This window comes from Simochromis diagramma, unplaced genomic scaffold (assembly GCF_900408965.1).
Source record: "Simochromis diagramma unplaced genomic scaffold, fSimDia1.1 OVJJ01000564.1, whole genome shotgun sequence".
In the NCBI taxonomy this organism is placed as follows: Eukaryota; Metazoa; Chordata; class Actinopteri; order Cichliformes; family Cichlidae; genus Simochromis; species Simochromis diagramma.
The window spans coordinates 113640-257818 of record NW_024386886.1 but is presented as its reverse complement, the minus strand read 5'-3'; the positions used below and the strand labels follow the sequence as shown (position 1 = coordinate 257818).

General features: G+C 43.7%; 2 protein-coding genes and 2 long non-coding RNA genes across 6 annotated transcripts; all 4 read left to right on the top strand.

The window, feature by feature from the left end:
* Nucleotides 1-9122: 9122 nt before the first annotated feature.
* Nucleotides 9123-10785, top strand: LOC120734732 (vegetative cell wall protein gp1-like). The gene is made up of 3 exons (XM_040033700.1): nt 9123-9839; nt 9882-10407; nt 10565-10785. Exons 1-3 carry the CDS (start codon nt 9123-9125, stop codon nt 10783-10785), a joined length of 1464 nt encoding a protein of 487 aa, XP_039889634.1.
* A 30543-nt stretch (nt 10786-41328) lies between these two features.
* LOC120734735 lies at nt 41329-42779 on the top strand. The gene is made up of 3 exons (XR_005696097.1): nt 41329-41867; nt 41964-42056; nt 42189-42779. It is a non-coding gene; the product is annotated as an uncharacterized LOC120734735 (long non-coding RNA).
* A 5619-nt stretch (nt 42780-48398) lies between these two features.
* Nucleotides 48399-49185, top strand: LOC120734722. The gene is made up of 3 exons (XR_005696085.1): nt 48399-48597; nt 48705-48869; nt 48981-49185. It is a non-coding gene; the product is annotated as an uncharacterized LOC120734722 (long non-coding RNA).
* Nucleotides 49186-59801: 10616 nt separating this feature from the next.
* Nucleotides 59802-109887, top strand: slc7a11 (solute carrier family 7 member 11). Of its 3 annotated transcripts, XM_040033696.1 has the most exons (12): nt 59812-60488; nt 80290-80416; nt 82443-82558; nt 84558-84683; nt 86322-86421; nt 90965-91009; nt 91807-91930; nt 94874-94977; nt 95609-95705; nt 100945-101094; nt 103070-103247; nt 108954-109887. In XM_040033696.1, the coding sequence occupies exons 1-12, from the start codon at nt 60227-60229 to the stop codon at nt 109007-109009; spliced, it is 1485 nt and encodes a 494-aa protein (XP_039889630.1). In that variant the 5' UTR covers nt 59812-60226; the 3' UTR covers nt 109010-109887. The 3 variants fall into 3 exon arrangements, with proteins under 3 accessions (XP_039889633.1, XP_039889632.1, XP_039889630.1); XM_040033698.1 differs by lacking the exon at nt 100945-101094 and having other exon boundaries at nt 59807-60488; XM_040033699.1 differs by lacking the exons at nt 100945-101094; nt 103070-103247 and having other exon boundaries at nt 59802-60488.
* Nucleotides 109888-144179: the final 34292 nt, after the last annotated feature.

The following is a 144179-nucleotide window of genomic DNA, read 5'->3' as shown; positions in this document are numbered from 1 at the left end:
ATGACCTTATCTTCATTTCTTCTTGTTGCATGTTGAAGCTCTACTTGGAACCTTGTTAAGATCCGACCATGCAAAGTAGGGATTTTTTCAAGTGGTCTTTAACTTTTGATGGGGACTGTATTTGTCTACATTGTTAGGCATTTGCTGAAACAATAATAATAGTATGATTAGTAGTGACATGTAAATTCCAAACACTGGCATACGTCCATTAAAGCATAATCTTTAATTTGTCAGATTAGGGCTAGGTGCACGTACACATCTACCTCTTCATATGGATTTTCTATTTAGTCACATTCCTGAATAAAAGTCTTACCACACAGGAACTGTGAGTCCAAAATTCATTTAAGAGACTTGATTTGTAAACTAACATTTCCTAGCTTCAGAAACAATGAAATGATGCTTTTGTAGAATGTGGTTAAAGAGCCATCTGATAATGTGGCTTGATTTTACAAGTGATACACACAACATGAGCAATGGTAAGCTTTCCAGATGTAGTGCACATAAAGTTTAATGATGTCCTTCGGATCCAATATACACATGTCCAAACGGATGCTGTAAAATCAGATTTGTTTATGAAATCCCATTTCAAAAACCTACGATCCTTATTTCTTGGATAAGGAACACTCCTTTAAAGGAAAAAAGCTGAGCAGAGAAAGTCATCTGTTTCCAGGACAGCTTCAAAGAAACTTTCAGGCAATACTTCACAAGGAATCCAGATGTATCTGTGCTCCTATATCTGTACTCCATGGTGAGAATATCCAGTGTTTGATAGTGGACTCAACTACAGCTTTGCTTTACGGACACTGCCAGATGGTAAATATGATTATAGGACACAATGCAGCATGACTATACCTCCAAAATAAAAATATGGATTGCTTCATCCTCATGTCTGCACATACCTTAAAGGTGAACAATGCTGTGTGTTGCAAACTAAAATCTAAGCTGACAAGTTCTTATTGATTTGTGTGTAAAAGGCTGCTGAGGGATAAGAGTTGTGATACTTGTGGCATAAACAAATAAAAAGCCCCTCTCAGCTAGTGGAATGCACCGAGAACTGAGATGCAGAGTAAAGATCAACGCTTTTAACCAGCCAGCAGCTGGACTAAAATCAATACCCTCTCACTGTGATGAGCAAATCCACACGGCAATAACACACATTGCACTCGCACACATTTTTTGTGGGCAGATCAGTTCAGCTCCCCACCTGTCAACAGTAATCCTGAGTGTAAGAGATGCATTTGAGGTGCTAGCAGTGTGCCAGAGTCTCCACAGAGCCCCGAGCTGAGACGTGTGTGTGTGTTTGTATTTTTGTATTCACAAGCACAGAGTGATTCCATGTACTAAGGATCCACTCACAAATTAAACATCACAGAGGATTTCTGGAACCAACTTACATTGAAGGCAGCATCTACAGTATCGGTTACATGCATATTTTCACTATATACAAGCCTCTTGACATCCTCACAGTTTGTAGGGTTTGAACATGGTATAGATTTTTGAGAGTATGATTCGCACAAACTGCTGGCCCATCAGTCCTCAACATGTTTTAGGTGTGATGAGAAAAAGATGGTTATTGCTATAGTCACAAGGGCGAGGCAGTGGTTGGAGACTGCAATTCATTGTGACCATGTGAACTTTGATTTTTGAAGCTCTAGTAAGTTCCAGCACTTTGTATCTTCTCCCACCAAGCCATGTGTTTGCTGTCCCTCTTAAAGATGACACTTTTCATCCGCAAGATGTTTCTTAGTTATTAAAAGCTGTATGGCTTACAATTTTCTCTAACTTAATGAAGAAGAAAAGACATCAGTCCTTGTTTGTGCCCCCAACAGATTTGTGCCTAAGGTAATGGGAACTCTAGGTTCCCCTGCCACATTTGCTCAACCTTTCATGGAGAACCTTCAGAATCAGAATCAGAATCAGAAAGGGCTTTATTGCCAAATGTTGATTATTGGATGTTGAACATTAGGAAATTGCTGCGGTGCTTCAGTGCAAACATACTGTCATAAATTACGCTTAAACAGACATGAAAAATAAATAAATAAAAATAAGAATAAGAATTAAAAGTGCTAAGTAGATAGGTATATACATGAGTGCAGGTGATGATGATCAGTGCCAAACATGGAATGATGCAGTGAACACAGCGTAGGGTCATGTGTTAGTGGTGGGAACAGTCATACGGTTATTGTTCATGTGTCCAACAGCAGAGGGGAAGAAACTGTTCTTATGGCGAGAGGTTCTGGTGCGAATGGACCGGAGCCTCCTGCCTGAGGGGAGCAGGTCAAACAGACTGTGTCCAGGGTGAGAAGGGTCAGCTGAGATCCGAGCTGCACGCCGCAGTGTCCTGGAGGTGTACAGGTCCTGCAGAGATGGGAGTCTGCAGCCAATCACCTTCTCAGCAGAGCGCACAACACGCTGCAGTCTCTGTTTGTCCCTGATAGTGGCTCCAGCGTACCACACGGTGATGGAGGAGGTGAGGATGGACTCAATGATTGCAGTGTAGAATTGCATCATCGTCTGTGTTGGCAGGTTGAATTTCTTCAGCTGCCTCAGGAAGTACATCCTCTGCTGGGCTTTCTTGATGACGGAGGTGATGGTGGGCTCCCACTTCAGGTCCTGGGTGATGGTGGTACCCAGGAAGCGGAATGAGTCCACAGAGGTGATGGGGGTGTCAGTCAGGATGATGGGGGGGAGTGGAGCTGTGTGCTTCCTGAAGTCCACAATAATCTCCACTGTCTTCTGGGCATTCAGCACCAGGTTGTTGTGGCTGCACCAGGACACCAGACGTTCAACCTCCCTCCTGTAGGCAGACTCATCCCCGTCCGAGATGAGTCCAATAATGGTGGTGTCATCTGCAAACTTGATTAGCTTGACAGACTGGTAGGTGGAGGTGCAGCAGTTGGTATACAGGGAGAAGAGCAGAGGAGAAAGAACACAGCCCTGAGGGGAGCCGGTGCTGATGGTCCGGGAGTCCGAGACGTTCTTTCCCAGCCTCACATGCTGCTTCCTGTCCGTCAGGAAGTCAGTGATCCACCGGCAGATGGGATCAGGCACATTCATCTGGGAAAGCTTGCCTCGGAGATGGTCTGGAAGGATGGTGTTGAAGGCAGAGCTGAAGTCCACAAACAGGATCCTGGCGTAGGTTCCTGGGGAGTCCAGATGCTGCAGGATGAAGTGTAGGGCCATGTTGATGGCGTCATCTACAGACCTGTTGGCTCTGTATGCAAACTGCAGGGGGTCCAGGAGGGGGGCCGTGAGGGTCTTGAGATAGGAGAGAACCAGGCGCTCAAATGACTTCATGACCACAGATGTCAGAGCCACAGGTCTGTAGTCATTTAGTCCAGTGATCCTAGGTTTCTTGGGGACAGGGATTATGGTAGAGGACTTGAAGCAGGCAGGCACATGACATGCCTGCAGTGAGGAGTTGAAAATGCCAGAAAACACTGGGGCCAGCTCATTGGCACAGTGTCTGAGGGTGGCAGGAGACACACCGTCTGGGCCAGGAGCTTTCCGAGCATTCAGACTCTTAAACTGCTTCCTCACACCTGCTTCATGAATATGAAGAGTTGTGGTGGGAGGAGGTGGTGTGAAATCCTCTTTTGTGTGGGGTGAGGAGGGGGGTGTTGTAGGTGAAGTGTTTGAAGGTGGTGATGGCTCTATGGAGGGGGGAGAGGTGGGGGAATGAGTGTCCAAAGTGTCTCTATTGTTGGAGGTGTGAAGGCTGCCTGATGGCTCGTCAAAACGGCAGTAAAAGTCGTTAAGGGTGTTGGCCAAGAGCAAGTCATCAGTGGAGTGGGTTTTTTTTTTGCCTACTGGTGGTGGTCAGAGAGCCCGGTGGCGCCAGTGTCCGGCAGCCTCGCCTCTGTCAGTGCGCCCCAGGGCAGCTGTGGCTACAATGTAGCTTGCCATCGCCAGTGTGTGAATGTGTGTGTGAATGGGTGAATGACTGAATGTAGTGTCAAGCGCTTTGGGGTCCTTAGGGACTAGAAAAGCGCTATACAAATGCAGGCCATTTACCATTTTAGGCTTGTAGTTGGTGATATTCCTAAAACCTTTCCACACAGAGGCCGAGTCATTCTCTGAGATCTGCTGCTGCATCTTCTCAGAGTGCTGATGTTTAGCAATATCCACTTCTTTAGTAAACCTGTACTTGGCCTCTCTGTAGCAGTCCCTGTCTCTGCTTCTGAATGCCTTTCTCTTTTCCAGCCACAGCTTTTTGAGTTTAGGAGTAAACCAGGGTTTGTCATTGTTATAACTCAACCTGGTGCGTGATGGCACAATGCTGTCCTCACAGAAGTGGATATAGGAGGTGACAGTGTCCGTAAACTCATCCAAGCTGTTAGAAGCAGCCTTCATTGTGTCCCAGTCTGTAGACTCCAAACACGTGCGAAGCTCATCCACAGCCTTGTTGCTCCACAGTTTTTTTGGTCCTCACGACAGGTTTGGAGAGCTTCAGCCTCTGTCTGTACGCGGGGATTAGGTGGATCATGACGTGGTCAGAAAGTCCGAGTGAAGCGCGGGGCACCGCACGATAGGCCCCGCTGATCGTGCTGTAACAGTGGTCTAATGTCCTCTCCTCTCTGGTCGGGCATTTAATATACTGCTTGTATTTGGGAAGCTCATGGCTCAGATTGGCTTTGTTAAAGTCCCAAGAGCAATGATGAGAGAGTCCGGGAATGTCCGCTCCATGTGCAGTATCTGCTCCGCGAGTGCGCACTGAGCTGCCTGCACATCTGCATCTGGCGGGATGTAAACAGCGGCCAGGATGAATGAAGCAAACTCCCGCGGAGAATAAAACGGTTTGCAGTGAATAAAAAGGTATTCCAGAGAGGAAGAGCAGTGCTGAGCAATCACTGTTACATCTGTGCACCAGCCACTATTAATGTAGAAGCAGACACCTCCACCTTTGGTCTTACCAGAGAGAGAGGCCTGCCGGTCCGCGCGCAGCAGATGAAAGCCCTGCAGCTTGAGCGCGCAGTCCGGGATAGCTTTTGGGGTAGCTTTTGACTCAGCCTTCACTTTGGACATTAAATCTAAGTTCACTCTTGCTTTTTCACTGCAGAAATGTCAAGTTAAGTTCCACCGTGTCATGCTTTGAAATGGACATTTTTATTCATGCCTGGATTACTGTAATTCACTGTTCACATGTCTTAAGAAAACTTCCCTGGGACTCCTGCTGGTTGTTCAGGCCGAAATTACGAGGCTTATGACTCAATCTTTTAAGTACTCATATGTCACATCAGAACTTACTCTGGTGATCTGGAGCTCCATTCACTTAAGTTTACTTTGAGATTATGGTTCTGACTTCAGAGCTCTTCGTCAGTGTACATCACTGAGTGTTTGTTTACCTGCATACATCCCCAGCTAGTCCCTGAGGTCATGTGATCAGGGCTTGCTGGTTGTACATCAGATAAGGCTGAGAACTAAAGGAAACAAAAGTTTAGCCACAGTGGCCCCCACACTGTGGGATTTTCTCCCACTGAGCCTCAGCTCTGTTGATTCAGTGATGTTTTCAAAACAGCTAAAAGCTCTGCTTAACTTGCTTTCAGGTAACCTTTTGTTTTCATGTTCTACTACTTTGTGACACTGAAAGCAAAAAATAATAATAATAATAATAATTTTTGTTTTAACTTTGAAGAGTATCCATAAAGATACCCACTGTGGAGTTGTTACTGGGGAGAATTATGTATTATTTTAAATGGTGCTTGTGCATAAGGGATCTTCTGATTGTTGGGGTTTTCTCTGTATTATTGTAGGGTCTTTGCCTTACAACCTTACACCTGTTGTGTGACAGTTGTGACTTGGTGCTATATAAATAACATTGAATAGAACTGAATGCTCATCACTGATGGGGACGACAAGGAGTACAGAAAACTGACCCATGACTTTGTGGACTGGTGCCAGCAGAACTACCTCCAGATCAACACTAGTAAAACCAAGGAGCTGGTGGCAGACTTCCACAGGCACAAACATCCCCCACTGCAACCACTGAACATCCAATTTACCGACACTGAGGCTGTGGACAGCTACAGGTACCTTACTGTTCATCTGAACAATTAATTGGACTGGACTTCAGACGCCCTCTACAGGAAAGGGCAGAGCAGGCTGTACCTGCTGCGGAGACTCAGGTCTTCAGGAGTGAAGGGTCCACTCCTGAAGACCTTCTATGACTCTGTGGTGGCCTCAGCCATCTTCTACCGTGCGGTCTGCTGCGGCAGCAGCATCTCTGCTGGGGACAGGAAGAGACTGCACAGGCTGATCCGCAGGGCCAGCTGTGTTCAAGGATGCCCTCTGGACCCAGTGGAGGTGGTGAGTGACAGGAGAATGGTGGATAAGCTGTCATCCCTGTTGGACAACATCTTCCACCCCATGCAGGAGACTCTGACAGCACTGCCAGTGAGAAGCTCCTTCAGTGGCTGCAGCACCCGCGATGTGGGATGGAGAGATTTCACAGGTCTTTCCTCCCCACTGCTGTCAGACTCCACAACAAAGACTTCAACTGATCAATCACACACATCCACACATGTGCAATAACACTAAGTGCAATACTCTTTTCTGACATCATTGTATTTTTCTCAGTTGTATATAGCATTTGTATTCTACTTTATTCTATTGTATATAGTATTTTATTTTATTCTATTGTGTACAGTATCTTATTCTTATCATCATTCTATTCCAGTGTGTTTCTAGTTTTTGCTAAGTAACTTTGCACTGTCCACTTTCAGCTGTAACAAAACACATTTCCCATGTATGGAACTAATAAAGGTTATCTTATTGTATCTTCTCTTAAAGTTTGGGATTTTAACATGGGGAGTCTAAAACATTGTCTCACTTGCCTCAAATGGCTATTGGTGAAACAGCAGTTTCTGACACTTGCACTACTTTGTTGATATTTTAAATAACTGCCTTCGTTTTAAACACCTTTGGGTTGCCACCTGCTATCAATAACTGTAATTTTAACATAACCATTTACACAATTCTTTCCTTCAAGAGGCAACTGGAGGCAACTGTTATTGTCACGTCTGTGGTAAGAGCCAGACCCAAATGCAGGACTTTTCCAAAAAGAGACAGTGAATTTATTTACAGTGAACAAAAGTGAATAACTATGTAACAATCCCCACACTGTGGCTCCTGTGGAAATCTATCCAAAATCCCACACATTGCTCGTGTCTGTGGCATGAATCGTCAAACTCCAAATCCCGATCTGTACAGTGGCTCAGTTGCAGCTGAAAAGCAGCAGGTGTGGCTGACTTCAGTGTGGGAACTCTTCCCAGTCTGATGACGCTCAAAACTGTCGAATCTGTAGTCATCACTCTGGTCCAATCATTTTCTTGTTCGCCTTCTGCAAGCCAATCAGCCTCTGTCCCGTATGCGTTAAAGCTCAGTGTCCTTCTGTCAGGCTGCCTTTCAAATCTCATTATGATTCCTATCGAAAATAAACCAGTGTCCAGATTCTTCTCTTGTTTAGGAAGAGAAGGTACTCCTGCATTGCAGTGGATCAGGTCTACAACCAACCCTGGCTCAGTCTCTCTGTTAACCTCTGACACCTGCCTACGAGCACTAGAAAGCACAATCAGCACTCACCCCGGACATCCTGCTGAGTGGTCCAACATCCACAAGAAGCAGCTGTTATCACAACTACAGACTGATGAGTTACAATACATATGCTACAGCAATAGGAACAGCAAAGATGTTATGTCAATGGGGAGGTGTCATCGTCCCCACACTCAAAGATGGGGTACCAAGGCCCAAGAACAACTGCTGCATTGAATGAAAGAGTAGCTGACCTGAAAGAGAAGCTGGAAACCTGGACCCCCCTGTGGCCAATAGCCAAGACTGTGTGAAGTACCCTGTTAAAGTCTACTAGAAGATATGAGTGCAGCATTATGGACAATCCCCACTGTGACCACCACCACTGAGACTAACCAGTGATCTTTTTAAGATACTTGGCTATGAGATGAACAGCCATAAGGAGCAGTACCCTCCTTGGGGAAGGCAACTAGGGGCCTTGTTCAAGGAATCACAGGAGGAGGTTAGCTAGCTACCAGAAATGCAGAAAAATGTGATGCCACAGGTGCCTAAGAAATACAACAAGATGTCCGCACTACCAAGCAAAGTCTCTCAGCCTCAAGAGGTAAACCAGAAAAATAAAAGCTAGAAAGCCAGGAAAAGAAGCCAGCTGTTCTCCACTGATTCATCCAAGGTGTACTCTCAGTGGCAAGGAAACAATAGGGCGGGCCCCTGAGGTATGTCTCGACTAGTCTAACTCCTAGCTGGCCACCTAAACTGTCTCTACTGTGCTTTGCCCTCTGCTAGTCCTCCTGAAGGGCGAGATTTCTTTATCTTTGTCACGGTTCTGGGTCTGTTGGACCCAGTATTTTAAGTTTATTATGTTTTGGTTTAATTTTGCATCATGGATTGTTTTCTTGTTCTCTTGTGGTTGTGATGATGATGATGATGATTATTATTATTAGAGTTTCATGTTTCTATTATTCATGTTTTAGGAATTGTGGTTTCATGTATAGTTCAGTTCCATGTGTCATTTTCTGTCTCTCTGTGTTGAGTCAGTGTCTCTGAGTTGTGATTCATGTTTCCTGTTTTATTGTGAAAGTCTGTCTTATGTTAGTGTGTGCAGCTTTGTTCCCCCTGTCTCGTTAGCCCTGATCTCTCCCAGCTGTGTCTCCCTCCTGTTGCCGATTCCCCCGTTACTACCCTGTGTATATAAGCCCTGTGTTTTCCCATGCTCGGTGTCGCGTCGTACCATCAGATTATGCCTGTGTGTTTTTTGGTCTCAGTGTTCAGTCCTCACTTCATGTTTTGTTTTCTTGCCAGCAATAAAGCTGAGGTTTTTGAGTTGCATTCCGTTTTCCGAGTCCAGCATTTGGATTCTCATCTCTGCCTGCCCGCACACAGAGCCCTGACAGAACGACGCGACCAGTATGGATCCAGCGGACTCACTTTTCACCTCTGAGGGAGAGAATCTCGCGCACCTATGGGATTACTGTTAGAGGATAATCCACGCTGCGAGCCCCTACAAGAGGCAGCTGGAGGTAGTATTTTTTGATAATTTTTTGTCGTCCACTGCCTCCACCGTCAGTTTTCTGCACACAAACGGACTTAAGAAAATGATAACAGCGCTAAGAGCGAGGCTAGCCTTCGAACTGTTTGGCATGGGCGGTCCTGGAATGGACGATTCAGCTACCCTCCTGGAGGCCCTCACCACGTGGTGTTCTCGACGTCATCGGCAGTTTTTACCAAGATTTATCGCCAAATCGTTTGATCCATCCTTGAAGAAGAAATGCAACCCTCACCATCATCATCCTACCACACTTCCATTCTCACCTGTAGTACGGACTGGTGCAGTTTTCATTTCCACACCTTCAGCTCAGTTTTCCGATCAGCAGCCACCTTCAGCTCAGTTAGCTGCTCAGCAGCCACCTTCAGCTAAGTCTCTAGTATTTTCTGCTCAGCAGCCGCCTGTAGCTCAGTGTCCAGTGTTTCCTGCTCATCAGCCACCTGTAACACAGTATCCAGTGTCCCCTGCTAAGCAGCCACCTGTAGCTCAGTCACCAACTCCACCACCATCACTTTCATCTCAAGTTCAGTCACCCATAGCTCAGTCTTCACCCCCGCTACCCATAGCTCAGGCTCTACCACAATCAGACTTTCTCCAAACCTTGTTACAGTCCATAGCCCAGTCAGTAGCGCAGTTAGTGGAGGAATCATTAGCTTTGTCATCTGCTAAGTCAGTCACTCATCTTCACCCTCAGTCAGGGGTCCCTATTGCCTCTGGTCCTGCATCTGTTCCAGCTGGAGGGCCCGAGGAGCCCGTCCAGCCTCAAGTTTCGTCAGCTGGAGGGCCCGAGTTGCCCGTCCAGCCTCAGGTTTCGTCTGCTGGGGGTTCGGGTGAACCCAGCCAGCCTCAAGTTTCGTCTGCTGGAGGGCCCGAGGAGCCCGTCCAGCCTCAGGTTTCGTCTGCTGGGGGTTCGGGTGAACCCAGCCGGCCTCAAGTTTCGTTAGCTGGGGGTTCAGGAGGACCCAGCCAGCGTCCTGCCTCATCAGCTGGAGGGCCCGAGTCGCCCGTCCAGCCTCAAGTGTCGTCAGCTGGAGGGCCCGAGTCGCCCGTCCAGCCTCAAGTGTCGTCAGCTGGAGGGCCCGAGGGGCCCGTCCAGCCTCCTGTCACGTCTGCTGGAGGGCCCGAGCCGCCCGTCCAGCTTCAAGCCAAATTAGCTGGTGGGTCCGAGGAGCCCGCCCAGCACATCCTCACATCTGCTGACGGTCCGGGGAAGTCTGTTCAGCCGTCATCTGCTGAATCATCCCCCGCGACTTCTACATCATCATCATTCGCATCAGGTTCCGCAGCCGTTCCGCTGCCGTCAGGTTCCGCAGCCGTGTCTTCATACACGCCTGGTTCGGCCTCCGTGTCTTCATCCACGCCTGGTCCGGCCTCCGTGTCTTCATCCTCGTCTGGTCCTGCCTCGTCTGGTCCTGCGGTTGCCACGCCGCCGTCAGAGCCAGCTCGACCCGTTCCGCCTCGCCTCTGCCGGCTGTTTTCCGGGCCTCTAAGGTGGCGTCATGGCCTTCGGGGACGGCCTCCGGAAAGAGTTTGTCGCCGCCGCTGGCATCGCGGCCGACCTCCAGACCTGCTCAGTGGCCGCCACTACCTTCCAACTAGTCGGCCTCCTGATTGTTTTTGCCTGCGCCGCCGCCGTTGCTTTCCGCACGGCCGGCCTCCACACCAGCTCTGTCACCTATGCCTCCCACCTGGTCGGCCGCCCGACCGTTTGACTTATGGACTCTTGTGCCAGCAACCTCCGGGTCGCCCCCCCGACGTGTTTCTCTGTTGTTGCCGTCTTCACGGTCGGCCCCCTGAACTTTTTGTGGACTCTTGTTGAGCTCTGGTTTCGTTTTGTTTTTGATGTGCTTTCCTGCGTTTTTGGACTCTGGTGCTCCTTGTTTTTTTGTTTGGTCTCTGTCCCTCCATCCTGGACCCCCTCCGCCCACCCTGGCCTGGTGCTTTGTGCTTTTTTGTTTTGGGCTGTCGGGAGCCAGCCCTTAGAGGGGGGTACTGTCACGGTTCTGGGTCCGTTGGACCCAGTATTTTGAGTTTATTATGTTTTGGTTCAATTTTGCATCATGGATTGTTTTCTTGTTCTCTTGTGGTTGTGATTATTATTATTATTATTATTATTATTATTATTATTAGAGTTTCATGTTTCTATTATCCATGTTTTAGGAATTGTGGTTTCATGTATAGTTCAGTTCCATGTGTCATTTTCTGTCTCTCTGTGTTGAGTCCGTGTCTCTGAGTTGTGATTCATGTTTCCTGTTTTATTGTGAAAGTCTGTCTTATGTTAGTGTGTGCAGCTTTGTTCCCCCTGTCTCGTTAGCCCTGATCTCTCCCAGCTGTGTCTCCCTCCTGTTGCCGATTCCCCCGTTACTACCCTGTGTATATAAGCCCTGTGTTTTCCCATGCTCGGTGTCGCGTCGTACCATCAGATTATGCCTGTGTGTTTTTTGGTCTCAGTGTTCAGTCCTCACTTCATGTTTTGTTTTCTTGCCAGCAATAAAGCTGAGGTTTTTGAGTTGCATTCCGTTTTCCGAGTCCTGCATTTGGATCCTCATCTCTGCCTGCCCGCACACAGAGCCCTGACAATCTTTGTTTTTTTAGCTCTGAATTTGGCTCTTTGTCCTTACCTGTGACAACTGTTCTAAATATTAAACATAAAGATTGCATCCACACATAGTGTTAGAGTTATACAAACCTAACTTTTTATATATATTGTCTTGATATGACCCATCCAATTATTTGGCCAGTAGGGTGTGAAGGAAACAGGTCCAGGTGTACTAGATTGGCCTCAATGAAATAAATCCTGCATCTCTAACCTGCCCCTGTTGAGTGAGAGGCTGGTGGAGGCTTTTCAAACAACAGCAAAGCATTTTCCCTGTTTTAGTTATTTGGAGGACACTGATACTTTTGTTATGTCTCATCAATTAAACATTAAACTGTCTGCATAGTGTGTAACTGTGATTCAAGACCAGTCATTTATCCAAGCACATACCTCTTTACATGTCTGGTGTCCTTAATTAACATACTGTAACATACTGTATTGTGTATTTATGATGATACACTCTGATGTCAGATAAATAGTTTAAGCACTTATTCGTGGAGTTATTCGGTGAGTGTGACAATATTTACATTATTCTATAGAAGGTCATAGTGGGGGCTCCTGGTAGGTATATTTGTTGTGTGTGGGTATGGTTTAGCTCACAGATGGCTTTGGGGCAAAAATAGTTCCTGACCATACCTGTGTTTGATTTTATGGATCTATGGGGCTAGTTCACGGAGAGCAGGGAAAAAAGGTAATTCCTAGGGGGGAGTCAGTATTGTTATTGTTATTGTATCTTTATTTCAGACATATACAGAAAAAAACAATATATACAAGTACACATACTTGCATTTACATGTACAAATACGAATATATATGTAAATACACACACGTATGTGCTCAGACTGGTAACATATTGTATCTGACTTTGTACATCATTTATGCAGTTTCATATTTTACAAGATACATAAACTTCAAAATCTTTAATTTCAAGAACATAATGTTAGTGTGCTCTCCAAATCCTGCTTCAGTAATCATCCTGATTGCTTTTTTCTGAATTTCACACAATGGTTGAAGTGAAGTTTTGTATGTATTTCCCCAAATTTCCACACATCCATCCATCCATCTTCATCCGCTTTATCCGAGGCCGGGTCGCGGGGGCAGCAGCCTAAGCAAAGAGGCCCAGACCTCCCTCTCCCCAGCCACCTCCTCCAGCTTATCTGGGGGAACACCAAGGCGTTCCCAGGCCAGCCAAGAGATATAATCTCTCCAGCGTGTCCTGGGTCTGCCCCGGGGCCTCCTCCCGGTGGGACATGCCTGGAACACCTCACCCAGGAGGCGCCCAGGAGGCATCCTTGTCAGATGCCCGAACCACCTCAGCTGGATCCTTTCGATGCGGAACAGCAGCGGCTCTACTGTGAGCCCCTCCCGGATGGCCGAACCTCTCATCCTATCTCTAAGGCAGAGGCCAGACACCCTTCGGAGGAAGCCCATTTCCGCTGATTGTATCCGCGATCTCGTTCTTTCGGTCACTACCCACAGCTCGTGGCCATAGGTGAGGGTAGGGACGTAGATCGACCGGTAAATTGAGAGCTTCGCTTTTACACTCAGCTCCCTCTTCACCACGACGGACCGGTGCAGCGTCCGCATCACTGCAGCCGCTGCCCCAATCCGTCTGTCGATCTCCAGCTCCCTTCTCCCATCACTCGCGAACAAGACCCCGAGATACTTGAACTCCTCCACTTGAGGCAGGAACTCATCACACATGGCTGCGAACCGTTCCAGTGCGAGCTGGAGGCCCTCACCCGATGAAGCCAACAGAACCACATCATCCGCAAAAATCAGAGATGAGATTCTGAGGCCACCAAAGCGAAAGCCCTCCGCCACTTTGCTGGGCCTAGAAATCCTGTCCATAAAAATTATGAACAGAACCGGAGACAAAGGGCAGCCCTGGCGGAGCCCATCATCCACACTGAAAAAAATGTTTTGTTCAATTTACTAAATTTTTTTATGACAAGTGGTTGCACGAAATAAATTGTTTGAATCCAGAATTTTTTTTTTTTTTTTTTTTTTTTTTTTTTTTTTTTTGTGTCCCGTTTGGATCTATAGCCATCAGAATTGTTGTCTTAAGGCCAAGAAAGATGCCAAGCGGATTTATTTTACCAAGTGGATCGTCATGGCCTTGCCATATTGGTCCATTTGATTGACCTTTATTATAATTATGAATTTATTTTATTTTCAGTTGCTACAAACGGGACAGACATGACTGGAGGATAGGACAGGGAGAAAGAATGAAAGAAAGAGAGGGAGAGAAAGAAAACCAAATGGGAGAAGAGACGGTGAGAAGGGGGGGAAGAAAGAAAAAAAAAAAAAAAAAAAAAAAAAAAGAACAAAACTCCTGGGTCACCTGTATGGAGAAAAAAAACAGAAGAGAAAGCAAACAACAAAGAGCAACATAATAAATAAAAAAAACGGCACCATCACAATAAACTAGCTAGCAGTAGATATCAGTAGATACTAAATAATAAACGATATTGAGCAGCACGCAAGATAGACAGCGCACAATGTGCTTTGAGGCAGCAGCCAAGAAAGCTGTAGTCCGCGTCTGTGAATACCCGTGTGTACACCTGTGTGCATACCTGTGTGGATCAGCATGCTTGCATTCCAAAGGTTTCTCCATGTAACGATCTGCTAGGGAGTGTGGGGAGCCACAGCCCCGTCCTCCAGGGCATGAAGCAGGTATGGAGGAGATCAAAACTCCAGACATCCAGAGGCCCCCAGAACACAAGAGACCAAGGAAGACCAACAGAGGGGCAGCCGCGCCACTGTCCCAGTAAGAGCTGAGGAGAGTCCCAGATGAGGGCTCACTCAGCAGCCGCGGAGCAGAAGCCAGGGGGAGTTGCAGTGACGCGCCCGTGAGCTCCGCCGGCAGCCAGCTGTGCCTGAGTGACCGAGCCCCAGGCCGAGAGGCCGGGGGCACCCCACCTCCGAAGTGGCCCGAGCGAGCCCCAGGCTCCAGGCCCCGATATGCGGCCGCCAAGGAGTGAGCCGGTGTGTACCCGGACGCCCACCCCCAGACACAAAGAACCACCAACGCACCGACACCTGAGGGAGTCCGCCACTGGCAGGGGAAGTGGTGGTGGGTGGAGATAGGCCTCCAAACCTTGGAGGGCCTGAGATGTCCCCAGAGAGGTGGCGTCTGATACCCAACCTGACATATAGACACAGACATACAGGCACACACAGACACAAACATCCATTCCCACCCTCATGCTCTCATATGCACTTACTCCACACTCAACCAACATGGCGACAGACATAAAGAGACGCTGTACACACGGTCACACTCCCCAAGCGTACTCTACGAACCGGGTCTAGGTACCCTTGCCCCTGGAGGGGGGAACTGCACCCAGACCCAGGTGGTGTTACCCTTTTCCCTGCAGTGGGGAGAGGCAGACCGCCCCGACTCCGCAGCAGCAGGGAGGCCCCACACTCCAGACCGCAGTCGGACGGCCAACTCCTCCTCCTAGCCCCCCCGCTCCAGCAGGCCGCAGAGAACGGGGGTGAGAGAAGACTCCAAACCTCCCTCCACCCGCTCATTGTAGTGTTGATGCATGTGTGTTCTAAGGTGCAATTAAAACCCAGGAGGGCATGGAGCTACCTGCCAGAGAGCAGCAGGTAAGCGCATAGTCCCTCCTGCTAGCCCTCAATGTCTATGTGTATTCAAAATTGAGAGGTGGGCAACGACGCCAGGGGTGGGGTGTACACCCTGATGGTAATTCTGACTCCGTGTATCGTGCCCACCCCCAAGATCCTATATGTATGCGTAATGAGAGTGTGAGTAATGTGAATGTCTAAGTTGTGGGATAAAATTGAGGCAGAGGCAGCCAGAAGGGGACAGGGGGGGTAGCCTCCTCTGCACCCTGGTGACATACCCCTACTCCAAGGCCCTACATGTGTGGGTGGTTGTGGTGGAGCGGGAAGAGGGAGGCAGCTGGAGATGGGGAGGGAAGGAAGGGAAATTATCTGAAATATTTTTTAAGTACACAGAATTTAATTTAAGCGAGTAAAGCCAACATATATTTTTAAGCTACTTTAACTTAACTGTTGTGGATACGACTTAGTCAAATAATATTAGTAATTCCAACTAAGGTTGTGTTAAGTGTACCAGAATAATTTGTTTCCTTTAAACTTATGTCCCAAAGTTATATTCAAATCAATAAAATTGTTAATTTCTCTCTATTTCAATTAAGTAAATTTTACTTAAAAAAAAATATTGCTTACCCTGATTTGTAGTTCTTTTTAATAACGCCAATAATGAAAACTACAAAATTCTTTCACATCATTTATTAATGCAAAATTTGTTGCAAACAGAATAAGAATCCACATGTAAGGGAAATTGCTGTAATTTGTATAATACAAATTACAAAACTTTTGCCTATGAACTAATAGCTTTAAAAAGCTCTATTCAAATAAAACAGAAACAACAGACAAGAGAAATGTTAACCAATGTTTCTCTTCCTCTAACAAAGAATAAAACACTGCCAGCGGTATAAAGTATCACAATTACAAACTGATGAATCCACAAACTAACCAAAGTTTCAGACTTGCTGTTCTGCGATCCATATTTAGAAATTGCATTTTAATAAGGTAATTAGACTTAAAACTAAACTTGTGTTTTCCTTACTGCTTTCCATTCTAGTCCTTCCTTGAGGATTCTGAATGTTTTACATGTTTTCTGACCTAACATACTTGCTTCAAAACAATAGTCCTAAAGTGTTACCAGTGTGCTGCAGTGTGGTAATCATGCAATTATTATTATTATTATTTTTTAAATCAGGTGAGTTAACACTGATTATAGGGCAGCAGCTATCAAGGACCGGAATAAAGAAAAATTGCTTCGGTAAACTGAATAATTACAAAGTTGCTCTTCAAGCTACTCAAATGTACCAAACGTGAAACATTCATTATTGAAAGTGAAAATGTTCAATCAAAACATAACACAGAACGTGAGAACGAATGATGGTTATACAAATATTTCACTCCTATTCACAAGAGCACCAGTCATTGGTAATTTACATAACAAAATGTAAATGGATGTGTGGTTTTAGAAATCTTCCTATCCAGTAGCAATTTTGTTCTTCAGCCCAAGGACTTTGGGGGAGAGCTTTTCCCCATCCAATCCCATCAACACTTTCTGAATGAATTCATAATAGTGCCTCAATTCCTTGGGGTAGGCTAGGTTTAGTGCATAGATTACTCCAAGCATCAATGCACAAGCTTGGGCCGGAGATCCAATGTTGTCCATGACTATCTCCCCTTCAACAAATATTCCAATGTCATCATAATGTCCATTTTGTCCATCCTCCTTGTTGATGACATAAATGCCCATGGTGTGCTTCTTTAGGCCTCTCTGGATGTCATCTCCTTCAATGTCCTAAACATTTAATAAAAAGGTAAAAGAAAAACAATTAACTCTACAATTAAATTCCAATCTAGTTGTTTGTGTGTGTGTGTAAATATCTATCTAAGAAGTGTGTGTATAGATGACTTGCTAACAATGACTTACCAAGTACTCCCGAATAAGGCTTCCGTCCTCTTCACCAAGGTAGAGGCAAAGTGCCCTGAGAACGCTTCCCTTTTCACTTTAACATCACTTTCAGCCTGTTTAAAGAGAGTTGCTGATTAAACCAATTTGGAAAAAAGAACAATGTCTGACATTCGCAATAAGTAAATTTTATCATAAGTCAGTTCAAACATAGTAAATAAAATTTATATATGAAAATTTCAAAATTTAGATTGCTTGGCCGGTCACCTAAAATGGCTTATTTGACTCACCAGTGACTTGCCACTTAAGACAAATTAAATCCAAATAGAATTTGCAATATTCAGATTTACCTCTTGCATGATCTGCAAGTGGTGGGCAAGTTTCTACCCAGAAACACCGCCCTTCTTCTGTAAAACTGTCATCAGCTGAGGTGTAATTCTGTGTAACTGTGCCGCGAAGGTCGTCTCCAGTTGAAGTGTTGTAATACGCTGGAATTCAGCATTTACCTGTATCACACACACAGAGAAAAAAAAAGCAGACTGGTGCTTAATCATTGGTATGATTATTTTGTTATTTCTTCATTAAATGCTACAATGTAATTGCCATCACTTCATAAAGCATGATTAGCATATGGGTTAGTATACAGTGCATGAAGGATGTTACTACTGTTAATCAAAGAAGAAATGAATGGCATCAGTCCATTTAGCGGGTTTAAAGGGTTTTAAAAAGCAGATATTGTCACGGCCCAGCGGCACGAGGGAACAAAGATGGACACAGGTGCAGAAACCAACCCGGAAGCGAGACGGTAGGGAACAAATGATTTATTTCCGCCCACAGGCAAACAAAAACAAAAGCAAAGCGGCGCCACCACACTCGTGGCGCGTAGGATAATTTACGATAAAGAGGGCGACCTAGACACCTCTAGGAGACGGCTGAACAGCAGAGGCAGCGGGGAGGTAGAAACAGGACTAGGCAGGGGCCGGGGCACTGGAATAAGAGGAGATCACGGTCAGTGGGATCCAGCAGACAATCAACGATCCTCCACAGTTGAATTGAGTTGCCTTACTTGGTTTCAGGTGGAGGTGACAGGTGGGGCGGAAGCCCGGAAGCGGTCGAAGCGTGGGGAGGCAGGCAAGTGAGTGGTGGGCTGGCAGGCCACGTCGTGTTAGCAGCAGGCGGCCCAGGTCCAGGAAGGCGGGAGTGAGGGAGACAAGATCTCCACTCCAGGTGCTACCTCTGAGGACAAGAAAGACAAGTAAGACATCACACAGCGTCTGACAGAGTTATGATGCTCCACTCGACTGACATGGGGATAGCAGATACTCAGGCGATGAATGGTTGAGAGCGCAGGTCTGATATGCTGCTGGCATGATTGCTCACAGGTGGTCAGCCAGGGAGGAGCAACCGAACTCCGCCCAAAGGAGGAGGGGCCGCTGTCGGAGACCTGCAGGTGCCCACCCAGACCATGACACCACCCCCCCCTCAAGGGTCGCCCCTTGGCGACCGGCCCCTGTAGAAGGCCGAAAGCAAGGCGGGGTCGAGGATCCGGGACCGGGGAACCCAGGACCTCTCCTCCGGCCCGTACCCCTCCCAGTCGACCAGGAAAGGCCTGCCCCTTCCCCGGCGGCGTACGTCCAGGATGCGGCGGACCGTGAAGGCGGGATGCCCGTCGATGAGCCGGGCGGGCGGCGGGCCCTCAGAAGGCGGGCACAACGGACTCACTTTAACCGGCTTGACTTGGGAGACGTGGAAGGTCGGGTGGACCCGCAACGAGGAGGGCAACTTCAGCCTGACAGCGGAGCGGCCAACCACCCGCTCCACCACAAAAGGACCGATGAAGCGCGGGGCCAACTTGCGTGAGTCCGTCCTGAGGGGAATGTCTCTGGCGGATAGCCACACCTTCTGTCCCTGGGCGTAGGCAGCGGCCGCCTGGCGGCGGCGATCCACGTAGCGGCGTTGGCGGGCGACGGACCGGCCCAAGGCCCGGCGGGTGCGCGACCACACCCGTCGGCAGCGTTGCAGATGGTGCTGGACGGAGGGGACCTCAAGGTCAGTCTCCCGCTCCGGAAAAAGGGGTGGCTGGTAGCCGAGAGAGGCCTCAAAGGGCGAGAGACCCGTCGCTGATGAGGTGAGGGAGTTGTGTGCATACTCCGCCCATGACAACAATGACGACCAGGAAGCCGGGTTGGAGGCCGTGACGCAGTGGAGGGTGGCCTCCAGTTCCTGGTTGAGGCGTTCCGTTTGGCCGTTAGTCTGAGGATGGTGTCCAGAGCTCAAACATGGTTTTGCTCCCAGGGATGTGCGTCTATTGGTATACAATGTACTCACAATTCGAAGTTTTTAACTCCGGATCCGAGCTGGCCGAGTGAGATCTTGAGGGAGAACAAAGGGAAGCGGCGGCGGCCTAGAGGGAAGCGAGCCGGCGTCAGGAACAGGCTGAGAGCTCGTGCACACCGCACACCTCTGCCTAGCATCCTGCTCGCCAACGTCCAGTCACTGGAGAACAAGCTTGACGACCTCAGGGCCAGGGTAAAGTTCCAGAGAGACATTCGGGACTGCAATCTCCTCTGCTTCACCGAGACATGGCTGAACCCAGCGGTGCCGGACCACGCCATCCAGCCGGCCGAGTTCTTCTCGGTTCACCGCATGGACAGGACACGGGACTCGGGGAAGTCAAGGGGAGGCGGCGTGTGTTTAATGGTGAACAACAACTGGTGCAACAGTGCGAACGTTGTTCCTCTCACACGCTCCTGCACACCAAATCTGGAACTACTGTCCATCATGTGTCGTCCTTTTTATCTACCTCGGGAATTTACATCGGTCATTGTAAGTGCCGTTTATATTCCACCACAAGCGGACATGGTCACCGCCTTATGCGAGCTGCATGAGGCACTCACACAGCACCAGACACAACACCGGGACGCTGCGCTTATTGTGACGGGGGACTTTAATAGCGCCAACCTCAAACGCGCAGCGCCGAACTTTTATCAACACATCACCTGCCCCACCAGAGGTGAAAGGACACTGGACCACTGCTACACTACGGTCAAGGACGGCTACAACGCACAATCCCGCCCTCCTTTTGGCAAATCTGATCACGCCGCCATCTTCCTCATCCCAAAATACAAACAAAGGCTGAAACAGGAAGTTCCGGTTCAGAGGAAGGTCGCGCGCTGGACGGATCAATCGGTGGCCGCGTTACAGGACGCACTCGATGACGCAGACTGGGGCATGTTCAGAAACAGCTCCGATGATGATGTCAACGTGTTTACGGAAGCGGTTGTGGGATTCATCGGGAAACTAGCGGATGATACCGTGGAGACAAAGACTATCACAACGTTTCCCAACCAGAAGCCGTGGGTGGATAAAACCATCCGCGACGCTCTGAGATCCCGCACCGCTGCCTACAACACGGGACTCATGACGGGGGACATGGACCCGTACAAAGCCGCGTCATATAACGTGCGGAGGGCGGTGAAAGAGGCGAAGCAGCACTACGGGAGGAAACTAGAGTCACAACTCCAACAGAGTGACTCTAGGAGCCTGTGGCGGGGACTAAGGACAATAACGGACTATAAAGCACCAACAACCGGTATGACGAACGCGGCCGTGACTCTGGCAGACGAGCTGAACACTTTCTATGCTCGCTTCGAGGCTGCAGCTAAGGACTCCAACGATGCTAGTGTTAGCGGCGCTAACGGCTGCAGACAGGAAGATACTGCCAGCACCGGAAACGTGCTTGTCATCTCCGAGCATGAAGTAAGGAGAGCCTTCAAGAGAGTGAACACCAGGAAAGCAGCAGGCCCAGACGGCATCCCAGGTCGTATCCTAAGAGACTGCGCATACCAGCTAGCTCCTGTGTTCACTGAGATATTCAACATCTCTTTATCTCAGTCGGTGATCCCCACATGCTTCAAAGAGTCCATCATTGTTCCTGTCCCGAAGAAACCCCACCCTGCTTCTCTCAATGACTATTGCCCTGTAGCCCTCACCTCAGTAGTGATGAAGTGCTTTGAACGCCTGGTCAGAGACTTCATCATTTCTTCACTACCAGACACACTGGACCCACTACAGTTCGCTTACCGTCCAAATCGTTCCACAGACGATGCCATCTCTCATCTCCTCCACACATCACTCACTCACTTGGACACTAGAAGGGGGAATTATGTTAAAATGCTCTTCATAGACTACAGCTCTGCATTTAACACCATAATTCCCTCCACACTCACCACCAAGCTGGAGCATCTGGGACTCAGCTCATCTATGTGTCAGTGGATCTCCAGCTTCCTAACTGGCAGACCACAGGCAGTAAGGATGGGCGGACATGTCTCAGCCTCCACCACTCTCAGCACTGGAGCCCCCCAGGGGTGTGTTCTGAGCCCCCTGCTGTACTCTTTGTACACATATGACTGTGTGGCCACTACCAGCTCCACCACCATCATCAAGTTTGCTGACGACACCGTCGTGGTGGGCCTGATCTCTGATAACAACGAGACGGCCTACCTGAAGGAGATTAGGAATCTGGAGAACTGGTGCCAGAGGAACAACCTCCTTCTAAACGTCAGTAAGACAAAGGAGTTGATAGTGGACTTCAGCACTAAGCAGGAGAGGAACTACCAGACCCCTGTCATCAACGAGTGCCCAGTGGAGAGAGTGGACAGCTTCAAATACCTCGGAGTTCACATCACGCAGGACCTGTCATGGTCCTGTCACATCAACACCGTGGTGAAAAAGGCCCGTCAGCGTCTCTACCACCTCAGACGCTTGAGAGACTTCCAACTGCCCTCCAAGGTGCTCAGGAACTTTTACTCCTGCACCATAGAGAGCATCCTGACGGGAAACATCTTAACCTGGTTCGGGAACAGCACCATGCAGGACAGACGAGCTCTACAGAGGGTTGTGTGATCAGCTGAGCGCACCATCCGCTCCGAGCTCCCTGACCTGCACTCAATCTACAGCAGGCGGTGCTGGACCAAGGCCAGGAAGATCGTGAAGGACCTCAGCCATCCCAACAACAGACTGTTCTCTCTGTTGAGGTCAGGAAAGCGATTCCGCTCCCTGAAGACCAACACAGAGAGACTGAGGAGGAGCTTCTTCCCGCAGACGATACGGTCTCTCAATCACACCACCACACAGTACTGACCCACACATATAGTTCTTACACACACACTGGACATTCTGGACATTGTTTTCACTTCATTACTTAAATCACGCTGCTGTTATTGTGTATATATTTATTTATATTTCTTCATACATTCTTATATAGTTCTATATTGTGTATTTTGTTGTACAGTTATTTTATTTTCAACTTTAATTTATATATTTTATCTTATTCTCCCAGTTAAATTTACCCTTCATTCTAATTTGTGTTGTACAGTTATTTCATTTTTAACCTTAATTTATATTTTATTCCTTCCTAGTTAAATTTACCCTTTTTAATTTTTCATATTTATTTCCTATCTTATTCATAGCCTTTTCCTTTTTTGTTTTCTTTAGGTCACGAGCAGTTGTCCAAGCATTTCACTACATATCGTACTGTGTATGACTGTGTACGTGACAAATAAAATTTGAATTTGAATTTGAATTTGAACGCCCTCCAGACCTGCGACGTGAATTGCGGTCCTCTGTCAGAGACGATCTCCGTGGGTATTCCGTGCAGCCTAAACACATGGTCGACTAGCAGATTGGCGGTTTCAGTGGATGTGGGGAGTTTCTCGAGAGCGACAAAGTGAGCCGCTTTGGAAAACCTGTCGACCACAGTGAGGATTGTGGTCTTGCCAGAAGAAACAGGTAGACCAGTAACGAAATCCAAGGAAACATGCGACCAGGGGCGCCGTGGAATAGAGAGAGGCTGCAGCAACCCAGCAGGGCGTTGCGTGTTAGATTTGCCCCTAGCGCAAACGCCGCAGGCGGCTACATACTCCCTGACATCTCTATCAATAGACCCCCACCAGAAATACCTTTTGATGAGGGCACTCGTCCGTGCGCCCCCTGGATGGCAGGCGAATTTCCCCTTGTGGACCCAGTCGATCACCTTGGAGCGGGATGCCTTTGGGACAAAGCGGCGGTCTGGAGGCCCTGTGCCGGGGTCCGGCTCGGTCTCGAGTGCCCGGCGGATGTCCTCCTCCACCTCCCACGTGAGGGAACCAACCTTGACGCTTGCAGGGAGGATGGTGGGTGTGTCGGGCGACTCCCCCGCGGCGTCGAATTGCCGGGAAAGGGCGTCCGGTTTCACGTTGCGGGACCCTGGGCGGTAAGAGATGGAAAAGTTAAACCTACTGAAAAACATGGACCAGCGAGCCTGACGTGAGTTCAGTCTTTTGGCCGTACGAATGTACGTCAAGTTTTTGTGATCTGTCCACACTATGAATGGGTGCTCCGCCCCCTCGAGGTAGTGCCGCCACTCTTCCAAGGCCAGCTTCACAGCCAACAGTTCCCTGTCCCCCACGTCGTAATTCCGCTCGGCGGGCGACAAACGACGGGAGAAAAAGGCGCACGGATGGAGTTTGGACGCCGCGCCAGAGCGCTGAGACAACACCGCCCCCACCCCAACGTCAGATGCATCCACCTCGAGTACAAACGGCCTGCCGGGGTCGGGGTGAACCAAAACCGGCGCCGAGGTAAACAGTGCCTTTAACTTGGAAAACGCCGCTCCGGCCTCCTGGCTCCAACTGAAAGGGAGCTTCGGTGACGTCAGCCGGGTTAGCGGCGCTGCTACCTGGCTATAGTTCCTGACGAAGCGCCGGTAGAAGTTTGCAAAGCCCAAGAAGCGCTGCAGAAGCCGCCGGGACGTAGGAACGGGCCACTGCACGACTGCCGTTATTTTCGCCGGGTCTGTCTTCACCTGCCCCCCCCGCGAGGACGTAGCCCAGGAAGGAGACGGAAGGTGAGTGGAACACACATTTCTCCGCCTTGACGTACAGTTTGTTCTCCAGCAACCGCTGCAGCACGGCTCTGACGTGCGCCCGATGCTCCTCCAAGTCTTTGGAAAAAATCAGGATGTCGTCGAGATAAACGAAGACAAAGCGGTCTAGGAAATCTCGCAGGACATCATTCACCAGATTTTGAAAAACCGCCGGGGCGTTTGTGAGACCGAAGGGCATCACCAGATATTCAAAGTGCCCCAAGTGAGTGTTAAAAGCGGTTTTCCACTCGTCGCCCTCCCTGATTCTGACGAGATGATATGCGTTCCTGAGGTCTAACTTAGTGAAAATGGTGGCACCGTGAAGCGGCTCAAAGGCGGAACTGATCAACGGCAATGGGTATTTGTTCTTTATTGTTATGTCATTAAGCCTCCGGTAATCAATACAGGGATGGAGCGAGCCGTCCTTCTTACCGACAAAGAAGAATCCGGCCCCGACAGGCGAGGAGGAGGGTCTGATGATGCCGGCCGCCAGGGAATCCTTTATGTACTTCTCCATGGCTGCCTTCTCAGGATGAGTCAGGTTGTAAAGGCGGCTTGTGGGCAGGGTGGAGCCCGGTAACAAAGTAATGGCGCAGTCATATGGTCTGTGCGGGGGCAGCGCTTGAGCTTTGTCTTTGTTAAAAGCCTCCCTTAAGTCGTGGTACACCGACGGTACGACGGAAAGGTCCATGTCGGCGCTTTCATCACGTGCGGGCTCGACAACAGCTGACGGCGGGGCTGAGACGAGACAATTGGCATGGCAAAACGGGCTCCAGCTTATAACCTTCTGCCCTGCCCAGTCCAGATGCGGGTTATGTAGTGTTAGCCAGGTGAAACCAAGGACAATGGGGATGCTGGAGGGGTGAAACGTCAGGAAGGGGAGCCTCTCCCTATGGTTTCCTGAGGCGATTATAGTAACGGGAGCAGTGCGGTGAGTGATGTGAGAGAAAATCTGGTTATCCAGCGCTTTAACTGGGAGGCTGGACTCTAACTCGAACAGGGGTATATTCAGCTGCTTGGCTAATTTCATGTCAATAAGGCTCTGCTCAGCGCCCGAATCGATTAACGCCCGGGACGTGTGGGTCGCGGAGCCGAGCAAGAGCGTAACCGGCAACAAAAAACGGGGCTTAGAATCACCATAGGTACCGCCCACCCGTATCCCCGGACCTACCGGCGGGCGTCCCCTTTTCCCTTCTCTGGACAGGTAGAAATGAAATGCTCCGCGGAACCACAGTAAAAACACGAGCGAGCGCGACGACGCCTCTCCCTCTCTAGCGGAGACAACCGGGATCGCCCGAGCTGCATGGGTTCCGCTTCCGGGTCAGTCCTCTCCCCAGCGACAGGGGCCGACGGCAGAACCGGAAGCGGCGACGGGGGAATGTAAGCCGGCGACGCATGCCGCACTGGCCGACGGGTACTGGAGTTCTTCTCCCGCTCACGCTCCCGCAGTCTGTTGTCAATGCGAAGCGTGAGCGTGGCTAACTCCTCAAAGGTAGCCGGTTTGTCTCGGGCCGCTAGCTGGTCCTTCATGTCCTCGTTTAGCGACTGCGAGTAGACTCCCAGAAGGGCTTTATCGGGCCAGCCGACTGCCGCTGCGGCAGTGCGGAAGTCGATCAGGTAGTCCGCGATGCTACGGCGGCCCTGACGGAGATTAAACAGCCGGCGAACCGCACTGCCCACCGAGACGGGGTGGGCAAAAGTCCTTTTGAACTCGCCAAGAAAAGCATCATAGCTACAGGACGGCAACGGGTGTACGCTCAGGTAAGCCTCGGCCCAATTCAGGGCTCGGTCGCGCAGTTTCCCGATTATATAGGAAACCCGAACCGTGTCTGAAACGAAAGAGCGGGGCGAACGCCCGAACGCCAGCTCGCACTGTAAGAGAAAACCGCTACAGGCCCCCGGGTCACCCGCATACGGCTCCGGCTCCGGGGAAGCCGCGTCGCGAAACAGGTGACCCCGCTGGGGCTCGGGATCCGCCACGGGCTGAGGTAAAGGCGCAGTCGGGGCGGGCTGAGCTGAGCCACCGGCGGCAGGATCTGACTCTGCCGAGGGTTGTAGGGACTGAATGTCAGATTGCATCCTAGCCTGCTCGTCTGTGAGTGTGTGCACTTGGGCCAGTAGGTACTGCAGCGTCTGTTCGTGGCTACCGATAATAGCCCCTTGCTTACTTATCGCTACGCGGGCTGGGTCTGCTGTGTCCATATAACTGGCCTGAGTATACTGTCACGGCCCAGCGGCACGAGGGAACAAAGATGGACACAGGTGCAGAAACCAACCCGGAAGCGAGACGGTAGGGAACAAATGATTTATTTCCGCCCACAGGCAAACAAAAACAAAAGCAAAGCGGCGCCACCACACTCGTGGCGCGTAGGATAATTTACGATAAAGAGGGCGACCTAGACACCTCTAGGAGACGGCTGAACAGCAGAGGCAGCGGGGAGGTAGAAACAGGACTAGGCAGGGGCCGGGGCACTGGAATAAGAGGAGATCACGGTCAGTGGGATCCAGCAGACAATCAACGATCCTCCACAGTTGAATTGAGTTGCCTTACTTGGTTTCAGGTGGAGGTGACAGGTGGGGCGGAAGCCCGGAAGCAGTCGAAGCGTGGGGAGGCAGGCAAGTGAGTGGTGGGCTGGCAGGCCACGTCGTGTTAGCAGCAGGCGGCCCAGGTCCAGGAAGGCGGGAGTGAGGGAGACAAGATCTCCACTCCAGGTGCTACCTCTGAGGACAAGAAAGACAAGTAAGACATCACACAGCGTCTGACAGAGTTATGATGCTCCACTCGACTGACATGGGGATAGCAGATACTCAGGCGATGAATGGTTGAGAGCGCAGGTCTGATATACTGCTGGCATGATTGCTCACAGGTGGTCAGCCAGGGAGGAGCAACCGAACTCCGCCCAAAGGAGGAGGGGCCGCTGTCGGAGACCTGCAGGTGCCCACCCAGACCATGACAGATATTTGTCTGTTTCAGGTGGTTGGCAACACATTTTCCTGTGCTCTTTGTCCGCTGGTGGGAGTGTCTCACCTGTGAGGTCAGCACCTCTTGGTGGTGAGAGGTCTTAGGGGTTTTAACTTGACCCATTTATTTTTTTATCTTATGAGCAACAAAGTTTGTTCATCACATTTTTAATTTACATTTGTTTAGCACATGCTTTTAACAATCTGAGGCTAACTAAAAACGAATAGCTAAATGAAAGGTTTTAGGTTAATTCACAATTGATAATCTGATTTCACTCTATTAATTATTGAGATGATTAATCAATCATTTCAATAATCAAACTCACTATAAAATAGTTTGGGCCCTATATGTAGTGCAAACTTACTTAAACAATCAAATATTTTTTATTTATAAGAAAAATCAAAAATTTATTTTATTCATGTTTCTACACTTTAAGTCACTTATGTTTTTCATACACAACTTGTATTTTAAGTGCTGCTCAAATAAATACTCTGTACGGTACACAGGTCAATCACTATAAATGCCAGCCTCTTTATACCTATATTAGGGATCGTCTTAATCCAAGTGGCCCAGATTAATTAATGTATAACGACCGTGGCTCAGGGGGTTGGGAATCGCATCTGTAACCGGAAGGTCGCCGGTTCGATCCCTGGGCTCTCTGTCCTGGTCGTTGTGTCCTTGGGCAAGACACTTTACCCTACTTGCCTACTGGTGATGGCCAGAGGGGCCGATGGCGCGATATGGCAGCCTCGCTTCTGTCAGTCTGCCCCAGGGCAGCTGTGGCTACAACTGTAGCTTGCCTCCACCAGTGTATGAATGTGAGAGTGAATGAATAGTGGTATTGTAAAGCGCTTTGGGTGCCTTGAAAAGCGCTATATAAATCCAATCCATTATTATTATTATTATTATAAGGAATTACTGAAAAGAACACTCAGCAAAAAAAAAGCATGCCTTTACCTCATTAATCTGGAAAAGTGCAGGCCACCTAGCTTTAAACTCCCCAGCAGTTGGACTTCCCTGCACCACCTCTTGTCTACGGTAGGAAAATGTTCTTGACATCTTCTGTCTTACATCTGAGGCACCGTTTCTTCGTCTGATGTCGGTCAAAAGCTCAACCCTGATGTTTTCTAGACTGTCATTCGTTTCGCCAGCTGGGTGTAATGGACAAAAATTGACCTCAGCCTTTTTAGGTTTCTTAACATTTTTGGCTGGGAGGCAATCATCACTGGATTTGTTTTTCAAAGCATTTATAGTCACTTCAGGACAGCCAATGTTGCGCATCTTTGTCCTGTAATTAGCCATCTTATATTTCAGGCTAATCATCCAGCCATAGTAACCTGTGGCAGATGGCTCTCGCAGACAAGGGAATTTTTTGATCAGTGCCCCTGCAACTTCATCTATTTGGTAATTTTGAGGATAAGCAGTAAACTGAAAAATCGCCTCAGCTAGCGTCTCTAAGATGTCAGATTTAACACCTGGAGTAATCTTGAGCCGAGTTCCAGTTTCTCTGAAGGTCTCATTTCCATGCTGAAGTTGCACCTCTACATTGAATGAAAATCGAGGAATAGTAAGCTCGCGAGGCCATGCACATGATCTCAGCTCACTGTCTGACTGTGGTAGAATTATGGTGCTGTCTGAGTTGGATGAAGACGATGAGAGACTGGAGTTTATTTGAATACTTTCTGGACTTGCAGAGGAGTCAAGACTGCATGTGGGATACTGTTTTGACAAAGATGCACTTGTATCCAGATTTGCCATGTACACAAGTTTGATTGTACTTCGGTCTTGAATGTCTTGCATTGATGTTATGTTCATAAACTCATTATTGAAGTCAGGATCCATGAATTGAATACGAAAGTCTCTTTCAATTCCAAATGCTTGGCAAATTGTGCTCTGAAGATCAGTCAAAGTTCTTGGCATCCCAGATGGAACATCAAGTCTCCTAAAATCATCATCTGCCACGATGACTCTCAGCTTCAGCTGCTCTGCCATTTTTCAATCTGATTTTTAAAGACATTAGGAGAAAAAAAAAGTTAAAATACTTTGCATTGAATAATTTTATTAGGGAGCACAAGAGTGCAGAACTGCAACACAGGTTTTACGGGTAAAAAGCAGTTTATTTAATTTTATTCTATAGCTTCATACTGGGTTTTTTTGCATATGTCAGCCAGAATCCTCAAAAAGTGTCACTTTGCTTTTAGTGGTATGTGTTGCAATTCATCCTTTATCAAAATGTTTTGAGCATCATCAATGATGTTTTTTTAAGACACATGACAACATGAGGCATGTTTGGCCAAAAGAACTGAAATGTAATGGAAAAAAAAATATTACCCTTGTGGGAAGTATCCAATCTTTATTAAAAAATAAGCTAAACATTTGTGGTACCCCTCCTGTTGCCATGAAGATAACTGCAACTGAACACATGCAACTGAACACATGCAATTGAAGACAACATTTACTACCTTCTATATGAATGAATCTTTTAAGTATGACCATTCGCCGGCCTCCAATCCTGTAATCTGCCAAGGGGTACTGGTCTACCAAGGCACCAAGATCAACGAGGGAGATGTGTGATGTGGGAAAAAGTTCAAAACCTCTAAAATGCTCCCTATACCAGGCACCCATCTCTTTGACAATGAAGCTCAGGTTTTCCTCCACAACAACCATTTGGACAACTTCTGCAAATTCAGGCAATCCAGCAGAGGAGCCATAAACTACAATCATGCCAGGCCTGTAGTTTGTTCCATTCACAGAAGCATTCTTTGTGAGCTGAATATGGGTAATATCAGGGAATTTAATCTTCAAGTCTCGCTGTACATCATGATGCAGAATGTCAACAGAGACAGTAGAAACAGCTGAGACAGTTAGGCTCGGCCTTACAGTTGTGACAGACTCCAAGTGGTATGCCATCATGAACTGATGTTTCACTGCCAGTGACAGTAGCACATTTTTAAAGCACCGTGTGTGACGAACAACCTGTTTGAAAAAACTGTGCTTTGCCTCGAACCTCATGGTCCACATGCCAACAAGTGGCCCAAAGAATTTAATCATCTGTGGATAATGCTCCACAAAATGATGTTTTGGTAACAGCTTCAGTCCTGGAAACAGCTCTTTCAACCTACATCTGTGGTCAGAGACTCTAGACTCAAGGAAAGCAATTGATTTTTCTGTGTGTACTGGTGCAACAACTAGTTCAACAATGTCCTTTAGGTCCAAAATTACCTGCCAAGCTGTTTCATCTGGAGGTACCAAGTGTCCTACCAACAATGGAAGGAATCGTAAGAGACTCCAATTTTCATGAGCATTTCCTCCAATGCTTTTGTTCTGCATGAAAGTCCTGGGAATAGCATGAGGGCGATTACTCTTGTCTGCCCATTTGTAGGGAAATGTCAGAATGGACTCATTGAGGCTGTCAAGTGTAAAATATTTTTTCAAAATTAAGATATTCAGGCAGTATGCCAACTCAACTGGTAATATGCCCTCAAATATGTCATGTGCAATATCTGGAGGATATCCACTGCAAACACTGAAATGGGAGAGATGTGCAGAGAAAACACACCGTCTTTTAACACCGTGACATGGTTTTGCATTACTCTGTGCAGAACTTACATGCATTTCATGTGTCTCTTTGCTTCTCAGAGTAAACACACCTGAACTAACCTCTGTTTCTTGAATATCAGATCTTTTGGCCTCACAAAATCTGCAAAAGTATTCACCTGAAAAACTCTCAATAAATCCAGAAATACTGTGTGCTCCTAAATTATCTGCTATGACACACTGTATTGTGCCCCTGACAAATTCTCCAAGATGTGCAATAAAAATCCCTTGACTTTCCAAAGTAACAAGATCACTCAACAAGGGCTCTAGAATCTTTTCATATCCATATGTCTTTACATCTTCAGACTTGCAGAGTAAAGCCAGATAAATGGAAGTCAGTGATGAATGGCAAGCAGGTGGTAAATTGCTAAGAGTCCAATATATGGCACAGATTTTGTGCTTTTTACGGGAAGTGCCAAGTGGATTGCAAATCTCAAAATCGTCAATATACAAATTCAGTAAAACTCGCAATTCACCTGCTGATAAAAAACTGTTTTCTTTGAAAAACAACCCCTCCCTAAAAGACCTGTAAATCACTTCTTCCCCACTTTGTTCTGTTATGCGACTACCATCCAAAACCTTAGCAAGAAGGTGGCAATCACTGAAAAGCTGCTGTAAAACCTTTAAAACTGGAACATACTGAAATGTTCTTTTATTTTTTTTCATCCAACACATACTCTACAGGCTCTACAACTTTAAAATTTTCCTTGTAGAAATTTTTGCGCTTAAAGGATGTTGCTAGGGGACAACCTTTACCTACCGATTTATACACAGGATTAGATGTACACAGTGCAGATGCAAGTTCTTCAATGACTGACTGGTCTATTTGCAAGCTGTGACTGTTCAATGTGTCTTGGATAACTTTTGCTGCCGTACACAAAGATGCTGTGCCCAACAAATACTGAAGTTCCTCCAAAAGTTCATCAACTGCAGCACTTGGAACGTGAAAAATATTTTCTAGTTTTAATAACACTGCCGCAAGCTTTAGCTGAACTACGTCTTCATGATCATTTGATGTCTCTAAATCAACAGGCTGTTCGTCACCCCACAATTCCTCAGCATTTGAAGCATCATGCTCTGCAGTTTCAGTTGCAAAAGATCCTCTGACAATATCCTCTTTGAAGTCTACCAGCGAGTGTAAACTGTGCTTGCGACTTTTGTGTGACTTAAAGGTACTGTAAATATTTGATTTGTAGTCACAACCTTTAAACATACATGTTACTGTCTCATTGTTTTTTAAATGACGGCTAATGTGCACAAAATATTCACGCTCTGTTCCTAATTCACTACAACAACATAACTGACAGGAAAAAGTTGTAAATTTGTCAGAGTGCTCTGGGGTATTGCTATGATTCCTTGACAAGTGTGTCAGAAGTGAATTCCAAGTCTTTAAAAGACATGGACACTCAGGATATAGGCACTTAATGTGATGGCCACGCCCAAAATGACTATGTTTCAGTCTATAGTGCTTAAGAAGTTCTGATCGTCTAGAAACTTCTGCACTGCAGTCTTTACACTTCCACATAAACTGGACATACAACAAAGAGAGAAAATTTGAAACAAAAACAAAAAACACACTTAGTACTTTACACAAAGAAAACTTTAGCCGTGGTTAACCTACAAGAATGGATGCATCTTAGAAGTATGCTTGTAGGCTGTATTATCTAGAGCATTCTTTTCCCAACTCTGTTCCTTGAGGATGCCCATCCTGCATATTTTTGATGTTTCTCTGCTTCAGTGCACCCTGACATATTAACTGTGTCAGTGACAGACTTGTGCACAACTTGAAGAAATTAGGCTAAACATTAGTTCAAATCAGTGTGGCGATGCAAGGAGGCATCTAAAAAAAAATGCAGAACAGAGGTCTTTGAGGAACAGGGTTGGGAAACACTGATCTAGAGTGCACCTAAAATCTGATCAGGTTAGAAAGCAATACCATAACAGTGCCAATTGAACAATCAAATAAAAGGAAAAAATAAAAACTAATATGTTACAGCCAGCAACTTTCATGTTCAACTTTAAATAATTTTCTCTAAAGGATGGGAACTGTTGGCAACACATGGAATCAGTGTTCTACGCCCTAGTCTTTATAAAAAAAAAAAAAACTGTACAAAATATAGAGGCATCTTTTCTTAAACTATATTAATCATATGTAATAATTGATATTAATTAATATCAATATTAATAATCACAAGAACCCTTAAGATGAGATAGACAAACTTGTCAATGCAATACTGTCGTGATAAATATGTAAAGAATTTGCATGTACTTACCAAAATAACACAGTTTCCTTGAATAAACAATAACACATAAGGGGAAGAAAATCTGCCAGAAAAGGAACACAAATACAAAAAATTAAAATGAGGACTTTAGAAAGACAAACAATTACCATTTCCAAGCTACTTCATGATACTCCCTTGTAAAAAAACAAATCTTATTTGTGCCTCTGTAAAAACTACAGATGGCACGATACCACTTTTTTTATGTCCGATACCGATATCATAACTTTGATTATCTGCCGATGCCGATGTGAATCCGATATAGTGTATTTTATAATAAATAAAACTGGGTTTTTTAAATAAATATTTTGCTGCATTTTGTATAAGTTCATACTCAGTTTAAAAAAAAAACATTAAAACTATTCTGTTATACCTGTATGCAAAAAATACACTGCACCCAAAATATTTTATACTTCAGCAATACTGATCAACCTAAAAAACTTACACCATCCTCCTTATTCAGGTATTCTAAACAGTACATAGAAATATTAAACAACCTAACTAATAGGGCTGCCAACTCCCAGCAAAAATATTAGGAAACCACCCCCCACCCTCTGCCTCATAATGCTTAATTGACGTAATCTACTTTAATGCACAGAAACAATTATTTTCCTACAATAATTAGATTCAACATTTTTCTTCAATGCAGTTGCAGACAGCACAGATGGTACCTTCCCAAAGGAAAAAGTGCTATATGAACTACTATTACTAGGGTATATATTAGACTTAATATTTACTACATACAATAATGGATTTCTATACATTTAACCAGATCACCACTTTGCTTGTAAGATTTAGATAATTATTTATTAAAAGCTAGACATTTTAAATGAGAATAAGAAAGAAAATTATTTATGCCCCCCTTTCCTTGTTAATGCCCTACCTGGCCCCCTGACAACACTTTGCTAGACCCGCCCCTGCACAGTTACCAGCTGTCAGCTACTTAGAAAAAGATCCTGGTGTTATTTGTCTCTCAGAAACAGTTCATAACTTCCTTTCAACTCATTCATGTCACCTAAAAGGTAAACCTGTTTCTTCATTACCTGTTCAGCTCTAATGATTCAGTAAAAACATCTCCTGGTTTCACCTTCATGTTTCCTTCTCACCACATATACAAACTGATATCATGACCAGCAGCTATTACAGCTGTGGCTCCAGAAAACACAAGCGGATACTAGAAAGTAATATTAAAAAAATTCTAGCAACAGCTTATCAAGCTTAAACGTGCTGCTGTTGTTTATCTGCCGTTTTCCACTTTCTAGCGCAAACTGGGCGATTAACAAACAAGGGAGGCAGGACTAGCGACAGAAAAGCCGATCAGCTGATAATCGATCAGTTTCATGATTGAAGTAGCAACAGGAGAGGGAGGGGGGAGAATGAGGGAAGAAGTTTTAGCTGTTCAGCATGAAGACACCGAATAACTCCAGCTTTGTGTCTTTTTTCATTCTAGCTGAAGTACGAAACAAATCGCTTCCTTTCCCCCTTAATACAAAACTCTGACAGCCAGTCCAGCTGTGGCTCCATACATCGGTTGTTAAGCTCAGCATGGAAATACTATGCAAACATACAGAGATGAACTTACACACTTGCTTTACTTCTCTGTGTTAGTTTTCTCTGAGATTAAATGCAGCGGTTTGGAAGCACGTAGCGATGTTTCAAATGCTAAACCAGACCGCTGACAGGTCTCGCACTCAACAGCTCTATCAAGTGAAGCAACTTCTTTTCTGAGTTAATTTCAGTCCTGACAAACATCACTCTCAGTGCCTTTTGAGCTCACATTATTGGCAACCACTGAGTTATTCTCCTCCACAGTTTTCAACCATTATTTGTTTCTGCACAAAAGACGTTGTGCAACGCCAATCCTACTTATTTCCTACTGCACCCCTGACTGTGCAGGTGCGTTCAGAAGCCCCCTCCCCCGCCCGACTATTCCTTAATGCCAATGTTGTGGCGGGAGGGACGATTTCTCAATTTAAAACTGCAGGCTGTCTGTACAGTGAACTTTACAGCTAACTACAACAGAGAAATTGCCTCGTTACATAATTTGTTAGTACAAAGTGTGCCACCAGAACTAAGCTAAAAACATGACAATTTAACGTAGCAGTTTTAAATTACTCTTTTAATAGAGCAGTAGCTAATAGAGCACATAGCTAGCTTAAGTCAAATCACGACAAAGTTCAGAGGTGTACAACTACTTAGACTTCTTTCTCCATGTGCACACGTCTTAAAGAGTCAACATGCTTTGACTGAGGTAAAAAAATAAAACAAAAACGACCGGAAAAGGTTTACTTACCAAAGCTAGTCCACCTTTACACGAAGTTGTGTGATTAACTTGAGCCCGCTTGCAGCACACAAAACGTCCGCTTTCAGTCCGCGCGCAAAATGGTGGCCTGTCCTAACGCATGGGCAAAATAGCCCAGCAGGAGGCTATGAAAAACATACTTAAGCATTTTGAGCTACATTTAATTAACTAAAATTAATTGGATTAAAACGCAGGGAATGTATTCTGGAGTTACTCGAATTATATATGTAGACAGGAATTACTCATTTGAATTAAAAAGATATACCAAAATAAAATATGCTATATCTAAAAGGAGCCAATATCACTTTTTTCAGTGCACTGGGAATGAGTCCGACTTTTTGCCGGCAATGCGAACCAAGTTCTTGCAACGGTTGTATAGGGATCGAATGGCCCGTAGCAATGGGCCAGACACCCCATACTCCCGTAGCACCTCCCACAGGACACCCCGAGGGACACGGTCGAATGCCTTCTCCAAGTCCACAAAACACATGTAGACTGGTTGGGCAAACTCCCATGCACCCTCAAGTATCCTTGAGAGGATAAAGAGCTGGTCCAGTGTTCCGCGACCAGGACGAAAACCGCATTGTTCCTCCTGTATCCGAGGTTCGACTAGCGGACGAACTCTCCTTTCCAGCACCCTGGCATAGACTTTCCCAGGGAGGCTGAGGAGTGTGATCCCCCTGTAGTTGGAACACACCCTCCGGTCCCCTTTCTTAAAGATGGGGACCACCACTCCGGTCTGCCAGTCCAGGGGTACTGCCCCTGATCTCCACGCAACATTGTAGAGGCGTGTCAACCAGGACAGCCCTACAACGTCCAGAGCCTTCAGGAACTCGGGGCGGACCTCATCAACACCAGGGGCTCTGCCACCAAGGAGTTGTTTAACTGCCTCAGTGACCTCGCCCCCGGAAATTGGCGGGTCATTCCCCTCATCCCCAGACTCTGCTTCCTCCTCGGAAGACGTGTCAGTGGGATTCAGGAGGTCCTCGAAGTATTCCTTCCACCGCCTGACAATTTTCTCAGTCGACGTCAGCAGCGCTCCGCCATCACTATACACAGTGCAGGTAGAGCACCGCTGTCCCCTCCTGAGACGCCTGACGGTTTGCCAGAATCTCTTTGAGGCAGTCCGAAAGTCTTTTTCCATGGTCTCTCCGAACTCCTCCCACACCCGAGTTTTTGCTTCAGCCACTGCCCGAGCTGCATTCCGCTTGGCCTCTCGATACCTGTCGGCTGCCTCCGGAGTCCCACAGGCTAACCAATCCACACAGTATTCCAAATATGGCAGTGTAAGTGTACAGTAAACTACCCGGGGTGATTTTAGCTTTACTCAGAACAGAGATGCTTCTGGACAGTTAAGCTTGTATATGCTTTATGTGAGGTTTCCAGCAGATTTTGTTATCTATTATCACACCCAGAAATTTTATATGAGAAACTTACTTCAACATTATTTATCAACAATTTTGCTCCAGCATCTTTTTTACAATTTCAAATAACATAAATGTAGCTTTATTCAAATTTAGTGAAAACTTGTTTCTGTCAAACCTTGTTTTCAGTTTAATCATTTCTTGTGTGACAATTTCCAAAAACTGCTGTGAATTCTCTCCAGCACAAAAAATATATTTGTATCTTACTTACTTAGACTTAGTTCCTCCTACGCCGGGTGGCGCATCGGGCAGCTAGTGATCTCCATCGATGTCGGTCAGCAGCGACTGCTTCAGCTTCGTCCCAGGCAATGTCGACAGTTCTCAGATCGTCCATGAATGTTCGACGCCATGTGGTCTTTGGTCGGCCTTGCTTTCGCTTGCTAGTGCTTGGACACCATGTCATGGCAATCTTAGCTGGGCGATGAGGGGGTAGGCGTAAAATATGGCCCGCAAAGCGGAAGCGCCTTTCTGCAACAACATCGGCTAATGGGCGGGTGCCTGCTCTTCGTAGGACCTCCTCATTTGTTATTCGGTCCCGAATAACAAATTGCAAAAAATCTGCAAAAAAATAAACTGTAATATATCAGATGTTTTACATATATCATTGATGTAGAGGATAAACAGCTTTGGTCCCACACTGAAAAAAAGGGATTGGCCAACTCTTGGATTTACGTAAGCATCTTGCGTGTATTTAACATAAGTGCCTCACGCTTTAAAGTTAAGTGTAACTATATAGTGTAGAAACTACATGATATGCAGAGAGGCTAGATTAAATTGTTCATATCATGTTTGAGTGAAGTAAGTCAATAACTTTCAGTCTCGTATGCTTTGGATCGTGGTTTCAGGAAGGCATCCATCTCAGTCAAATCGAGTAGCCTCCACTACTTTTTTTGGTATACTGAAAAAAGTAAATTGGGTGTTTGTTACATTAAAAAAGTCTAACTTGTAATTTAAAGACAATAATTTCATGTTTCTATGAACGTAATTAAATCATGAAGGATCTGTACGAAATTCAACAATTTAATTTGTCCTTGTTGAGATGACATGATACAATCAAGCCTTCAAATCATAGCTTTCCTACTTTTGTTAAGTCTGGATTGGTGGCATGGTGGTTAGTGCTGTTGCTTCACAGTAAGAAGATCCTGGGTTCAAATCCACAATCTGGCTAGTTTGCACTGGTTTCTCTCTGGGTATTCTGGTTTCTTCCCACGGTTAAAAGTCATGCAGTTGTTAGAGTTAGGTTAATTGATTATTCTAAATTACCTGTCAATGTAAGTGCAAATGGTTGTTTGTGACAGACTTGTGAGTTGTCTAGGGTGTACCCTACCTAATAATTCAGGGTTATTTCCCTGCAACCAGGATAAAGATAGGATGTTAGTTGTTGTAGATCCATTAAATTTTTATTTTAACCAGACTCTAGACTTTGTTGAACATTATGTAATATGAAGACAACATGCAGTATTTAAATGAACAAGTAGTATTGGGGTAAATGTTATTTAATAGTGTTGAAATACAATGACAAAATTGTGAAGGATTAAAATATTCCAAGATCTCAATTTACTTCATCTGAACATGTTTCAATCGCGTTTTATGAACACAAAATGCACATGTTCATTGAATATGAAAAAGTTGTGTTGATTGAACACAATTGTTTAAGTTTCTGCCAAAGCAAAACATTTGTGTGCAACCAATGTCCACTATTGAATCAAGTAAATCAAACATGGCCTTTTTTTCAGTGCAATACTGACCCCTGTGGAACTCCACAAACAATGTCCAGGCACTCTGATTGATATTCACCAAGCTTCACAAATTGTTTCCTGTCTCTCAAATAACTCGTGACTCACTCTAGCACCACTCCTCTAATGCCATAGTGCTCCAGTTTATCAAGTAATATTTCATGACTAATTGTGTCAAAAACTTTTTTTAGGTCAATGAAAACACCAACTGTGCGTTGTCTTTGATCTATATTACTGGTGATATTTTCAATTAGCATGGGGTGTCTGGCCCATTGCTACGGGCCATTCGATCCCTATACAACCGTTGCAAGAACTCGGTTCGCATTGCCGGCAATAAGTCGGACTCGTTCCCGGTGGGTGATGGGCTCCGCCAGGGCTGCCCTTTGTCTCCGGTTCTGTTCATAATTTTTATGGACAGGATTTCTAGGCCCAGCAAAGTGGCGGAGGGCTTTCGCTTTGGTGGCCTCAGAATCTCATCTCTGATTTTTGCGGATGATGTGGTTCTGTTGGCTTCATCGGGTGAGGGCCTCCAGCTCGCACTGGAACGGTTCGCAGCCGTGTGTGAAGCAGCGGGAATGAGGAACAGCACCTCCAAATCTGAGGCCATGGTTCTCAGCTGGAAAAGGGTGGAGTGTCCACTCCGGGTCGGGGATGAGTTCCTGCCCCAAGTGGAGGAGTGCAAGTATCTCGGGGTCTTGTTCGCGAGTGATGGGAGAAGGGAGCCGGAGATCGACAGACGGATTGGAGCTGCAGCTGCAGTAATGCAGACGCTGCACCGGTCCGTCGTGGTGAAGAGGGAGCTGAGTGTAAAAGCAAAGCTCTCAATTTACCGGTCGATCTACGTCCCTACCCTCACCTATGGCCACGAGCTGTGGGTAGTGACCGAAAGAACGAGATCGCGGATACAAGCGGCAGAAATGAGCTTCCTCCGAAGGGTGTCTGGCCTCTCCCTTAGAGATAGGGTGAGAAGTTCGGCCATCCGGGAGGGACTCACAGTAGAGCCGCTACTGCTCCACATCGAAAGGAGCCAGCTGAGGTGGTTCGGGCATCTGACAAGGATGCCCCCTGGGCGCCTCCTGGGTGAGGTGTTCCAGGCATGTCCCACTGGGAGGAGGCCCCGGGGCAGACCCAGGACACGCTGGAGAGATTATATCTCTCGGCTGGCCTGGGAACGCCTTGGTGTTCCCCCGGATAAGCTGGAGGAGGTGGCTGGGGAGAGGGAGGTCTGGGCCTCTTTGCTTAGGCTGCTGCCCCCGCGACCCGGCCTCGGATAAAGCGGATGAAGATGGATGGATGGATTTTCAATTAGACAAGGCAGAAGCGCAGTGACAAAACTAAACTATAACTAAACTGGGAAAGTGATACCAGGATAAACTATGAAGACACAGGATACCATAACTATGAATACAAAAGACTGGCTGTGACAACATGGAGGGTGGGAACACAGACGACGCGACACAGACTGTATGAAACACAGAGACTAAATACACATGAGGGATGATCACGGGAAGTGGCCACACATGGGAGCACAGCTGACACACATGAACCTAACGACAGGACAGGAGAAGTGAAACTGAATACACTGACAATGAATATAGACTTTCAAAGTAAAACAGGAAACATGGAGACATGACATGACATGAACTAAACATAACCACGCAGACATGACGCATGAACCAGGGAGACTTAGTACAGGGGGAGATGACATAAACAACTAAGGAACAAAACTAAACTGCAATCTAGAAATTAACTAGGTGAACTAAGCTAGGCACAAATGAATACAAAAGATACATAAAACTCAAACACTGGGTCGCTCGACCCAGGACCATGACACCATGTTGCCTGAGTGAAGGTTGACTTTTGTCTTGGCGGCTCTCTCCCCCCCAACTTCCTTTATGTAGGTACTGGAAAGGAGGCATGGCTTGTTTCCAGTCAGCAGCACTGGCAACACTGGGGTATAGTCCCTAGAGCTCAGTTGTGTATGTGCGTCTCCTTTCACAGGGTGAATGTGTCAGGTTAGGTTTATGACAGTGTGTTTACAAGAAACATGTGTCTACACTCTAAAAAGTAATTCATCAGGCCTTTTACCACCACTTCATTAAATCCATGGCTGCAACATAAAAATTTTAATTTATTGATTAAGATAGACCTTCTAAGTTGCAAACTTTATTTTTTTGGGTTGTGTTGAAATAATAATGTTGGTAATTACATTAAATTAATTTTATATGTAATTTGAAATTAAATCCCAATGTTAGTGGGTTCAAAATAAAATTCAAGTTGTAATTACTTAAAGAAATTGAATAGATAACTTATTTTTTTTCCACTGTAACTTCTGATTTCAAATTCCCTCCCCTACCGACTTAACTAGCCCGGGCAAATTCACACATGTTGGGTTGCATGGTGCAAGTTTTTGTAAAAGACATTTCAAGGTAAGTAACATTTCATTAACAAATAACAGTTCTACCAAAGCAAAGCATTTGTGCTAGTCACCTGTAGTGGATTTGTGTATGATGTGATGCTCATACAGATAAGGAAATACTTTGCACTACCACATGTAGCTAATGCTAGCCATTCTAAACTTTAGCACAGCAGAGGATAAGACTTATAAAGTTTCATTTGACAAGTCTTCAGCTAGAGAGTGCAACTGTGGCTAGGAAAAGCTTGGTTAAAGTTTTGCTACACAGTGCAATCTAATTTCGATCTTAGGCTGATTTTGTTTTTCTTTTTACCAAAATTAGAAGCCTTAAACTGTGAATAGTTTTGTCAGAGGGATAACCTAGAGGCTTCTTTTTTCCATCTGGCTCACCTATTTTATGTCTTTATAAAACTTGCATGACCTATACATAATATTACATTGTAAATGATTTTGGTTAGTATTGTGATACAGCTTAAAGTAAGTATTGTTCTTGATCTTAAGAGCTGTAGCTATCTTTGTTTTGTTTTTTTAAAAAAAATCAGATTGTGTGAAATATTGTTAATGTCATTCCAATAGCATTATTCTGGCATAGGCTATGTGAATCTACTTAATATTAAGACTTTATGTAAGCAGTTAGTATAGTGTGATAATCTAGGGTCATTAGTGCTTTGTTAAGTTGGGACACATTTTTTACAAAATGGGCTGGGAGTGAACAATGTGTAAATTCGAAACCTCTGCAAAAACAGGGTTGCTAAAACATTAGAGATTACACCACGGTTATGGTGGGGAAGTCTCCCTTGTCTTCACCAAGATTGTTTTTGTTCCCTCAAAACTTGGGGTAGCCTTAGATCACTTCTATCCTCTTTAAATAATGTATTACAGCATTCATTAATGCAGTATAGCTAATAGTCTGCAAGGTTTAATTCTTCTGTTTGTGTGGTCTACAGATAAAGGAGGAGTTCAAGAGAATAACTACTGTAAGCCTTGAATGGCTACACTTGACCATTGCACCCCAAAACTGATGGATGTCATTTTATCAAGGGGAGGAGCTAAGGGAGTGAGAATCAGGCAGATCAAGGACATGCTTCTTGAGGTAGGACAACTATTTAGACTTTGGGTAGCTTTGAAATGCACTTTGTTGTCAGTCACCCATGTATTTTATACTCATACTTTATTTTTTCTTAAATAGCACAATACAATTGAAACACGCAGAGAAGTAGCCATCTGCTGCCTTATCACTTTCCTTGGAGAGAAGGACGAGGACCTTTTCATGGAGTTTGGTGTAAGTAATTCAGCATTGTGTGTGTGTGTGTGTGTGTGTGTTCCATTGATCATCTGAATTCATTAAGATTCAGTAAGTATAAAAGTCTAATCTATAATTCACTAACCTATTTTTTAAAATTTGCTTTACAAGGACACCGAAGAACTTAAGGCAGGTGATGAAAACTGCCATCATCAGTGACCGGTACACCCCTGGATCTAACCAAAAGACTGCAACCATTGTGGTGGAGGAAACAAAAATCATGGAGGGCCAGAATTTCCCAAGGTGCTGTGTTTTGCTCATGGGCATAATATATGCTCTCAATCTGAGCTAATGCAAGGATCTGAAATATACTTTTGAAGTTGTTCAGAAGCTGTTCCTTGACCTTGATGGAACCATCATTATGTTAAAGATGTTGACTCTGTTTCAAAAATTGTTAACTGTTTTGAATCCTGTATGTGTAAAATTGATCTTAAAGGTGTTTGCTGCATTGTGTAATAGAAGGATGCAAGATCTTGTAAAGTTTGGTAGGCATTGAAAGTTAACATTTACTGAACACTTGCATGGAAGTATTACTGCAACAAAATGTTTTCTAAGTAGATTTTTTACCAATTGAACACATTTGTTTCTGTGGTGTTAAATACATAAAGGCATATTCTATAACTTGGCTGTGATGGTATAAATCTAAATTTCTGGTTTATTTTCACTTTTTAAATACAAAGTGTTGAAATGCCTACTGTTAAATAAAAAAGTTATTTGATAAAAAAAATGTTGAATGACTTCCTTTCTTAAAAGCTATTACAATAAAAAAAATAAGAGAAAGCTAAAATGATGATAATAATGATGAAAATCAGCAACTTAATATTTTAAATAATGAACTTTAAAAAATTGTTTTTGTAATTGCTGTAATTAATTACATAACACTTAAAAATCATTTCAAATAATGTGGAAAAAGTAATTGGAGGAACATAATTTTTATGAGTAAACAACTTAAAAATATGTTTTTAAGCTACCAAATATTACGTAAATGGTAATTAAAATCACCTTTGATTATGGAGGATAATTTAATTCCCGTAACTCAATATAGTTTGTTGGTTCAATCTAATTTCAACGCAAGTTATCATAACTCAAAAAGAGTAATGGAAACTGTTGCGTTAATTTTTTTTGTTGAGCTTAAACAATAGTTTTTAGAGTGTACCGTCAAATTCAGTCTAAGCATATATTTATAATTTAAAAAAAGATATTAAAGCAAAATATTGACATTAATTGCAGTTTTTTCATGATTGTACATTTTAAAATTCTGCTTTTGTGTACATTTTATACATCTTTTTCCACTTTTTGTAATGCAGGGTTATAATCCACTGTCAACTGAAAGACATTTCCTCTCAGCATTTGACAGTTGATGCCACACACTGTGGAACCAACCTTTCACCTACTCCACGGCGTACAAAGATCCTCCGTGATGAACCAAAGATTTCAAATGTTGACCCATCATCCATAAAACCTTCTTCCAGTCTTCAGTAGTCCAGTGGTGGTGTTTCAATGTCCAGACAAGCCTCATTGTCTTATTCTGACGTCTGGCTTTCTTGCTGCATCCTCTCAAACCTGCAGCTCGAAGTTTCTCTTCACAGCTGAAACTGAGACTTGCTCATTACGACCACTATGAAGCTGCTTGAAGCTGTTGTCCTGTGAGCCACCTGTTAACTCTCAGAAACTCCAGTTCAGTCGTGTCTTTGGGTCTGCAGACCTCTTCCTGTCAGTTTGTTTCTGAGCCTTTGAAGGAAACTGTCCTCACTGACACCTTAACTTTCTTTGCAGTCTCTCTGTAGCACAGACCTACATTTATACGTCTTATGATGGTCTGTCTCTCTTCCATTGTCAATTGCCCTTTTTCTTGCCATTTTTATAGCAACACTCTACTTTCTGCAGTACAATACTGTTCAACTGATGCTCACGAGGGTATGGTACCACAGTGTGTTCCAACACTGCTTTTATGCAGACAGAGGGGGAAGAAATCCGGAACAGCTGTAGGAATTAGTAGCACCAGCTTTCAAGTCTTGATCATCCTCCACTGCTGGGTTGTTAACCCATTCTGTGTTCTCTGAAAAAAGCCTTTTTGTATAATTCTTACTGTATAATTCTTTTCTGAAAAGGGACCTGAAGCTAGTGAACTTAAAACACCTTTTTACAAAGAAAAAAAACTCTTCTGCGACATGAATATTACACCTCATTAGCTAGAACAAATGAGCTGTTGACTTATAAAGTTTTAGACAATAACACGTGTACCTGTACCTCTCCGAAACAGTTGCGGGAGGAGGAAGCAAAATTATTGAAGAAAGGGAAAGTTAACACTGTAGATTTGCGTAGGGTAAGTGATGAGAAGGAATGTTTGAAAATGTGGATGATGGAAGCAGAAAGGAGGGAAAAGAAAGCAGCCCTGAAAGAGTTGCCTAGAGAAGTGCATGGAAGGGAGGCTGATGCAGAATCTGCCTCAGCGCCTCTTCCGCCTCTGTATAACATGGAGAACAAAACATCATTTCCCTGTTCACGCACTGTTTGTGCTTCTCCTTGTGCCCTAGTACAGGCTGTTTTGCAGGGCCTGAAAGCCGATGCCGACCTGGACTCCTTTCCCTCCCGATCCTGCTCTGCACCACACAACACACCGCCAATAGACGGCAGCGCCAGTTCAGCGGCTGGAGAGTGGCAGCTCCGCCAAGAGGAAGCGTTAGAAGTGACACTCAAACCGGGCAGACGGCCGAGAGGGGCCCTCCAAGCACTTAGCCACACATGGAGCGCGCCGCGGGCTAATGGATATTATGTCCTGCCCTTTGCCACGGATCAGCCTGGGTATTGTCCCACGGGTCAAGAAATTGGACGCGCAGCAGCAGGCAAGCTGGAACCATGTAACGTGAGGAAAATATCACCACATTTGCCTGACCCTACGCTGGGGGTAAGACACCTGACCTACGAGCATGAAGAAAACTATGGATATTGTCAGACTTACAAGCAAACCCAGGACGAATCTGTGGATTATTTCATACATCGTATGATAAATGTATTTGAAGCTAATGGTGGAATACCGAAGGACGACATGACAGGCGTCACCGCCTCCACATGTGAGCACCATCTCTGCGGCCATATTTTACGGGGACTAAGATCAGATGTGGCAGCCAAAGTAAGGTGTTTGCAAGTGGGGAGGGAAAATGAACCTCGGCTAACGGAACTACGACGCCATGCCCGCCATGCTCAGAACCACCTTGACGAAAGGAAAAGCAAGAAAGAGGAAAAACAGAGCGCCGACCTCCACAATGCAGCCTTAACGCTGTACAAGGCTGCAGTGAACCCGTGGGGTGGCTTCCACTGTAAAGGCAGCTGGCGCTACCGAGGCCGGGGAGGAAGACGTGATCGAGGACATGATCAACAACGACAGCAGCAGGGAGGAGACCCAGATGCCTGCTTTTCCTGTGGTAAGCATGGACACTGGAAGCGGAATTGCCCTAACCGAGGCTATCCGAGACGTGAACATCATCAACACTAAAACGACCAAGTGACCAGGGCCAGGGGTGGGTGCAGGCGGACTGAGACCGGAGTACGGTGTACATTTTAGGACATCGTCAGGTCTCAGGAAAAAAGTTGTCAGGTCTCAGTCTCAGAAGAAAAAATATCAGGTCTCAGTCTCAGACGAAAAAATGTCAGGCCTCAGACTCAACAACAACCACAACAACGGGTCCAAACACATACAGAATGGATTTCACTGAGATGATCATTGTTTTAAACCCTAAAGCTTTCACAATGTGTGTTTAAAAATGAAGGTGCTATGTGCTATACGTCCACAATACAACTGCACAGGACTATACTGTGTTACTGGGTGTGTGTGTGTATCATGCTTAATGATAGATGCCAACCCAAAAAAATGTTTTTTAAGCAAAGATGTTGCTTATTTCAGAAACACAATGGCCACCCACACTGATCATTCTGAAAACCATAGCATACATTGCCTTTTGGTTTTGATGAAAATCGCTACATTGGCAGGTTTTAATTACAGTAAATCGGTAGTTATTTTTTAAACATTTCATTCACATATAATAAACAGCATGTGCAAGTTGGATACTTGGATATATACATGACTAGAGGGCTGACTGGATTATTTGTATAAGACTACAACTGCATGAAAAAGCTCAACAGCTTCTGGTGTCCTAATTAACTCCCCGCCAATGACCATTGCAACTAGTAAAAACAAAGCAGAGAAGAATGAAAAACAGAGCAGACAGCACATAAGAGAATGATAAGTGAGTGTGGTTGATCCGCCACTTATGAGAACCACAGAAAATGAGATTTGCTGTTTCCCTCTGAATGCAGCTGAGGAGTGGGGCTGGATAAATGACCTTGGTGTTAATGGAAATGTGATTCTCTTCTGCACCCTCACATTCTTACAGTCTTCTCTCTTATTTAAATTTCTCATTATCTTGATATTTTCTGAGAGCCTCATCTTGGCTTATTGAAATTCTTTGCTTCAGTGACTCATTGAGTTACTTTTCAATGTGAGAAAAATTCTTCCACATGGAGGTAAAAATGCTCTAAAACACACAGTAATTATTGCATTTCCCCAAAAAGTATTCAGTCTTTCTATGGCAAACACAGAGGTGTCCTCAGTCAGGACTGAACTGGACAGGTATATTCAAAGTGCTGTTCTGCTCGACCTGAGCACCCAAAGAGTTTCGTACTACAAGCATCGTTCATACAGACATACAGTGGGGCAAAAAAGTATTTAGTCAGCCACCGATTGTGCAAGTTCCCCCACCTAAAATGATGACAGAGGTCAGTAATTTGCACCAGAGGTACACTTCAACTGTGAGAGACAGAATGTGAAAAAAAAAATCTATGAATCCACATGGTAGGATTTGTAAAGAATTTATTCGTAAATCAGGGTGGAAAATAAGTATTTGGTCAATAACAAAAATACAACTCAATACTTTGTAACATAACCTTTGTTGGCAATAACAGAGGTCAAACGTTTACTATAGGTCTTTACCAGGTTTGCACACACAGTAGCTGGTATTTTGGCCCATTCCTCCATGCAGATCTTCTCGAGAGCAGTGATGTTTTGGGGCTGTCGCCGAGCAACACGGACTTTCAACTCCCGCCACAGATTTTCTATGGGGTTGAGGTCTGGAGACTGGCTAGGCCACTCCAGGACTTTCAAATGCTTCTTACGGAGCCACTCCTTTGTTGCCCGGGCGGTGTGTTTTGGATCATTGTCATGTTGGAAGACCCAGCCTCGTTTCATCTTCAAAGTTCTCACTGATGGAAGGAGGTTTTGGCTCAAAATCTCACGATACATGGCCCCATTCATTCTGTCCTTAACACGGATCAGTCGTCCTGTCCCCTTGGCAGAAAAACAGCCCCATAGCATGATGTTTCCACCCCCATGCTTCACAGTAGGTATGGTGTTCTTGGGATGCAACTCAGTATTCTTCTTCCTCCAAACACGACGAGTTGAGTTTATACCAAAAAGTTCTACTTTGGTTTCATCTGCCCACATGACATTCTCCCAATCCTCTGCTGTATCATCCATGTGCTCTCTGGCAAACTTCAGACGGGCCTGGACATGCACTGGCTTCAGCAGCGGAACACGTCTGGCACTGCGGGATTTGATTCCCTGCCGTTGTAGTGTGTTACTGATGGTGACCTTTGTTACTTTGGTCCCAGCTCTCTGCAGGTCATTCACCAGGTCCCCCCATGTGGTTCTGGGATCTTTGCTCACCGTTCTCATGATCATTTTGACCCCACGGGATGAGATCTTGCGTGGAGCCCTAGATCGAGGGAGATTATCAGTGGTCTTGTATGTCTTCCATTTTCTGATGATTGCTCCCACAGTTGATTTTTTCACACCAAGCTGCTTGCCTATTGTAGATTCACTCTTCCCAGTCTGGTGCAGGTCTACAATACTTTTCCTGCTGTCCTTCGAAAGCTCTTTGGTCTTGGCCATGGCGGAGTTTGGAGTCTGACTGTTTGAGGCTGTGGACAGGTGTCTTTTATACAGATGATGAGTTCAAACAGGTGCCATTCATACAGGTAACGAGTGGGGGACAGAAAAGCTTCTTACAGAAGACGTTACAGGTCTGTGAGAGCCAGAGATTTTCCTTGTTTGAGGTGACCAAATACTTATTTTCCACCCTAATTTACGAATAAATTCTTTACAAATCCTACCATGTGAATTCATGGATTTTTTTTTCACATTCTGTCTCTCACAGTTGAAGTGTACCTCTGGTGCAAATTACTGACCTCTGTCATCATTTTAGGTGGGGGAACTTGCACAATCGGTGGCTGACTAAATACTTTTTTGCCCCACTGTACCTTCTTGCACGTCTCTGTTTCCTGTGTTGTTAGAAATCCAACTGTAATTTTAGGAAAAATTATGCCAAAAGCACATTTACAATTACTTAAGACCGTTTTTAATTTCATTTCTTTAGACCAAATCCCCTGTACACATATATGGACTCCGAGGATGAGCAACCTACAAAATAACGGTTTCCCCAGGCCCCTCGAGTGAAAATACCAGGTAATAAAATAATTTCTAGTGTCTGTGTACATATCTGTGTCTGATACAAGGAAACTTTTTTGACAAGTTGTCTGTATTCTTTCAATAAATTATCTTTTTCTAAACAGCCCTCACCACTCCGCAGTCTGCCCCCCAGCCCACTGATAGCAACCATCATAATGCCCCACCCAGCTTCCAGCACCTTTCGCCACTCCGGCACAACCCACAAACCGACACAGCTTTGCGATCTCCCCAGCATGCAGAGTCTGATGTCGATGTCTTCCCTATAGATGGTATGCTTTTAAAATACTTTTAAAGCTGAATCACAATGTCATTGTATTCTTATCTTCAAAACACCAGTTTATACTCCTGAATGTCATCTTGTTGTGATTTCTTTTCTGTAGATTCCAGAGACTCTGTGAGACCACTATTACAAGGCAAGTTTGAAAATCTTGGAATTTCACATGGTATAACAAATATACGTGACAGGCAAAAACTAGTAAACACTTTTAGCAGTTACAAGAACTAACAAATGAATATCCAACAAAAGGGAATAGAAATACATTGTACTGCAAATACTTTGGTTTATTCTTTGTATGACTTGAAAATCAGGCTTTAGGGAAAACTAAATGACATGTTTCTATCATCAATTGCATGAAGTAAACACACAAGCACTTGCATACACATTTAAGACACCTCCTGGGTGAGGTGCTCCGGGCATGTCCCACCGGGAGGAGACACGCTGAAGAGATTATGTCTTGGCTGGCCTGGGAACGCCTTGGTGTTCCCCTGGACAAGCTAGAGGAGGTGACCAGGGAGAGGGAGGTCTGAGCTTCTCTGCTTGGGCTGCTGCTGCCGCGACCCGGCACCGGGTAAGTGGAAGAAGATGGATGAATGGAAGTGAATATAACTAAACTGACTGCTTACTTGCAGGTGGAGAGAGATGAGCTCTGAGAAGAGGTGATGTGAATCCGGGTTAGCAGAATGGTACAATAGGGCTGACCTGAGTTCCAAAGGTTCGAGGAGTGGTGGTGGCAGGAGGGCAGGCAGATGAAGCACTGAGAGATTTCCAAACGAGACAGTGAATTATCCAGGAGTCTGGAAGGTGGGCTAGAGCCAGAGTGATGAGCCGAGGGGATTTCCAGGTAAGTCTTAAGTCTTCCACGCCTGATTGCCTCCAAACCAGCTCCAGGTGTGGAAAGCTGGTGAGGGGAATCTAAACCGAATTACAGTTGACAAAAAAGCTGCCATAATATCTTATAAATGTGTTCACTCACTACCTGTAAAAAGTACAGCGATGTTCTGGCAAAAACAGCTACCAGTACTTTACAGTTTTATTTATTTTACAATATTTTAGTATTTTATAATTCAACAAATTTTTACAGTGTGTTGAGATGGATGACTGACAGACTATGATTATAAGAATTATAAATATACCTAAATATAAGTGCTTTCAAAGTGCTTTTTGAAATGTGTGTACAGTGGGGCAAAAAAGTATTTAGTCAGCCACCGATTGTGCAAGTTCCCCCACCTAAAATGATGACAGAGGTCAGTAATTTGCACCAGAGGTACACTTCAACTGTGAGAGACAGAATGTGAAAAAAAAATCCATGAATTCACATGGTAGGATTTGTAAAGAATTTATTCGTAAATTAGGGTGGAAAATAAGTATTTGGTCACCTCAAACAAGGAAAATCTCTGGCTCTCACAGACCTGTAACGTCTTCTGTAAGAAGCTTTTCTGTCCCCCACTCGTTACCTGTATGAATGGCACCTGTTTGAACTCATCATCTGTATAAAAGACACCTGTCCACAGCCTCAAACAGTCAGACTCCAAACTCCGCCATGGCCAAGACCAAAGAGCTTTCGAAGGACAGCAGGAAAAGTATTGTAGACCTGCACCAGACTGGGAAGAGTGAATCTACAATAGGCAAGCAGCTTGGTGTGAAAAAATCAACTGTGGGAGCAATCATCAGAAAATGGAAGACATACAAGACCACTGATAATCTCCCTCGATCTAGGGCTCCACGCAAGATCTCATCCCGTGGGGTCAAAATGATCATGAGAACGGTGAGCAAAGATCCCAGAACCACATGGGGGGACCTGGTGAATGACCTGCAGAGAGCTGGGACCAAAGTAACAAAGGTCACCATCAGTAACACACTACAACGGCAGGGAATCAAATCCCGCAGTGCCAGACGTGTTCCGCTGCTGAAGCCAGTGCATGTCCAGGCCCGTCTGAAGTTTGCCAGAGAGCACATGGATGATACAGCAGAGGATTGGGAGAATGTCATGTGGGCAGATGAAACCAAAGTAGAACTTTTTGGTATAAACTCAACTCGTCGTGTTTGGAGGAAGAAGAATACTGAGTTGCATCCCAAGAACACCATACCTACTGTGAAGCATGGGGGTGGAAACATCATGCTATGGGGCTGTTTTTCTGCCAAGGGGACAGGACGACTGATCCGTGTTAAGGACAGAATGAATGGGGCCATGTATCGTGAGATTTTGAGCCAAAACCTCCTTCCATCAGTGAGAACTTTGAAGATGAAACGAGGCTGGGTCTTCCAACATGACAATGATCCAAAACACACCGCCCGGGCAACAAAGGAGTGGCTCCGTAAGAAGCATTTGAAAGTCCTGGAGTGGCCTAGCCAGTCTCCAGACCTCAACCCCATAGAAAATCTGTGGCGGGAGTTGAAAGTCCGTGTTGCTCGGCGACAGCCCCAAAACATCACTGCTCTCGAGAAGATCTGCATGGAGGAATGGGCCAAAATACCAGCTACTGTGTGTGCAAACCTGGTAAAGACCTATAGTAAACGTTTGACCTCTGTTATTGCCAACAAAGGTTATGTTACAAAGTATTGAGTTGTATTTTTGTTATTGACCAAATACTTATTTTCCACCCTGATTTACGAATAAATTCTTTACAAATCCTACCATGTGGATTCATAGATTTTTTTTTTCACATTCTGTCTCTCACAGTTGAAGTGTACCTCTGGTGCAAATTACTGACCTCTGTCATCATTTTAGGTGGGGGAACTTGCACAATCGGTGGCTGACTAAATACTTTTTTGCCCCACTGTATAGTATACAAGGAATTTTTGAAGTGCACAAGTGTACACGGCTTTGCATTTTTTAAAAAGTTTACAAACTTCCACCTTTTGGACTATATTATGTGGTGATATTGCAGTATGCAAGCACCACCAAGATCATAAATTCTTAACAATCAAAGATATGTTTGTGAGTAAAAAAAGTTTTACTTGTGCTTTCATTTAAGACTGGTTTGGGTTTCTGCTTCGGACTGAAGGTCAGATGTATCACAGTGTTCACATAGAGATCGCTGAAGACTGCGTTCTGTAGTGATGTGCAGATCGATCCTGAAATATCGATTCCTCCGATACCAGTCATTTATGTTCTAGAATCGATTCTCACATTAAAATATCGATATTTTAGTAATTTAGGGTAAATTTGTAGTTTATCATTAACAGGAACACAGTGGAAAGAAACTATAACATTCGGACTGTCTACATTCGAAGGAACTACTTCCTCTTCCGCCTTTCATAGCCATGTGCAAAATACGGCTGCATAAATGTCTCACAGCCCCTTGGCGTGCGCACTCACAACAATGGCTGAGCGTGATTGTGCGGACGTATTTTACCTCCACAAACAGCTGAGACGTGGTTTGCGATACATGTGGCAAAAAAGTGAGGTGTTGCTGCAACATCACTAACCTTGTCAAACACCTCAGAGTAAATCATTATCACAGAATATGACAAGGGTATGTTGAGGTGAACTGAAGACGAGGAGAGGGACAGGTGCTGCTAGGGCGAGACAGACGTCTCTCACGGGTCCTTTAGTGCTGCAGGCAGGCAAGGTGTTCAAATAGCGCAACTTCAGATTTTTTATTTCTGTATGATGAGCTCTGCATTATTAAGTGATAAGAACAAGTAATCTGATGTCCTGTAATCATTATGATGCTATAATTTGAGATACAACAAATAAAATAAGTTTTTGTACAAAGTATCGGATCAGTATCGTTGATACCACCCTGGATATTACTTGGTATCGGATCGGAAAGGAAATCAGTGGTATCGCACATCATTAGCGTTCTGCTTCGTGAAATGTGCCTGGAAATTCTTATTATTCTTATTATTATTCAAGAAGAGCTGAAAGCAATAAAAGCCCCTCTAGCTAGATATGTAATCACCATGTTGTCTTTTGCCATTTTGTTAAGGTAATTTATGATAAAAGGCACTTGGTGGGAGTCTAGATCAGGGGTCCTCGATCCCAGTCCACAAGGGCCGGTGTCCCTGCAGGTTTTAGATCTCACCCTGGGTCAACACACCTGAATCACACGATTAGTTCATTCCCAGGCCTCTGGAGAACTTCAAGACATGTTGAGGAGGTAATTTATCCATTTAAATCAGCTGTGATGGATCAAGGACACATCTAAAACCTGCAGGGACACCGGCCCTCGTGGACTGGGATTGGGGACCCCTGGTCTAGATGAACTATTGTGAAATCGAATAGGTGCATGGAGCCATTGTAGTTTGGCTCCAAGAACACAGTTTAAAGATTTATTGTATCATAACCCTTCAAATCTTGGGAAACTCATCAGATTTTCGGCTGCAGTGTTGGTTTGACTGCGTTTCTTGGTTCCCTGAACTACAAAGAAGTTTATTTTCTTGTAGAACTGTGATTCTAAAAGATGTTGATGATTCCTTTCAGTTCATTGAGGAGATTTTTAAAAAAGTCTCTTGTTAGATCATATGTATTAATCCGGTGTCTGCAGAGACAGCTGTCAGGAGCATGGTTGTTGTTTCTTTAATATTCCAGGGATGCACAGCATGTATTTGTGTCACACAGTACTTACTTATTTTGTACCTGCTTGTGCAGAATACTTAGAGAAAACATTCTGTACAAACAACTTGAACAGCATCATCATCATATTTCCTACACCACGGACAATGTGTTTTCTTGTCTTTCTGAACTCAAAGTGAGAAATCCTTCTGCTGCTCTGCCATGCAAAAAATTGTGAGTGGTCAATGTGAAAGCATGCAAAGAACACAACCTTCAACCGACCTTTCTGTGTGTCCATAGCATGTGTCCATTTGTTTTGGCAGCTGGTATTTGTGTGGAATGCAGCATATAGCAATGAAAACAATGTCATTACTAGTTAATAAGATCTACCATACACCGACTCCACACACACACGTTTCCCCTCTCTTAGTCTGTAAAGACATGTTTATGTGAAACATTATATAAAGTTAGCCAGTAGCTGTACACATGAGTCAATCTCTACATTCAGACAGCACAGAATTCTTTCACATTTGAAATGTACACTTATATATATATATGTTACAAGTATTCAGATCTTCTTTAATTGGCTTGTTTCTCCCATGCACATAGAAGGCATCAATATCCCTCTCAACATTTCTGTGCTTTATCTTTTTGATTTTTTTGGGAGAGTGGAATGCCAAGTTATTTGGTAGGGCTAGCAGGCTTGGTTAGCAAACTGCATTCATATACTGTATGGATCCTTCGTAACAGACTAATAAATTACTGAAAAAACCAAGTACACACTTCTTAAATTGGGTGTACAACACAGCAGACCATATTGCTTGTCATGGATTTCCTTTAAAATGTTTCTAAAAGGCAGCAACACACAGTCAGAGTTAAGAGTTTCTACTCATCATGGGTGAATGTCATTGGGCTTTTTATGATTTCTTTGAACTGTTCTGTTTACATGATGGAATGATCGTACAACACACATTTTTATTTTAATTAGCTGCAGACGTTTGATATCATTTTATGCCACTGGAAAGTGTCTCTCTCACTGGCAGAGCAATTCTTGTTATCATAGGATTCATTAAGATGAGATTCTGCAACCAGTGGCAATCCCATATCTCCACAATCTGCAACCGAACTCTGTCCTCCAAGATGACAATGCTAGCCCCCGTAGAGCTGGCATAATGAAAAACTACCTCCAGCATTTGGGAGTAGAAAGGATGGAATGACCTGCCTACAGTGCTGACCTCAATCCCATTCACCTCCTGTGAGATCGGCTTGGGCGTTACCAACACAACCACAATGGCAGACTTGTGACAAATGCTGGTTGAAGGGATGCCCTCCAACAGCCATGTGTGACCAATCTAGTGACCACTACAAGGACCCCCATGGGTGGCTGTAGCTTAGGAGGTAGAGCAGGTCATCTGCTAAATATATATATGTATATTTTTGCTAATAAATATACATATATTTATATATATGATATATTTCACCTGCTAATTGGAAAGTATGAAGGTACGAAGGTGTCTATGTTAGAAATCACTTACAAATCTTTACATTGATTGCCAAGAAGCACTGTAAGAACAAAGAAATAGTTAAACAAACAAAAATGTCCTTAATTTCTGTGCGAAGTACAAAGTACAAAGCCCACAAATCATCTTGACCATCATAAGTTGGTGGAAATTTCCACCATACTGTTCATCCATTCATGAATTAATCCATCTATCCATTCAGTGTGTGGTCTGTGAAAGCTCACAGCCTTCATGGAGTCAGTGTCTTCAGCAGCATCTGAAACTGGTTAAAGTTTTGTCAGACAGCGACAGAGAGCATGATTCTGTGATTTTTGTCCCAAGCCTCATAAATCATGTCTGTAAAAATGTCTAAATGCTTTGTCCCCTCCAACTTCTGGGAAATCGATCTCACCATTTTCACTGATGGTTTAAAAATTTGCAAATACTCCCGCTTGCCTCCGCCCCAGAGAGAAGAGTAACATCTCCTGGGTCTAGGTGCGGCTTGCCCCTCTGGGGGCGGGGGTACCTGGACCTGGGATATAGAGTATGTTTGGGGAGTGTGACTGCCTGTGCAGTGTCTATTTGTGTCTGTCTACACGTTGGGTGAGTGCCGAGTATTTGGTTGTGCATATGGGGTGGGAATGCACGTCTGTGTCTGCGTGCGCCTGTTCGTCTGTGTCTATATGTCAGGTTGGGTCTTAGACTCAACCTCTCTGGGTGCATCTCAGGCCCTCCAAAGTACGGAGGCCCATCTCCCCTCACCACACTCCCTGCCAGTGGCTGATGCCCTCAGACGTTGGTGGTTCTTGTCGACTGGGGCTGGGTGCTCATGTATGTACCGGCTCACTCCTGGTGGCCGATTGGCGGGGCCTGCCGCCTGTGGCCCGGCTGGGCCCCTTCCGGGGGGTGGGATGCCCTCTGGCCTCTGGGCCTGAAGCTCGGTTCTCTCTGGCACAGCTGGCTGCCGGCAGAGCCCGCGGGCACGCCACTGCAACCCCCTCTGGCCTCTGCTCCGTAGCTGCTGGGTGACCTCTCATTTGGGGCTCTACTCAGCTCTTCCCAGGAGGGTGGCACGGTTCCCCCCCTTTGGTGGTCCTCCTCGGGTCCTCGTACTCTGGGGCCTCTGGATGTCTGGGGCCTGGATCTCCTCCATACCTGCTTCATGCCCTGGTGGACGGGGCTATGGCTCCCCACACTCCCTAGCAGATCGTTACATGGAGAAACCTTTTGAATACAAGCATGCTGATCCACACAGGTGTGCACACAGGTGTACACACGGGTGTTCACAGACGCGGACTACACCTTTCTTGGCTGCTGCCTCAAAGCACATTGTGCGCTGTCTATCTTGCATGCTGCACAATAGCGTTTAATATTTAGTATCTACTGTTATCTACTGCTAGCTAGTTTATTGTGATGGTGCTCTTTTTTGTTTGTTTTCTCTTCTGTTTTTTTTTCTCCATACAGGTGATCCAGGTGTTTTGTTTGTTTTTCTTTCTTTCTTCCAGCGTTCATTTGCAATGGTTTGTATTACACCAGTTTATCTGATCCACAATATGGGCCTGTACATTTTTTATATTGTTTACAGTACAATGCATTATATTATCTTTGTCAGTGAGAAATAAATCTGCTGTGCCACAGTGTGCCCACATCCAGCCTTTTTGCATGGAGACACACTCATGAATGAAGCTTAGTCATGGTGACAAGTATGTTCAAAAGTTATATGATTGCCAACTCACTGATCCTGAGGGATGACTTACAGTGTTAGAGCTGTTTCATTTGGCTATTTTGTACATATGTTGCTACAGAGAGGTGACAAATGAAAGAAAAATAGGATTAGATATGTTCTATGTGCTGCTAGAACAGTGAGAGTAAAACATGATTTTTCCTCAGTTAATGTTTTGATGAAGTTGCTTTTTGCTGGCTTGAAATCTCTGCTCTGAGAACAGAAATGTTTGATAAGAGGATAAAGAGCATTTTTGTGCTTTTGTACAGCAGACCCAAACCGTGCCAGCACAAGAGGCCCACTAGGTTGTCGCCTCATTTTCTTAACTTTGTGTACTTCTGTGAATTCATCAGTAATATCTGGTCTCAGAATGTTTGTTTGGTTTTTTTGCCAAAATGTGTCAGAGAAAAACAACCCCAAAACACCCGAGTATAATCATTTGAAAAAGGCTTCTCTTGGTGCTTTGCGACATACTGCTGACAAAGGATTTCAGGCAAAACCACAGGAGAGACACCCATGCCCCAAAAAACAAAATCCTACATTGTGTCATCTAATGATGAAACTTCCTCAAATGACAGCCAGTAAATAGCTAAACGTGGACAATGTATGGTTGACAGGCGCTGCTATTAACCATACAGACGACTCGAAATAAAGGCTGTGACAATATAATGAATGACAATAAGTGAAGGACGTTGTTCCATCTTTTTCTTGAGGTTCTCTGGTGACTTAGTGGCAGATTAAATTTTGGTAGACTGTGATGTTTGGACTTGTCCACAGCTGACTGAACCTTTTCTTTCTGGCATCAGTTTGAGAACCACTGAACTAACACAACAAATCCTCTGCACTGTAAAAAATATCCCCAACAAAAGCTTTGTTTCTTTCTGTTTACATGAAAGCTAAAGCTGGGAAAGTGGCACTGGCAGTAGTGCAGAAGTAGATGTTATGTTTTACATCATTTAAATCTCACTTGACTACAGGTCAATGTACTGATGCTAAAATAATTTTAAAAAAGTACAAAGTATGCTTAGCGTATTAGTTAACGTTGTGTTCATGAATAATGCATTTCAAACCGCAGACATTCAGTTGAAAAGGATGGAGATGCAGCTGTGTTATGTGTTAAATTAGATCTCTCATTAATGACTAATAATATGTTTTGGAATGTTCAATCAATAAATTGTTCATTATAATTACAGTTACAGTTATAGTTGGAATTATAATTAGATTACAACTTGGTTTATGACAATAAATCAGTGAAATGACAGATTTAAGGAGCAGCCAGTGTGTCCATCTGCATCCCCGACTCCTTTATGGGAAGTGTGGATTCGGCTCTCTGATAAGAACTTCCTAACCTCTGATCCTATGAGTCTTACCCAGGAGGCAATGAAGGGCTGGGTGAGGAGACTCTCCCACTACTCGTCCAGGTGTCTCCCCTGCTCACTCTGATCAGATAAGCAAACACCTGAGTCGCCTTGCAGGTCAAATCCTATTAGTCCCACGTGTTAACGGTAGCTCCTCCAATGATTGTGACACTTCTAATGCCTGGGCTTAACTCTAGTGGCCTGGAAAATAGGCCCCAAGGGAAGGTCATAATTACAGCGCTAGAGTAACCTGTAAGAGCTTTTTGCACTCACAGGTTAGAGAAAGGATGAGCACAACCAGACCTGAGGATGCATTTATGCTGCGTTCCAAGTTGATGATAATCACCCAGTGGAAGTATGATGTATCCTGAATTAACCATCTAACACAGCTAAACTGGAAAGTCAAAAATATACAACCAGTTTGCAGGTTCACAGGTTCTGGTGTCACTTTCAGCTGTCTTAGATCCTTATCTTGCAGAAGAACCCTTTCTGTCCCCTCTCTTACTGGACGTCACTTTATTAATGTCTACTCACCTAATGTCCATCCAGTCTCTGTCTATCGGACTGACATGATTTAACACAAAGTTTAAACTTTAAAATCACTTTATTTTCTTTGTCAATCTTAACACAGAAAATCTGTCACATTCAAACATTGGGTCATACTTATATAGAATTCACTTCATGTTTCATTCAGTTTATTTAACTGTACTTTGACACATTCATTGTAACATAATCCCTTTTTTTAACAGATGAATTCTTTCTTTTCCTTTTTAAAACTGTGTTTTTGTCAATCACAGTTTATTTAATGCAATTTCTTTTTATTAAATTACATGCTTTGCAAGTCAGACATTTAGAGACTGGTGTGTGTCTTGCAGCCCCATCCTGCACCGCAGACACACACCAATGTCAGACTCTGTACAGGCTCTCAGTGACTCCTCCTATCAGAATCCCTTCAAAATTTTTATTATCTTATTTATTGGATGTGGTAAAATTCCCATTCATGAAACACTGTGTTATTTTCTGATCAACGTTAAGCATAATTTAGTAAAATTCACATATGAATTTCTTTCATGTAAAATCATGTATGATGGTCGTCTGGTGACAGAGTTCTTATCTTCTCACATTCCTACTGTCACCACTAATCTACCAAGGCTGAAGCCCGATCATGTACGCACACAAAATTCAGACATGCAAGCAGTCATTGTTACTACTTGAACACATTTCTCTTTTATGTATTGATCAAACTTATAATAATAATAATAATGGATTGGATTTATATAGCGCTTTTCAAGGCACCCAAAGCACTTTACAATGCCACTATTCATTCACTCTTCATAACTTTATGAAACCAGATATCAGAAAGAAGAATCATGCAGCCAATACAATTTTCAAGCTTGGCAGAGAAAACAACATTTTGGTTTTGACCATTTTCTTGGAAACAGAGAAGCAGGATTGTTTCACAAGGCAGCAGAAGGGGAAGAGAAAGACACAGAAAGCCTTTTTATTCCTGTGCCTTTGTTTTCTTACATGATAATTTGATTAGCAGTGAAAACAATGATAGGCATGTTCAGTAGCTAACTTTGATTTTACAAAAAACAGAGCAGTGTTTCACCAGCCCTTACAGGGTTTCTAATACTTCCTTATTTTCTGTTCCCTTGAGTACCATGGTCACCTCGAAGTAAAGCAGTTTGTATAGCTCTTTGAAGTTGCTGCTGTCCCAGGAAAGCTGGTTTTACCTGCTCGCCTCGATTGAAATCATCCCAGGGCAGGTTACAGACCTGTGTCATCATGTTAATAAAAAGAGGAGGAAGTTGAATTACAAGAGGAAATTAGACAAAAGAGAAATTGGATAAGGGGTGGAGATGAGGAAACGGGTGAGTCTGTGTTGAAAAACAGGTTGCTGTGTCATGATTACCCAACAGAGCAACACCTCACTGACGTGAGCCAGGATTTACACAAGAGGGGCTGCAGGAAGGCAAACTCAGGGTGAGACAGCAGTGCAGAGAAGAAAGAAAGGAGAGAAAAGTTTGGTGATGTCAAAGGGTAGACAGCCGGGCAGGAAAGTGAGACGTAAGTGAGAGAGATAAGAGAGAGGGAGGGCAGAGTGAAGGTTGGTGGGTGGGAGGAGAGAGAGATAGAGAGCGTGGCCTGCCTGGCCTTTAGTCTTAACTCAGAGTTTTGTAACTTTCAGTCACAAAGACGGGGTGTCTGCAGTCACAGACAGAGCATTCATAAAGAGAAGAAGCGTGGTAGGCACTTTGTACAGAGATGACTGGAAGCTCTGCATCTGCTCACAGAGAAACTGCAGCAAATGGACACAAAGCTTCCTCAAACGGGACAGAACTCAAGCGTGAGGACGGAAAGGTAGAACTGGGGAAGAAGGTGACCCTGTTCCGAGGCATCTCCATCATCATTGGGACCATCATCGGAGCCGGGATCTTCATCTCACCAAAGGGAATCCTGAAGCACTCCGGAAGTGTGGGAGTGTCCCTGCTGGTGTGGATTGCCTGTGGCGTGCTGTCCCTCTTTGGTGAGTTGGAATATGAGCAGAGGAGTTCTGCTCTTGTAATATACTGGTGGAGCTTCAGAAAACTGTTTGTGGCTGTAGAAATTTAACAAAAGACATAAAAAGAAGTCAGAAAAGTAACAAACAGAAGTCATTTGTTTTCTGTATAAAGTAAGATTTAAAAAGAAGAGATGTAACCATCACTGCCAAAAACACTGTCAGTATTGAAACCGTTGAGTAAGCTTCTTCTGTGCTAAAGCTGCTATTTTACAGTTCACTAATGCAAATATCAGAAGTGTAGTGATGATTTTAATATAAAGGCTCATCTCACAGCCACAGAAATCTGCTTCAAACCATGAGCTGAATGTTTCAGAGTAAAGTTTTATGGCAGCCATCAGGGCTGAACTCACTAACTTGGGTCTGATCTTCAAGTCTCAGTCAAACTTCAGTCTGCTTCACACCATCGCTGTAAACATGGCTACACATACACAGTGACCTGATAACTCACTGTTGGAGACTGTAAAAGTCACACAGCATCAACACTTATAAAACTTTTTCCTGCATGATTGCTGTGATGCTGCGACTCATTCTGAATATTCTCACACTTTGTGTCTCGCTCCAACAAATATGGACCTAACTATGCGTATTTGTAGCTTTGTGTTCAGCACCACAGTAGATTTCAAATCAAACAGTCAGGATGTGATTGAAATACAGAGTTTCAGTTTAATTGAAGGGTTTAACAAAAACATTGTTGTTTAGAAGTTACAGACATATTTATGCAGTTTCTAGAAATGTAAATGGACAAACTCATTTTACACATGAACATAACTCATTTGCTGTCAATGATGATCTCAAGTATTGAAACCCAAGGACCTTTACAGCAGCACTTCCGCCTGTTATCTGCATGTCCATGCCAAAATGTGGCCTCTGTCATGTTACACAGAGGATGTGCTATGCCTACAGGCTGTTTAGTCAGGTCAGAATCTGCAGTCTAATCCTGAATTCAGTTCTGACTGGTCAGAGTCTTATTGGGAACAAAAAGACTAAAAAAACACTGGAGAAGAGCAGAATCTGTTGTTGAATACCCACAGCAGTGCAAGTCCAACAAAGGAGAGCTGAAGCTCCACTGCGGTCTTTGCCTAAAGCACATGCAGGCCAGAGGTCAGCAGAGATGGACATGGGCGAACACAGACAAAACCTCTGCCCGGGGGCTCTCCTGGCTCCACCTTCAACAGTTGGGCAATCCTTCACTTCCGGGTTTTAATTGTGTTCAGCTTTAATTCTGTGCACTAATGATTTCTCAATTCATTTTCAAATCTTTGAAAAAAAATGACAGATGTGCTCATGGGTTTGTTACCTTGTGCAATATGTGAATATACATAATTGCTTGGTTTCTTTGAGAAAGATAACACTTGAATTATGTAATTTTTCAGACTCTCAGTGAACTTAAAAACCACCAGAACTTACGAGATGTATCAATTCTGATTTGATCATTAACCACAGGACATATTAGCCAATCATCCTGACATGTAATAATGAACACCACAACTATTGCATGACCTCCTTTGAGCGAGCAGGAAGTAAAAACGTCTTTTTAACATGAAGAAAGCTCCAGCAGAACTGGAGGGGGCGGGGGGTTGGGGGGGTACGTCTGGTTGGGGTTGAGGGGAGGAACACAGGACAAATACATGCTGTGGGAGAGAGTCAGAGATTAATCCAGTCCCAATAAAGTTTAAGACCACCTGAGAACTGGCTAACAAAGTTCCAAGTAGAGCTTCAACATGCTACAGGAAGAAATGGGAGTGAAACAAAACCTTTTTTTTAACATCACTGATTCTTGAGATAAGGGACAAAACATGTCCGGCAGATAAAACCCAATTTTGTGGTTAAAAATATGCATACAAGTGTTACCCAACTGCTTAAAAGACAAACCAAGGCAATGTTTATACAACAAAACTACGATTTTGCATTTTTTATAAATATATATTTATTTTAAATGGTACAATACATTACCAGTACCTTAAAAATCCATTGTCCAGAAGCAGGTGTGATAATATTAAAATACAGAAAAAAATTAAAAGTAATGTAAAATTAAACATCATGGCTCTCATCACTAAGTATTTAAGTCAATACCTTATATAATATCAAAATATGCAATTGAAAATGTATTTTTAAATATTTTTTAAGTGATTAAAATCGTGTCCAGAGTTTTTGTCAACACCGTCAGATTTTTTTAAAAGTACAAAAAAATCAGGAATTATTGTGGGCAGCTTACACTCTGAGGACCCCTTTACCACTTCCTGTTTGATGCACATGCCATGAGGTCACTGCTGTGATAATTTGTTTGTTTTTATTTCATTTATTGCACACCTTTCTGATAAAACTCTGTGTCACAACCATAGTGCGTCAACACCAAAGTCGATGAAATGCAAGATTTAATTTTTTTTCTTGTAAAAAGAGCCTCATTTAGGTAGATTGTAGAGGCCATAAGCAGCTGATGAAAAACAAGATGGCTTCTGTCAGATAAACATGTGTTATAAGAGAAAGTCGGTGATGTCAACACCATCAGGATTTTGGTCTGACGGTGTTTTCTAATGGTGTTGACAAATGCCACAAAAGTGTGCTATTCATCAATTATATTATCAATTATAAGTTATTTTTTACTAATATTTCAGATATATTACCTCCTGTGTATTTTACTGATATTTCTGCTTCACAGATGTGTCAAATATTATCAAATTTGTCTTATCTTGAATCTCATTGTTTATGTATACATTATTAATCCTGTAGGAAAATGCTTAGTCCTCTGCATTTAACCCATTCACTCAGTGATGCAGTGGGCAGCTACCAATCCAGGATAGCCGCTGTTCGTTGTATTTGAACGCCCAACCTTTCAATCATGTGGCATCTACTGAGCTAGCTGTGCCCGAGAGCTGTTCTTTAAGTGATGATGTATGAATCCTGCTTCCGGGCCCAAACTACTGTGTTTATTAAGCCTGTTGTGCTGTTAAAATGTTTTAATGCTTTTTAACTTGTTCTATTACATCTGAACAAGCCCCTAAAAGCAGCCAGTGATCACTGTCAGCCTAGCCATCGCGAACCCTCACGTTAACTTTTATCAAGTGGAAAAAAGTTAGCTTTCATCCTCCAGCTTCAATGTGTTTATGTTATGCTAACATAGCTGTGTCACTAGCAATCACGTAGCACATCATTATATACCAGCTACAGTGGGGCAAAAAAGTATTTAGTCAGCCACCGATTGTGCAAGTTCCCCCACCTAAAATGATGACAGAGGTCAGTAATTTGCACCAGAGGTACACTTCAACTGTGAGAGACAGAATGTGAAAAAAAAAATCCATGAATCCACATGGTAGGATTTGTAAAGAATTTATTCATAAATCAGGGTGGAAAATAAGTATTTGGTCAATAACAAAAATACAACTCAATACTTTGTAACATAACCTTTGTTGGCAATAATAGAGGTCAAACGTTTACTATAGGTCTTTACCAGGTTTGCACACACAGTAGCTGGTATTTTGGCCCATTCCTCCATGCAGATCTTCTCGAGAGCAGTGATGTTTTGGGGCTGTCGCCGAGCAACACGGACTTTCAACTCCCGCCACAGATTTTCTATGGGGTTGAGGTCTGGAGACTGGCTAGGCCACTCCAGGACTTTCAAATGCTTCTTACGGAGCCACTCCTTTGTTGCCCGGGCGGTGTGTTTTGGATCATTGTCATGTTGGAAGACCCAGCCTCGTTTCATCTTCAAAGTTCTCACTGATGGAAGGAGGTTTTGGCTCAAAATCTCACGATACATGGCCCCATTCATTCTGTCCTTAACACGGATCAGTCGTCCTGTCCCCTTGGCAGAAAAACAGCCCCATAGCATGATGTTTCCACCCCCATGCTTCACAGTAGGTATGGTGTTCTTGGGATGCAACTCAGTATTCTTCTTCCTCCAAACACGACGAGTTGAGTTTATACCAAAAAGTTCTACTTTGGTTTCATCTGCCCACATGACATTCTCCCAATCCTCTGCTGTATCATCCATGTGCTCTCTGGCAAACTTCAGACGGGCCTGGACATGCACTGGCTTCAGCAGCGGAACACGTCTGGCACTGCGGGATTTGATTCCCTGCCGTTGTAGTGTGTTACTGATGGTGACCTTTGTTACTTTGGTCCCAGCTCTCTGCAGGTCATTCACCAGGTCCCCCCATGTGGTTCTGGGATCTTTGCTCACAGTTCTCATGATCATTTTGACCCCACGGGATGAGATCTTGCGTGGAGCCCTAGATCGAGGGAGATTATCAGTGGTCTTGTATGTCTTCCATTTTCTGATGATTGCTCCCACAGTTGATTTTTTCACACCAAGCTGCTTGCCTATTGTAGATTCACTCTTCCCAGTCTGGTGCAGGTCTACAATACTTTTCCTGCTGTCCTTCGAAAGCTCTTTGGTCTTGGCCATGGCGGAGTTTGGAGTCTGACTGTTTGAGGCTGTGGACAGGTGTCTTTTATACAGATGATGAGTTCAAACAGGTGCCATTCATACAGGTAACGAGTGGGGGACAGAAAAGCTTCTTACAGAAGACGTTACAGGTCTGTGAGAGCCAGAGATTTTCCTTGTTTGAGGTGACCAAATACTTATTTTCCACCCTAATTTACGAATAAATTCTTTACAAATCCTACCATGTGAATTCATGGATTTTTTTTTCACATTCTGTCTCTCACAGTTGAAGTGTACCTCTGGTGCAAATTACTGACCTCTGTCATCATTTTAGGTAGGGGAACTTGCACAATCGGTGGCTGACTAAATACTTTTTTGCCCCACTTTAGCCCAACTTCAGTAACCTGACAATAGTCACTGCAGTTTAGTTTTCTGTCTCCATTTATGTTGGAAGTGATAGCAGAGCTTTTCTAACACTGGAATATTTCTAACATTTTGAGTTATTTTCCAGTGTTAGAAAATCAGCACTGCTCAGTGTTAGCCATTGTTAATCTTCAAAACTGACTAGGTTACTGTTAAACATATAACACTGTCAAAAGTGTTAATTTAACACTCAACAGTGTTGTATTTAACACTCAGAGGTGTGGACCCATATAGACACTCTCCAGTGTTAATTTAACACTGGAGATTTTGCTGTGTACTCCAACAGAGGTCGATCATCTTGTTAATAATTTTACCTCCTCACTACGTACGACTCTGGATACTGTAGCTCCTGTGAAAACTAAGGTCTCTAATCAGAAGTACCTGACTCCGTGGTATATTTCTCAAACACGTACCCTAAAGCAGATGAGTCGTAATCTGGAGAGGAAATGACGTGTCACAAATTTAGAGGATCATCATTTAGCCTGGAGAAATAGTTTGCTGCTTTATAAGAAAGCCCTCCGCAAAGCCAGAACATCTTACTATTCATCACTGATTGAAGAAAATAAGAACAACCCCAGGTTTCTCTTCAGCACTGTAGCCAGGCTGACAAACAGTCAGAGCTCTTTTGAGCCAACCATCGCTTTAACGTAATGACTTCATGAACTTCTTCATAAATAAAATTTTAATCACTAGAGGAAAAAATTACCAATAATCATCCCACAGATGTAATATTATCTACAGCTACTCCTAGTACCATTGATGTTAAGTTAGACTCTTTTTCTCCAATTGATCTTTCTGAGTTAACTTCAATAATTACTTCCTCAGAACCATCAACGTGTCTTTTAGACCCCATTCCTACAAAACTGCCATTAATTAATTCTTCGATCTTAAATATGATCAACCTATCTCTAATAATCAGCTATGTACCGCAGGCCTTCAAGCTGGCTGTAGTTAAACCTTTACTCAAAAAGCATATCTAGACCCAGCAGTCTTAGCTAATTATAGGCCAATCTCCAACCTTCCTTTCATATCAAACATCCTTGAAAGAGTAGTTGTCAAACAGCTAACAGATCATCTGCAGAGGAATGGCTTATTTGAAGAGTTTCAGTCAGGTTTCAGAGCTCGTCACAGCACAGAAACCGCTTTAGTGAAGGTTACAAATGATCTTCTTATGGCTTCTGACAGTGGACTCATCTCTGTGCTTGTCCTGCTAGACCTCAGTGCAGCGTTCGATACTGTTGACCATAGTATCCTATTAGAGCGATTAGAACATGCTGTAGGTATTACAGGTACTGTGCTGCAGTGGTTTGTATCATATCTATCTAATAGACTCCAGTTTGTTCATGTAAATGTAGAGTCCTCTTCACACACTGAGGTCAATTATGGAGTTCCACAGGGTTCAGTGCTAGGACCAATTCTGTTTACATTATACATGCTTCCCTTAGGCAGTATCATTAGAAGACATAGCATACATTTTCACTGCTATGCAGATGACACCCAGCTCTATCTGCCCATGAAGCCAGATAACACACACCAATGAGTTAAACTGCAGGAATGTCTTAAAGACATAAAGACCTGGATGGCTGCTAACTTTCTGCTTCTTAATTCAGATCAAACTGAGGTTATGGTACTCGGCCCTGAAAATCTTAGAAATATGGTATCTAACCAGACTCTTCCTCTGGATGGCATTACCTTGGCCTCCAGTAACACTGTGAGGAACCGTGGAGTCATTTTTGACCAGGACATGTCCTTTAACGCACATATTAAACAAATATGTAAGACTGCTTTCTTCCATTTGCGCAACATCTCTAAAGTTAGAAATATCCTGTCTCAGAGTGATGCTGAATAGTGATGGGATTTCCGGCTCTTTTTAGAGAACTGGCTCTCACATATGCTTTCAATTGTGTAATTTAAGTGATCTTGGTAGCTCTGTTTTGGAAGTTCAGTTAACGCTAGAAATGTGCTTTGGAGTTCGTACGTGTTTTGTCTCTAGGGGCCACCGCATATATTTATATATAAACATATATAAATAAAACCACTTTTTTTTTACATTAGTAATTCCTTTTGTGCATAATTTTATATTGTTGTTAATAATAAATTAATTAAAGCAACAAAACAACCTAAAGAGCCGGCTCGGAGCCGAAAGAGCCGGCTCTTTTTAGTGAGGCGAGCAGAAAGAGCCGGTTCTCTAAAAAGAGCCGGAAATCCCATCACTAGTAGTGATGGTAAATTTGATTCCTTTTAGTGAATCGAGTTTGAATGAGTCACTCACCAAAATGAATCGGGTGTTTTGAGTCATTTGAGTCACTGAGTCAAATCAAATCAAATCAAATCAAATCACTTTTATTGTCACATCACATGTGCAGGTACATTGGTACAGCACATGTGAGTGAAATTCTTGTGTGCGAGCTTCACAAGCAACAGAGTTGTGCAAAATACAATAATGTAAACAAGCAAAATACAAGAATGGCTACATCTGAAACTAATAAATATATGTACAATATATAATAGTATATGCATTTCTGGATGTGTATACTAAATATTTTTCTACGTGTGTGTGTGTGTGTGTGTGTGTACACATATTTTACAAATTAAATAGAGTAAACAATAAATAAAATATATAAAATAAATAAAATAAAATATACAGAGTTGAGACATGTGCAAAACAGTGGCATTACTGTACAGTACGGAGTGCATAATGTTAAAGTTCCAGTAGTGAAGCTGAGGTGTCTATGACGTGTTCAGCAGTCTGATGGCCTGATGGAAAAAGCTGTCTCTCAGTCTGCTGGTACGGGACCGGATGCTGCAGAACCTCCTTCCTGATGGAAGTAGTCTGAACAGTTTATGGCTGGGGTGACTGGAGTCCTTGATGATCCTCCCCGCTTTCCTCAGGCACCGCTTCCTGTAGATGTCTTGGAGGGAGGGAAGCTCACCTCCAATTATCCGTTCAGAGCACCGCACTACTCGCTGGAGAGCTTTGCAGTTGTAGGCGGTGCTGTTGCCATACCAGGTGGTGATGCATCCAGTGAGGATGCTCTCAATGGCACAGTGATAGAAGGTCCTGAGGATGCGGGGGCTCATGCCGAATCTTTTCAGTCTCCTGAGAAAGAAGAGGTGCTGCTGCGCCTTCTTCACTGTTTTGTTTGTGTGTACTGACCACGTAAGATCCTCAGCCAGGTGTACGCCAAGGAACCGGAAGCTGCTCACTCTCAACACAGCAGCGCCGCTGATGGGGATGGGGGTGTGTACTTCTCTGCACCTCCGGAAGTCCACTATCAACTCCTTTGTCTTTGCGACGTTGAGGGTGAGATGGTTGTCTTGACACCAGTGGGTCAGGGCGCTGACCTCCTCCCTGTAAGCCGTCTCATCACCATTGGTGATAAGACCCACCACTGTAGTGTCGTCCGCAAACTTCACAATGATGTTGGAGTTGTTAGTGGCTGTGCAGTCGTAGGTGTAGAGTGAGTATAGGAGAGGGCTCAGTACACACCCCTGTGGAGCACCAGTGTTCAGTGTGACGGGGGATGAGGTGATGCTGCCCAGTCTGACCACTTGGCGTCTGTCAGACAGGAAGCTAAGGATCCAGCTGCAGAGGGAGCTGCTCAGTCCTAGATCCTGCAGTTTCCTGTCCAGCTTCGAGGGAACGATGGTATTGAATGCTGAGCTGTAATCTACAAACAGCATTCTCACATACGTGTCTCTCTTCTCCAGGTGTGACAGGGCAGTATGTAGTGTCAGGGCTATGGCATCATCAGTGGACCTGTTGTGGCGGTATGCGAACTGTAGAGGGTCCAGTGAGTCGGGTAGTGCAGAGCAGATGAAGTCCCTGACCAGCTTCTCGAAGCATTTGCTTACGATGGGGGTCAGGGCTACAGGTCGCCAGTCGTTCAGTGAGGAGATGGTGGAGGATTTGGGTACAGGGACGATGGTGGCCATTTTGAAGCAGGCTGGGACTACAGACAGAGAGAGGGAAAGGTTGAAGATGTGCGTGAACACTCCAGCCAGCTGAGCCGCGCATGACTTGATGACACGGCCGGGAATCCCGTCCGGACCAGTAGCTTTGCGTGCGTTCACCTTCCTGAAGCACCTCCGCACATCCTCCTCAGACACAGTGTGCGCACTGACGTCATCCGCGGTGCGCACACTGTCCCGTCTCGTGGTGTTCGCTGTGTCGAATCTAGCGTAGAATACGTTTAGATCCTCACACAGAGAGGCCGTGGTCTGCGGTGTGCTGGTTTTCCCTCTAAAGTCTGTGATCGTGTTTAGTCCCTGCCACATACTCCGAGGGTTGTCAAACTGTTGCTCCACCCTGTCCCTGTACTCACGTTTGGCTGCTTTGATCGTCTTCCAGAGTTGGTAATGTGCGTGTTTGTAGTCCGATGTGTTCGCGGAGGCAAAGGCGGTGCTCCGTGCCGCCAGTGCCGCGCGAACATCTCCGTTAATCCAGGTTTTTGATTTGGGAAGGATTTAACTGTTCTGGATGGGACGACATCTTCCACGCATTTCCTGATAAATCCGCAGACTGAGTCTGTGTATTCATCAATGTCCCTAGCAGCCACGTGAAACATTTCCCAGTCCGCATGATCAAAACAGTCCCGCAGCGCAGACTCCGATTGGTCCGTCCAACAGTGCACCGCCCTCCGGGTTGGAGCTTCCTGTTTCAGCTTCTGCCTGTAGGCGGGCAGGAGCAGGATGGAGCGGTGATCTGATTGGCCGAATGGGGCGCGGGGGAGGGCTTTGTACGCATCCCGGAAAGAGGTGTAGCAGTGGTCGAGTAGCCGATCTCCACGCGTGTTAAAATGGATGTGTTGGTGGAGTTTGGGTGAGACTTTCTTCAGGTTTCCCTTATTAAAGTCTCCGGTTGTGATAAACGCTGCCTCTGGGTGTGCGGTTTCCTCGCTGCTGATCGCGCTGTACAGTTCCCTGAGTGCTCGGTCAGTGTCAGCTTGTGGGGGAATGTAAACAGCCGTAATAATCACTGCTGTAAATTCCCTCGGTAGCCAGAATGGCCGGCACTTAATCATCAGGTACTCCAGGTCCGGTGAGCAGAAGGATTTGACCGGGTGCACGTTCGCATAATCACACCAGCTGTTGTTGATCATGAAACACACACCACCGCCTCTGCTTTTCCCAGTAAGATCCTGTGACCTGTCCGCGCGATGCACGGAGAACCCCAGTAGTTGTATTGCGGAGTCCGGTACCTTGTCCGATAGCCAGGTTTCTGTGAGGCAGATCACACAGCAGTCCCGCATCTCTCGCTGGAATGAGATCCGTGCCCGAAGCTCGCACAGCTTGTTCTCCAGAGACTGCACATTAGCCAGTAATAAACTGGGTAATGGTGGTCTGTTAGTGCGCCGTCTCAGTCGAACCAGAACGCCAGATCTTCTCCCTCTGCGTCGGCGTTTGCGGCCTCCAGGGCCAGAGAACAAAGGCGTCTCAGGTGAGATGAATGGGGGGTCTGCAAACGGAGCGTCCGTGTTGCAAAACTTGAACTCCGGAAAGTTATAAGAAAGACCGTCTTTTATGTCCAGTAAGGTTTGTCGGTCGTACACAAGGAGACATGTGCTACTCGCGAAAAAATGAAGGAAAAGTAAAATTAAACACAGAAAAAAGCTGTTGCTTGGGGGAGCTCGCGACAAGGCTGCCATGCTCGGCGCCATCTTGAATCCAGTCAGTTGCTAGAAGAGTGCAAAAAATGTACATTTTCATGCAAACTTAATTTGTTTGTCTTTTCATGTAAACTCTATTGCTAAGATGAGTGATTGAAAAAGAAAAACAACTCTTTTATAGAGCAAAAAAGAGCAAAAAATAAAGATTTGTAAAGGGAACATTTATTTTTATTTCAATAGAATATCAATGAAATTTCTGACAGATAGAAAATGAAATGTGAATCAACAAAATCAAAATCAAAAATATAAATAAAAATAAATAAAATTCACAGATTATTGTGTTCAAAAGTACTAGTCCACTTCAAAAGTAATTGTCCCTTACAGATTGGCATTGAGGAAAATAAGCTCCCGAACTTTTCCAGGGCTGAGACGGTTCCTCCTGTCTGTAATTATTTGTCCTGCCTTTGAAAAGATCCGCTCTGATGGAACGTAAGTTGCCACTATGCAGAGTCTCGTCTTCATAATATCGCAGGTTTTTTTTGAAGACAGTGGCACGGGACTTCCACCACTCCAGGGGGTCAGATTTTCGGGGTAGGAGTGGCTCTGACAGGAATCCTTTAATCTCCAGCATTGCCTCTGTGAAGAGGTTTTGGACTCCTGGCCTCAGTGATGCAACCCGCTCCTCAAAATCGGCCCAAATCACAGGCACTGTCTCAGTGGAAGTACTGGCCTGTGGGACACCCTCTCTGTTATATTTCCACTGTAGTGTCAATACACTATTAGAGCTTATGCCGAGTCAGACTGCACACACAATAGTTTGTTTTCAAGTTGACTTCTTCTTTTATTGGGATGACACAGAAGTAACACACACACATAACTGGGCGTGGTGCCCCCTACTGGCGATGGCTTGCATAGCACACAATAATTCTTGGTTCATACATAACATCTCCTCCCCACTAAGCTATGCGACCATGGCACCACCCGCAGAAACATTTCCCATAACCAAAGTAGTACCCTTTTTTTTTTTTTATTACAACATTCATGAAAACTGGAACTAATGTTGCTTTCTGTATGAATTTCTTTTTAGTTGAGAATAATGTCTCTGAACGCCAACATTCTCACTGAACTACTTAATACGCTCACCCATCACAATAACGAGCGGGTGGCTGGGTGACTCTCACTGGGTAACGTCTTACAGGCTCTGTAACCTGTGTACAGTCAGTCGGTGATGATTTAAGAGACTGGGGTGTTTCTGGAGGTACGGTGGTCCCCATAACTTGTTCAACAGTCTCTTCCTGCAGAGCTGTACAAGGGTGAAGCATGGTGTCACTACCACTCTGGGCTGGTGACATCTGAGAGCTTGTCGGAGGATCCACTGTGACCTGCTGAGATACTGACTCAGGTCGTGTCAGCATCTGATCCACATGACGTTTCCACACTCCTTGGGCTCCCACATTCACCTTGTATGACACTGGCCCAGTCTTCTCCAGTACGACACCGTGCGTCCACTTGTCCTCTCCCTTCCTATAATCGCGCACCAGGACAGGCTCGCCAACAGTGAACCGTCTGTCCCTGGAGTGTTGCTGTCGGCATTGTTGTTGCGCATCTTGTGACCGACGCACTGCTCCGGCCACACTGGGCTTCAAAAAAATCCAGTCGAGAGCGCAGCTTGCGTCCAATGAACAACATAGCTGGTGTTTCTCTAGTTGTTGCATGGGGAGTGTTGCGATATGTCAAGAGGAACGTGTCAAGGCGTTGTTGCACAGGTGCTGTACCCCTGGAAGCTTTCAGTGCATGCTTGAATGTCTGCACAAAACGCTCAGCCAAACCATTAGTGGCAGGATGGTACGGCGCGGAGCGGATGTGTTTGACTCCATTAGCTTTCAGGAATACCCTGAATTCCTCAGAACAGAACTGCGGTCCGTTATCACTCACCAGGACGTGGGGAATGAATGCCATGGCGACTAAAGAGACCCCGTAGCACTTGTATGGTTTTACCAGCTGTGGTGCTATCCATAATATGCACTTCAGGCCACTTGGAATGTGCATCTACCACCACCAGGTACATGTGACTTTCAAATGGACCCGCAAAATCCACATGGATCCGTTCCCACGGACAGGAAGGCCACAGCCAAGGGTGTAAAGGTGCTAACCCAGGCTCTTTTTGCACACACTGACAAGAGTGGCAGGCTTTAGCTTGAAGCTCAATTTGAGAATCAATGCCAGGCCACCAAACATAGCTGCGAGCTAAGCTCTTCATCCTCACCATCCCTGGATGTGCAGTGTGGAGCTCTTTCAGGACATGAGAGCGCAGCTTAGGTGGCACAACCACCCTCAAGCCCCACATAAGGCATCCCTGCTGTATTGTGAGGTCATGTCTGCGCATCAGATAGGGTGACACCTCTTGATCTGTGTCCTTTGTTGCTGGAAATCGTCCAGTTGTTACCATTTCCAGCACACGAGACAAAGTGACATCAGACAAAGTGTCACGTCTGATCTCGGTGACACTGACTGGTAATGTGTCCAGCTGAGATGCGTAGAATACCTCAACTGCTCCCTGTTTCTCTTTCTGTGCAAGGGGCAGAGGTAAACGTGACAGACTGTCAGCATTGGCGTGATGTGCCCCCTTCCGATACTGTAAGGTGTAATTATGTGCTGACAGAAGGAGCGCCCAACGCTGCATTCGCGCAGCTGCCATTGATGGTGTACCTTTTACTGGACTCAGAATTGAGGTCAGTGGGCGATGATCAGTGAGCAAGGTGAACTTGTTACCATGGAGATACTGGTGAAACTTGCGCACTCCAAAAACAATTGCCAACGCCTCCCTCTCGATCTGAGCATAGTTTCGTTCTGTTTTGCTGAGGGTTCGTGAAGCATAAGCAATTGGCCGTTCTTGGCCATCAGGCATGACATGTGAGAGCACGGCTCCAACGCCATATGGCGAAGCATCACATGCCAAACGGAGAGGCAGTTCAGGATTGTAGTGGGTGAGTATTTTTGGTGAGGCCAGACGTTCTTTAGCTTTCTGGAAAGCTGACTCGCAGGCTGATGTCCACTGCCATTTCATCTCTTTACTGAGTAGCTCAATTCAGCGGCTTCAGGACTGTAGCTAAATCAGGTATGAAACGTCCATAATAGTTGAGCATTCCCAGAAAAGAACGTAACTGGCTGACATCAGCTGGTGCTGGAGCTTCCATAACGGCACGCACCTTTTCTGGTGATTTGTGTAACCCTGCCGCATCAATTATGTGGCCCAGGTATTCCACCAATTCTTGGAAAAACAGGCACTTCTCCTGTTTGAGACGCAGGCCATAGTCCTCCAGCCTGCCCAAAACTGTCTTAAGGGTTCTCAGGTGTGTCTGTTTATCTGGACCACTGACGAGGATGTCATCCAGATAACAATGGGTGTATGGTAGGCCGAGAAGCACTTGATCCATAGCCTTCTGAAACAATGCAGGTGAAGACGCCACTCCAAAAGGCAAGCGATTGAAACGGAACAGCCCTTTTTGTGTCGAAATAGTCAGCAGCTTCTTAGTCTCCTCTTCTACCTCCATCTGTAGGTAGGCATTTGCTAAGTCTAGCTTACTGAAAAGCTGACCTCCTGCTAGAGAAGCAAACAGGTCCTCAATGCGTGGAAGTGGGTACTTATCCACACAGAGCTGCGAATTAAGAGTGACCTTGAAATCACCACAGAGTCTCACTGAGCCATCCTTCTTGTTGACAGGGACCACGGGCATAGCCCAATCACTATGCTCCACTGGTGTGATCACCCCAAGCTCAGTCAGGCGTTTCAGTTCTGCCTCCACCCGAGGGCGGAGAGCATAAGGCACGTTACGTGGTGGACAGAATTTGGGGACACTATCAGGCCTAAGAGTCAATCTGGCTTTAATTCCTTTCATTGTGCCCAGCTCCTTAGAGAAAACGGCTGAGTGTTTATTTAGCACAGCCTCCAGATTGTCATTTCCGCTTTGTTCTCTGGCATGGACCATCTTTAAGTCTTTCCAGTTCAGCTTAATCACTCTCAGCCATTCCCTACCAAACAGTGGTGGAGCATCCACCTTTACCACGTACAAGGGTAGAGTTGCACGCTGCTTATTCAGTTCAACTTGCACCTTGATGACCCCTTCTGGTGCCAGCGGCTCCCCAGTGTACGTTTTCAGCATGATGTCAGTGGGTTGCAGCGGCAACTGACTCAGCATACTTTTATATTGTTCCCATGGAATCAAAGACACAGCAGCCCCTGTATCCAGCTCCATCTCCATTTTCTTCCCGTTAACTACAGGCATTAGGGAGATACGTGAATATTTCTCTTTTCGTGACAAAGAATACAGCTCCAACTAATTATCAGTGTCGGGTCTGGTTCCTTCACTTTCACTCTCCTCTGCAGCAACATGATGAACTCTCCTCTTTTTGTCCTTTGCTCTGTTTTTAACTGCATTGCCTTTCAGCTCAGGTTTCCCCTCTTTCTCTTTCCTGTTCCAATCTTGGCTGCTTCTGGCTCTACCTTTACACATGCGTTTCGTGTGGCCCTTCCTTCCACACTGGTGACAGTCACGGTCTTTGTACCAGCAGTCATCATCAGTATGATTAATTTTCCCGCAGCGGCGGCATTTATCGCCTTTTTGTGACAGCACCGCATTCACTTTAAGGGAACCACTCAACTGCTGCACTTCACATGTTGCTGTCTCTGCCGACACAGCATAATCAACTGCTTTGCGAAACGTGAGATCCTTTTCAGTCAAAAGACGCTTCTGCATAGTTTCACACTTTAATCCACACACAAATCTGTCTCGTAGAGCATCTTCCAGATACACACCAAACTCGCAATGTTCTGACAGTCTTTTCAGCACCGCCACATACTGTGCGACCGTTTCTTCTTCCCCCTGATTCCTCTTGTGGAACCGGAACCTTTCAGCTATTACCAGCGGTTTGGGAGCAAAATGAGCTTGCAAAACACCCACAATATTGTCATACTGCATTGTCCCAGGCTTGCTTGGCGCCACTAAATTACGCAGCAGACCGTACGTCTTGGGACCCATCACACTCAGCAGCACCGGGACCCGTTTCTCAGGCTGAATGTCATTAGCAAGGATGTAATGCTCAAAACGTTCAATATACGTCGCCCATTGCTCACCAGCATCATCAAAGGCGTCCATCTGCCCAATCATTCCAGCCATGATGTATCCGCTGTCCACAGCCAACACTGTCGTTTCTGACTCGTCGGCGAAAAAGCAGCTAGCAGCTAGCTCCGATGCTAATTCACCACGCGATCGTCCATTTTCCGTCCAAACTCGGCCACGCAGTCAGTTCATGCTCAGTAGACAGCCAAGTCTTCCAGACGTCACAACTCGTCGCCAATTTATGTTATATTTCCACTGTAGTGTCAATACACTATTAGAGCTTATGCCGAGTCAGATTGCACACACAATAGTTTGTTTTCAAGTTGACTTCTTCTTTTATTGGGATGACACAGAAGTAACACACACAAATAACTGGGCGTGGTGCCCCCTACTGGCGATGGCTTGCATAGCACACAATAATTCTTGGTTCATACATAACACTCTCCTTCCTCTGTGCTGGGTGTTGCCAGTGGCAGTGGTCTTAAGGACCTTGATGCAGCTCCCACAACTCTTGTTACAGCATCTTCTGCATGTCTATCATGTAAAAATGCATGCTTCTTGAACCTGGGATCCAAAAGTGTAGCATCTGCAAGCAGGCTCACTTGTTCGATCCCCCCCAGCCGTTTGACAATTTCTGCCATGAGGATGTCTACCATGTTGCGGATTGGCTGATAGATGGAAGGACTTCTCTGTCTGTGTGCAGTAATCCTCTGCAGCCTCTGCATTAAAATGGCTTTTGATCCAGTAACAAACCTGTTGAGGAGAAATAAAGGAAAGACTATAGTTCCATGCGTTTTAATGCAGTTACAGCCCCTGCAGTGCAGTGCATTAAGCATACATTGTCATATAAAACCATTTTACAGTTTACATTTAATTATAAGCTGTTGTAAGAAACATCTTAAATGCTATTATCTGGGAAAGAATTGAAAAATGTGTTTAGGCAAATGTAATGACACAACATGAAATATATACATGTATTATGACACTATTTTAACATACCTTTCGGCACTCAGTTCCACAGTCACTTCCTCAAAAGGCTGCAGGACCTCACAGGTTTCCTTGACCATCTCCCACTCTTCAAGTGACAGGGTTTGCAGCTGTGGATTTACCAAGGCCAGGGTGGAAATGAGGGGATCCTTCACTTCTGCAATCCGCTTCAGCATGTAATAAGTGGAATTCCACCCGGTTGGCACATCTTGCTTCAGTCATAGTTGGGGCTGTCCCATCTGCTGCTGTGTCTCTCTCAGTTTAGCAGAAGCCACTGTGCTGCGGCGTGTATATTCAGTTATTGCTTTTACCTTTCTAATAATTTCTTGAATTTGAGACTGCTGGATTCCCTTTCTGACAATTAAATTCAAAATGTGTGCAAAACAATTTAGATGGTTCCAGTGCAAAATGTCACCCACAGCCTTCTTGACATTGGCTGCACTATCACTTACACATGCAACTATCTTTTCCATAATGGCCCATTCAGTTGCAATCCTTTCCAGCTCTCTAGCCAGGTTTTCAGATGTATGGTTGTCTTTTAATTCAAAACAGTCCACAAGTTTGACTGCAGCTTAAACTCGGTCACATAGTGGCATGTAACAGACATGTAACTTGTTGATGTGCTGGAGGTCCAGCAGTCAGTTGTTAAGCACACAGCAGGTGCTGTCTTGATTTTTTCCTGAACATCAGATCTTATCTTCTGAAACAAATCGGGCACCAGCTGTCTGGATACTGTACTTCTACTGGGAAGAACATATGAAGGATCAAGTGCCTTGGTGAATTCCCTAAATCCTCTGTCATCAACGATTGAAAAGGGCTGAAAATCTTGGGCAATCATTTTAACCAGAGCCTGGTCAACCTTGCTCTGCTGAAGTGGCATCATGGGCCTTGACACAAATGCTCCCATGTAAGACTGCCTCTGTCTTCTTTTTGCTGATTGTTGTCCTTGCCCTGCTGTGTGTGTGCTTGTGTTTTCTTGCTGAGTACTTATTGATGTGCTGCTGGAATAAACAGGTGATGTGACCACTGTTGATAATGCTGCTGTTGAAGATTGTTGCTCCTGCTGCTGGCCGCTAGGTTGTCCAATGGTAGTAGCTGGGTTTTGACTGTGCTGTTGTTGTAGCATAACTGTGGGGTGCTTGCTGCTGAGATGTCTTCTCATATTTGATGTACTTCCCCCTCGAAAAGACAAAACTGTCTTGCAAATGTTGCATTGTGCGTGTGTTGCACTTTTCATTTCAAAATGCATCCAAATATCGCTTCTTCGATGACTATCCATTTTTCCTCGTATCATTAACTCGTACTGCCGGCAAACAACACCGTAGTACCGCCCCCTTGCCCCATACACGTGGAAAAAAACACAAACACCTTTAGAATTTTCTGTTTTTTTTATTATTAGTATTTTCCTCAAATGTGTCACATATATATTTTCTTATCTAAATAATTTAGTGAAATAGCGAATTTCTAATTATTTAACTTACATTATTGCAGCAGCAGAATGCGAGTCTGAGCATTTTTATTTTTTTAATAGTGGTGGAACTGAGTTCATATATTTTTTCCTTAAGACTGCTTATGATCTTTTCAAAGAAACAAAGTGTAGACTGAATGTTATACTGCGTCAGTCAGACTATCGGACTTCGTCTTCGGTGAAGGAGCGACTCTTCCAAGGTAACACGCTCTGAGTTTCAACAGCTGATAACCGAGAGGGAGGGGTGAGTGTGTCTTATGAAGCACGAGGGTCCACTGAGCTGTGTACCAGGGGGCGCTAATGTACCTTAACGTTGGTTGCTAACCAAGAAGAAGAAGAAGCTGCGAATCGGGAGGGATGGGGTGAGTGAGTCAGTGATTCCTTCAACTCGTTCGAGCTATGAGCCAGGAGGGAGGGGGTGAGTCCTGAGTGATTCGCTTACTCTACGATTCAGCACAGCAAGGGAGGGGGTTAGTGAGTCCTGAGTGATTCGCTTATGCTACGATTCAGCACAGCAAGGGAGGGGGTTAGTGAGTCCTGAGTGATTGGCTTATGCTATGATTCAGCACAGGAATGGAGGGGGTGAGTAACTCAAATGTGCTGTTAGCATGTTAGCTGAGCGATGCTACAGTGAACCAAGGAGCTATTTTCTTGATGTGAGGTTTCTACTCAAGGTTTTTTCTTCCAGTTCAGAGCAGAAATGCTTTTGTTAAGAAACTGGCTGTTGTTTTTCCCCCCACAATTTTAATTATAAGCTAGATATATTTCTACTAATGGAATTAGCTTGCTAACAGCAACAGGAATGAGTCAGTGAGTCAGTTGGGCTTGTGAATCATGATTCACGAGTCAGTAAAGTGATTCTCGAGTATTGAACGATTCGTTCACGAATCGAACATCACTAATCACTAGTGCTCAGTCGCCTAGTGCCTCAGCTCGGATCATACCAAAATTAGGGGGAATTTACAACAGTACGCTCTGTGCTTCGTGTGTTGTTTTTGTTTTATACAGTTGTCAGGCAGGCATCTAACTAACAAATTACACTCTGAAAAAATGACCCGGGCTTAAGCCCTGTAAGCCACCACCCCCGCTCCGCTGATGGTTGACTCCAAATCTCCTGAACACTATGTCGATTTGAGAACGCAAGACCGAAACAGCGAGACCAAGACCGAGACCAAAGTCAGTCGAGACCAAGACAAGACCCAGACAAAAGTCCACGTAAAAGTGGTCTCGAGACCAAGACCGGTCTCGAGACATCCAACTCTACAAAAGAATGCCACATCACTCGATGGAAATGAGAATTATCAGCCTACACCAGGCTGAAGTCAAAGACAGCCCGAAAGGATCTGAGGTCTGAGTTGCAGTCTGAGGTGCAACCCGATGGTGTCAGATGGACCGAAACATAACTTTCCAGAGGTGTTCTATGGATTTTTATTTCAGGCAAGCATGGGTCAGTCACGTCAGTGGTATCAATTCCCTTATTCTCCAGGAATTGCCTGCATGAGGCTAGGTACTGTCATGCACCAGAAGGAACCCAGGACCCACTGCACCTAATGGCTGTTGCCAAGCCTGTACTGAAATGGATAAATGTGATGCTTTTTTCCACTCAAAAATGTTGCTACAGAACTGAGGCAGCTTGCGCAATAATACATTGCTCTAATCATGGACACAAAGGGGAGAGAGTACACCTCTGAGACAGTTTAACAGTCCTGAGACTGGTATGTACCTAGCCTCTTGTTTCTGAGCTAGGATTAATATGTCACCTCTGTCACTGCAGGAGCCCTGTCCTATGCTGAGCTGGGAACATGCATTAAGAAGTCTGGCGGGCATTACACATACATAATGGAAGCGTTTGGACCTCAGATGGCTTTTATAAGATTATGGGCTGATCTCATTGCTATAAGGTAATGCTTTTTGCCTCAAATTAAGTCTGAATCTTTAGCTCTACAAATCATTGTTTTTTGTCACAAAGTATAATATAAAGGATGTTGCTTGTGGTGGCAAGAGTCACTGGTTCCAGCAGTAAGCAGCTATTTTCTGTAACAGTGTAAAGCCTTAATACAATGCTAACTCGGTAGCAAACAGAGAGACAGATGCAGTCAGTGACAGGTCAGTAGTTGGTGGAGACCAAAAACAAAGCTAAACAAGAGCAAATGTTGGACTTAAGTGAGTATTAACATGATTCAAAAAGGAAGCTGATGTTACTCATCAAACCTGATGGGACCTTTGCCATAACATCTTTATAAGTGTTATCTTTCAGTTTGATTTACAGATCTGTTGCTCATTAGTGACCACATAGTATAAATAAAACTGAATTGAATTGAAAGTTTAGACTCGGGGTGTCACATGTAACCACGGGTTGACGATAAATCTGATTATATAAATTGTCTAATTGTATGTGTTTGTACAGTTACTGGGACTTATTCAACACAAAATACAACAAGTTGTATGGAGGTGATGAAAAAGTTTAAGAAGAAAAGACAAGAAGCTATAGATGAATTTAAATGACAGTATTATTTCTATTATTATATTATATATATTATTGCATTTGGGTGCTCTAGTTTAGATTATACCACATCAGCACAAAAATAATTTCTCTCAATCTCAGGCTTTTACATCATCACCATCACACAAGTCAACGCTGCTGTAATTGGTGGAGGAGCAGAAAACAACTCGTACGCCTCTAGTCACCTAATGTGTTGCAAATATTGTGTAGTCTCTATTTTACAAAAAAATGGTGTATACATAATCTCTTAGACTGTGTTTGGTGGGGAGCAAAGGCTGAATGGCTGCATGTGACACTAAGTTTACTTTGTACCACAGAGTTGAAAAAATGCTCTATGGAAGTAGATGTGTACACAGACAAGGTGAAACAGTACAAACCAGTCTACTGGCTATTTGGAGCTGCACAATCTTATGCTACCCTCAGGCTACAAGGACTGAATGGAAACCATGGGAAATGAACAGAGAGGGAGGCAGAGAATGAAAACAAGAATGAGGGGGACAAAGAGCGATTTCCCCGGCTGCAGTGACTGCTGTGGGAAATGAAGAGGGAAATGCAGATGAGCCAGAAGCTGAGCCTTTGGGACTAGCCAGTATTGTTTCATTCATATTGAAACTAAGCCCACTACTGTGCACACATGAGGATGTGATTATGGAAATGTTATGTCTAGGAAGTTGCCCATCTGATATTACAAACAAACTCCCATCGTTATACCTGCTACAGCGGGACTTACAGCGGGATGTGAAAGCCGGCTTGGAAAGCACCACGATCGTATTTATTTGAGAAAGCTTTTAAATAGACCAGAGTCTGTGAAATGTGCTGTATAAGTAAACATTGTTTTTTTTAACTTATTTATGATCTAACACATGTACCATCACCAAGTAATTTTTTTCTAAGAAGTCTTGTCACATATTTCATAACTTTCTATGAGGTCATGTAGGATCTTTCAGCATCAGCTGTATTATGCTGGGTTAAAAACACATCAAACTGAGATCCTTTGATTTCATTTTTGTGACTTTTGTGTTTCACTTGCTTTTAAAAATGTATATCACAAAAACAAATATAACAATATAACAAATATGCTGCTATCTAACAGATGCTTGTTTTCCCATATCCACTACTGCATTTCTTTGTTTCATGTCCAGCTGCAATGAATCGAAGTCATGTATTTGCTTTGTATTAGCTTTGACTTTGGTCACCACCTTCAGTGCTAGCTCTAGAACCATGTCTTTTTTGCTGTACTGACTTGATGAGACTGCCAAAGGTGAAGATGCAGAAAATGAAACAAAGCTGTAGTTGAAGGTGAATAAAAAACTCTACAAGGCTGGAAACCTAAGTGATAATCTTTTATGGACGTATGAATGTTACCTAAGGTTATATAAATTAATGTTAATATAAAAACTGACATATTTGGTTGCATCTTGCAGGCCTGCAGGCATGGCGGTCATTTCTCTGGCCTTTGGTCAGTACATCCTGGAACCTCTGTTCATGCCATGTGGTATCCCCCCCCTGGCTGTCAAACTGGCCACAGCCATTGGCCTAAGTATATACCTTTGCTACTGTAATAAGGAGTGTTATAATATGCCCAGATGTTATCTTAGTGAATTGTTGTGAAGGGTGTTGTAAATAGCTCGGGTAAATAGCAGAAGACAGAAGTGCGCATTAGAAGGAAGCGGGGTTTGACAAAAAGACCCAGGACTATCCTCAGCTTATCAACCTTCTAAACACAAACATAGGGCACATCATACTAATACAATCTCCAGTATAGCAAATTCACATGAATGAGCATTTCAGAGCATTTTAAACTGGGCCACTGATTATACACACTGATAGTTGCTCAGTTTCTCATATTCAGTCAAACTTTCCTACGTTCAGCACTGTAAATAACTGAGTTTGAATTCTGTCAAAAGTAGGACATTTTGTTTATATCATAAATGTTTGAACATAAAGTATAATTTGTTTTGTCAACACAACAAATTATTGATGGAATAAATAATCGCATCATGGTTTCCCAACTAAAGGATAAGCTGAGTGAATTAGTTGATCCTTCTCATTTATCTAAGGGAACATCAGGGCTTTGTCAGTCTAGTCGAGAGATGTAATGTCTCTAGCATGTCCTGGGTCTATCTTGAGGCCAGTCAGGAAGGGTGCTAGGCAGATGGTCGAGCCACCTCAACTGGTTCCTGTCATTGCGGAGGGGTATTGGCTCTATTTCTGATGAAGCCAGCAGAACTACTTTACCCACTAAAAGCAGAGATGAGGCCACCAAAGTTGAAGCCTTCCATAATTTGGCTCCAACTAGAATTTCTGTCCATAGAAATTCTGAACATAATCGGTGACACAGAAATGCCTTAGTGCCGTCCAGCACCCAGTGCAAATTAGTCCCACTTATTTCCAACAAAGCGACCTTCCGACGTTCCGAGCTCTCGCTGTAGTTGTACAATGGCTTGGAACAGTGGGTCAGGTCCCCCATACTCCTGTAGCACCTGCCACAGGATACCTTGACGGATGCAGTCAGATACCTTCTCCAAACGTACAAAACATTTGTAGAATGGTTAGAAAAAAATACTGACGCACATTAAATATCCTCGAAAGGGGATATTTCTTAAAGATGGTAATTGTAACCACAGTTTGCCAATAAAGAGACTCCACCTCAGTTCTCCACTCAACGCAAGAGAGTCCAAAAACATAGAGGAACTCAGTGTGAATCTCATCCAATCCAGAGTTTCTGCCACCCAGTAGTAATTTAACTACCTCAGGGACCCTGGTCCTCCAACTCTGCTTTCTCTTCTGAAGGCCTGTCAGTGGGATACAAGGCTGAGGGGCCCAAGTAACCCAGTACAGGGTGAGCTGGAGTGAAGTGGAAGACTGAAAAGACACCACTTGATATATTCGTATATTATATAATTATCATAATATAATATAATATAAACATGTTTTGACAAAAACAAATGCCCCCCACGCCCAAATGTAGCTAAAGGCATCTGGTTATCAAAAAGCTTACAAAATGTTTCCTTCAATTCTTAACTGGTTTCTTGTAAGGCAGCGGTCCTCAACCCCTGGACCGGTACCGGTCCGTGAGTCATTTGGTACCGGGCCACGAGAGTTGAGGCTCAGGTGTGAAATGTATAGTTTTCAGGGTTTTTATCGGTTTTCAGCGTTATTTTGTTATCGTTTTTATCGTTCTTTTCACGTGTGTTATGAATAAATTTTCTTTTTTTTCGGTACCGGTACTAGTTTTAGTTTGTTGTATTTATCCGCGACACCTTAAAGGCCGGTCCATGAAAATATTGTCGGGCATAAACCGGTCCGTGGTGCAAAAAAGGTTGGGGACCGCTGTTGTAAGGCACAGGTTGTGACTGACGTTAGCACAGAAAACAACATTCAGGGACATCTGATCTTTAGTCACTACATAGAAAGTAATCCCACATACTAAATGTAATAATGTGATATGACTAGCTTAGACTTTTCTGTTGATGGTGAGCCTTCAATATGGTCACAAACACTGTATGACTGCTTGACATGGTTCCCTCTCTCTGCAGCGTCTGTTATGTACCTGAACAGTATGAGCGTAACGTGGACAGCCAGGATTCAGATCTTCCTCACTGTCAGCAAGCTGCTGGCCATTGCCATCATAATAGTGCCAGGCATGTACCAGCTCTTTAAAGGTATCATCAGTGACACCTCTCTAGCACTGCATACGTACCACCACCAAAATTCTGAGTGTTCTGGGTTGCACACAGTGTTCAGCTGCACGTGGTTCAACATGAATCCTGCGTGTCATACACACCTGCTCACAGCATGCTACAGGTCGAGCATTTATTGGTGTCCGCACAGCAGGATTTTAGAGGTGGAGTTTCTGTCTTCCTCTCAACTGCAGACTTTGCTGTACTTTAAAATGTTATTAATCTAAAATGTTTTTCTGAAGCAATACTGTATGTGTCAGTGAGCGCGCTTTGCATTCATTCCTTAAAACAGTAAAGTTAGTACATATTATGTATATAATGTTCTCCCAAGCCCCGGACTGCACACGATCTGTTGTATTTATTCAGTTTATCTCATTTTTATTGATATGTCTCCAAATGATAACATGAGTCACCTTAAATATAAAAAAGATAACAAGTGAATATATTATGAAGAGAAATCCAAAACTGTCCCTTGAGCAAGCACACAAGCACAACAAGTGTTGCACACAAAGATGTTAGCAGCAGAGGATCTGTGCTGCCTCCATCCATCTTTTTCACTCTGTCCACATTTCTGTAACGTAAGCCCAGATTGCAACTCATATATGCATATTTAATAAATTAAATAAATCTTCTTCATGAATTTGACCTTTAAATTAATTATACTTTTAATAACTTGATTATACTTTTGGGCTGTTTAACTCAGCATTTTCCTAATGTGAACAAATTATTAATTCAAAGAAATTTCTTAATTAACTTCAGAAAACGAATTACTCATTGACACGCAAATGTAATTACTGATTTTTCTTTGTGTGCCCGGCTGAGTCATTTGTGCACAGAGATAATGAAGCGCCGTACTCCTGAAGCCTCTGCAGAAGACAACCTCCAGCTTTAACGTTGTAAAAAATAAATCTACATTTGCACAGCTGATGGTGAATTATTGCAATTAATGTAATAACTCAACCATGGAGTTCATGTAGAGAGGCCAGTGTCTCCAGTAGCCCTCAGGTATACAGAGAGCTTTGTGATCATTTCTGTGATTGCAATTGTTAAAGATATTAAAATGATTTAAGAATTCAACATAGAATTTAAAGAAATAACCCATCAGTGCACCTAAATGTACAGTATTGGGTTTTGAGCAAGCCCTCATTTCTTAATATTTTGCCAGGAAATTTTGAAATAGTGCTTTGTAATGGTGTTTTTATGCTTGAAGGACTCATAGGTCAGTGTTAAACAAAATATAAGGAAATGAGGGGTGGTTCAAGGATCTTGCACAATATTTTTTTTTTCCCAAAAGTTGATTCTGGTCATCTGGACGTAGCGTTTTGTGGGAGAAACGTTTCGTCACTCATCCGGGTGACTTCTTCAGTCTCAGCTGACTGCAGGTTTCCAATCTTATAAACATTATGCAAATGCGCTGTTTATAAGATTGGGGAAACCTGCAGTCAGCTGAGACTGAAGAAGTCACCCGGATGAGTGACGAAACGTTTCTCCCACAAAACGCTACGTCCAGATGACCAGAATCAACTTTTGGAAATTTACTTTCCTGGATGATTGAGAATGCATCAAGACATCTTGCACAATACGGCAAATGTGGCAGTTGATGTGTGTGCATGCTTGCAGGAGAGACCAGACACTTTGAGAATGCCTTTGACCTGAGTAATGTGCAGCTCTCTGGTATGCCACTGGCTTTCTACTCTGGGATGTACGCGTATGCTGGATGGTAAGTGTGCGCACGGTACACACATATACATACACGTCTGGTTTGCTATCCTCCTGGTGACATCCCATTGACATAATGCTTTCCTGAGCCCTTTACTCTAACTCTAACATTCAAAAATGAATGCCTAATCCTAACCCTAATCATAACTACTTTAAAGAAGATTATTTTTTCAGGGAGCCCCTCATCCTTCCCTCGGTCTGGGAACCTGAGTGGTATACATTGTATGATACCATCCAGGACTTGATGCGCTATCAGAGAATTACAAAATAACAGACAGATAGTAATCAAGCCGGCGGACAAAGGGTCCAAAATAGTTCTAATGGACAAGCAGCAGTATAGGCTGGAAGCAAATAGACAATTGGAAGATGAAAAATACTATAAAAATATTCCTAGCTCTATCCAAACTGTGGTACAGCTTCAAATAAGACAAATTGTCAGACAGCTTTTCCATAAAAAGTATATCTCAGCTAAACAGCGGGACTATTTATTAGGATCAGACGATCCAAGGTCAAGACAATTCTATCTGTTGCCTAAGATACACAAGTGACCTGATACATGGACGAGACCAATAGTTTCGGATTGCAATAATCACAATACATTGATCTCTCTACCACAGGCATCCAAGTTATTTAAAAGATACATACCACTTCTTGCAGGTAATCCATCCCATGGTTGTGCCTAACCAAGCGTTTTTATTTACAATTGACATACACAGTCTTTAAACAAGCATCAACACACAGATGGGACTGATGGGGTGGAAAACTTCTTCCTGCGTTATCCGGTCACCAAGCGCCCGGATAACGCAGAAATTCTCCTTCTGTTGGAACTCTACCTTACCGACAATGACTTTGAATCTCAGGCTCTCCAAGGTATGGGGGCCTAGCTCCCCTCACCACACTCCCTGCCAGTGGCTGATGCCCTCAGACGTTGGTGTGTTGGTGGTTCTTGGTGTCTGGGACTGGGCGCTCATGTATGTACTGGCTCACTCCTGGTGGCCGATTGGCGGGGCCTGGCGCCTGTGGCCCGGCTGGGCCCCTTTCAGGGGGTGGGGTGCCCTCAGGCCTCTGGCCTCTGGGCCTGAAGCTCGGTTCTCTCTGGCACAGCTGGCTGCCGGCAGAGCCCGTGGGCACGTCACTGCAACCCCCTCTGGCCTCTGCTCCGTAGCTGCTGGGTGACCTCTCGTTTGGGGCTCTACTCAGCTCTTCCCAGGAGGGTGGCATGGTTCCCCCCCTTTGGTGGTCCTCCTCGGGTCCTTGTACTCTGGGGCCGTACTCTGGGGCCTCTGGATGTCTGGGGCCTGGATCTCCTCCATACCTGCTTCATGCCCTGGTGGACGGGGCTATGGCTCCCCACACTCCCTAGCAGATCGTTACATGGAGAAACCTTTGGAATACAAGCGTGCTGATCCACACAGGTGTACACATGGGTGTTCACAGACACAAACTACACCTTTCTTGGCTGCTGCCTCAAAGCACATTGTGCGCTGTCGATCTTGCGTGCTGCACAATATCGTTTAATATTTAGTATCTATTGTTATCTACTGTTAGCTAGTTTATTGTGATGGTGTTGTGTTTATTATGTTGCTCTTTTTTGTTTGTTTTCTCTTCTGTTTTTTCTTATCTCCATACAGGTGATCCAGGTGTTTTGTTTGTTTTTCTTTTTTTTTATTCCCCCCTTTCTCACCGTCTCTTCTCTCCTCTATTTTTCTTTCTCTCCCTCTCTTTCTTTCATTCTTTCTCCCTGTCCTATCCCCCAGTCATGTCTATCCCGTCTGTAACAACCGAAAATAAAATAAAATAAATACATAATTATAATAAAGGTCAATCAAATGGACCAATATGGCAAGGCCATGATGATCCACTTGGTAAAGTAAATCCACTTGGCATCTTTCTTGGCCTTCAGACAACAATTCTGATGGCTAAAGATCCAAACGGGACAGGCAGAAAAAAACAAAACAAAAAAACAATGACTTTGAATTTGACAATAAATGCTACTTACAGCTGGACGGCACGACCATGGGACAGAGATACGCACCATCGTAGGGAAATATTTACATGAGCGAGTGGGAAAGGGGGGCGTTGGCCAAGTGTGCACTACAACCCATGTTTTATCTCCACTTCTTAGAAGATATTATAGGCGCGTGGGCACGTGGAGAAGAGAGTTTTAAACAGTTCGTGCAGATTTTAAATACACATCACCAGTCGAATAAACTGAAATATGAGACCAGCGACTCTGAAGATGGTATCTAAAAAATTAATTTCAAAGTAGTAGAAGTTCAGAAAAAGATGTGGACCAAGGTGTATTTTAAATCTATGGACATGCATGCGCTTATCATCTGCCCCACACGTTTCACGCCATAGTTACAGATTTTACGTTTCCATCGTATATGCTGCAGGGAAATACAGTGGGGCAAAAAAGTATTTAGTCAGCCACCGATTGTGCAAGTTCCTTCACTTAAAATGATGACAGAGGTCAGTAATTTGCACCAGAGGTACACTTCAACTGTGAGAGACAGAATGTGAAAAAAAAATCCATGAATTCACATGGTAGGATTTGTAAAGAATTTATTCGTAAATTAGGGTGGAAAATAAGTATTTGGTCACCTCAAACAAGGAAAATCTCTGGCTCTCACAGACCTGTAACGTCTTCTGTAAGAAGCTTTTCTGTCCCCCACTCGTTACCTGTATGAATGGCACCTGTTTGAACTCATCATCTGTATAAAAGACACCTGTCCACAGCCTCAAACAGTCAGACTCCAAACTCCGCCATGGCCAAGACCAAAGAGCTTTCGAAGGACAGCAGGAAAAGTATTGTAGACCTGCACCAGACTGGGAAGAGTGAATCTACAATAGGCAAGCAGCTTGGTGTGAAAAAATCAACTGTGGGAGCAATCATCAGAAAATGGAAGACATACAAGACCACTGATAATCTCCCTCGATCTAGGGCTCCACGCAAGATCTCATCCCGTGGGGTCAAAATGATCATGAGAACTGTGAGCAAAGATCCCAGAACCACATGGGGGGACCTGGTGAATGACCTGCAGAGAGCTGGGACCAAAGTAACAAAGGTCACCATCAGTAACACACTACAACGGCAGGGAATCAAATCCCGCAGTGCCAGACGTGTTCCGCTGCTGAAGCCAGTGCATGTCCAGGCCCGTCTGAAGTTTGCCAGAGAGCACATGGATGATACAGCAGAGGATTGGGAGAATGTCATGTGGGCAGATGAAACCAAAGTAGAACTTTTTGGTATAAACTCAACTCGTCGTGTTTGGAGGAAGAAGAATACTGAGTTGCATCCCAAGAACACCATACCTACTGTGAAGCATGGGGGTGGAAACATCATGCTATGGGGCTGTTTTCCTGCCAAGGGGACAGGACGACTGATCCGTGTTAAGGACAGAATGAATGGGGCCATGTATCGTGAGATTTTGAGCCAAAACCTCCTTCCATCAGTGAGAACTTTGAAGATGAAACGAGGCTGGGTCTTCCAACATGACAATGATCCAAAACACACCGCCCGGGCAACAAAGGAGTGGCTCCGTAAGAAGCATTTGAAAGTCCTGGAGTGGCCTAGCCAGTCTCCAGACCTCAACCCCATAGAAAATCTGTGGCGGGAGTTGAAAGTCCGTGTTGCTCGGCGACAGCCCCAAAACATCACTGCTCTCGAGAAGATCTGCATGGAGGAATGGGCCAAAATACCAGCTACTGTGTGTGCAAACCTGGTAAAGACCTATAGTAAACGTTTGACCTCTGTTATTGCCAACAAAGGTTATGTTACAAAGTATTGAGTTGTATTTTTGTTATTGACCAAATACTTATTTTCCACCCTGATTTACGAATAAATTCTTTACAAATCCTACCATGTGGATTCATGGATTTTTTTTTCACATTCTGTCTCTCACAGTTGAAGTGTACCTCTGGTGCAAATTACTGACCTCTGTCATCATTTTAGGTGGGGGAACTTGCACAATCGGTGGCTGACTAAATACTTTTTTGCCCCACTGTAGACAGGGGTATGTATACCTGTTGGTATATAATATATTTTGAATAGTTTGTTCTTTTTGGACCACTCTCCTCTGGTTGCTCTAATGAGTAAGGGCCTCACAGCCCACTAGTATTTGGACACGTTAGTCATGTCTGCAGTGAAATTCCAGGATGACCTACGGGGCGACGGAGAAGAGGAGCAGGACAGCTAAGCAGGAGAATCAAGGGAAGCCGAGGATGTTCCAGGACCGTGCACTAAAGTTTCAGTGGAAAGCAAACTGAGTTAAACTGTCTCCATACCTAACCATAGCCCAATTGTAACCCTGACACTAAAACCACATTTTGAGTGTGAAAAATGCCTTCAACCCTGTGCGGACTGGGATTTCGGTCCCCATTAGGATCTGTTGGTCCCCACCAGTGTAGCAAGTTTCAGATTTTTGTCCCCACCAAGATAGGTCGATCTTGGTGGGGACAAAGATCGTGTGCCCCCCCACACACACACACTGTTGCTGGTCATTAATAAGTGGAGGTAATAAACTAACTCTTTCCTTACTCAGGTTCTATCTGAACTTTGTGACAGAGGAGGTGGACAACCCTGCAAGGTAAGTTTAATCCATGTGCTTACTCTTCTGGTCATGTAAAGTTATTTATAAATAATAGAATTTGAAATCTAAGGAATCATATTTCTTCATCTGTTAGACAAAAGTGGCTAATTTCACTGTGATTAGTGTTTCTAATAAACAGCATTGGATCACGTGACTACTTTGAAGTGAAATGACTGCGTCTACTGTACCTGAGCCTTACACAGCATCTTGGTGTGTTACCAGTTACTATGGTTACTCATGTTAGAACAGGAAGGGTCCATCAACAAACTGCTGACTGACTGACCCCACTATGTGACGTTACATGCTCTACCACTTCATGGCTGAGTTACTGTTGTTCCATTTTGTCACTCTGTATTATTGTAGACTCTTTACAACATAAGTACTTTGAGGCAACCTTTGTTGTGATTTCATTCCTACAATATTCAGTATATACTGAACTGAATTGAGCTGATTTGAATTGAATTGAAGTGAATTTATCCTGTTGGCATATCTGGCACATGTGAACATTATTAGATACTGTTTCATCTGCGTTCACTGTTTTTAACAAAAAAATGCAGAGTACTCTGATTGTTTTGTGCTGCCTAACAAAGAATGAGCACAAAAAGCAAAACTTTGGAGCTGTTGTAGCTAGCAGAATTGATCAGCCCGATAGTAGGTGGTACATTCTGTTTACGTCTCTTAGAAAGCTGTACAGATGGAGCATGTATGGAAGTAAAACAGACATAGATATACAAGGGAAAGAAGGATGAGTAAGTCTTGCAAGTGCCTAACAGTGTGCTTCCTCCGGCCGTCAGGACTGTTCCACTCGCCATCTGTATCTCCATGGCAATTGTGACTTCTTGCTATGTGCTCACCAATGTGGCATACTACACTGTAATGTCAGCTGAGGAGCTCCTGGCCTCATCAGCTGTTGCTGTGGTAAGTACTTAGAAAAACAGTGCAAGTACTGAACCTTTAAAAGTAACTGTCACTTATCCGTCTGCCTTAAATATTGTATTAGGAATAAAATAAAAAAGCAAAAACCAACAACAGTAAAACAGCAACACAACTTTATAAATGTACGTTTCCCCCCATGAGTCCTCAATCCAGGCCATACACACTCAAAGTGGGACCCCTCACCCATGTCTCTTATTCACAAAATATCTGTATCAGCTTAGTGTATAATTATAGTGTAACTAAATACATCTGTAGTGAAAATGATTCTACCTTAAAGCACTAGTTAGATTTTTTTAATGATATGTGTTTGGGAAAGAATCAATAGATTGTGTGACAGTGCATTTATTATAGCACAGTCATTCATTTAGAGACCCATATTATTGTTTCTGTCCTGAGCTCTGCATGTACCGCAACATGCCTGTAAACAGATAGGGATGTTATGGGTAAGAATGATTGACATAGAGCAGACAATGCAAACATCCCCTCATCTAAAAAAATATATTCTGTAGAGCTTTGTAAGGCATCCCAATTGGCTAATAATCTGACTGGCTAATCAGTAATAAATAAGCAATGCTATTAACTTTGTTGACAATTTGGTCACAAAGCAAAATATTCAGCAGAAAAAAATAACTTAGAGAAATATGTAAACGAGAGACAAGAGACATCTATGCCTGAACAAAATGTAACAATTCACACATAAAAACGTAGATCAAAAGCTCACGATTCACTAGAATCATCAAAGAACTACATTTTGGGGCATTACTTTGGGTAAACACAAATAACTAACAGTCACAAAAATTCAGAGCAGCTTAAACAAGTGTTGTAAAACGCCAATCAGCATCAAGGTGGTAGAAATAGGGTGTGTTCCCAAGTCAGAATTTCCAAGTTCCCAGTTGAAATGTGAATCTGGAATAACTCAACTTCCCACTCGTAAAGTCAGAGTAGCCACAATCCACGGTGGCAGAACTGAACGTAAACAGCGGCAAAACTGTAACATTTCCACTGGTGGATATTTGTGACTCATTAAATAAGCCATTTCCAGACTGCAAGGTATCTGCAAAGCAGGAAGACGCCATCAGGGTAATTCCCTGCTGGGCAACTATTGTATGAACTAGAAACTTTTGGGGGCTATTTTGTGTCTGAATCCTCACCACTATTGGGAACGCTATGTAGCTCTATTTCTGAGCATTCAGTTGGCCACACAGTGGAAGATCCCATGTCTGCAGCTTTGTGTTTGTTGTCATAAGGACAGTGGATTTGGAAACTAAGTTGTTCTAATAAATTAATCTGTTATGGTAACCCTATCTCTCTAAAAATCAGAAAAACTACTTTGAAGGCTTTTTGCAGTTACTGTTAAACTAATCAGGAAATGTGAAGCCAACCTATATGGGCTATAACAAAAACTTGTCACAGACAGGCAGTGTGCAGGAACAGGGAAAGTTCAATAAAGCAACGAGAAAAGCAAAACTTTGTTATGTTATATGTGATATCAGTAGCTTATATTAAGCTGAAATTATGGCAGTGGCTCCTTATTTGATAGTGAAATATATCTCACAGTGTTTTTCACTGTAAGGGCTGACCTTGGCTCTCTGCAGTAAAACGTTGTGCATGCTACTTGAAAGCATTTAGTTGAGGCCTCACCTCCGTGGTGTTTACTTCTGGCTTGAGCAGTGCGGTTGCCTTCCTGCACTTAGCATGTCATTATCAGCAAAGTGTCTCTGACAGCTTGGCTTCCCAGCAGCTGTTAATGTGATTGTTCCATCCCAGCCCTGTTAATGTTAATCACATCACAGACATTCCCCAATAATAACCACTGTTGCTTATTAGACTGAGGATAGCGATCAGAGATCGCTGGTCTTTTGTAATGCAGTTAGTTTTATTGCCCTGTGCACAGAGAGTGATAAAAGCACCTTAAGACAGGTGTTAAGAGCATTTATGTGTTCTTAGAAGGCTGTGATAGGATAAAAGCATTAAACTATGTTCTTCCTCTCTCATAGACAGCGGGCAGAAGTTTACATCTCAAACTTGATTACAGAGTTTAACTGGTGTCTAGAACTTATCTCGAAGAAGCTTGGCTCGAGGCACGATTAGTCATTTTAGGCTTTTTGAATTAGAGGTGTGTTCACATAATGGAAGAGTGATGAATGGAATAGGCTGAAGTCATATATAAAGATCATTTTTATTTAGCATTTACCTCAATACACTACCACAAAACTTGGACATTTTCAAACGTACACCCAGGGCTCCTAAAACTTTGGACAAAGGTATAAGTGCAGCAAATGTTTAGAAATGAAACTGTACTAATGTGGACCTCGTGTCCTTCAAAAACGTGTACTACATGTATTTAAACAGAACCTTTAAAAATAAATGTTCCTCTTTCATTTAGTTCTTCTGACTAAAGATAATCCCTCTGCTTTTTAAACAAAGCTCTTGCACACCAAACAACTAATAGTGTCTGTTAGTTCTTCAAAGCTCTGGTCATGCTACTGTATGAATCCTGTATGCAGGGTGCAGCTTATCTCTGAAGGGTGGAGTGCTGCTCCTGCTTGGTCAGTGTTTAGTTGATTGGCTGCAAGTGTAACCTTACATCCAATGGTGTTTTCAGTTACAGTCTGCCTGACTATGCTTCGGATGCAACTGACCCATCTTCCATGAAGTGTTTTAAAGAAAGGCCGTCGTTCAGCTCTGATGTTTTCACATCGTTTCGTTGGCCTGTTTCCTTCTACCACAGTGCTGCTTCGTCACCAACATTGTACTGAAAATATTAGAAAACTTTAGTCAACACTTCCTGCAAGTTGATTTATTCGAGCCAGTCTCAAATACACCTGTCACCTGAACACTGCTTTCTATCTGACATTCAATACAAACAAATGACCAACAAACGCTCATCTGTCTCCCTTTATGTCCTCTTTGTGAAATCCACAGACATTTGCAGACAGGCTTCTGGGGAACTTCTCTATCGCCGTCCCAGTATTTGTAGCCTTGTCCTGCTACGGCACCATGAACGGCTGCGTCTTTGCCCTGTCAAGGTAAGGTTCCTGTCACTGCTAAAACACCTAGAGTATGTATGCCTATGTGCTCACGACAGAATCCTGTAGCAGTTAAACAAAAGTTCTAACTTTGCAATAATTTGTGGTATTAAGTATACTTAAGTATACTTATACTGTGTGTGTGTGTGTGTGTGTGTGTGTCATGTGTAGGGTGTCAAATACATCAGTTTTGTCAAAGTTGCTGGTGGTGCACACAAGGTGTCCTTAAGCATCTGTGCTACGGTGCAACAAAAGTGACAATGATTTAATGAATTTAAACTTTTCCTAAACCTAATCAAGGAATTTTCAGAGTGTCACATTAACCAGCAAGTAAAATCTGAACTACTCAGAGAGGGAAAAAAAGGACACCTCTATCTTTTTCTCTCTTTTTTTGTAAACTAGCATTTATTGTAAAATATGCAGGCACAGTTAGTCAAGCAGGTTGTTTTTTCAAATCTTTGAACCTACACACTTGAGGCATTTTTAATGGGAATGAGAAAACTGCCCATGGGAATATGTTTCATGTTGAAAAAGAGCTGGTTTTAATCATACAATGTGACTGTGTTGATTATCAAGTGAATGTCATGGTGTCTCTCCTCATTTTGTCTGTCATAATGTATGTGTTCACCAGAATGTTCTACGTAGCTTCACGTGAAGGCCAGCTCCCTGAGGTTTTGTCTATGATCCATGTCCGCAGACACACTCCACTTGCAGCTGTTCTCATAATGGTCAGTTTACTAACATAAGCATTTCATTTCAGACAATATACTAAAGGTCACAAAAACTAATCTTTGAAACGGACGACAACATGAGCTGATAGATGTCATGAGTCCTGAAAACAATTCTGTCTGAGCTTTCTGCACTTTTTTGGACAAAAATTGTAGGAAGGTTAGAGATTCAATTCAATTCAGTTTCACTGATATAGAACAACATCCTAACAACAGTTGCCTCAAGGTGTTTTATATTATAAGGTAAGACCCTACACAAATACAGAGAAAATCCTGATACTCAAACAACCCCTTATGAACAACAGTGGGAAGGGAAAACTCCCTTTTACCAGGAAGAAACCTCCAACAGAATCATGGTCACGGAGGGGTGGGGCCATCTGCAACAACTGGTTGGGGTGAGAGAAGGAAGACAGGATAAAGACATGCTGTGGAAGAGAGGCAGAGATTAATAACAGGTATGATTCAGTGCAGAGAGGTCTGTTAACACATAGTGAGTGAGAAAGGTGACTGGAAACGAAAATCTCAATGCATCATGGGAATCCCCGGCAGCCTACGTCTATTGCAGCATAACTAGGGGAGGATTCATGGTCACCTGGTCCAGCCCTAACTATATGCTTTAGCAAAAAGGAAAGTTTTAAGCCTAATCTTAAAAGTAGAGACAGTGTCTGTCTCCTGAATCCAAACTGGAAGCTGGTTCCACAGAAGAGGGGCCTGAAAACTGAAGGCTCTGCCTCCCATTCTACTTTTAAATACTCTAGGAACAACAAGTAGGCCTGCAGAGCGAGAGCGAAGTGCTCTAATAGGGTGATATGGTACTACAAGGTCATTAAGATAAGATGGGGCCTGATTATTTAAGACCTTGTATGTGAGGAGCAGGATTTTGAATTCTGGATTTAACAGGGAGCCAATGAAGGGAAGCCAAAACAGGAGAAATCTGCTCTCTTTTTCTAGTCCCTGTCAGGACTCTTGCTGCAGCATTTTGGATTAGCTGAAGGCTTTTCAGCGAGTTTTTAGGACGTTCTGATAATAATGAATTACAGTCGTCCAGCCTGGAAGTAATAAATGCATGAACTAGTTTTTCAGTGTCACTTTGAGACAGGATATTTCTAATTTTAGAGATGTTGTGGAAATGGAAGAAAGCAGTTCTGCTTATTTGTTACCCACCACAAGTAAATTAGCAACCAGCAGTGTCTTTAAGATAAGGATAAAATGATAAGATGGGGCCTGATTTATTTTCTAGAATTTGATTCTCATGTTAAAATATCAATAGTAGTAATTTGGGGTAAATTTGTAGTTTATCATGGAGCAGGAACATAGTGGAAAGTAACTAAACTACCGGTCAAAAGTTTTAGAACACCCCAATTTTTCCAGTTTTTGTCAAGTCTGACTGAACGGATTCAGGGAAAAAGTTTAAGGGATAATACACTAACTAAGAATAGCACAATATATACAGGCATATACAGTGGGGCAAAAAAGTATTTAGTCAGCCACCGATTGTGCAAGTTCCCCCACCTAAAATGATGACAGAGGTCAGTAATTTGCACCAGAGGTACACTTCAACTGTGAGAGACAGAATGTGAAAAAAAAATCCTGAATCCACATGGGTAGGATTTGTAAAGAATTTATTCGTAAATCCGGGTGGAAAAAAGTATTTGGTCAATAACAAAAATACAACTCATACTTTGTAACATAACCTTTGTTGGCAATAACAGAGGTCAAACGTTTACTATAGGTCTTTACCAGGTTTGCACACACAGTAGCTGGTATTTTGGCCCATTCCTCCATGCAGATCTTCTCGAGAGCAGTGATGTTTTGGGGCTGTCGCCGAGCAACACGGACTTTCAACTCCCGCCACAGATTTTCTATGGGGTTGAGGTCTGGAGACTGGCTAGGCCACTCCAGGACTTTCAAATGCTTCTTACGGAGCCACTCCTTTGTTGCCCGGGCGGTGTGTTTTGGATCATTGTCATGTTGGAAGACCCAGCCTCGTTTCATCTTCAAAGTTCTCACTGATGGAAGGAGGTTTTGGCTCAAAATCTCACGATACATGGCCCCATTCATTCTGTCCTTAACACGGATCAGTCGTCCTGTCCCCTTGGCAGGAAAACAGCCCCATAGCATGATGTTTCCACCCCCATGCTTCACAGTAGGTATGGTGTTCTTGGGATGCAACTCAGTATTCTTCTTCCTCCAAACACGACGAGTTGAGTTTATACCAAAAAGTTCTACTTTGGTTTCATCTGCCCACATGACATTCTCCCAATCCTCTGCTGTATCATCCATGTGCTCTCTGGCAAACTTCAGACGGGCCTGGACATGCACTGGCTTCAGCAGCGGAACACGTCTGGCACTGCGGGATTTGATTCCCTGCCGTTGTAGTGTGTTACTGATGGTGACCTTTGTTACTTTGGTCCCAGCTCTCTGCAGGTCATTCACCAGGTCCCCCCATGTGGTTCTGGGATCTTTGCTCACAGTTCTCATGATCATTTTGACCCCACGGGATGAGATCTTGCGTGGAGCCCTAGATCGAGGGAGATTATCAGTGGTCTTGTATGTCTTCCATTTTCTGATGATTGCTCCCACAGTTGATTTTTTCACACCAAGCTGCTTGCCTATTGTAGATTCACTCTTCCCAGTCTGGTGCAGGTCTACAATACTTTTCCTGCTGTCCTTCGAAAGCTCTTTGGTCTTGGCCATGGCGGAGTTTGGAGTCTGACTGTTTGAGGCTGTGGACAGGTGTCTTTTATACAGATGATGAGTTCAAACAGGTGCCATTCATACAGGTAACGAGTGGGGGACAGAAAAGCTTCTTACAGAAGACGTTACAGGTCTGTGAGAGCCAGAGATTTTCCTTGTTTGAGGTGACAACATCTTATTTTCACCTAATTTACGATAAATTCTTTACAATCCTACCAGTGAATTCATGATTTTTTTCACATTCTGTCTCTCACATTGGTGCACCTCTGAAAAGACCTCTTCATCATTTAAGTGAGGAAACAATCGGGTGTAAATACTTGTTTTGCCTCACGTGTTAGCACTAAAGTCACTAAAAATGGCTGAAAAAGACATGTGCAAAAAGGGTGTAGCTGTTGCATAAACAGTGTGTTAAGTGGAGGGGGGGTGTACAGGGGAGCCACAGGCAGGAAAGATTTCCTGTGTCGTTCAGTGGTGCTTTTCGGTGATCTGAGTCTCTCACTGAACGAGCTCCTGTGACTAACAAGCATGTCATGGAGTGGGTGGGAGGTGTTATCCAACATTGTCTTTATCTTGGAAAACATCCGCCTCTCTGACACCACCTTGAGGGAGTCCAGCTCCATCCCCACAACATCACTGGCCTTACAGATCAGTTTAACGAGTCTATTGGCATCTGCGACCCTCAACCTGCTCCCCCAGCATGCAACAGCATAGAGGATCGCACTGGCCACAACAGACTCGTAGAAAATCCTGAGCATTTTCTGGCAGATGTTGAAGGACCTCAGTCGCCTCAAAAAATAGAGACGACTCTGGCCCTTCCTGTAAAGTGCTGTGGTGTTTTTAGCCCAGTCCAGTTTATTGTCGATGTGTACTCCAAGGTATTTATAGTCCTCCACAATGTCAACACTGACCCCCTGGATTGAAACAGGAGTCAAGTGTTTCCTGGTCTTCCTGAAGTCCATGATCAATTCCTTGGTCTTTGCCATGTTGAGCTGCAGATGGTTCTGCTCACACCACGTGACAAAGGAGTCGCCCACAGCCCGGTACTCTGTCTCATCATCCCTGCTGATGTATCCAACCACCGCAGAGTCATCAGGAAACCTCTGAAGCTGGCAGGTCTCTGTGCAGTGGCTGAAGTCTGTGGTGTAGAGGGTGAAGAGGAAGGGGGAGAGGACAGTCCCCTGTGGTGCCCCTGTGTTGCCCCTGTGTTGCTGATTACCTTGTCAGACACACACTGTGGGAGACGTACATATTGTGGTCTTCCTGTCAGGTAATCAACAATCCAGGACACGTGGCATCTTTGGAATAGGGACGAGGCATGATGTCTTCCACATCACTGGTACCCTGTGCAGACTCAGACTCAGCATAAACAGTTTATGAAAGACTCCACACAGCTGGGGGGCACAGGTCTTGAGGACGAGGGGACTCACTCCGTCTGGTCCAGCAGACTTGCCTGAGTGAAGTCTCCTCATTTGCATCTCAACCTGGTATTGAGTGAAGGTGATGGGTGGGGGAGGGGTGTCAGGAATCTCACAGGAGGCAACAGCGCCATGTGAAGAGAGAGGCTGGCACAGTGGTGTGGCTCTGGGTTCCAGGCAGACTACAGGTGAGGTTGTGGGGGTGGGAGCAGACACTGTGGTGTCGAATCTATTGAAAAACAGATTCAACTCGTTATCTCTGTTCTCAACTCCCTCAGCTCCCCTACTGTTGGTTGGCCTGAATCCAGTGATGGTCTTCATGCCCCTCCACACCTCTCTCATGCTGTTCTGCTGGAGTTTCCACTCCAGCTTCCTCCTGTAATTGTCCTTAACCTCTCTGATCTTGTCCTTTAGTAACACCTGGACCTTCCTCACCTCCTCTTTATTGCCCCCTCTGAAAGCCATCTTCTTGTTTTTGAGGAGGGCTTTGATGTCCTTAGTCACCCACGGCTTGTTATTTGGGTAACAATGAACAGTCTGAGCTGGAACAATGGAGTCGGTGCAGAAAGTTATGTAGTCTGTGATACACTCAGTAAGCCCATTGATGTCCTCGGCGTGAGGCTCACAGAGTGTTTCCCAGTCGGTCACCTCGAAACAGCCCTGTAGTTCCGCTAAGGCCGCCGACAGGTCTCGCACGCCACAGCTGCTCTATCACGTGACGCATACTGCTTCGACGTGCTAAGGTTATGAGCTGGGTTACACTATGTCGCAAGTTTTGTGAGGTGCTTTTGTAATATTTAATGGATCGGATTACATTTTTTATTTCTCTACGATATCCGATCCAGTAATTTAGGTCAGTATCAGACCGATACTGATACGTAATATCAGATCGGTCCATCTCTAGTCCATACCAGAATGCTGCGATAGCCATTTTGTTTCAAGGCTCCTATCACTGACCCTGGATCCAGTAAAACAGCCTGTGAAGAAGGAACCAAAGATTTCAAGTTTTGATTCATCAGTCCATAAAACCTACTGTAAATCCACACTGTAAATACACAGTCTTGACTGATGGAAATACAACCGTCTTGTATGTGTGTGTGTATTTGGATGTGTATGTGAATGTACAGTACCCTATGACCATGCTCCAGCTGTTAGTTGGAGACATCTACAGTCTGTTGAACTTCATGAGCTTCCTGCGATGGCTGTTCATCGGTGTGGTGGTGCTGGGTTTGATTTACCTCCGATACACAAAGCCGGACCTCCCCCGCCCTTTTAAAGTCAGTATTTCCACACCACTATGCAGCTATATCTGAACTTTGCAGTATTAACAGTTATATATGCAATTAACCTTTTATGCATCCAGATACAGTGCCGTGTAAAAGTATTTGCCCCGTTTCTGATTTCTTAGTGTTTTCTACATTTGTCACACTTATGTTTCAGATCATCAAACAAATTGCATTTTATATTTTAAAAGTAATTGTCCCCTAAACCTAATCACTGGTTGTGACACCCTTCACAGCAAGAACTACCACCAAGTGTTTGTGGTAGTCATGCTAAAGCTTCGCAGTTTTCTCAGTCCTGACTTTGACAAGGCTGCTCCAAAGCCTTCATTTATTAATTTATTTTTGAGCCATTCGGGGGTGGACTTGCTGGTGTGTTTTGGATCATTGACCCACTGCATCATTCAAGTGTGACTGCTGAACATTCTCCTTCAGGATTTTCTGGTAGACAGCAGAATTCACCGTTTGATCAATCATGGCAAGTTGTTCAGCTCTTAAAGCTGCCCCAGACCACCCCACTACCACTATCATGTTTGACTGTTAGTATGATGCTCTTTGTATGCAATGGTGTTACACCAGATGTAACCAGGACTCAAACCTTCCAAAAAGGTTCAGCTTTCGTCTTGTCAGGCAACAGAATCTTTTCCCCAAAATCTTGGGAAAAGACTCTCGTCAAGTTTGAGATGAGCTTTTGTGTTTTGTTTGGTCAGCAGCTTGGAACTCTCCCATGGATAGCATTTTGCTTGGTCTCTTTCTTATTTTTGATTCATGAATTGAGGCGTACAGTCCTTTAGATGTTGGGGTGATGCTGGATGAGTCTTCAATGCACTCTTGAAAATTTTGGTAGACCAGCTACTCCTGGAAGGTTCACCACTGATCCAGGTTTTCTTCATTTGTCCATAATGGCTCTCTCTGGGGTTCACTGTTTTCTCAAAGCCTAAGAAATAACTTTAGCCTCTTTTCCACTAGTACCTACTTAACTTGACTCTACTGCGTTTCATTCATTTTCCATCACAACTGAGTACCACCTAATGTGCATGGATTCACTATAGCAACTGTGTTTTCATTTGTATGAAACATAAACCACCACAACAATAGAGGATGTCAAGGCGATTGCATATCTGCTGCTCGATCTGTGGCTTTTTGTCAGACTCGGGGACCACTTCCTAGTTTCAAAAGTTTTTGTGAAGGAGTTGCTCTCATGACTCATTGAGTGATGCCATAGATTGGCCAACAGCTGTCATGAAGTCTGCTGAAGTCACAGTTTCGGATTGACTCAGCTTTCTTGGAACAAGCAGGTACTAAGAAAGTACCCAATGGAAACCCCTGAATGTTGAATCAAGCTGAGCCGAGCTGAGTTGGTACTAGTGGAAAACCATTTCCCAGACTGATAAGTGTCACTGAGTTTGTTCCTTAGCTCTGATGTGTTGGCCTTCACATCTAGTACTGAATTTCCCGGAGGAACCCACCCGAGGGATTAATAAAGTTTCATCTAATCTAATCTAATCTATTAGCCTACTTTACTTTGTCAGACAGGTTCTAATTACGTGATTTCTTGATTCAGCGGGTGTGACAATAATCAGGACTGGGTCTAGCAATGAAAATTCACTCAAATTTAATTGTGGTTAATTACAGTTAATTCATGATTTACCAAAGAGTGCAATGACTTTTTCACAAAGGGTCAAATAGGTTTTGCCCTGAATAAATAAAATCATTGTTTAAGAGCTGCATTTTGTATTTACTCAGAATATCTTAGTCTAATAACAAAGTTTGTGTCATGATTTAAAACATGAAATTGTGACATAAATATTAAGGAACCGTGAAGGGGACAAATACTTTTTTCACAGCACTGTAGCTCTTACATTTTCCTCTGAAATTTTAAACACAAAACATTCAATCAGTTCTGCAAAATCCTGACTTTTCACCATCTTTGTGTGTACAGTATATAATTTCACTGTTGATTTGTCCGCAGGTTCCACTGTTTTTTCCAGTGGTGTTCTGCATCACATGTTTCTTCATGGTCTTCCTGTCTCTGTACTCGGACCCTGTTAACACAGGAATTGGATTTGCCATTTCCCTCACTGGCATCCCTGCATACTACATCTTTATTTACTTCAACCACAGACCGAAGTGGCTTCAGAGGACTTTAGGTAACACATCATTAAGTTACTGATGGGTCACTTGATTAAGCTGCAAACATGAAATTAATAAAACACTATTTGTCAATTATTTATTTAATAATGGAAGTGATCTGTAGTGTAGTAGTTAATTCACCTGAGATGGAAAAGATCCCCAGTTTGGTGGGGAGGAAGCACAAATTCCTAGGAGTGTTATCATCCACTGTAAGAATCTGTCAGATAAAACATGTGCATTCATCCACAGTGCCACCCCCCTGTAAAAAATATCGACCACCCAAAAGAAGTTTTTCTTTTTCCTCATTTAATTCTGAAGTAATTCATCAAGGTCTCAAATACATATTTCATGGTTCAGATTGAAGTGAATGTAATTTTTGCATTTCATTTTTAAAATCAAGGTTCTTGAGTCTGGCGAGATACTGGAGAGGCACAAAATCAAACTCGAGTGTGAAAGTTTGGACAGTCTTTCATTACTTTTTGGGGTGCCGTGTCATCTAGTGATGGGATTTCCGGCTCTTTTTAGAGAACCGGCTCTTTTTAGAGAACCGGCCCTTTCGGTTCGGCTCACTAAAAAGAGCCGGCTCTTTCGGCTCCGAACCGGCTCTTCAGGTTGTTTTGTGCTTTAATTAATTTATTATTAACAACAATATAAAATTATGCACAAAAGGAATTACTAATGTAAAAAAAAAAGTGGATTTATTTACATATTTTTATATATAAATATATATGGTGGCCCCTAGAGACAAAACACGTACAAACATCAAAAAACATTTCTAGCGTTAACTGAACTTCAAAACAGAGCTACCAAGATCACTTAAATGACACAATTGAAAGCATGTGTGTATTGTTTGTGTATTTATACACAAGCACTCACATATATTCAAATAATTAAAAAAAAAAAGTTCACTTACCTGCTACTACCACACACCAAATCCGGTCGTTTGTGCTTCCTGGCTTGTGTAGCCACGAGGTAACAAAAGCTCAACACTGCACCCGAGCATCCTGGAGCACTTCTGTTGTGTTTTGTGCGTGCTTCTGAGTTTTTACGTGTTTGTACGTGCTTTGGAGTTTTCACGTGTTTTGGACTTTTTACGTGTTTTGAATTTTGTATGTGCTTTGTCTCTAGGGGCCACCGTAAATATACTTTTATTTATTCACTCCACATAAAATGTAATAAATAAATCATATAATACAAAAACCAACTATTCACATTTCAACTTTTAACTATTTAAATTTTCAGCTTTTTCCTTTTAGACAAATTTAAAGTGAAACAACACAAAACACTACAAACCACAACACAATTAAATATAAATTAAAATATGAAAACAAAAAGAAGATGCACATTCTCTGTCATATGGGCCTGCATGAATAAACTTTCTGAATCCTTTATCATCTGCAACTGAAAATAGTTGTGGATGCTCTGTTCCTGTGCTACTGACTAATTACCGCCCCTCCCCCCTCTGCCCAGCGTAAAGCACAAGGCTCGCGTGCGGAGTGAAGCAAAAAAAGTGCGAGAGAGAGGGTGAGAGAAAGAAAAAAAAACCCCCACTGCTCGCGATAAGGAGCCGGCTCGCGTCGTTCACGTCAAAGATCCGGCTCTAAGAGCCATTTCGTTCGCGACCGACACATCACTAATGTCCTCTGCTGGGGTTGGTCTTTGTTGGTTGGTTGAGTTTTATCAAGTCCATTGATCTACTGAAAAAGTTGGTTATTGAAAAGGACGACCGGTTATTTACAAGAAGTGTTATTGAACTGGATCCAGTGTTACTCTCCTGGTGTGATGCTTCTGTCTTGAGCTGAAACTTTTTCTTCAACGGGAAGAGACCTCCAGCACTACAGACTCAGGAAATAAAAACTGTAAGGAAGCGCAAAACTCAAGGTCAAGAAAGACACAGTAAAGGATAGAGTACAAATAAATATGCACAATGTGTGTTAACAAGTTCCTTATCTGTAAGAAAGACAAACATACATATCAGAATCAGAATACTTTATTAATCCCTAAGGAAATGATGTGGGTTACAGTGTCTCCAGTACAGTAACAGAAAGAGACTAGACTATTTAACAATACAATATGTTACAGATTTAAGAAAAAGCACAATATATACAAATCACTCAATAATTATATAATAATAAATATCAAGGATTGACAGAGGCGATTATAAATAAATATCAATAATATTGACAGCAACATTACTGAGTTGAAAAGAGCATGTGAAAAAGGATGTTACTATTGCAGTGTTTACAAGTGTGTTAGATGGAGGAGTTGTACAGGGGGATGGCTACAGGCAGGAATGATTTGTGTCATTCAGCTGTGCTTTTTGGTAATCTCAGTCTCTCACTGAGCGTGCTCCTGTGGCTAGCCAGCACATCCTGGAGTGGGTGGGAGGTATTGTCCAACATTGTCTTTAACTTGGACAACATCTGCCTCTCAGACACCACCTTAACAGAGTCCAGCTCCATCCCCACAAAATTACTGGCCTTGCAGATCAGTTTATTGAGTCTGTTGGCATCTGTGACCCTCAACCTGCTGCCCCAGCATGCAACAGCATAGAGGACAGCACTGGTAACAGCAGACTCATAAAAAATCATGATCATTGACAGATGTTGAAGGACCTCATCCGCCTCAGAAAATAGAGATGACTCTGGCCTTTCCTGTAGAGTGCAGTGTTGTTTTTAATCCAGTCCAGTTTATTGTCTTTGCCTGCTCCAAGGTATTTATAGTCCTCCACAATGTCCATGTTGACCCCCTGGTTGAAACAGGGGTCAAGGTTTTCCTGGTCCCCATAAAATCCACAATCAATTCCTTGGTCTTTGCCACGTTGAGCTGCAGATGATTCTGCTTAAACAACGTGACAAAGGAGTCGCCCACAGCCCGGTACTCTGTCTCATCACCCCTGCTGCAAAGTCATCAGAAAACGTCTGAAGATGGAGGTCTCTGTGCAGTGGCTGAAGTCTGTGGTGTAGAGGGTGAAGAGAAAGGGGGAGAGGACAGTCCCTTGTGGTGCCCCTGTGTTGCTGATTACCTTGTCAGACACACAATGTGGAAGATGCACATATTGTGGTCTTACTGTTTGATAATAAACAATCCAGGACAACAGAGAAGCACCTGCATCACTGTTTGCTTATCACCCAGGAGGCTCAGTCTGATGGTGTTGAAAGCACTGGAAAAGTCAACAAACAAGACCCTCACAGTGCTCGCTGGTCCAGATGGGTGTAGACACGATCGAGCAGGCAGATGATGGCATCCTCAGTTCCGAGGCGGGGCTGGTAAGCAAACTGAAGGGGATCCAGATGTGGTCTGACTATGGGTTGAAGCTAGTCCAGGATGAGTCATTCTAGGGTCTTCATGACCATACAAAACATATAAAACCTAGAACACTATAATTGGAAAGTGCACAGGTACATTAATCAACAAGCTTCTTGTGGTGTGTGTGTGTGAGTGTGAGACAGAAAAAGAGAAAGAGTGTCAAGTGTGAGTATGTACGTGTGTGTCTTTGTCATGAAATGTAGTTAAAAATGGGGGGGGAAGCCACAATAACACCCCCCAGGAACCAGAGGCGAGATGGATCTGGGAGAACCTTCCCATCCACAGCCCCCAGGATTATTAAAGACCCAAGACTATGCCTGTGCACCCATCCCAGCAAGAGCAGGAAGGCCCTAAATGTGGTGCCCATGGCCAAGGGGTGAGAGTCGAGGAGAGAACCAGAGGAGACAGGTAGCTGACCCCTCTAGAGACAGGCTACCCCGGTGCAAGCCAAGATCAGGGTTCTACGGCTCCAGGTGCCCAAGAACTGACTGGGGAGTGGGTCAACAACCACACGAGAACCAACAAGTACTACATCCCAGTAGGGGGGTAGCTGTCCCAGGTGGGGAGTGGTGGGGAGGGTGAACCCTCCATCATTTATCTGGACTCTCATACCATGAGAAGCAAAGTTCTCTAGAAGAAAGTTGGAATACTTGGCCTGAATGCCAAGCATCATGTCTGAAGGAAACCAGGAACTGTTCATGACCTGGGCAGTACTATCCCTGAAGTTAAACATGGTGGTGGCAGCATCATGTTGTGGGAAAGTTTTTCAGCAACAGGAACTGGGAGACTTGTAAGGGTTGAGGGAAAGATTAATACAATGTGCAAACACATCCTTGATGATAACCTGCTAAAGAAAGCTCTTGCCAATGAACTGGCAGCCCAGCCAATTCCAGTTTCCAACAATGGCAGCAGCTACTTAGTTTTAGTATTACTCTTATTACTCTTTCTGGGTCACAAAATAAAGTTTTAACATATTTTTAGGCGAGAATGTGGGTGTGTAAACTTCAAATATCTGCTCGGTCTATCAAGATATCGCATATTTGCAAAAGTGCTCCGATGTTTTCGGAGACGTCTGTTACCCACCAGCTTGATAGCTAGCCGGGGCGATAACAGCGTAGTCCCTGCACACCGTTTTCAAACCACCCGCGGTCTTTCACAACTCAGGTTAAACATTATATATAAGTCACTTAGATAACTTAAAAATGTTATTGTTTGGCTTTTTTCAGTGTTTTAATTTTTCGTGAGAAAATTGGTTTGGCTGAGATTAAAGATTTCGTTTTCACACAGCTGAAGAAACGTCAAACAGAAAACTGATTAAACAGAAGTGTGAGATGATCGAGAATTTACTCCAGTGTCCTGTTATATTTTAGATAGAAAGGAGCAGACGGCCGAGTTTATTAAACTCCACCGAGACAGCTGGTGACGCAAAACTGAAGGCTAGACCGTCCAATTTCACAGCCTCGCAATTCCGGCCTACCCGGCCTTCGGAGGACTCGGCCCACGTAGACCGCAAAGGCCAGGTCCTCAGGAGTATGCAGCCTACGAATTTGGAAACCCTGACGCGTCTGTTAAGCTAATCCCGTCAGACAGACCGCTCGTCAGATGCTGCAAAGCGGTTCAGAGACAGGAGTTCTCTCTGCTCTTCAGGACTCTTTTGAGTACAAAAATTCACCTTCCAACAGGACAATGACCCTAAGAACACGCCTAAGAAAACAAAGCAGTGGCTTTGGGACCACCCTGTGAGTGTCTTTGAGTGGCCCGGCCAGACCTGAACTGAACATCTCAGGAGAGATCTGTCAATGGATGAAGCTAAACATCTAAACTCTGTAATAGGAGGACTTTTTGACATTTTTCTGTCTTTTTTCTTATGTTGCAAATCATATTTAACATCATTAATCAAGTTTTGGCCTACTGCAGCATATTTTCAAATGGGTTATATACTAGACATAAAAAAATAGCCTACGAAAAAATTCTTTCATATTTTTCTGTGTTCCATCCTCAGTTTTTGGACATAGTGGTATCTGCTGTGATACTTACACCTCACAAGTCTCACAAGTGTTAGCTTTATCTTGGGTGGTGGTGGTTTACAGAAGCCCCTGGGAGTTAAAAGGTATTTCAAGGGGCTGAACCCAACTCCTGAAAAAACAACTCAACTTCAGCTCACCCCCCCCCCCCCCCCAAACAGCTCTCCATCCAGTTGCCAGATGGAGAACTGTAATTTATCACTCCAGAGAACACATCTTCATTGCTTTAGAGAGCTAATTGTATCTGCTTTGTATAATGTGCTGATTTCCAATTGTTGCACTGTTATCAATGATTTTTGTGAAACAATCACCTTTCATTTGTGTTTTAACTGCAATCTTGTTAGGCTGTTATCTTGATGGAGCTTTACACGATTTTGTTTGTGTCATCAGATTCCTTCAACCGAACCTTGCAGATCATCCTGGAGGTTGTCCCAGCTGACCAATGACAGCACACAAGCATTACAGCACCAGCACAATCGGATAAATGCAGATGTTTTTAAACTGAAATTCAAAGTTATTTTATTTTTACTTATTTGTCACTGATCTTTGGGAACATTGTGATTATTTATGTAAAAGGAGAAGAAATGTTGCCTTTTGCTTTGTACAACCTATACATTATACATAAATGATACTATTGTGTGTTTAATATGTTTCAAAGCATTTAACGATTTGCCTTGAATGCTCATATTATCAACATTTCAGTAAATAGGAACATTTGCAGACATAGAACACATTGAACATGTAAGGCCCACCCACCTGCCCAACCAGACGTGTTGTTTACAAGGACAGCCAATCAGAAGGTGAAGAAAGAGAGTAAGGAGATGTCTTGTTTCAGCAAAGAATAATGCATTGTGGCCCAATTTATAATAAATAAGAATTGTTTTAAACTGGGAATCATGCATAGCTACTTTAGTCTGAGAGTAACATATTTGCTTCTGTGGCTGCTTAGAGTTTAAAGGGGATTTACAGTATTATGCTTATTTCTTGCTCTCTAAGCTTATTTAGGTACCATGGGACAATAGTCTGTAATGAGTGATTTTATTATCGATGTGTTATAGTTATTTAAGATAAGAGTTTTTGATCAGTAGGTTTTTTTCATTGTTTGACCTTTTACATATAACGCAGTTGTTTGGTCATCAGTATTGTTACCTCTAAGAAAAATATTAATGTAACACAGCAGACTGAATGATTTTTTTTTAAATATATGCTTTCAGCTCATGAAGCAGAAAAATCATCCCCCCAACTTTTTGCTGTGGATACTGACAGCATGTCCACTGCTAATAACTCTGACCCTGTTGCACCATAATAAAATGAATGCACAGTTCTCATTCTTCTCACCACCTGACATGGACCCCTCAGCTTGTTACACCAATGGCAGACTCTCAACTCCAGCTGAAGCTCAGAAACGAACTTATTACAGCTGAATTTAAATCATTCAGCTACAAATTCAAACCACGGACTAATGGGGAGGATAAAATTGATTATCTCCCTACAGTGCAGGGCTTTGTAGGAAACCTGGGGTCTCTGCATTTATTGGCTGTTTTTGACACAAACCACCAAACCAAAATGTTATTGGGAACCTTGCAGGCCATTCATGGAATTATGGATGGACCATTTGATCCATCCATAACAAACACAACTAGAGGATCGTGGATGTCCAGTGACAAAATAAAGTTCTGGGCATATTCAATATTAGGTGGGTTTTAACGTTGTAGCTGATTGGGTTCAGCCTTAACATCTGGACCTTTGCCATTTGACTCCATCATTTCATTACTTCTCTGACTTTATGTATATCTCTGCTCCCCCGGCACTCCATTCACATTTCACATTTCCCATTCAGACTGCATCAGCACCGAGCACTTCCCTCTGCCTGCATCAGGAATGAAGGGGCTTGGCTCTGTGTGTCCTGGTGTTATAATCTTATTTCAAGAGGTGACTGTGTGTGTGCATGTGTGTGTGTGTGTGTGTGTGTGCATGTGTGTGTGTGCGTGCGTGTGTGTGTGTGCGTGTGTGTGTGTAGACTGCAGATGTGGCTGCTCTGAGTCCCCTGGGTGGGATTTGCAGGTAATCTGTCTGTGTAACTGCTACCCTGTGGCACCCTGCATCCCCTTTCAGCTCTGTGTCCTGTAAATGGAGGGCTTTTACTACTGATGAGAGGAGGGCAGCATAGAGACAAAATGCCCGGGAGCTTTAACTTTAGCTGTGAAACATTAAAAAAATCTGGCTTAAACTAAGCTAACACCAGCCTTTGTGTTGGCTAGGAGCAGCTAGATGTGGATACAGTGCAGGCATTTGGACAATCACAGAAGTGCTAATGCTCCAGGAGCTACCTGTGCTCCAGCTGGAGTGTTAGTTTAACAATTAAATGGGTTTAAGATTCAGATGTAATGAACACCATGAACTCCCAGTCTCATAATACCTGTGACATATTATGAGAGAGGGTTGCCTCTGCACCACCACATGCTGCTGTTATACAGAGACACAAAAAAGGAAAATATGATTTTACGCTCATGAGAACAAATGTTATGGTAATGAATTTTTCTTACAGTATTATAGTGTGCTCAATATTATACATGCTACATATTGGGTGATAGTGTTTTGCTAAATCCTTCCAGGACTTAAATAGATTTTAAGTTACCTAATAAATAAAGTTCTTTTCAACACAGTATGGCTTTGCTCAGATGTACTTACATCTGTGTATTGTATTTGATTACTGTGGTTTCAATGGAAGCCTAACTTTGGCCTTCAGTTTTTTGCAGGGCGTGATCCAGTCAAACATAAGTAAAGATAGTTCCCCAGCATAGTTCTCTGTGAAGAACTATGCTGGTTTTACATGTCATGGTGTGTTTAGCATTAAAACCCTACTCCCTGGTAGGGTCAGCCATGGCAAACTGGTCCTGGGTGAGGGACCAGACAAAGAGTGATTCAAAATTTAGCGGGCCTTAGTCCATGGGGCCCAGCCAGGCACAGCTCGAAAAAGTGACATGGACCCAACCTCCTGAAGGTCCACCGCCTGCTGGAGGTGGCCGTAGGGATTGGGTGCAATGTTGTCAGGCGGCGGACAGGAGGGGAGGCCCTGGTCGACCGATCCCCGACTACCAAACCTAGTGATTTGGACATGGAACGTCACCTTCCTGGTAGGGAAGGAGCCTGAGTTAGCGCGTGAGGTTGAGAGAGACTAGATATAGTTGGACTCACCTCATCTCACGGCTTGGGCTCTACTGGATAGGGGCTGGACTATCCAGCTGTTTAAAAAATTGTAGAATTTACGGTGAGTTACTGGCAGCTGTGGTAGCCAGAATTTCACCGTGAAAAATAAATTGTAAATGTAGAACACAAAATGGTATCCTATTTTGGTAACCATAAATTTCACAGTAAATAATAATTATTTTTACAGTAAATGACTATGAATTTAAACCTAAATTGTAAAATTGTTTATGGGTAATTCATGTGAAAACCACAGACATTAGATTAACCGGATTACCGTCTTACTTCGTTAAATATATAAGAACGTAAGTGAAACTATATAAAATAATACGGTATCATACTAAAAAGTTGAATATTACGGTAAATTACTGGCAGCTGTGATTGCCAGAATTATACAGTGGAAAATATAGTGAGAATGCAGAATACATAACGGTATACTTTGTTGAGAAATGTAAAATTCACAGTGAACTTTGGTTTTTGCACAATAATTACATTGAAATAAAAAAAAAAAACTAATATAATGTAAACCTGTTAAAATACATTTTAATAAGCTTGATTACCGTCTCCTATTGACAAAGCACAGAAGAGCTGTATAATACAAAACATGTCTTTTTATTCAAAAGTTCATATTTACAGTAAATTATTGGCAGCTGTTGCAGCCAGAATGTCGTCTAAAAAAAATAAGCTCCAACAAATGAGGTAATAAACATAATAGGGCTAATTGGCATAAAACTTACATTATGACTTTTTGTTATAATTTGCTAGAAACATTAATGAAAAACCAGTAGAGAAATGATTAAATTAAACAGTTAATATTAAATAATCAAATTAATGATTAAAAAGGCACTGATCTAATTAATATAGAATAGAATAGAATTAGAATAGAATTCAACTTTATTGTCATTGCACATGCACAGGTACAGGGCAACGAAATGCAGTTTGCATCCATCCAGAAGTGCTTTAGTGATATAGATATATTACAATATATATTAACAATAATATATATATGTAAGTATATTACAGAAATGGGTCTATTATGGTATGTTATAATGTACACGGTATGAAGTATGTTGTGAATATTCTATAACTATAGGTATGTACAGGCTGTAGTGAGTACAAGCTATGTACAGGATATGAACGGGATATAAATATGAAAAACTATACAGAATATGAAATAAATAACTTTACAGAAATCTGAGATATACAGCTATACAGAAATGGGAACTATGCAAGTTGTAAACAGTTGTAGGGTTAAAAATTATCGAATGTACAGAATGATTATTTACAGAACTATACAGTAGTGCAGTTAAGATAAGTGAGATATGTGGATAATTTCTACAGAGGCTATATAAAGTGCTAGTGGTTGTGAGTGGTGGTTAGGTCCATGTTATTATTGTGTGTTTGAGGGTACAGTTGTCCATTGTGGGTGTGTGTGTATGTTCAGTCCATGTGTTAACGTGGGTCAGATGTCAGGAGGCAGAGTTCAGGAGTCTGACAGCTGTGGGGAAGAAGCTGTTCCGGTACCTGGTGGTCTTAGTCCGGAGGCTCCTGTAGCGCCTCCCAGAGGGCAGGAGGGTGAAGAGTCCATGTGATGGGTGACTGGGGTCTCTGATGATTTTCCCAGCCCTTTTCAGACACCGCTTCCTGTAGATGTCTTTTATGGCAGGAAGTGGTGCTCCGGCGATGCGCTGGGCAGTTTTCACGACCCTCTGCAACGCCTTCTGGTCCGAGGCAGAGCAGTTCCCGTACCAGACTGTTATACAGTTGGTCAGGATGCTCTCTATGGTGCAATGATAGAAGTTCACCAGGATGTCTGAGGACAGGTGGTTCTTCCTCAGAGTCCTCAAGAAGAAGAGGCGCTGGTGAGCCTTCTTGACCAGCTTGGAGCAGTTGGTCGTCCAGGTGAGATCCTCAGAGACGTGGACTCCCAGGAACTTGAAGCTGCTCACACGCTCCACAGCCGTCCCCTTAATGTGGATGGGTGGATGTGGGTCAGCATTCCTCCTGTAGTCCACGATGAGCTCCTTGGTCTTCTCGGTGTTAAGCAGCAGGTTGTTTGTGTCGCACCACTCAGCCAGACGATCCACCTCCTCCCTGTAGGCGGCCTCATTGTTGTCACTAATGAGGCCAATCACCGTGGTGTCATCTGCAAACTTAATGATGGTGTTGGAACTATCAGCAGGTCTGCAGTCGTGGGTGAAGAGGGAGTAGAGGAAAGGGCTCATCACACAGCCTTGTGGTACACCGGTGTTCATTGTGATGGTAGATGAGCAGTGGTTATCCAGCTGAACATGTTGGGGGCGGTTGGTCAGGAAGTCCAGTAACCATTTGCAGATGAGGGAATTGATGCCCAGGTCTGTCAGTTTCCTGATGAGTTGTGAGGGGTGGATTGTATTGAACGCTGAACTGAAGTCTATAAACACCATTCTGGCGTAGGTGTTGTTGTTGTCCAGGTGTGAGAGGACAGAGTGCAGTGCGATGGAGACTGCATCCTCTGTGCTCCTGTTCTGGCGGTATGCGAATTGGTGGGGGTCCAGGGTGGGGGGGAGACAGGATTTGAAGTGTGCTAGGACCAGCTGCTCTAAGCACTTAGTGATGATGGGGGTGAGTGCTACTGGGCGGTAATCATTGAGGCAAGATGGGTTGGAGTTTTTGGGTATCGGGACGATGGAGGTGGATTTGAAGCAGGCCGGTACCACAGTGTGGGCCAAGGACAGATTGAATATGTCTGTGAGCACTCCTGCAAGCTCCCCAGAACACGCTCTGAGAACACGCCCGGGGATGCCATCAGGACCTGCAGCCTTGTGGACATTGATCCTGCTCAGCACCGCTCCTACATTGGTGGGGGAGAGAGTCAGAGGTTGGTGGTCTGGCGTCACGTCTGCTTTGGTTGTGGTTGTGGGGTTCCCTCGCTCAAAACGAGCATAAAAGTTGTTGAGCTCGTTGAGGAAGGAGACATCAGAGGATGCGGGGGAGGGTTTGGTGGTCCTGTAGTCTGTGATGGTCTGGAGTCCTTGCCACATGCGTTGGGGGTTGGAGTTGGAGAAGTGTTCTTCTACCTTCTTTTTGTAATGGTGTTTGGCTTTTTTGATGCCCTTCTTTAGATTATCCCTGGCTGTACTATAGGCGTGTGCATCTCCTGACCTAAAGGCGGTGTTGTGGGCCTTCAGGAGGAGACGAACATCCCGATTCATCCAAGGCTTCTGGTTGGGGTACATGGTGATCCGTTTCTGGGTGGTGACACTGTCTGTGGTTTTGGAGATGTAATCCAGTACAGATGTAGCGTACTGGTCCAGGTCTGTGTGGGTGAACATATTCCAGTCTGTGTTTTTAAATCTGTCCTGGAGCACTGCGTCTGTCCCCTCTGGCCACACTTTAATTGTCCTCACAGCAGGTTTCACACTTTGGATGAGTGGTGAATACCTAGGTGTGAGGAACAGGGAGAGATGGTCCGATTGTCCAATGTGGGGGAGGGGTGTGGCTTTGTAGGCTCCAGCCAGGTTGGAATACACATGGTCTAAAGTCTTGTCTCCTCTGGTGTGGCAGGAGACATGTTGGTGGAATCTGGGGAGAACTGTCTTTAAGTTGGTGTGGTTGAAGTCGCCAGCAACAATAAAAGCAGCCTCGGGGTGTTTATTCTGGTGTTTGTTAATGGCTGCAGAAAGTTCTTTCATGGCCAACCTAGCATTAGCGTCGGGGGGTATATACACGGCAGTGAGTATGATAGAGGTGAGTTCTCTGGGGAGATAATAAGGTCTGCATTTGACCATTAATATCAAACTTAATACAACCAAAAACAAATAAGAACATAATAAACAGTCAAACAAAATGTAAAACACTTGATACTGCAGTGATTGATAAAGTTTCCTTTTATCCAGATTGATAGTAGAGGGCTTTCAAAACAGTCTCTGATGGTGTCTGAGGAACTGGAACAGGTTTTGGATCCGATGTGTTTGAAGACTTGCATGTTGTTCTTCTGATGCTCGGTGTAGATTAGCATTCTTTCCTAATCTAGCAAATACAAAGCACATAAAGCAAACTGCCCATTTAAAAACAAATAGACATGTATCAAGCAAATAAACAATCTTACATCTAATAGAGCTGACACAATTAATCGTATAATGATTTACAATTGTGATGTGTTGCAATGTGGACATAAAGCATTTTTAATCCATTCAGAATAAACGAATCGATTATTAAATACAGTCCTGATCAAAAGTTTAAGACCACTTGAAAAATGGCAAAAAATCATATTTTGCATGGTTGGATTTTAACAAGGTTCCAACAACATGCAACAAGCAGAAATGGGAGGTACACACAACATTTAACTTACATTTAACAAACTTAAACAGGGACAGGCTGTGTTACAGCTGATCAAGAGTTTAGGACCACATGCCTTTAAAAGGCCAAATTTGTGCAAATATGTGTGTATTCATTGTCATTTTCTGTCAGGTAGTCACACTGTCATGACATTCTGATGGCAAAAGCAAAAAAACGTTCCTTTTTAAACGTGGTCGAACTGCATAAGCACGGTCTCTCACAAGCGTGCCATCACTGCCGAGGTGGGACGCAGTAAAACAGGCATTTGGAATTTCTTAAATGATCCTGGGGGTTATGGAACAAAAAAGTCAAGTGGAAGACCCAAAAAAATCCTCAACCCAAATTAAGGCCATTAGTGGAGCCGACTGCAGCAAACAGCATCTGAGACTGAAGGGCTTCAAAAACAAATTCTCTGATGAGAAAAAAATGCAACCTGCTCCTGATGGTTTCCAAAGTTACTGGCATGACAAGCAGATCCCACCTGAGATGTTGTCTACGCGCCCCAGTGGAGGGGGCGCCATAATGGTCTGGGGTGCTTTTTCCTTCAGTGGAACAATGGAGCTTCAGGGGGTGCAGGGCGTCAAACGGCTGCTGGTGATGTCCAGATGTTGCAGAGAGCATCCCTCATGAATGAGGGCCCTCGTCTGTGTGGTAATGACTGGGTTTTTCAACAGGACAACGCTACAGTACACAATGCCCGTAGGACAGGGACTTCTTCCAGGAGAATAACATCACTCTTTTGGACCATCCTGCATCGTCCCCTGATCTAAATACAGCTGAGAATGGACAACAGTTCCAGACAGTAGACAGCCTTCGTGTGGCCGTCTTCACCACTTGGAGAAATGTTCCCACTCACCTCATGGAAATGCTTGCATGAAGTGATCAACAATAACAGCAAACCTATTCATTACTGACTTCAAGTTTGTAACTTTGATTTCTGTTTTTTGGAAGTGTGGCCCTAAACTTTTGATCAGCTGTAAAACAGCCTGTTTCAGTTTAAGCACTGTTTTTAATAAATTACTCAAAAAGTGTTTTGCCTCACTCCTATTTCTTCTTGCTGCATGTTGAAGCTCTACTTGGAACCTTGTTAAGATCCAACCATGCAAAATATGAGGGTTTTTTTTTTGTTGCCATTTTTCAAATGGTCTTAAACTTTTGATCAGGACTGTACAACCTAAAAATAACAGCAATTTGTTTTCTTCAGCCACCTCCTCCAGCAACCTCCTTTATTTGTTGATGAAAACAAACAAACTGAAATGAAGTTATTGTGATGCATTGGGATATTGAATTGTATCACTGACATGAAAATTGCATTTGAACTGAAATGCAAGTAGGGCTGGGTAACAACACACGATGCCTTTTTAGTACTGCCTAAAAACATTCAGTAGGTATCGATACAGAAAAAAATACGATTTTTTGACGCAAAATTTCTGTTCTTTTCTAATTAAATCTCTGTTATTGAGCCTCACAGGTCTTTTTTTTCTGCTGCTGTGCATCACATGCCAGCAGTGGCTTCGCACATGCGCGATTCATTTGCAGTCTGGATGCGATGTTGTAAAAATCATCTGTTCCATCTTCCACTCTGTCACCAATTATGAGAGGCAACAGCCTTAAAAAGTTCCAGTTTTGTATTAACTGTCCTGAGAGTTTGTTTGAGGACTGATCTCACACAGCTTTGAAGAGGTATCAGAGTCAGAGTATTTAAACTCTTTAATGCTCCGATTCAGAATGGAGTGGGTGAACCATTCTTTTTTCTTCATAAAAAATGTAAGAAACAGCACAACATCATATGACAAAATGCCCTAAAAATGCTGTGTCCTACACAAAATGGCAAACCTGGCTGACAGATGCGAAAATATTTTAAACAGTTGAAAACGGACTCAAACTTTACTCCTCCTATATCTGGTGTATCTTCAGTCTTGAGGAGAGTTGTACATCTCTATGTGCATTCTGCTCCACACTGATTTGGATCACCACCCTGAAAAACAGATTGTGTCATTAAACAGTATCTACAGAAATGTTGTGTACGACTGGAACCAGTCTCCTGGAGAGGGGCTGGACTCTGTCTCAGTCTGGAGTTTCCCCTGGTGAGAGGCGGTGGGCTGGGGTGGGTATTCTAATATCCCCTCGGCTTGCTGCTGGTACGTTGGGGTTTTTCCCGGTGAATGAGAGGGTTTGTTCCCTGCGTCTTAGGGTCGGGGAACGGGTCCTGACTGTCATCTGCGCTTATGCGCCGAGTGGCAGTTCGGAGTACCCAGCCTTCTTAGAGTCCCGGGGGGGGTGCTGGAAGGTGCTCCACCTGGAGACTCTGTTGTCCTGCTGGGAGACTTCAATGCTCACGTGGGTAACGACAGCGAGACCTGGAGGGGCGTGATTGGGAGGAACAGCCTCCCTGATCTGAACCCGAGCGGTGCTTTGTTATTGGACTTCTGTGCTAATCACAGTTTGGCCATAACGAACACCCTGTTCAAACATAAGAGTGTCCATAAGTGCACGTGGCACCAGGACGCTCTAGGCCGTAGGTCGATGACCAATTTTGTAATCGTATCACCAGACCTGCGACCATATGTTCTGGACACTTGGGTAAAGAGAGGGGCTGAGCTGTCAACTGATCACCACCTGGTGGTGAGTTGGATCAGGTGGCGGGGGAGTACGCTGGACAGACCTGGTGCACCTAAACGCGTAGTGAGGGTGTGCTGGGAACGTCTAGCAGAGGCCCCAGTCCGCGAGATCTTCAACGCACACCTCTGGCAGAGCTTCAACAGCATTCCGAGGGAGACTGGGGACATTGAGTCCGAATGGACCATGTTCAGCGTCTCCATTGCCGAAGCTGCTGCATTGAGCTGCGGCCGCAAGGTGGTTGGTGCCTGCCGTGGTGGTAATCCCCGAACCAAATGGTGGACACCAGAGGTGAAGGGAGCCACCAGGTTGAAGAAGGAGTCCTATCGGGCTCGGTTAGCCTGTGGGACTCCGGAGGCAGCCGACAGGTATCGACAGGCCAAGCGGAATGCGGCTCGGGCAGTGGCTGAAGCAAAAACTCGGGTGTGGGAGGAGTTTGGAGAGGCCATGGAAAAAGACTTTCGGACTGCCTCGAAGAGATTCTGGCAAACCGTCAGGCGTCTCAGGAGGGGACAGCGGTGCTCTACCTGCACTGTGTATAGTGATGGCGGAGCGCTGCTGACGTCGACTGAGAAAATTGTCAGGCAGTGGAAGGAATACTTCGAGGACCTCCTGAATCCCACTGACACGTCTTCCGAGGAGGAAGCAGAGTCTGGGGATGAGGGGAATGACCCGCCAATTTCCGGGGGCGAGGTCACTGAGGCAGTTAAACAACTCCTTGGTGGCAGAGCCCCTGGTGTTGATGAGGTCCGCCCCGAGTTCCTGAAGGCTCTGGACATTGTAGGGCTGTCCTGGTTGACATGCCTCTACAATGTTGCGTGGAGATCAGGGGCAGTACCCCTGGACTGGCAGACCAGAGTGGTGGTCCCCATCTTTAAGAAAGGGGACCGGAGGGTGTGTTCCAACTACAGAGGGATCACACTCCTCAGCCTCCCTGGGAAAGTCTATGCCAGGGTGTTGGAAAGGAGAGTTCGTCCGCTAGTCGAACCTCGGATACAGGAGGAACAATGCGGTTTTCGTCCTGATTGCGGAACACTGGACCAGCTCTTTATCCTCTCAAGGATACTTGAGGGTGCATGGGAGTTTTCCCAACCAGTCTACATGTGTTTTGTGGACTTGGAGAAGGCATTCGATCGTGTCCCTCGGGGTGTCCTGTGGGAGGTGCTACGGGAGTATGGGGTGTCTGGCCCATTGCTACGGGCCATTCGATCCCTATACAACCGTTGCAAGAGCTTGGTTCGCATTGCCGGCAATAAGTCGGAGTCCTTCCCGGTGGGTGATGGGCTCCGCCAGGGCTGCCCTTTGTCTCCGGTTCTGTTCATAATTTTTATGGACAGGATTTCTAGGCGGGGATGAGTTCCTGCCCCAAGTGGAGGAGTTCAAGTATCTCGGGGTCTTGTTCACGAGTGATGGGAGAAGGGAGCCGGAGATCGACAGACGGATTGGGGCTGCAGCTGCATTAATGCAGACGCTGCACCGGTCCGTCGTGGTGAAGAGGGAGCTGAGTGTAAAAGCGAAGCTCTCAATTTACCGGTCGATCTACGTCCCTACCCTCACTTATGGCCACGAGCTGTGGGTAGTGACCGAAAGAACGAGATTGCGGATACCTTCCTCCGAAGGGTGGCTGGCCTCTCCCTTAGAGACAGGGTGAGAAGTTCGGCCATCCGGGAGGGGCTCAGAGTAGACCAGCTGCTGCTCCACATCGAAAGGAGCCAGCTGAGGTGGTTCGGGCATCTGACAAGGATGCCCCCTGGGCGCCTCCTGGGTGAGGTGTTCCAGGCATGTCCCACTGGGAGGAGGCCCCGGGGCAGACCCAGGACACGCTGGAGAGATTATATCTCTCGGCTGGCCTGGGAACGCCTTGGTGTTCCCCTGGATAAGCTGGAGGAGGTGGCTGGGGAGAGGGAGGTCTGGGCCTCTTTGCTTAGGCTGTTGCCCCCGCGACCCGGCCTCGGATAAAGCGGATGAAGATGGATGGATGGATGGATGGATGGATGACTAAAGCAGAAGCCACCAGTGCAACGTGAGCCCAAATTATCTCCAGCATGCAAAACAAGGTTCCTTTAACTACAGTTTTATCTATTTATTGCTATAAGCTAAAGGATTAAAAACTTAAAAACTTACTGAAGCAGAGCATGACCCCCTCTCTTCAGAAACTGGGTCACAGGACAGTATTCCAACATGATAACAACCCCAAACACACCTCCAAAAAGACTAGTGCCTTGATAAATAAACTGATGGCAAAGGTACTTGGCTGGCCAAGCATGTCTCCAGATATTTGTCCCTCAAGTGTTTCCCACTTCTTTGTACGTTCCCTCATGTCGTTTCTTCTTTTTTTTTTTTTTTTAACTTTTTATTTTGTACTTTTTTCAATTTTATAGTACATGCAAACAAAAACACGAAAAAAAGAACACAAAAGAAACAAACCAAAAAAATAAAAAATAAAGAACACCCAATCTGTGGAAGAGGGGAAAAGGGAAAAAAAACCCAACCCCCCCCCCCCAAAAAAACCCAACAACAACGAGGAGAGGTCCCTGCCCTATGGGGCAGAGTGAGTCTTATAAGCTATCCATTTTGTCCACTGTTTTCGGTGTTTGTCAGATTTCAGTCTCAAAGTGTAGGTCATTTTCTCCATTATATATATGTCCTCGATTACATCAGTCCATTCTTCCAATTTTAAAGGGTCACTTTTCAGCCAGTTTTTTGTTATTACCTTTTTGCTTGACAACAATATAATTTTAAACAAGTAATGGTCCTCCTTTCTTACATTTTCCATATTCCAAAATACATTACTCGTGCCTCACACAGCACGTCATACCCCAGCACTTTCGTCATTGTTACCGCAATGCTTTCCCAGTAAGGTTTGATATTTTTACATTTCCAAAACACATGAGAATGATTGGCGTCCCAGTCTCCACATAATCTCCAGCATTGTTGGGGTGTTTTCAGCTGCTTGCTCCATCGTCTAGAGCTAGTGGAATTATGCTGTGTGAGACATAAGGATCGCCAGTCATCCTCTGACAACTCAAGATGTAATTCCGATTCCCACTTTTGTTTGATATATAATGTTTCATTCCTATTCAAATTTTGCAGGCCATTATATAATTTCGATAAAATTCTTGATGGAGGATTTTTATATGCACCTGTTATTATTTCTATTATATGGCTTCCTTCTCCCAAGAACTTCTTCCTAATTTCTGTATTGTAAAAATGTCTTAATTGAAAATACCTAAATAAATCTGATTTATCCAGTCCAAATTGTCTCTGTAGATTCTCGAAGGATTTGAATGTTGTCCCGTCTATTAATGTACAGATTGCTGTAATTCCTTTATTGACCCATCTTAAAAATGTACTATCCCATTGTCCACTTTGGAATTTTCGAGAATATGCAGGCCAAATCAGCAATTTACAGTCTTCTATAATTCTATATTTCTTCACTATAATCCACCAGAGTTTAATAGTGAATTCAGTAATGAGATTTGTGTTCGTAGACTGGATAGTTTCTTCTCCCAATCTTGCTTGTGGATGACATGATAAGCAATAATTTATCTCCATATGCTTCCATTTTGAGGTGTAATCCGGTGAACACCAGTAAACAATATATCTCAGCTGGGCTGCATAGAAATATTCCTTGAAACTCGGGAGGGCAAGTCCTCCTTTTTCTTTTCTTAATTGAAGTATTTTAAATCTTATTCTTGGCTTTGTCCCTTTCCAAATAAATCTACTAACTAATTTATCCCATCTACCAAATTGTGCATCTGGTATATGGACTGGCAATGAAGTGAATAGATACAGTAGTCGGGGAAGCACATTCGTTTTTATTACCTCTATTCTTGAGCTAAGGTCCATGACAAGCGGAGCCCATTTAATCAAATCTTTTTGGATTGTATTAATAATCTTTACATAATTTGCCTCGTATAGTGTACTTATTTCACTAGTTAGATAGACACCTAAATATTTGATCTTATTTGAGTCCCATTTTAGTTTATATTCGTTTTGAATTGATTCTTTGGGGAAATAATTCAGACAGAGTACTTGAGTCTTTACAATATTTAATTTATATCCTGAGTTTTTGCCAAAATATTTTAATGCTTTAATCAACCGAGGAAAGGTCGTGTCCGGATCCTGTAGGTATATAATTATATCATCTGCAAAGAGACCTATTCGTTGTTCAATTTTAGAAACTAAAACCCCTTTTAAGTCTGCACTTTGCTGTATATACTGAGCCAAAGGCTCGATATACAGAGCAAAAAGGGCTGGACTCAGGCAGCAACCCTGCCTGGTTCCTCTGAAGAGCTCAAAACTGTCTGTCAGGTATCTGTCATTTATTTTAACTCTAGCCAATGGCCTGTGGTACAAGGATTGTATACACTCGATGAAGATACTGTTAAAGCCCATTCTTTTCAAAACAGCAAAAAGAAATATCCAAGAGACTCTATCGAAGGCCTTTTCAGCATCTAAGCTCACTAAGGCTGTTGGGATTTTCTCTTTATTAACTTCATTAATTATATGCAATGTGCGTCGTATATTATCTTGTGTCTGTCGCCCCTTAATGAACCCTGTCTGGTCTTCATCCACCAGATCTGGGAGAAACAGCTCTAAGCGTCTTGTGATTATGGATGTAAATAATTTATAATCCACATTTAAAATAGAGATTGGGCGATAAGAGTCAGTTTTCCTTGTTTTTACCTTCTTTTAGTAAGACTGATATAATGGCCTCTTTCCAAGAGGGTGGAGTTTTAGCGTGTTTCAATGTCCAGTTAAAGGAATCTATCAAAATAGGAGCCAAAACCTCTTTAAAAGTCTTATACCACTCATTGGGATACCCATCACTCCCTGGACTTTTATTAGATTTCAATCTCCTTATTGCCTTATCCAGTTTTTCCTTAGTGATTGGTTTAGTTAAAAATTCATTTTGAGTTGTCCCAATAGAAGGAAGGTCTAACTGATCCAAGTACTCTTCAATTTGTCTGTTTTTCTGGTCGGGTTGATTATACAATGTTTTATAATATTTTTGAAAGGCATTTTTTATCTGTATTGGTTCATATAATAGTTCCTTGGTGTTTGGATCTCGAATCTTATTAACTGCATTACTTATTTGTATTGATTTTAACCGTTTAGCCAGTACTTTGGTTGCTTTGGAACCAGACTCATAAAATGTTTGTTTTGTGAATCTCAGTTTCTTTTCTATTTCCTCCATAGACAGATCGCTTAGTTGTTTTCTTACATCTTTAATGCTTTCAGCCAAGTCGGCACTCAAATCTGTATGCTGTTTTTTTTTTCTAAATCCCTTAATTGTTGTTCTAATTTGAATTGTGTGAGCTTTTTCATTTTTTTGATATGGGTAGTCCCAGATACCCTCGAATTACTGCTTTAACAGTATCCCAAATTATTGTTGGATCCATCTGTTCATCCTTGTTGTCAGCAATACAGACTTGTAATTCTTTTTTAATCTCTTGTACCACAGATTCATTGTTAAGAATACCAGTATTTAATTTCCACAATGATTTCTTATTCTGATTATATAAGTGTATGGTGTTGTGATCCGACAGATCAGCTATACCGATATTACACTCTATGACTCTATGTTTATCGCTTCTATTTATCAAAAAGAAATCTATCCTTGAGTGTACCTTATGGGCTACTGAAAAATGTGTATAGTCCTTCTCCAGAGGGTGTAATTCTCTCCATACATCGCAAAGATCCACTTCCTTTATAAGTAAATTAAGAGCCTTGGATTTATTATTTTTGCTTCTTTTTAAGCTTGTAGTATCTTTAGTATGATTTAATACACAGTTCCAGTCACCCCCACATATCAGAGTCCCTTCACTAAAACTAATAATTTTTTCAGATAGTTTTTGATAGAATTTCGGGTTGCCCTCTGGAGGGGCATACACATTTATCAGAGATACCACATTATTATTAATCCTCCCTTTAACAGCAACATATCTACCATCCTTGTCACAGATTTCCTCTAGCATTTCAAAATTTACCGTATTAGAAATTAAAGTTATAACTCCTCTTTGTCTGCTATTCTTACATGAGCTGTAAAAGGAATTTACATAGCCAAACTTTTTAAATTTTTCATGTTCTTCTTTTGACATATGAGTTTCTTGAATGAATATAATCTGCGCCTTGTGTCGTTTCAATTTAGATAACAACCTACTCCTTTTAACCGGATTCCCCAGACCGTTGATATTGATTGAGATAATGTTTATTTTACCTACACCACTCATGACTTGTACAATGTGCAGTAACCATCCCCTCAAATTTGAAAAAAGAAGAACAAAAAAATATTACTAAACATAAAACAAAAAATAATCAAAAACTTGCGACTCCCAATTAGTAGGAAAAAACAATCTCCCACCATGACCCCGTTGGTAGGTCTAGGGTAAAAACCTCCATAAAGGGAGGGCCCTATAAAAAGTTTGAAAACTGAAAATATTGTTCCCATCTTATAGTCCAACGTATTTACCTCCATCCGGTGTTGCTCCTCCCGTTCTTTGAATTGATGAGGCAACCCTGTAGTATTCTGATCAGTGGCAGGGGAGAGATGTCCCCCGAACTAATCAACATTTCTCTGAAATTCCTCCAGCTTTTTTTTAGCTCTCTGCCCCGGGGAGGTAATTTGCTCTCGACGGGAAATTGGGACCCGTTTCCACTCTCGACACCTTCCAATTAGCGCGTCCTCCTCCTCAGATACCGCCGGGATCTGTACATCATATCCCCGCCTCTGCAGCTCCAAAGCCTCATCTCGTGCATTGCTGTAGTTTCTGACTCCGTCCCGCCAATGGATCCGCATGCTCGTGTAGGGAGTTTGGAAGCGCACACCCGCGTCCTTTAATATCCGTTTAACTTTTCTGTATTGTTTGCGCTTTTGGACAATATCTGATGCATAATCATGATCAAAATAAATCGTGTTGCCATTCACCTGGATTTGCTTCTTTTTCCAAGCTTCTCGAAGTATAAGTTTTTTCGTTGTGAATTCCTGGAAATTGATAAGAATCGGGCGTGGGAATTCTCCAGGGCGCGGTTTCTGTATGGGGATACGATGGGCCCGCTGGATCTTGAGTTCCAGCCCATCTGGTATAGGTATTTCGTGCTGTAGCAACTCCGAAACAAAGTCTTGGACGGATCTCCCCTCGGCGCCTTCCTCCACTCCAAACAGGCGTATGTTATTTCTGCGGGATCTTGACTCTAGATCCACCAGCTTGTTCTGAATAAATTTCTGTTTTCAAACTTTGGAGGAGCGCTTCAGTTAACTCCAGTGTCATGTCTTCTATATTTCCCACTCGGTCTTAGCTTCCCCCACTCTCTCCGACAGAGTTTTTATGTCCTCCTTTATCTTATCGAGTTTGCCGCCCAGTTCCTGCTGTAGCGTGTTGATGCCTTCTCTCAGCCTTTCGTTATCTTGTTTCATTTCTGATTTCAATGATTCGATAGCTTTTAATAACTCGCCAGCCGAGTCACTAATTATACTGTCGGGGCTCGTGCAATCTTGTCCTGTTGCATTGTTAGCATTTGTTTTTGCGGCTTTGTCATGTCCCCTTGGCATTTTGGCCTCCTTTTGCCTTATTCCTCACCAACTACGTTTGCCTTATTGCCTTACTCAATTGAGTTGTCTGTTAACGAGTTTTCGGTGTTTTTCTATTCCTAATTATAGGGAGCAGCCACCAAACGCGTCCACTCATTCCGCCATGACACGCGGAAGCCCCCCCTCATGTCGTTTCTAATGGTTTTGGCAGTCTCCCTCCAGGAATTTGCTGACATCTGTAAGTCATCATATTGTGACAAAGATTATTATTATTTAGCAGAAAAAGTATCCAGAAATGCATTTAAGGAACCTGAAGTGAACAGAGCAGCAGAACAGTTTTGTAAAGCACCCTCTCCTACCTGTTTATCTTGTCTCATCTTTTTCATCCTCCTTGTTTTGCTTTCTCAGCTCCTCCCACCTATTGCACATCATTATGCACATCCACCCCTTCAAGTGGATGACCTTTAATTGCATTATCCAACACACACACACACACACGCACGCACGCGCACACACACACACACACACACACACAGCAAAACACAAAACAAAACAAAAACACATAGCTGCAGTTCTCTGGACAGACACATGGGGGTGCTGCAGTGCTTCATAACTATTAAACAATGTCAGTGACAGTTTGAAGCACAAGTCACCTGAAAACAGTGAGGCACACCCAAAAAACATTCAAATGATGACTTTGCACACACTGGAAGGAGATGCAAATGATATGAGAAGGAGGAAGAAGACTTGGGTGCAGCAAAACGAGCAAAAACTATGGAGAGAAAATAAGAATCTTGACCTTTGCACACCAAAGCCTCACTATTAAACCTTCACTGGAATAAAAGCATACGTTTCCTCAGACTCAGTGCACTATACCACTTTAGGAATATGTTTCAGACAGTTTGATTGTCTGATTGAGTAAAGCTGCCTGCAGTGCAAAGGCCATTTTATAGACGCAGTGTGCAGGCTTTTCAACTTCAATGATACAAATACTTTCTGCAAGCCAAGGTTACTAAATGTTTGAGAAAGTGAATCTTTAAAAAGACAGAAAGCTTTTCCTCTGTTTTGTTATTTTAACAGCAGCAGTTTTTGTGATAATTAAAATACAGGATACACTCTTTTACCCAGTTTATCTATTCACTGATTTACATTAATCTTTTTTAATTATTTAATTATCAATTTTATTGATTATATTTATATAATAAATATATATTTATATTATATTTATTATATTTTATTATTTCATTTGCTGCCTTGTTAGAAACACACAGTGTTTATCTGCTCCATATGCTGTTGGTTAGTTTTATTTGTAACAAAGCATCAATGGTTCACAACCCTGTGACATATGGCACAGAAACTGAACAATTTAACAGTGTTTCCTAAATTTCATGTTTTGTTTGACCAATTCTTTGATAGCATCTAATTTTACAATAATGGATTACAGAGCACTGGACAATAAATTTCATTACAGTCGATAAGCTTCTGGAAGTGCTGTGAGTGAGTTTAAGGATTGGATAAAGCTTACAGTGAGGGCTGGATCAGGGGAGACCGATCCATGATGCCCTGAGCATTTCTCATTCACTCACTTATTTTCATTCTGTTTTTGCACAACTTTGCATTTAATTATTATTAAGTGTGCCTATGCCAAGAGGCACACTTATTACTATTCGTCGGATTTATTATTAAGTGTGCCTATGCCAAAAGGCACACTTATTACTATTGCTCGGATTTATTATTCTTATTATTATTCTTATTATTATTATTATTATTATTTTCCTTTTTCAGCCTGAAATTTTCGCGCGTAACTCATCCCACAGTTTTGACACAAGCTTCATATATGTTATATCATTTTGTGCGGCTGGATCAGGAATGGTGTGCTATGACTTTTGGTGTTTATTACTTCTATAGTTTTTTAAATATGAATATTTTAATGCAAGTTTTTGCCCATTCAAATGAATGGGAACGAACGAAAGTGAAACTTTACTTACTTTGTGGTGTGTTTGCTCACTCACTTAATTTGTGGTGTGTTGGCTCACTCTAGTGGTATGTCCCCGTATTTGGATTACCATAATGACAACAATATGAACGGCGCGCACAGCGTCGGTGCTTTCAGGAACCATTGGAATTCTTAAGGTTGCACGAAGCATTGAATAGTTACGGTAACGGCAAGGGTGTATGCTTGGTGGAAAACTGCATATCCCACAATTCAAAGCACGCCTCTACCAGTCAAACAATGGCGGCTGCCACTTGGTTTAATATATTCCTCTTATTTGTGTTTCTAGGTCACAAAGTAAACTTTTAAGATATCTTCAGGTGAGAATGTAGGTGTGTAAACGTCAAATATCTGCTCGTTTTGTCAAAACATCCCATATTAGCGAGAGATTTCTCACGATGTAGCCGGCTAGCCGGCTAGCTAGCCGCCGGCTAGCGACCCTTCACTAAAAAAACCGTTTCAGTAAGCCGTCTCTCCTTCCACCCACGATCGCTCGCCGCCGATCGACCGGTGGTGGCTAACGATAACTCGTACTGCGTGCTAGCTAGCACGACGGAGTTTCTATACAGCTGTGCCCGTTGTTACTTGTAGTATCAGGTAAATGTTAGACGGTAGGAACGTTTCTGCTGGCTTGTTGGTAGGAACGTTTCTGCTGGTTGTTGTTGTGGGGGGGATGAAAAATAATACAGGACACTCATTGGAGTAATGGCGCGTCTCGTGTGTCTGTCAGTTATGCCTCCAGTCAAATAACATCCATAACCTCAAATAACGGAACATGGTGTCAGAAGACAACTGGAAACGTTAGTTGGGCATAAGTGGAAAGTTTCGGTGTCGGTGCCAGGTTAAAGGTCGGCCAGAGAGGAGCTGCGCGAAAAGAGACGTCATGAGTCAGTTTCAAGTCACCCCGCAAGCGGACGAAAATCAAGTGAACGCCCTTATCTACACTATGGGCGAGCAGGCAGAGGAAATATTGGTATCCCTGCATCTGACTCCCAAAGAGGCGAGCGATTATGAGACCGTTAAAAGGAGATTGGATGCTCACTTCGTAGCCCGAAGAAACATCATATTTGAGCGAGCGAAGTTTAACCAGCGCCAACAAGAGACGGGTGAGTCAGTTGACAACTTCCATACTACACTCCATTGTCTGGCAGAACATTGTGGATACGGGACTTTGCATGATGAAATGGTGCGAGACAGATTTGTCGTGGGTCTGAAAGACAAACGATTGTCAGAACAGCTACAACAGTCCGAGCCACAAATTGAACGCCTGGTTGAATTGAACTACCTGGGGCCAGGTAGGGCATTAACAGTTTAGGTGCTTATGTGCTGCACAGTTTTGACACAAGGGTTACATATGTTATATCATTTTGTGCGGCTGGGTCTGGACTAGTATGCTATGACTTTTGGTGTTTATAACTTTTATAGTTTTTTAAATATTTAGATTTTAGTGCAATTTTGGCCCATTTCTAGGCCCATGAGAAAGATTCAACTTTTGGCCCCCTAGAAACAGATTTCAAACTTCATTTGTGGTGTGCTGGCTCTCTCTAGTGGTATGTCGGGAGTAGTACGGCCTGTCTACCCGTATTTGGATTACCGTAATGACGACAATATCAACGGCGCGCACAGCGTCGCTGCTTTCAGGAGCCATTGGAATTTTTAAGGTTGCGCGAACCATTGAATAGTTACGGTAACCGCAAGGGTGTATGCTTGGTGGAAAACTCCATATCCCACAATTCATAGCACGCCTCTACCGAGTCAAACAATGGCGGCTGCCACTTCGTTTAATATATTCCTCTTATTCGTGTTTCTAGGTCACAAAATAAACTTTTAAGATATTTTCAGGTGAGAATGTAGGTGTGTAAATGTCAAATATCTGCTCGTTTTGTCAAAACATCCCATATTAGCAACAGTTTTCTCACGATGTTGCTGCTAGCCGGCTAGCTAGCGCGGCTAGTGCTGCTTCGCTCAAAAGCAGCCGGGCTTGTCTTAAAGTTAAGCGGCTGACACTCGCTTCACCACCCGATCACTCGCCAAGCGACTGTTTCACACTGGACTTATTTTTCGTTTATATGGGCCGATAATTCATTTATTCATTTTAGTAACGGTATAAACAGTGAAAGGTGATTGTCCAGATGCTGGTCGATGTGGGAAAAATAGCTGAGTTGTTTGGTGGTGGCTAACACGGAGCTCAATCGTGGATAAGGGAAACCGAAGGCAGGAGTGTGAGGTGGTGGCTGACGCGGAGCTACAACAGAGGGCAGCTAGCCACCGGTGTATGTCTCTTTCCGAGTTTAGGTGTAGTTTATTTTCGTTGTGCTGACAGTTACAATAACTCGTACTGCGTGCTAGCTAGCACGACGGAGTTTCTATACAGCTGTGTGCGCTAAGTTACTGATGTTGAACTTTGACAGCCTCCCCTGTCATTCTCTCGCCTGTTGAAACTTCAATCATGAAACTGATCAATGATCGGCTTTTCTCTCGTGTGTTTATTGCGCTAAACAACAGCAGCAGTTTAAGCTTGATCAGCTGTTGTTAGAATTCATTTGATTTTAATTTCTAGTATCAGCTGATGTTTGCTGGAGCCACAGCTGTAAAAAAGGGCTGGTCGAAACCAGGAGATGTCCTTACTGAATCATCAGAGCTGAATTGGTGATGGAGAAACAGGTTTACCTTTTAGGTGACATGAATGAGTTGAAGGGAAGTTATGAACTGTTTCTGAGAGACAAATAACACCAGGATCCTTTTTTTGTGTAGCTGACAGCTGGTAACTGTGCAGGGGCGGATCTAGCACAGCTTTTGCCAGGGGGCCAGGTAGGGCATTAACAGGGAGAGGGGGACACAAAGATATATTTTTCTTTCTTACTCTCATATAAAATATTTAGCTTTTATTAAATAGTTATCTAAATCTTACAACCAAAGTTTGTATAATAATACACGAGATTGGCTGTAGACCATTGTTAATCATTCAGCACACTGTGTAAAAATAACAAAAAACAAAAAGTGAATGCAAAAGTGCATAAATATTTATTTTACGTGTTTGATGTGTGTGGCAGGGCGTGGTCTGCAGTGCCGCTGCAGGGGAGGTGGACCCACCTCAGCGGCATCTGCAATCACGCCTCTCAGGCGTAAAGTCTGTGCTCTCTCGGCTGTTTTTTTTTTTGTATGTGTCGGGCTGTAAGATGAAAAGCTACAGCCGGCTTTGTGGGTACAGCAACTATGTGTGAAAAGTGGTCCATAACGTAATGCTTCAAAGCGTGTTTGTGCAAACATTGTCGGGTCTGCTTATGAACCTCTGCGCACAGCGTCTGCAAATCGGGGCTGTACGAAGTCACCTCATCTTTACACAAAACTGTAAGCTGTCATCTGTGAGGCGCGAGCGGTGTTTGGTTTTACCATAGTTCATGGTGGAGAATGGCTGCTCTGCTGAGTTTTGCTCTCTGTAGCCGTTTGAATGGCAAACTACTGATTAGCGGCGGCATAGGCACACTTAAAATTTCTTCTGAAAGTTTATTATTAATCTCTCTCTCTCTCTTCCATTCCATTGTCTTTTGTTCTGTCACTCTCCCCTCACCCCCAAAGAACTGCGACAGATGGCCCCGCCCCTCCCTGAGCCTGGTTCTGCCGGAGGTTTCATCCTGTTAAAATGAGTTTTTCTTCCCACAGTTGCCAAGTGCTTGCTTAGAGGGGGTCATCTGATTTTTGGGGTTTCGTTCTAATATTGAAGGGTCTTTACCATATGATATAAAATGTCTTGAGGTGACTGTTGTTGTGAATTGGTACTACCGAAATATAACTGAATTGTATTTTACATTTAAAATCTCAGTCTGAATCTTAATGTAAATCCTTGCTCAGTTTACAAAGTAGATGTTCAAATGGAAGATGTGGCAGATTTAAAAACCCTCTACAGCATTTTCTTTTCCTCATTCAAGTCTGTCCCATATCTAGCAAGTGAAAATAAAAAATAAAATAAAATAAAATAAACAATAAAAGGTGAATCAAATAGACCATTACGGCAAGGCTGGGATGGTCAATAAGAAAAGAAAAAAAACAAAAACCCTCTACAGCAGATTAACAGAAGTTGTGTCCTTAAGAAACAGGGAAACATGCTGTTTCGTAAGGACACAGGACACACAGAAACAGTAAAGCCCTGACACAGAACCTGTGAGAGGTCCTTCAGTTAATCCAGCTACTGTTCACCAAAGCTGCATCAGAAGTGGTCTCAGTGGAAGGCCGGCTGTCAACAAGCCAATTTCTAAGGGAGAAAAAGCTGTATATCAAATTATTCAAAATTATTTCCCATTTTTATAGTAAAGTATAAAGAAATGAGGGTGGCTCAAGCATTTACACAATATTTAATAGGAATATAGTTTATTTTTATTTAAATATTAAAAAAAAACAAAAAAAAAAAAATCCAGGAGATAAAATCTAACACCTAAATGGGTGTTCTGGAAATTTTCTGTTCCCAGCCCCAAAAGAAGATGTAATGGATCAAAACTGCTGTTCAACATTATAGAAGTATTTACACACGAGTGCAGCAGTCAGCCAGGTCAGCATGTGTGTGCTTGCTGGTAGCTGTTTTTACCTCCTAGCACTTACTCTTAAACACACAAAGGACAAAACTTCTAGCCTGATGCCACGAATGAGAACTTCTTTGGTAGAGACTGAGACTGAGGTCAAAGGTTGCAGTCAAAGGTTAGTAAGAATCAGAATCAGAATCAGAAAGGGTTTTATTGCCAAATGTTGAGCAGGTTTACAACATTAGGAAATTGCTGCGGTGCTTCAGTGCAAACATACTGTCATAAATTACGCTTAAATAGACATGAAAAAATAAAAGTAAGAATAAGAATTAAAAGTGCTACGTAGAAAGATATATACATGAGATATACATGAGATATATACATGAGAATAAGAATTAAAAGTGCTACGTAGAAAGATATATACATGAGTGCAGGTGGTGATCAGTGCCAAAACATGGAATGATGCAGTGAACACAGCGTAGGGTCATGTGTTAGTGGTGGGAACAGTCGTACGTTTATTGTTCATGTGTCCAACAGCAGAGGGGAAGAAACTGTTCTTATGGCGAGAGGTTCTGGTGCGAATGGACCGGAGCCTCCTGCCTGAGGGGAGCAGGTCAAACAGACTGTGTCCAGGGTGAGAAGGGTCAGCTGAGATCCGAGCTGCACGCCGCAGTGTCCTGGAGGTGTACAGGTCCTGCAGAGATGGGAGTCTGCAGCCAATCACCTTCTCAGCAGAGCGCACAACACGCTGCAGTCTCTGTTTGTCCCTGATAGTGGCTCCAGCGCACCACACGGTGATGGAGGAGGTGAGGATGGACTCGATGATTGCTGTGTAGAATTGCATCATCGTCCGTGTTGGCAGGTTGAATTTCTTCAGCTGCCTCAGGAAGTACATCCTCTGCTGGGCTTTCTTGATGACGGAGGTGATATATAGGCAAATATATTTATATATTTTTACATATTTATATACGTTTTCATGAGCATGTTTATGTTTATCAGTTCTCTATACTGTCTCTGACTTGTCTAAGTACTCTGGCAAATGGTGACTAATTGGTCATGTAAGCCTATGTGTGTGTATGTGTGTGTGTGTGTGTGTGTGTGTGTGTGTGTGTGTGTGTGTGTGTGTGTGTGTGGTGGAGCATAAAGTTGTAAGGTCATCACCATTACCAGAACGCATCAGACACTCCCCCCCTCCCTCAGGCAACAAGTGTGTACCCGTGGGGTTACTCACGGCCCAAAGTGGAAATGACAAGACAGTAAGTGTGTGAGTTTATGTGTGTGTGCGTGAATCTGTGCGTGTGTTATCTTCTTCTAAAAAGTGACCGATGAACGAATGCACATTGATGCTGTTTGTTTTTGCATGTAAATGTAAAGCAGAGGAGGCTGAGTGGCCCCAGGCAGCTGTCAGAGATGCTGAGTGACAGACGTACACGTAAACACACACTGACACAAAACTGACAGTATGTGTGCGTGACTCAGGTCTACAGAGCCATACTTGACATAGCAGTTAGGTACCAAGGATGGCTGAACATACAAAGCTACTAAATCAAACTGACCAGTCAAACTGGAGATGCTGCTCATTATTACTGCTCAGTGAACACACACACACACACACACACACACACACACACACACACACACACACACACACACACACACACACACACACACCACATACTGTATCATGTACATCAGAGTTTCCCTAATTCTTTGTAGAATCAACAAGGTGCTGCAAACATTTTGTTCTAAATTGATATTGTTGCATCACAAAGTTGCTGCACATTTGTCAGCTGCTCATCCATGTTGTGAATCTCACGTTTCACCACATCCATATGGCTTTCGCTGGATTTAGACCTGGTGACTGGGGAGGTAGGGTGAACACATTTTCCTGTTCCACAAACCAATTTGAGATGATTGATGTAGTAAGACTCTATTGAACCCAGTTCTTTTTATTCTTCTACTGGACAGAGAAGACGCAGACTCAGAGGGGTCAAAGTATTTATAATCATTTTATTCAATCATCTTCCAGAGGAGAGATGTGCACAGCGCTAAGCCACTTGCAGATCTGAAGCATTAGAAGCCTATAACCTATATGATAATCAGGTCCCTCCTGTGTTATTTTGGTACTCAAGACTTCCTGTTCTGCACAGCTCCAGTCTGGCTGAGCAATTGGTTTGTGACTCAAAGCTGGCCTGTTATTAAAATACATAAACAAAATAATCAGAAAATAAGCACTAAGAAAATATATATATTCCTCAACAACTCTTATTCTATTTACCCTTTTCCTCGCCTCACCACACTTACCTTGTTTCCTCTTTTACTTTCTCATCACTGATTGGTTCTCCCATAGTTGAACTCACCTGGCACACATTATATAAGGACTGCACTCACTTTGACTCACTCTTTTCACTTCCATTTGGGGTGGCAGCTGAGCTGAGTTTGATTTGTGCTTCTGAGTTTAATCCTTTGAGTTAATGACATAAAATCCAACCTTGTTTATTCTTTCAGAGTTTAGCAGTCCATGTGTGTCTTCCACGCCATTAAATCAACAGTAGTCTGAACCATGATACAAGACAAGGTAAATCTATGCTTTCTTGATGTTTACTCCAAATTCTGACCCTATGAACAGAATGTCTCAGAGTCATCAAACCAGGTAACATTTTTCCAGTCTTCCACTGTCCAGTTCTGGTGACCCTGTGTAAAATGTACCCTTAGCTTCCTGTTCTTAGCTGCCATAAGTTAACCTGGTGTGCTCCTCTGCTGCTGTTGGCCATTTGTTAAAGGTCCAATGTTTTATGTATTTCTAGATTACTGTTACTTTGCTACCAGCACAGCAGTCTAGCCACTCTCTTCAATCACTCAGTCAATGGATATTTTTTGTGGATAATTCTGTGAACCTACAGATTGTTCTGTGGGAAAAATAGATTAGTAGATTCTGAAGTGCTTAGAAACCCATATTTCAGAGTCTTTTAATTAACTTGTCTTTCCCATTCAGATTTTCAGTTTTTACTTGAGCAGGTAAGTAGTTGAGCATATGTACCCAATGAAATTTCCAGTGGCATTTGTTATAGACAAACTGTGCATAGAAGAACACACTCCAGTTCAGATTGGGCAGCTGGTTCGGCTGAATCGGTGCCCATCGAGTGCTGAAGTCCCCAACCAGCCACTTCTCACTGAAGGCCACTCTAGAATGGTGAAGAGTTCCACACTTTCCAGAAGATTGGTTACAGAACATGAACACATTGGTTGTGAACTAGGGCTGGGCGATATGAGGAAATCTAATATTGTGATATGTTTTGGCTATATTGCGATATACAATACTGGTCAAGCTTCAGAACAGCCCAATTTATTCAGTTATTTATTACAATTCAAGTGGTTCAAGTCCAATGAATAACTTGAAATGGTACAAAGGTAAGTGGTGAACTGCCAGAGGTTAAAAGAAAACAAAGAAAAGGTTACCACAAACTGAAAAATACATTTCAGTTATACAAAAAGGCAATATCTCATCTCTGCTTTTTGCAGATGATGTGGTCCTGTTGGCTTCATCAGGTGATGGGCTCCAGCTCGCCTTGGAACGGTAATGGGATTTTCTCCCTGTCAGTTACCGTTCAGCAGGAAGCCGCATGGCATGTTGGATCTATATAGCATTTGTATTCTATTTTTATCTTATTGTATATTTTATTCTATTTTATTCTACTGTATAGAATAAATATAGTATTTTATTTTTATTCTATTCTGTACAGTTGTGTACTGTATTTATTCTTATTTTATTCTAATTTTTGCTTCATAACTTTTGCACTCTCCACTTCCTGCTGTGACAAAACAAATTTCCCACGTGTGGGACTAATAAAGGTTATCTTATCGTATCTTATCTAATTAAAGAAAACTGTGGAAGGTCCGAGGCGGGCTAAAAATGAAATTCTATATTTTCTGGACTTGAGAGGAAAGCTGCACACATTGGGGAGGTTATCATGACATTTGCCCTATGCCCAGGAACATCAGTAGTGCCTGTACAATACAGGGGCCTGACTCGGGGATGGACTCAGATAAGGTGCTTGTGTTACTCCCTTCCTCCAGTTCAAAGATTACCCACAAGTAGCAAGGACCCTTCATGGTCACATGGAGGATGTCAGCTATGAAGTAGTACAGTCAGACAGGGAGGGAGCCACACATTTAGCACCTCAACCTCCTCAAAGCATGCAGAGAGCCTGAAACGGCTTCTCTGGTGAGCCTGGTGAAAGACAGCTGAGTTTGGACCGGAGGTACCAAATTCCACCATTACCAACTTTCTCCATTGTAATAACCATCTCACACAGGCCTTTTGAGATCAGATGTTGCTACATTACTACAGCGATTTGCAGATGTGTTCTCTTCCCTGGCTGTAACACTCTCATAGAGCACCATTTTGAAACACGCGCTGGTGTACTGGTGCATTTGCAGCTCTATAGGTTACCTGAACATAACAAAAATTGTCCAGAAGGAATCTGCTGACAGGCTGAAGATGGGAGTTACTGAAGAGTCACACAGCATGTGGTGCAATTGTTGTGGTGAAAAAAGTGGATCAATACAGTCCTGTGTTGAGTACCACAAAGTGAATGAAGTGTCACGGTTTAATGCTTATCCCATGCCCCGTTTAACCAAAGGCTACTGGCAGACTCCCTTGTCTGCAGAGTCCAAAGAAAAACAGCCTTCTCCACTCCAGAGAAGGCTCTCTATGGGGAGCCCCTGCTTCATACCTAACTTTCCCTCCTGTTTATTCTGCAGACTGACGTCTTGAGGGATGGGGGCTATCTGGCCCTGCAGGTAAGGAGGGTCTGCCGGCCGTGTACATCAGCCAAAACCTATCAGAACGAGACACCCGCTACAGCACAGTGAAGAAAGGGTGTTTGACAATCTGGTGGGTGGTCAGCTCCCAGTTATTACTTCCCCAGCCTATGATCTGAACAGTCCAAATAAATTGGTATCGAAAGTAGCTGTACATAATGTTAAGTCTGTGGATGGTTATGATTTTTTTTTCTTAAAATGTCATTCGTGAAGAAATTTGAAGTTGTTAATGTTTTAGTAATACTTGGCTCAACAGAGCTCTGACTACAGTGCTGAAGGGAAACCAAAGGTTGTTCTTTTTGTCAGTCAGTGATGAATAGTAAGATGTTCAAGCTTTACCGATGGTTTTTTGTTTTGTTTTTTGTTTTTTGTTTTTTGCCTGTCTCGTTTTGCTCTTTTGCCATCAGAATTGTTGTCTAAAGGCAAAGAAAGATGCCCAACGGATTTACTTTACCAAATGGACCATCCCAGCCTTGCCGTATTGGTCTATTTGATTCACCTTTGCTTTTATTGTTTATTTTATTTTCATTTGCTGAACACGGGACAGACATGACTGGGGAAAAGAAAAGGGAGAAAGAAAGAGGGAAAGAAAAAGAGCGAGGAAGAGGGACGGTGATAAAGGGCAAACACCAACAAAACAAACAGACAAAAAATACATTTACGATGGTTTTTAATAGAGCAGCAAACTATTTTTCAAGGATAAATGAAGATCTTGTAAATTTGTGAGAAATCATTTCCTCTCCAGCCAGCAAGTTATCTGCTTCACGGTGCACATTTGCCAGTTATACCAGGGGGTCAAGTACTTCTGATCTGAGGCTTTAGTTTTTTTATAGGAGACATAGTAACCAGAGCCACACATACTGAAACTGTAATACTAAGAAGATAATGGACCTCTGTGGGAGTAGTGTTCAGGTAGCTGCTCTGTCCTGTTTTAGCACACAGCATTGAAGAAGATAATGGTGCAGGAATTTTATCCTTAAACCTTGTTACAGCCCTTTCAGAAAGACATCTGCTTGTATTGCTGTATAATCCATTATTGTAAATTCAAATGTTAATCCTGATGTATCAGGATATGATTTGACAAGAGGGTTTTCAGGGAACACTGTTAAATGTTCAGTGATCAAGAGTCAAGATCAAGAGTGTGATTAAAGTGGTGTGTGGGTTTGTTTACATTTTGAGAGAAACTAATTGAGTCTAACAATGTATATTTTTTTTCTTTACATTACGTTGCTAGCTGGGTGCATAATGCCTCACACCTGGATGAACTATGAGAAGAAGGGAAGGAAGCAAAAGTAGTGTGTTGCTTTTGGAATGCTCTGTTGGGAAACCTTGAAACCATACACATGGAGTCTGATCCATCCAGCCCCTACCTCACAATTTACTAGACTTAAAGAATCTGCTGCCAACATCTTGGTTCCAGATACCACAGCACACCATTGGGGATCTAATGGAGTCAATGTCTCAGTGGGACTGGCTGCTGCATTCATAAAGCCACTAGCACCATGGCTGACCTGCATCACCCCTCCCACCAACTGTTTACTCCCCTTCCATCCAGAAGATGACTCTGGAGCATCAGGAGCAGGTTGGCGAGATTGTGCAATAGTTTTGTTTTTGTTGTTTTTTCTCCCCCCAACCAGTCCAGCTCCTCAACACCACCACACTGGACCCCCTTTCTCCACACACTCGTACTGCATAACACTCTTCTCGCACTCACAGTACTTGCATTATTCTGTTTTGCTCTGTTCTACTCTGCGTACTATTGCATTTATTCTCATTCTTTTCGATTTCTTATTCTATTTCAAGTACAATACTGTTGTACTCATTCTTAGTTTCTTATTTCTGTGTAGCTGTATATTTGAATTTTTATTTTTACAGATTGCACCCTCGATCCAGGAGTATGATATCTCGTCCCACGGTGTACTTGAGTGTATATTGTTGGGTTTACAGTAAAACTCGACAACTAGACAAAAAGACCAACACGAGATTAGGTAGTTACAATGTTATGCTTGATGAGTGTATTTCTGTTAAATGATTTATCAAATCTTTAATCTTGAGAAATGAAAAGGAAAGAAGGTCTGTACATGCAATGCACATTATTTACACTTACTAGTCAAACACAATCTTTGTTGAATTTGTTTTTAGCAGTGCATTGACCCAATTCAGCTAGTTTTATGGTTTCACAGCTTACAGAGGCCTAACCCAGCAGCAACATGAGAATGATCAGCAGACTGCAGGTTCTTCAGTCTGTCTCCTAAAGTGAGTCTACCCTGAGAGTCTCCCATGTTAAAATGTTTAATTTCATACCATAAAAACATATTTATAGCCTGGACACTAGCATTTTATAGTTGGAAAGCAGTACACTGTGAATTGTGCTTTGGTGTATGTTATCATCACTGCCAGCCAGGGAATCATGTGATATTTCTTTTGAGTAACTGCTCGAACTCCTTGTTGCCTGGCAAAAGTGACAGTATTTTTTTAATTATTATTTGATTTAATTTTTTTTACTAAGCAGGCTCTCTGACCAGCCTCTCTATTGGCTGCACGTATCCCACAATGAGACACACTGTTGCCGTAGTGTTCCTTTGATACAGACAAGATGGGGTGAAAGTGACTGAGAGGAAAGGGGCCAGGTACAAAGATGGAGAAGCACCATCACCCATATGAAAGCGCATATATAATGCTCTCTTTATGATTATAAAATGATACAAGACAGGTAAAGGAAAAGTAGAAACACATTAATAAACAGAAAAAACAGTGACAGGTGACCAATATTGGGTTGTTACATTATTGTAATCACATTACACATTACATGGCCTCTCCCTTAGAGATAGGGTGAGAAGTTCGGCCATCCGGGAGGGGCTCAGAGTAGAGCAGCTGCTGCTCCACATCGAAAGGAGCCAGCTGAGGTGGTTCGGGCATCTGACAAGGATGGCCCCTGGGCGCCTCCTGGGTGAGGTGTTCCAGGCATGTCCCACCGGGAGGAGGCCCCGGGGCAGACCCAGGACATGCTGGAGAGATTATATCTCTCGGCTGGCCTGGGAACGCCTTGGTATTCCCCCGGATAAGCTGGAGGAGGTGGCTGGGGAGAGGGAGGTCTGGGCCTCTTTGCTTAGGCTGCTGCCCCCGCGACCCGGCCTCGGATAAAGCGGATGAAGATGGATGGATGGATGGATTACACATTACATTACACACCTCACAGAACGTCCACAGTATGTGAGGACACAGGGCTGTGTCTCTGACAGGCTGGTCTGCAGTACAGGGGCCCCACAGGGAACTGTGCTGGCACCGTTCCTCTTCACCCTCTACACTGCAGACTTCTCCATCAACTCCCCACGCTGCCACCTACAGAAGTTCTCTGACGACTCTGCCATAGTCGGCCTCATCACAGGTGAGGACGACTCAGAGTACAGACAGTGGACTCTGGACTTTGTGGACTGGTGTCAGCAGAACCACCTGCTGATCGACGCCGGGAAAACCAAGGAGTTGGTGGTGGACTTCCGGAGACACAAACCCACCACACTGACACCGGTGAACATCCAGGGAGTGGACATTGAGATAGTGGACTCTTATAGGTACCTGGGTGTTCACCTGAATAATAAACTGGACTGGAGCCACAACACTGATGCTCTTTACAGGAAGGGTCAGAGCAGACTCTACCTGCTGAGGCGGCTGAGGTCATTTGGAGTCCAGGGAGCGCTTTTAAAGACCTTCTATCACTCTGTGGTGGCATCTGTCATTTTTCACAGTGTGGTATGTTGGAGCAACGGTTTATCGGCAGCTGAGAGGAAGAGGTTGGATAAACTCATCAAGAAGGCCAGCTCTGTTCTCGGATGCACCCTGGACCCAGTGCAGGTGGTGTGAGACAGAAGGACTCTGGCCAAAATAACATCTCTGATGGACACAGTCTCCCACCCCATGCATGTAGATGTTGCTGAACTGCAGAGCTGCTTCAGTGACAGACTGCTGCATCCTCGATGCATGAAGGAGCGTTTTTGCAGGTCCTTCCTCCCTGCAGCTGTCAGACTGTACAATCAAAACTGCTCCCAACAATCATAGATGTTTACATCTGCGCTGTAACTGCAATAAGTTAATCAACCGATTCGTACTACAACCTGGTTTGCCTCCTATCTGTAGTTATCTTTATTTAATTTAATAACTGTACAATACTCTCTGTATATAGTAACCATTGTCCTCAATGTAAATATGTAAGAAAAATTGTGTATGTTTCTGTTCTGTCCTGTGTACTGTTTGTTTGTATATGTGTCTTTCTGGCTGCTGTTACAACCAAATTTCCCCTTGTGGGACAATTAAAAGGTAATTCTGTTCTATTCTATTTTTCATTAAATGATATTATAGTTATAATTATGTTGCCCAAAGGGTTCAATAGAGAATTAAATGAAATGTCAGAGTTTAAAATTGTAATGCATTTTCATCAAAATGACTGAAGGTGAGCAAGGGTCAAAGGTCTAAATGTTTTCTGAATCAACAATGTTTACTGTCAGCTTATTTTCCCTCTTCAGAATTTGAGTACAGGGCAATCAGCCAGTCTATTAATAAAAATATATTAATGAAATCTGTCTTCTCTTGAAAAGGCCTACTTGTTGTTCCTAGAGTATTTAAAAGTAGAATGGGAGGCAGAGCCTTCAGTTTTCAGGCCCCTCTTCTGTGGAACCAGCTTCCAGTTTGGATTCAGGAGACAGGAGTTCAGGGGGAGGATGCTCATAAGGACACTGCCTACCTACGTCACAAGGTAGTGTCCTTAGACGGACAGGTAGTCAGGAAGTGAGCGGCTGTGGACAGCCCCCTTTTTTCTCCATAGAAACTTTATTGAACAAACAATGAGTATACAACAAAACAGACGGGCTGTGGACAGCCTTCTAGCCTTCAACTCCGCCCTTACTTGCGTGTTTTTCCGGTCGCTGGCACCACAGCGTGAAAACTTTAAAATGGACCCAGAAATGTCGCTCTGTTTTTTTGTACATTTGTAATTCTCGAGGAGCTAGAAAAACCTTATTGTCGTCGGCGGCACGTTTTGTACCTTAGGCTCATCAGAGACAATCATATCCAGGTAAAATAATTTCCTTTAATCTACATGCATTTAGGAATTACTCAGCTAATTACACGGATAATTGAATCATTGCCGGTGTTGTGCCAAAAAGTGTTCGCCTGCCAAAAACTGATTTCCAATGTTTCCGTGTGTAATATGTGTAATATCTTTATGTATGTTGGTAAATAGACTTCGGTGAACAGGGTTTACTAAGGGGTTATATAATTTAAAAATCACCTGTTTTTGAAGTGTCTTTATAACTCTGTGTTATTGTACCTACATTATAACCAATCCGATACTTTTTGTCCACTTAAACTATGTTTACAGAACTGTTGATATATTTGTTGCGCTGTCTGCTGTCCTCGTATGAGGTGCCGTAAGGGACATTATTACTGAAACGCTCTTACACACACTACTGAAACGCTCTCACACACTACTGAAATTTTAGCTCTCACACACACTACTGAAACGCTCTCACACACACTACTGAAATTTTAGCTCTCACACACACAACTGAAACGCTCTCACACACACTACTGAAACGCTCTCACACACACTACTGAAATTTTAGCTCTCACACACACTACTGAAACGCTCTCACACACACTACTGAAACGCTCTCACACACACAACTGAAACGCTCTCACACACACAACTGAAACGCTCTCACACACACTACTGAAACGCTCTCACACACTACTGAAATTTTATCTCTCACACACACTACTGAAACGCTCTCACACACACTACTGAAATGCTCTCACACACACTACTGAAACGCTCTCACACACACTACTGAAACGCTCTCACACACACACAACTGTGTGACACACAACAAATGTGAGAATGCTGTTTGTAGATTACAGCTCAGCATTCAATACCATCGTTCCCTCGAAGCTGGACAGGAAACTGCAGGATCTAGGACTGAGCAGCTCCCTCTGCAGCTGGATCCTTAGCTTCCTGTCTGACAGACGCCAAGTGGTCAGACTGGGCAGCATCACCTCATCCCCCGTCACACTGAACACTGGTGCTCCACAGGGGTGTGTACTGAGCCCTCTCCTATACTCACTCTACACCTACGACTGCACAGCCACTAACAACTCCAACATCATTGTGAAGTTTGCGGACGACACTACAGTGGTGGGTCTTATCACCAATGGTGATGAGACGGCTTACAGGGAGGAGGTCAGCGCCCTGACCCACTGGTGTCAAGACAACCATCAACCATCCAGACAAAGGAGTTGATAGTGGACTTCCGGAGGTGCAGAGAAGTACACACCCCCATCACCATCAACGGCGCTGCTGTGGAGAGAGTGAGCAGCTTCCGGTTCCTTGGTGTACATCTGGCTGAGGATCTTACGTGGTCAGTACACACAAACAAAACAGTGAAGAAGGCGCAGCAGCGCCTCTTCTTTCTCAGGAGACTGAAAAGATTCGGCATGAGCCCCCGCATCCTCAGGACCTTCTATCACTGTGCCGTTGAGAGCATCCTCACTGGATGCATCACCACCTGGTATGGCAACAGCACTGCCTACAACTGTAAAGCTCTCCAGCG

Excerpts from the sequence above, each read along its gene's own strand:
- LOC120734732 (XM_040033700.1), top strand. The coding sequence starts at position 9,123 with ATGATAACAGCGCTAAGAGCGAGGCTAGCCTTCGAACTGTTTGGCATG. Across the intron at positions 9,840-9,881 it reads AGGAGCCCGTCCAGCCTCAA|GTTTCGTCTGCTGGGGGTTC; the intron begins GTTTCGTCAGCT and ends GTCCAGCCTCAG. Across the intron at positions 10,408-10,564 it reads CGTGTCTTCATACACGCCTG|GTGGCGTCATGGCCTTCGGG; the intron begins GTTCGGCCTCCG and ends CGGGCCTCTAAG.
- slc7a11 (XM_040033696.1), top strand. The coding sequence starts at position 60,227 with ATGACTGGAAGCTCTGCATCTGCTCACAGAGAAACTGCAGCAAATGGA. Across the intron at positions 94,978-95,608 it reads TGCGTCTTTGCCCTGTCAAG|AATGTTCTACGTAGCTTCAC; the intron begins GTAAGGTTCCTG and ends TGTGTTCACCAG. Across the intron at positions 103,248-108,953 it reads GTGGCTTCAGAGGACTTTAG|ATTCCTTCAACCGAACCTTG; the intron begins GTAACACATCAT and ends TTGTGTCATCAG.